This window comes from Talpa occidentalis, unplaced genomic scaffold (genome assembly GCF_014898055.3).
Source record: "Talpa occidentalis isolate TD23 unplaced genomic scaffold, MPIMG_talOcc4v2.1 talOcc4.6, whole genome shotgun sequence".
In the NCBI taxonomy this organism is placed as follows: domain Eukaryota; kingdom Metazoa; phylum Chordata; class Mammalia; order Eulipotyphla; family Talpidae; genus Talpa; species Talpa occidentalis.
The window spans coordinates 13,843,940-13,965,835 of record NW_023604972.1 but is presented as its reverse complement, the minus strand read 5'-3'; the positions used below and the strand labels follow the sequence as shown (position 1 = coordinate 13,965,835).

At 41.2% G+C, this 121,896-nt stretch overlaps 1 protein-coding gene across 4 annotated transcripts; it reads right to left on the bottom strand.

Moving 5' to 3' along the window:
• Nucleotides 1–11,026: 11,026 nt before the first annotated feature.
• RBPJ (recombination signal binding protein for immunoglobulin kappa J region) lies at nt 11,027–90,636 on the bottom strand. Of its 4 annotated transcripts, XM_037530452.2 has the most exons (12): nt 90,347–90,382; nt 59,219–59,401; nt 43,930–43,968; nt 33,391–33,486; nt 26,300–26,465; nt 21,916–22,090; nt 18,512–18,649; nt 18,246–18,358; nt 13,668–13,808; nt 12,155–12,310; nt 11,677–11,780; nt 11,027–11,526 (listed from the first exon to the last, which is right to left on the bottom strand). In XM_037530452.2, the coding sequence occupies exons 2-12, from the start codon at nt 59,233–59,235 to the stop codon at nt 11,211–11,213; spliced, it is 1,461 nt and encodes a 486-aa protein (XP_037386349.1). In that variant the 5' UTR covers nt 59,236–59,401; nt 90,347–90,382; the 3' UTR covers nt 11,027–11,210. The 4 variants fall into 4 exon arrangements, with proteins under 4 accessions (XP_037386349.1, XP_037386346.1, XP_037386347.1 ...); XM_037530449.1 differs by lacking the exons at nt 59,219–59,401; nt 90,347–90,382 and adding an exon at nt 90,570–90,636; XM_037530450.2 differs by lacking the exon at nt 59,219–59,401 and having other exon boundaries at nt 90,347–90,427.
• Nucleotides 90,637–121,896: the final 31,260 nt, after the last annotated feature.

Sequence of the window (121,896 nt, the reverse complement as noted above, 5' to 3'; positions counted from 1 at the left end):
GTGCTTGTATAAATAAATAAATAAGTCTTTAAAAAAAAAAAAAAAAACTAAAACACTTAAAAAAAAATGAGGGGAGGGGCCTCCCTGGTGGTGCAGGGGTCAAAGACAGCGCTATCAAGCTATCCCCAGCTACTGCAGCATAGTTTGACCCCAGGCCCGCCAGGGAGGTGGCCCACATGGCACAGCAGACCTCTCCTGCCTCGCCGGCTGCTCCCCTCAGCAGTGCATTTCAGTAGATCTGCCTGTCCTCCCCAATCTCTCTGGTGAATCCTCTCACCTCCTCCGCCTGCACCTCTGGCCTACACCCCAGTTCCTGTATGCATAAACAAATTTTTAAAAATGAGGGGCGGAATCAGCTATGTCAAGTATGTGAATAAAAAGGATGGGTCATGTTTCAAAGCAACATTATAATAAAACACTGCATCTAGCTAACAAATACGGGCTTGCAAATATTTTTCTTTTTTTAAGACAAAGTAGTTCACATGCGGTATTTCCACATTTGTCACAAAGACCAAGGAGATGAAACTACAGAAGCGAAGCTTCAGGTTCCGCTAGACTCTACCTATGGAGTCAAGTCTTTCTGCTTGTCTCTGATGAACCAAATTCCAGTAAAGGGCTCCCCAGCATTAGTCTTCACACGTACTCCGCCAGCGTTCAAATCACACGACAAAAAATTGTGAAGACCCTCATTCCAAAAACACTGTTTTTTGTTGAAATATTGTAAGGGCAGGACAGGACACAGGGCAGGTTTTCTGATCCCATGCAGACCGGGTGAAGGAGGAGTCAGAGTCCTCAGTGGTGTTGCAGGTTTTTATTGGGGTTCAGCGGGTACGTGGCAGGCAGGGGTGCTGGCAGGCTGGCAGGCCTCCCAGCCCCCAGCAAGTCTTCACTCTATCTGGGCTCTCTGGCGTTCGTTCTGCTGCTTCTCGGCTTCTCTTTCGGCTTCTGCTTCAGCTTCTACTGCTGCTGCTGCTGGCGTCCCCGTGATGCCGCCCTTAAAAGCCCAGTCTCAGCCCAGGTGAATCTCATCTACCTCTGCCCACACCCTACTCCAGGTGCCCGCCATCAGGCATGCATTCAGGACAAGGATCCATCATCTATCCTGATGGCGGGAGGGCAGAAAAGCCTGATATTTTCTTAACCCTACAAATATTTTCTGAGCAGGAGTGGGGTCTGTCCTGCTTGGTTTTTCTCTGCTCACCTCCCATCTACAATACCGTTCCCTAGAAGACCTGGGTGTTCCACTGAGTTCTAAAATCTCTGTGACAGGATGAAAACGCGGCCTTCCTACAGACAAGCGCTGGAAGTTTCTGTGCAGGGAAGCCCGGCCCACAGAGGGAAAAGGCTGGCTCTCCCAGCTGTGACAACTGTCTTTGCCTTTGCCACCTCATTAGTGCAGACACCACTCCAGGTTTTGCAATAATTTAGTCTCTGCATTTGCAGAATGACTCTCATGAAAAGGGACCCCAATTAAAATAACTTTTTCTCCCCAAACCAAAGATTTTTGTAACTCAGGAGTTACTCATTATTCCTTTAACTTTTGGGTGCAGCCACTTTGCCTTGGAACTGCAGGTTCTGGGGTCTGTGACGCACAGTTACATAACCTGAGGTGGCGCAGACACGAGGTAATGCAGGCCTCCGTGCCGTGCATTATTACAGGCGAACATTTCAATTTTCAGACATCATTAACCCTCTAATGAGAATCTGACTGGCCCATTTGTGACTTGGGAGGTAAGGTCGTCTCAAGGGTAAAGTGAAATTTTAACTGTGTGCTTAAAGAAAACTATTTCCAAAACCATTATTAGGGCGTTAATAGTGACTCGGAAAACAGTGGTGTTAGTCAAGAATAATCGCTTTTATGGGGTGAAGAGGCACTTTATTCTTTTCCTCAATCACTTCCATTTACTGCTTTAGTCCCTCCTTACTCAAGGTGAGTTCTTTAACCAGCAGCGACCAGGTCACCGGGAGCTTGTTGGAAATGTGAGGTCTCCACTGCATTTAACACCCTGCCCAGGGGATCCTATGATCCCGGCGCTCTATCCGGGCTGTCAGGGGCTGGGTCTGGAACTTCTCGTCCACTCAGATTCCTCCTGGGTGAGCTTGTCAGGCTCACAGCCTTGATCTCCGTCTACACGAGACCGATGCCCAAACCCGTCATTCTCTCCAGCACGGACTTGGCCCTGAGCGCCAGAGGAGGACGCCTAACAGCTCACCTGCCATCCTAACCCGAAGCCTAACAGGCATCTCAGAATCCACATTCCTAAACTCAGTCTCCTCCCCCACCTCCCCGACCAGCTCTTCTCTCCTATCCCCCACTGGTCTTCTCTCCTGGGTGATGGCGTCTTCATCCTCCTAGTTGCAAACCCCAGAAGGGGGACAGGTCACTCAGATCAAGCCAAGAGATGGCATTGAAACGCCACTGTCAGGGCTTCCTCAGACATGCGCTGGGGCACCAGGGTTCCCAGTTTTCACGCCTTCCCTCAGCCGTACTCTTCCATCTCTGCCCCCCACGGGCCTGGCTCTGGACGAAGGAGCGGCTCTCTGTCAGGTCCACAGACCCCAGGCACGTGCAGCCTCCGCAGCAGCACACTGAATCACAGTCTGCTTCCCGGTGGCTTTCCCGACCGGGACTCCTGTTCTCAACCTTCCGGGCCTCCAGCTCACGGCACCTCACCTGGCCGTGATGAGCCGTCACCCAGGGATCGCCTCCAGGCGGCTCCCACAGCTCCCCGGAGACAGCCAGGACAAGCACTGTCCCGGCCTGAGCCTCGCCATGTGTGCAGCGTCCCCTGCAGGGCGGGAGCCTTTGGGGAAGACCCAGGTTTTCCTTGAACACTGCAGACTGGGTGTCCCCGGGCCAAGGTCCTGCTCACCCACATCCCCTGACGGCCAACATCTCGGGGTACTAGGCAAGCGACATGTTCCGTTTCAGCCGTGACCGGGTGACTAGGCGCTGCCGTCTGTATCTTGGCCGGTCTTTCTCCTCCAGAAGGAAAGCTCGGGACAAGCAGGGTTTCATTGCGGTATTTGCGGCGCCGGGCTGCAGTGGAGCTCAACAGACAAGTTCAGCAAAGTTATTAATATCACACAGGGCGGAGGTCAGGAATCTTGCACTTACATAGGGAAAGTCCCTCCACAAGAATAAACGTAGGAGGCATGGAGAATTGTGCCCCACAACACGTGGTTGGCGACTGTACCCATCTGACCCGGGTACCTGTTATGTTTGTACAAAATCCTGTAGCAGCCGGTTGTGCGGTACCCACGGCTCCATGACACAGGCCTGCCCTTGACCATGGCGTCCAGTCCCAACGCCCTGCCTCCCACCGGTCCTCACATTCCTCTTCCGCCTGTGACACTCTGGACCTCCTCGCTCTTGGGGACACCGGTGAGGTGTCTCCTCTACGCTACCCCAGACGTCAGCGCTACCTCCAAGTCCTATCGCCCCCAGTGCAGTGCTCTTGGGTTTGGATCATTTGCTACTGAAAGCTGTGGCACCTTAAGACCCTTGCCTTGTTTTCTGAATGTCTCCAGGGGTAAAATTAAGATGATAATGAAACTTACCTGCTAGGACACCAGTTCCAAGTCACAGGAACCTGTTCAAGTGAAGGTAAAACTGAAGGAAATTGAGTTGTCTCTTCCCACCCCCCCCCAAGGGCAGGAATAGCGGATCTCAGAAAGGAACTGGGCTTGGGAGTGCTCCCACCTCCCTGTGGGTGTTGGCTTCATGCTCCCTGCCAACCAGTTCTCTTTGCCTCTCAGGTCACACGTCAAAACGAGCCCACCTGACCTCAAACTTGCTTCCCGCCCGACCCGCGGCAGAACCTGGCAGGAAGCCTGTCCAGCGGTTCTGCTGGGGGAGAGAGGAGCAGGGAAAGAGTTCCCGAGTGCCATCTATGGAAGGGGCATGTCTAGAGAAGGCTTGCCTGGGGGAGAAAGAGGAGGCTTAATAATGGGGCGGGTGACCTCATTATTTTGGCTTATAGGAATGTAATAAACAGTTCATATAAAGCTCTTAGCACAGCATCTCAATACATCACAGAATTGGTTCACAGCAGTCTAGAGCAGGGTCCTGGTGTTTCTCCCTGACTGGTTGTAAATCTGAGCCTCTCATTACACAAACTGAAGAGCCCACAGAGGCTCCATTTAACCGATCCTGCCCTAAATGTGGAGAGACAGGCAAGGGACTGAGGCGTGCAGGACCCATTTCTCTCATCTGCAAAACTGAATTTGGAGCGACTTTAAAAAGGGGCAAACTCAATCTTGCCCTCTGCCAAAGTCCATTTATCATCTTAGCCAGCTTTTTAAAAAGATTTATTTATGCAGACAAGAACCAGGGGGCAGGCCAGAGGCACGGGGGTGAGAAGATTCACCAGAGACAGAGAGGGGAGCAGAACAGGCAGATCTACTGAAATACACTGCTGAGGGGAGCAGCGGGCGAGACAGGAGAGGTCTGCTGTGCCATGTGGGTAGCTCCCTGGCCGGGGATTGAACTCGTGCCCAGTAGCTGCTGATAGCTTCATAGGTTGCATCTTAACTTACCCTTGCACCACCAGGGAGGCCCTCAGCCAGCCATTAAGAAACCCCAACCAGGTTTTTTTTTGGTTGTTGTTTTTAAGATTTATTTATTTATTTATACAAGCACTGGGTACAGTCAGAAGCGCGGGAGGGTGAGAGAATTCACCAGAGCCTGAGCGGGGAGCAGAGCAGGCAGAAGGACCGAAGTACACTGCTGAGGGGAGCAGCGGGCGGCAGGAGAGGTCTTAACATGCAAGAGACCCAAATACCATTTGCCACGTGGACAACCATTTTATCATTTAAACTGTAATCTAGGTTTTTAAGAAGAGCCGCGCCATGCAATCAATGATGCTCCATGCTCAATTTCATGTTAACCTTTAACTCCCAGTGTGACTCGACCTGGAGATGGGGCCTTTAGGAGGAAACTAAGGTTAAATGAGGTCGCATGGATGGAGGACTGGCTTTAAGTGTGCCATGGAGGCCATGTGGGCACACAGCGAGAAGGTGGCTGCCTGCCAGTAATTGTGCCTTCACCAGTGCCTGGCCAGGCTGACGCCCTCATCTCAGACTTCCAGCCTTCAGACCTGTGAGAAACCCTATGTCATTGTGCAAACTGACTACTCTGGAGCAATTTCTTAAGGTGGCCGAGCAGACTAAGATAAGCCTTAGTGGAAATTTTCAGGAAATAACCCACACCCTAACTGAGCTCAGAGCCCATGATGTCACTAGCCATTTAAAATTTCCCAGTAGTGTCTTCATTCTAATTTGTGGCGCTACCCAGAAATAACATGGCTGGAGAGTCACGCCTCCAAGCAAACAGCTGCCCGTCTCGTCATCCTTCAGCTGTTCTTCTCCCAATCATGCCATTTATAACTTGGGAATCCACCAGCTCACAACTTGTACCGCCACTGTCTAGGACAAGCCCCAAAAGGCAAATATTTTTTCCAAAAACCTTAAAATTTTGTCATCTGTCATGTTAAGAACTTAGTTGTGGGGGCCTCCCTGGTGGCACAAAGGGTTAAGTCTCAGCACTATGAAGCTATCTGCAGCCACTGCAGCATGAGTTCGATCCCCGGCTAGGGAGGTGACCCACATGGCACAGCAGACCTCTCCTGTCTCACCCACTGCTCCCCTCTGCAGTGTATTTCAGTCAGTCTGCCTGTTCTGTTCCCCACTCTCTCTGGTGAATCCTCTCGCCACCTCCTCCCCGTCACCCCGCACCTCTGGTCTAAACCCCAGCTCTTGTGTGCATAAATAATAAAATAACCTAGTTGTGAAGGGTTAAGGAGAAAACCAGTCACTGTGTTGTGTTCACAAAACCAAGTGAACAAAGACAGTCTTAGGAGGAGAAAGTTAGTTCTGAGATAAAAGAACAGCTGTCGCTGCTCCAGAGGTCACTGTGGGAATGACCTAGCACAGGCTACTCCTCTGTATGATGAGGCAGGTGTATCTGGAATAAGTTGGGATTTAAGTACCGACTCTATACTGTAGAAATGACCAAAGGAGTGAGGAGTAGCAGTAGATGAAAAGCAGGGACTAGAGTAATATGCTAAAAAGAACATGATACACGCCTAAACTTCATACTTACCTTCTAAAATTATTTTCACAGAACACCAACCACCTCATAGTGCCCCCTCCCCAAAGCAAAGCGTTCTGTATCTCCAAAAGAAATTTAGGACCTGCAAATGTTTCTTGGTGCTATTAAGAACTTCTCCCTTTCTAGAAACTAAGATGAGTCGATTTCTACCTGTGTGGGCATAACACTTTATCAAACACATAGGTGCCAGCCACGTCAATGACTTCATCCTTAACGTAAATCGCTGTGTGTGCAACTGTCGTTACATACGGGTCTTGATAGGCCCATGGCTTACAGTTCTAGGTCTTAGTCCTCAGTTTTAGGCTCTAACCTGTAAGTCAAGATGAATCACTGCATTTGTACTTCACATACATCTGCTCAATCTCTCCCCCTCACTGTTTTTCCAGCACAAACTTTCTGTAGGGTTTCTTTTTTAAGTAGCTTTCAGGGGCTACTTTTTTTTTTTTTTTAAAGGAAGGGTCTTCCCTCTGTGCTCACTCCTAATATTAAGAGTTGGAAACTAATGGAGCAGGCCCGCTGCATCTTTCTATCTGTCAACCATGTAGGGTGTGTTCAGTAACAAAAAATAATTTAATGGGATGAGACTGCTTACAAAGTGATTATGCACTATTTGCACCAAGGGTGGAAACTTACTATTTTATTACTCTAGTACAGATTCTAAATCTGCAACCAATATCCACCTCAGCCTTTAAAAGCCTCACAATTCAAATCCTATGGATTTTTTAAAAATAATCACTATTTTTAAAGTAAGGTACTTTGGGCCAACTCCTGCTAACTTATATTATTTCCTTTTGGGGAAGTCAGATAAGAAATGAACTTGCTGTGATTTTAAAAATATGTAACTTTCCATTTTTTACTGTTTCCATGTTAACCGAAGAATGTTCTCTCTCTGGTAAGGAGAGAACAGGAGCCTCCACTCAAAAAAACACACCATTATATGTTCCTTCACACACCAGGTCAAATGACAATCTTAGATTGGAGAAGCAAGCCCTTGCTGCACGCTACCTTGCAATTTTGTTGGATTAGCTTGAAATGCTGAATTGGGAAATACACACCTAGAGTGACAATGTCCATTTCCTCATTTCCACAAGGGGAAGAACTCTTTAAAGTATTACGCAGGTATAAAACTTCATTTTCATGTGATGCAGATAGCAAGGGAAGATTGTAAATACACAAACTGGGATATGGAATTTAATTTTATCTTTATGGAGTATTCTGAAATCAAAGACGGTAATACATGCATCAGCACATCCAACAGAAGACTTTTACAATGGTTTACATTTCCTTTTTATTTATTCCTTGAAACTGCCCATATTGCAGGTTTCTCATGAATGAAATATGGAACTGAGCAGATTCTTTTTTCTACAAAATTATGGTATAAACTTGCTCCATTTTCTATCTTATTGCTAATAAACCTTACAGGCGCACAGTTTGTAAAATAAACCCCTTAAGGACTGAATGCGTAAAGCATGCTGCAAGGTACAAGAAATAAGCTAAAAATGAGCATATAAACCTACATCTGGACCAACACAGTACTGAATGCTGGCAAACATTTATCACGACACAGGGAAAAATTAATAAAAGGAGATACAGTTCAGTCCTGAAAGGGTTAAACAGAAACCCTAATATATTATTGTCTCTAACCATCCACCCCACGTACAGTGCTTGAAAACAAAGTCAAAAGTCTGGCACAGAAAAATCACACACATTTGTTCAGTACTCATCAGAAACAGCTGCTTTTGAAATCAAAAGGAAGTAACAGGGTTAATAATTGATTAGCATTTTGTTTCAAAAAGGGACCCCCTTGTAGAATATCTGGTTAAACATGACTAGTTAGTTGTCAAAAACTGCATTTGGATTTTTTCTGAAAGGGCACAGATGGCACCAGTTTCACTAAAAAAACAAAAACAAAAAGCAAGCCCTAACCAGTTAGGACTGCGAGTTAAGTCTGTGCAGTCAGTGACCAAAATCTCACTAATGAATACAGATCTGAGGATGCCTTGAGTTGCCACAGTTTGAGAAAAAGTCAGCAGCAGGTTAAATATTATACTAGTGTTCAACTCTGAAATCATTCAAAACGAAAGGGCATTCTACGTGTAAAGTCTTGTTTGCCTTCCCAATCTATGCGATAAATTTAGTGGGCCTAATCAAAACATACTGGGTCACAGCGCAGCTCCTATGTGTACTTTTGGAATCTGCAGAGAATCGTGAGCGCACAGGAACACTTCTACAGCAGAACCTAGAATCAGCCCTCCAGGGTGCTGGACTTGAACTGAAGAGGGGCTGCTCTGGCGGGCAGAGAGCAGTATCTTGAGCAAAGCCACCGCTGGGGTAGGGGCTGTGTCCTGCCACTCCCGGAAGTTATACACTGAACATGATTCACAAATCCATGACAAAAGATTTTTCAAAGCAGCTGACGGAAGAACTACTGATAAACAATAAACTAGAGTAGACGAATCATTTCAGTCTTTAGTTTGTGGTGTTACTGACACAGAAATGGGGAGAATGCCTGGATATATACGTACATTCCTGGACTTGGGGGAAAAAAAGAAAAAGGCATACAGTCAAATATTTCAATTATCTTATTAAAAAAGAAGCAAAATAAGATATAAACAGTGAAAAAGCAAAAGTTCATTTTAATAAAGCCATAAGTTTAAACTATTTTGAGCTGCAAAGCTGGGTAAGTAAGGATAGATTTGTTCTTCAAAAGCATCTCCTCTGTTAAGGTTAATTTATAATTTTGTTACTGGGAAGTGGCGGAAACTTGTGGCCCATTACAAGTAGAGCAGCACTGAAAAAATTCCGCACTCTGAACAAAAAGCACTGTGTAAAGACTATTTCTGTGACTCAACAAAGAATAAATACTACTCAGAAGTGAGCAAGTTTGCAAGAAAAAGCAACAGTAAACAGTAAAAACAAAGAAAGATAAGGCCACAATGAGTTCTGCCCTTGATCACCAGAACAGGTTTAAAATGTGAGGCAGGATCAGCTCACAAGAGAAGCGAGTGACTGAGCCGATCTGAAGAGAAGGCTATGCATATAGTAGAGTGCAGCCTGTGAGTCATTAAGGAGGCTTGCAGTAAAGGAAAACCACAATAACTCTGATGAAACCACTAACCTGTTTTACATATGACTCCCCCTTGAAAACTGAGGAAAAAGTGATTTGTAGCTGTTAGGAATTGTATTTACAATAGTCTGAGCAAAAGAATGAGTGGTGATGGTGACGATGATGATGGCGGCAAAGCTGGGGGAGGGAGGTGGAAGCTACTGATACATAAAAGTTTACTCGTGGAAATTTCTTCACAACAGCCCGGGACACCGGAAAGACCACGCGCGGTGCGCCACACTGCACGGAGTTCCAGGTCTGCGTCCCTAAGGTACCGGTGGCTCCTGTGTCAACGGGGCAGTAAAAGCTTACCACAATCGAGAGGTAGTTTTACTCTAACAAGGACGATTGTATCACGGGACTATGTCTCACAACATCACACACGTGGTTCCCGAACTCCATGCAGCCCGTGCGATGGGTCTGCAGCAATTAATTTCTAAGAGACCGAACGAAGGCATCGCCGACGTGCCGGAATGGAAGCGGTGTGAGACTCTCGAGCTGGACCTGCAGGCCAACACACAGCCCTGAACGCAACCAAATCTGAACTGAATGGAAAAGGAACGTTTTCTGAGTAGGGGGCGTGTGCAGCGGCCAGTACCAGGGAAGAGAACACGGTGGGCGAGGAGGGGCGGGGGTGGAAAGGTGAGTTACTTTTGCATTTGTAGACTCTCACAACTCTCTGTTTCTAAAGTACTGTCTTCCAGCTATTTCAGTTGGTCACCTAATAGAAGCATCTTGTTTTAAGGTTACAATGATGTTTTGACCTACGCTACCATAAAAAAGGAATTAAAAACAAGCCTTTTGTCGAGATTTTCCTCATTATCGTGTAAGGGCACCATCTACCCACTGGTAGCAAATACTTCATGATTTTTTTCTGCTGTATGCCAACAAGGCAAAAATTACCCTGCTGAAGGAAATCACCAGAACATTCCACGTTCAAAATAAAATGTTTAACTTACACATAATACAAGTTATGTACAAGATTAAGAGAGACAACAGACTGAACAAATCCTGGAAGATGTTGACACACTTATGCAATGGGCAAGGGGAGGGGACACTTCAAATGTTCTGAGCCATTAACTCATTAATGACGAAAATGGCCACACTGAATTCCATGTCACTGTTAGAACCTCTTGGGTTATCACTATAAATACATTAAAAAAAAAAAAAGGAAAACATGGAAGTAACTAGCAACCTAGCAACAGTGTCTGAGGAGAGAGACTAGGTGAACATACATTGCATGTATTGCAGGCAAGGCAGAGGCATTTTTTTAAAGCTTTTGCACAGACTTCATATAATCTTTAAAAAAAAAATAGGCAGGCCTTTACAAGAGTTGACTTGCTGAAATCAAAACAATTTCGACTTGGGAAAAGTCATAAGACCTCAGCTTTAAAAAAAAAATAAAAAGAACAGTTCCAGCCTTAGACCACAAGAAAACCTGGAAGAGTGTGGTGATTAGGTGACACAAGCATGGTCAGGCTTTGGAACCTGAATGTACTGGAGCAAAAAAAGCTCCGGGGAAGGGGGCTGGGCGGGGAGAACCACCTATCTGGTAACAAAGGTGAATTATATGCGGTGATATAAAAAGGTATGGTGAACATGTACCTTTTACTAAAGCTTATACAAGTTCCTTGGTCCATAAAAACTAGGTTAGATTTGTATCTTCTAGTTTGATTACCTTTTATTCCAGCCACATCTCTATTTCTTGCCCATTTAAACAAAACCAAACAAAAACCAACAAACAAAATTAACAGCTGAAAATAACTGATTTCCAATGGTTTGTACATTTTGATGTTTTTTTTGTTGGCTTTACTGTGGCTTCTGCATTTCCAATCAGCACTTGCAGGTAACGGGGTTTTTGAGTAGTATCACTGGTATGAAAAGTTTTCCCAAGAAACCACAAAAGATTGTTCATTTTTCTCTCTTTCCTTTTTTTTTCTGCCACCCTTTTGCCGCACTCAAGTCAGTTAAGTCCTAGCAAAAGAACGGTAGTTAGGACACCACTGTTGCTGTGGATGATGTGACATTGGTTGAATTTGTGCTGACATTTGTGTAACTTCCCTCGCTGTTTGTGTTTGATTCGTTCGAGGGCACTTGGCTGGAGTTGGCTCGAAGGATTGCGCCCGCTGCACTGCAATGTGGCCGAGGCCCTGGTTCTGGTGTGTAGGTAAAGGTAAGGCTGGTGGAATAAATGATTCCATCGTTACGGACCAAAGTTACTGGAACTTGCACTGGCTGCCGGACCCATCTCCAACCTTCTCGGAATGCAGAAATGTCTGGGACCACACAGAGCATACTCTCGCCACATCTGAGGAGGAAACAGGTGTCACTTAAAATCAAGGCAAATTCTATAATGGAAACTGGGTGCTTAAATACATTACAATCAGTATCAGGCAAGAATCTCATATGCACAGGCCCAGCAAAACCTCTGGATGATGTAATGAGTTTTATCAAATACCTGTACATGGTTTCCGCTTCTACATCTCCAAACCATACTCGTAAATTCGGAGTGAAGTTCTGTCCTGTAAGTTCAAGCATTGCTACGTCCCCGCCGCCATTCAACTGCAATTCATAGAAATCGGAACAACTGTTGAGAAAACTTGTCATTTTTCATTCAAGTAAGCACAGATTAACTTCTCACTGGAGGATCATTTATAGAAAAAAATGGCAACTAAAATATTTCTTTTAAAGTGACATGATTACAGAGTGAGTTAAACGATCTCAAGATAACATTCAAGTTGATTTGAATTTAAAGTGTCTTGCATAATAGTATGATCCTGGGATTTCTATTTTTTAATAAGTGAATGTATAGCAAATCCCTAAATGCAAAGATTTGGAGAAAAAGAACACAACGACTGCGAAACAAAATCACACCAAGTGATAACTGAGAGCAGCTGCAAAGAGCTACAAGTCACCTGGCAGTTAAGTGGCCTCACCTGAAGACTCTCTACGACAGGCACAGGTGTGACTGGGGCGAGGACAGGGCCCATTCCCTCATAAAATGTATACTCTGCCTTATCCGTGCTGATGATTGTCCAGGAAGCTCCATCATTTATCATCTCTTTATTTGGTTCTTTTGGGCATGGAGTGGCCTGATGCAGAAAGAATTCTGAGTTTTACATATACTGTTGCACAAGACAAGCTTATCAAAGTAACACAGGCTGTAGCTAACATGGAGAAAATTTAGTCAACCATGGCACTTTGCCAATTCCTAAATACAGAATATTAATGTGGAAAGTTCACATAGGGTAGTTTTTTATTATAATACAAAATATTTCAGTGACTAAGTAATTAACACCACCTTGCAGAATAACCACTTAAGAGTACATCGGTAGCTGCCTAATTTCTTTAATAAAAGATCAGTGTGTTTGATTCAAGTAGCTGATTAAAATTCTTCAGGGTATCCTAAGAGGAGAGACTGGGAGCCCCTCACGCTTGGAGAAAAACTAGGAACTTACTGCACCTTCACAGGAGGGAACCAAGATGTGTCCTGGCAATCCTGTATGCCTACTTTAAAACACTAGACCAGGGCCTCCCCGGTGGCGCAGCAGTTGAGCACTGGGTTGCGAAGCTGCCCGCGACCTCTGCGGCGCCGGCTCGATCCCCGGCTGCTCCCCGGCCACCGGAGGAGGGTCCCACATGGCGCGCAGACCTCTCCTGCCGCCCGCTGCTCCCCTCAGCAGTGTACTTCGGTCCTTCTGCCTGCTCTGCTCCCCGCTCTGGCTCTGGTGAATTCTCTCACCCTCCCGCGCTTCTGACTGTACCCAGTGAATGTACAAAAAAAAAAAACCAAACAAATAAATAAAGCATGCCTCTATAAAAAAAAAAATAAAAAATAAAAAAATAAAACACTAGACCAGTCCACAGTGCTGGATGACCCAGAATAGCTGCATGTGGCTATTATCTCTGAAACAGGATGCTAATGTTTGCAAACAAGTTTCACAGGAAGGCCTAATTATCCTGTGAAATCATTTGCCCATGTCTAAAATGTCCTCAGGAAAGCCTTCTGAGTAAAAGTAGCTACACGTGAGCTTTTAATGCATACTGTCTTTACTGTCTTGGAAGGCTCCAACACAAATCTGATGAAAATTATGAACCAGCCCCCAAAATATACATGCATCCACACACAATATCTGCACCTAATTTCAAAGACCCTGGACATTCCAAAATTTGTTTCTAGATAATCTGAAGGGCTTTTTGTTCCTCAGAACTAGATGCTAGATTTTCTCAGAACATTCTGTAGTTTTGAGTTCCTTGCTGAGTTAGGAACTGTCATGTCTAAGGCTACTGGAGGGACGGATGCTTGGACTTGAGATAAATATGTGAACACAGTTTCGTGTTTTTGCCAATAATTAACTTTAAACAAAGGCTCAGGTTTCACTATGTTGTTAACATGAAAATTTTCCCATTTTGGATTTCAGCAATAACTTAAAAAAAAAAAAAACATACCTGAAACTGGATTATTCTTTCTTGAGAAAGGCACAAGTACATTCTTTCTGTATCCTTAAGGTAAAATGCACATTTATGGAGCTGTGACACAGGATCATCTGCATCCAGCAATGCAGTCTGCTTGTCGACCTTCCTAATTATCTTTATTTCAACAATTAAAAAAAAAAAAAAAAGGTCATCACATACGCAGTTTTCATTTTGTACGCTGTCAAGAATACACAAAATTTATGCTATACAGCACAGTTATTTGTCACATAGCCACAGCTACAAAAACATTTACAAACAATAAGGTTAGGGCAAAAAAATAAATGACAAGCATGTCAGTATGTGGAAACCATTACCTCCCATGAATGCCTAAACCACCAAGGCAGCAGGCCGTTGTGTTCTAGATCAGTGCTTGCCAAACTTTAATGTGCATGTAAGTCATTTGGGAATGTTTTCAAAGGTACAGGTTCCAAACGATTCAACAAATCTTGGTTGGGGCCTCATATTCTGCATTTCTAACAAATTCCCAGTGATGTTTATGCTGCTGGTATGCGAGCCATATTTTAAGTAGCAAGTTCAGGTGACGTTTCCCGTAATATACAGAATAACAAAAATTTCAATGTCAAAGGAAAAAGTCTCTCTAAAGGCTACTTGGGTGTGCTCACCAGTGCGGTCCATTAATCAGTACTTTCTATAATTATAATCCAAGTTTTCTACAACATCATATGGATATCTGAAAGATCATCCTATCAAATCTCAGAGGTCAGTTACCACATAGAAAGTAACTCCTAAATGTTTGGAGATGATGATGAAGATCATTCCTCACAGCCTATAAACACATCAAACTATTTTTCATGTAAGACTGAACGTAAATAAAACATTCCCTCGACTACACGTCACTGTCCCTCACTCTTACCACCCCATTTCTCTGCTCAACTTCATAGCAAAGTCCTTTTCTACAACCATCCAATCTCCTGCAATCTCTCTAGTCTTTTGTCTCCAAGTCTCCACCAGAGTTGCTCTTGCCAGAGACTTCCAGACACTTCTCTCTCTTTGTCTTATGAGATTTCTCAGAAGCAGCTGACACAGACCATTCTCCATTGGAGTTCACCTGCTGTAAGCTGGCCGTCAGAGTCCCAGGGTTGAGTGCTCAGACCACGTCTCTTCTCTCCGTACTCTATACTTTCTACCCTATGTCAAGATTGGCAACTCCCAAGTTTTTATCTCCAGCCCTGTCCTCTCTCCTTGTGTATTTAACTACTATCCGAAAGCTTCACTCAAGATGTGTTCTAGGGAGCCAAGTCTTAATCGTCAAAACCAAACTTTTTTGCTTCTTCCTAAATTTGATTCTCTCTCAACTCACAGCTAAATAATGGCATTACTGTTCAATCACAAATACTAGTTATCCTTGACCCCTTGCTTTCTCTCCTATCCAACCATCCAATCTGTCAACAAATTCTGTCAGGTCTGCTTTGAAATCGATTCTCCTCGCGTCACCTCCCCGCTACAAAAGCCCTGCCACCTGTCTCTGCCTCCATTGCTATATCCCTGTCCTCCCTGCTGTGAGAACACAGCAGCCTGGTTACCATTTGCCTTTAATGCGTGCGAATCACCCCCGGCCACCTGGTAAATACAGATAAACAGTCCTTGGCCAACCATGCAGCCTCCTCTTCTACCACTTGTTCCTCCTTGCTTCCCTCCGCTCCAGCTGCAGTGGCCTCCTCACCAGTCTGCACACGTTCCTGCCCTAGCTCTCCTTGCACTCATTCTGTCTGCTGCCCAAAGTGTGCCTCACCCAGTGTACCCTGACTCTGTCTGACCTGCTCCAATATTCCCACTTCAAAAAGACTTCCGTGACCCCACTAAGCCCTCCTACAATTCTCTGTCCTTTTATACTGTTTTATTTTTCTTCTTAACCATGACATTAACCTTTTAGTATATGTATTATATGGGCTTTTCTTTAGCTGACTTTTGTCTATCTCCCCATCAAAACATAAGGTCCATAAGGACAAAAGTTTACCAGCATCTAAACATGCCCAGTGCGAGGGAGGGTCAAGGCTATTTGCAGAACACACCTATGCACACAGGAAGGAAATACTTTCCTCGACAATGAGCATTCTTAGTAGTAACTATAATGTAGTGTGAGGATTAAAGGAACCAATACATGGGAAAGTGCTTAAAATAGACTATTAATATTATGCATTACTTCTGGCTTTTATTATAAGATTCACACCTCACATTCAAAGATCATTTTTCTTCAGTTCAGCCACAACTGAATATACATCCCAATCTTAAAGTTAACATTCTTCATAGTTACATATTTAGCTTTGAATTTATCAGCCAGCTTGTCATTCTATTTACATTTCCACTAAGTTTTCAGAGAGACAGTACACAGCAATTATAGCTTCTAAGATAGTCTGCCAAACTAATTAAACTCAAGCAAAATGTTTCAATTCTATACTAAAGTCTTAAAGCTGTATTTAAATTTTAACGAGGTTTGGATTTAAGGAAATAGCCAATTTTTTAATGATGTAAGTCTAAAGCTTCCTGTTTGTCTAGAACTTATTTATGCTTCTCAACCATGTAAGGATTAAGACTGTGGTACTATATTTCTCTGTCTGTAGTACTATTACTTGTATGCTGCTACTTCTTTGCTAGCTAGCAACAGTAAGCAGCATATAATGAAAACATAGCCACGTTTGGTTCATTTTCACTCCCCACAATGATTCTTTGGAAAGGAATAATGTTGAGTGACCAATCTCTTACCAGTACAGAAACCAAGATTTGCTTTGATCATTTCTAATTATTATGAAGAGTAGAGAAATCTGAGAAACCAGATGGTATGAACATTATTACTTAAGCTATATGAGTGGTAAACTCAATATTCATAAAATATCAGGGGTTACATCAACTGTCCATCACCCTTCTGTGATGGCTTCGTGGATTGTGGAGCCAGGTTTACTGTATTTCTGAGGTTAACTGGCAGTAGCCCTTGGACAAGAAACACTTCTTAATTCATATTTCTACCACTATATTGGGTAAATATCCAGCAAATGCTGGCTGAGTTTATGTCAGTGACTAGTTCATGTAACAGATCTTAGATGGCCCTAAATCTCTGAAGTCTCTGCAACCTTGAAGAGTGAGGTAAATGTCTAACTGAGGGTTATCACTAGTTAGCTAGATCTGTATAGATCTAGCTTTTGAGAGTACCCTAAATAGCAGTAGGTTTTCTCAGTAGGACATTTATCCAACTGAACCCAGTTCTTGGAGTGAAAGTATATTCTAAGCAAGGCTCCCCAATGTGGCTGATATTCTAAGAATCATCAAAATCAACTTTCAGATATTAAGGTAGGATTTTCCTTTTCAAAAGTACAAAAAAGCTCAGAAAGCCATCTATACAAGACCATGCCTTTGTGAAAAACTATACACGTAGATCATTTAAAAACTATAATTTTGAGGAAACTAATTTCTCAGTCATGGATCCTCTAGAAAGAGGCATTTATCACTACGTTAATGCTGGTACAGCAAATTTTTTAAGGCATCATCTAGATTGGTTTTTTTATTTGCAACGTTTTAATAATCAAAGACATATGTTAATAGTTTTGAATACTGAAAATATTCCATTAAAGATGCTTTGAAGCATAGCAGATTACTGGCACTTTACATGAAACTGTAAGAAGAAATGCAATTTTTAGACCCGAGACTTCTTCTAAGTACTGTGTGTCACATGTGGCTGATCAGAGACACACACATTGAGCTGTGCTTCTGCCCTAAGAGCAGGTGAGCATGATCCTGGGACAGAGGCGATAACCTGGTGAATGGAAAGAACTAGAGTACATGATGGGACTTCTGTGTTTTTCTGTCCGTTTTTTTTTTTTTACAGCCTTTGTTTCCTACTTTTACCCTTTTTATTTTAATTTGTCCCAATTTCAAGATTTTATGCATGAATGCTGCCACACTTCATATCTATTCAAGGGGAAATGGGAAATAAAATCACCTTGTATAACTATGACATGAATATGCAGGAGGGGTTATTAAAATCTTTTTGCTTTCATTTTGTTAAGAAAAGTTTTTATAGTTTCAGGAGCTTCCAAGTGAACAAAAAACTTCTCTCCCCAATTTTATTACATTTTTACTAAACCTGTCTTCTTATGGGAGAGTAAATTAATAAAAATTATGCTTCTGTTTTTAAAGAAATAACAATTGTGGTCCTTTTGAAAACTTGATCTTACATGAGGATGAAGGTTCCAACTAGCCCAACAAACAAGGAACACAGACAGGGCGCCTGCATGATTTAGTAAGAGAAATCGTGGGGTGACTTCACAGTGCCCTCTATTGAACATGTGTTGAACATACAACCAAAATTTATTAGAAATAATATAACCAGTCATTAAAAATGGATTCATAAAAACTGGCTAAATGCTTGAAGCCATTTTTTAAAATAAGATGTGGTATAAATGTCAATGATCAACAGGTTTTTCTTTTGAAATTAAAAAGAAGAGGCTAAGCTGTATTTTTACATTTAAATGTTTTGGTTTTTCGGTTTTCCTTATTTTTACTTCATATATGGCAAAAGCAAAAGTGGAGCCCTACCAATCTTGGGAGTGCCATGCCAGTAACTGAACACACAAGCTTGACGGTCTGTCCATAATGGATGTAGCCATCACGAACTGTGAATTCTTCTCCTTCTGATTCATCATCATCCACTGGAGTGGGGATAAAGAGAGAGCAAACAATTATCTTTCAGAATCCATTTAACCTGCTTAAGTGACAAAACTGAACATATCCCTATGTCTTATTATCAAAACAAATTGAACAATTTTACATTGAAAACATCAAGTGCACATTTCTATACTCACAGAGATGAATGTAAAATGCTCCCCACTGCTGAGAACTGGCATGGAAATTACCTCCTTCTACATGCAAGTATCTGGTACTGACTGTCTGGGATCGAAGTCGATTAAACAGAGCCACCTTTGTTCCTGAGGCAATGCATACTGCAAAGAAAAAGTAGCTAATGTTTATGTGATTTGGGGTGGGGGGACCAAAAAGGGCCGCTACCCGGCGAGTAATGCTTATTCTTTATAATAATTTAAGTAACAGATTCTGACAGCAAGTGCTTTAACCTTCAAAGAAAATACGGGTGATAGCCCTTTCCCCCAAAAGTCAAGGTAACGATATAACGTAAGCCAAACTAATCATTCTTAAATGAGAGCCGCACAATGTGTTAAATGCAGAACTGCTCGTCAAAAGGAATTTAAAATAATAAACATGCAACAGTAAGAAATTGATTAAGTAAATGATCATCTCATTCACCTATTTAAATATATCACATCTAAATGCACAGATAAGAAAATACCTTTCTGGAATATTACTGAACGGAAGAGGTAGGCTAGAAAACAATGTATGCTGTAGTTCCATTAGGTGTGTGTGCGTATGTGCACGTGGAGGGGTGGGGGGCGGTGTCCCACACACAATCTCTGGAATATTTTCATAGAAGTTTGGAAGGATATTTGCCAAAAGTTTAGGGCCACTGCCTCTGGAGACTGTGATTTTAGATTTCATTTTTTTTTTTAATACCTTAGAGTATAGCACTGCATGAAATTTCATGATAAAAACACACCATCTCTGTAATTAGGAAAATATTCTGATAGTGAAAGATGTTCTCTGCCATCAAGAAACTTATAATCAATAGAAACACAAAGTTGAAGAGGTTAAATAAAATCCTGTAATTTGGGTTGGACATAACCTAAATACATGGCATTCTATACCTTCTGAGGCAAGAATCCACCACTATCAAAGAGACCCTACCTTGTAGCAACAAAAAAGTAGCAAAGAACAACAAACTTAAACCTGATTAAAACTTCTAAAGTAACTACTGACAGATACTGTCTCCTTGACCATACTGTAGACAGGCTCCTCTGAGCTCTCTTTTTGACCAGGCCTCTTCTTTGGGCCCCAACACCAGCTTGCCTAGCCCACAAGAATCCTGCTCAGTCATCCTCCTACTCTTGACATCAAGTTCTTCCACCTTTTACATCTGATCACTTGCCTTTGGCAAGAATTCTGTTAAGCTAGCTAAGCAAGAACCTCCTTTGCCTTGATGGCTCCCCTAGTAATTTTCCATCCATTGACAACCCCCACCGCCCCCAACATACACACATTCTGCTCCTTGGTGATAAATCCCTGCTTGTCCTTGTATTCCAAATTGAGCTGGCTTCTTTACAGAAGTCTCTTTCCCCCTATTCAAGAGTGCTGAATAAAATCTGTCTTGACCACCATAAAGGTAGTGTCCAAAAGTTTCACTTTGACACTAATTTACAGAAAACATATTAAAACTACACCAAGGAAATGAAATAAACAAAATTCAGTATGTGAAAGTCTCTCATGCCCAAATGATTCAGCCTTTTTAATAACCTACAAGAAGAGAAAGAGAGAGGAAAATGGAGAAGGAAGGTCAATACAATATATATTGTAATACCTTGTAAACCTTATTTGAATTGTTGATTACAACCAAGAATATAAAAAAAAAATGACATTTTAGACAATTTTAAATTTGAATACTGATTACATTTACCCTGGCTTCCTCTGCCAGCTACACTGACCTCCAAACCACCATCAAATGAGAAGACTAAAAGAATTAGAAAAATCACTATTTTGTAGTCCTTCATGCAGTCACCATCAAAGGCTACTAAAACCGCTGGACTAAAGATTGCTGAGGAATGTGAAGATGATATAGCTTAATAACTTACAATAATCATCCTGATGTGACAAGATACTATTACATGACTTCTGAACCAATGGAAATGAACATACATTAGACCAGCTAATTATAAATGAAAGTCTTCAGGTCTAATCACTAGTGCATGGAAAATATGAGAAAACAGTAGAACATGAATCAACCAGATCTAAAATATGGAAACCACATGGGAAAAACAACACAGTCTCTTCAACCGAAGGGGGGAAAAAAAAAAAAAAGACATCAAAGAAAAACAGGCTGGTGGGAGAGAAAAGAATCTATTACAGATTGAGATGTGTGGACTTTGGACCCAGGTTTGAAGAGGCTTGTTTAAAAAAAAAAAAAAAACAACAAAAACAGAACGAAAGAGATTAATTTAGACGGCATGGCAAACTCACACGTGGACTAGCCACTGGTGGCAGTGAGGAGCTACAGTTCACTCTGCTGAGTTGGATGATGCTCAGAGAGAAGGCTGTTAAAAGAGCCACTAATTCAGAAATGGTTGAGAGGCTCTGCCATCTGGGATTTACATTAAAATGTTTTAGCATTTGGGCCTCCACGGTGGCGCAGCGGTTGAGCGCTGGGTTGCGAAGCTGCCCGCAGCCTCTGCAGCGCCGGTTCGATTCCCGGCTGCTCCCCGGCCACCAGAGGAGGGTCCCACATGGCGCGCAGACCTCTCCTGCCGCCCGCTGCTCCCCTCAGCAGTGTACTTCGGTCCTTCTGCCTGCTCTGCTCCCCGCTCTGGCCCTGGTGAATTCTCTCACCCTCCCGCGCTTCTGACTGTACCCAGTGCATGTATAAACAAAAAAAAAAACAAACGAACAAACAAATAAATAAATAAAACATGCCTCTATTTAAAAAAAAAAAAAAAAAATGTTTTAGCATTTGGAAGAGGAAGAGGTTTTGGTGGTGAAGGAGGTAAGAATTAGCAACACTCTTGAGGCAGGTGTCTAGTATCTTACACTACTTTCTTGTTGTTACATATATTTTCACAATTTAAAAAAGAAAAAGAAAAAAGAAAAAAAAAACAGTGCAGGGGTTAAAAAGTAAAACTCAGACAGCATTTATCTTTGGCAATCTATAAGTTTGCTGCTGAGACAGTGCTTTGTGCTACCACCACAATTTAAAATGTTGCGAAGGTTTTTGGAAACCTTTTGCTATAATAACAATTTGATGTAATAACAATTTTCTCAACATGCACTTGATAGTCTGGGTATATCAGTTCTTTGAAGAGGGGATGCTGTTACACATTTGGCATCACTGGCCCAAGACATCCAATGCTGACCTCACTACTCCCATTTTCCCAAATGCCTCTGGGCAACAGTAAGGAACTAACTCTGGCTGAGAACCACACCCTCAGATCTGGCACTGTGTATGTTGTATTAAGAAGAAAAGATAAGAAAGCAGCTTTAACACCTGAAAGTGACCCTTTCAGATAAGGTGAGGACCACAAAAATATTAGTCAAGACTTAACTGACTACCAAAAAGGAATTCCAAAAAATTCAAAAAGACAGGCCTACATACAGTCAGCATTTTTCAAGGACTGCTTCTTCTTGGAAGGTTTGGAGATGACTTTTATCCGCTTGCTGAGGAACACACCGATGTCATCACTGTTGCCGTAGAACATCTTGACAGACAGCATGAAGTGCTTTCTCTTGTCTGAATCAGATATGTACAACGTTTTGGCCGTGCAGTAATTCTGTGAAAGAAAAAGGAGAGTTCCAATAGCACCAAAACCTTGTTGCAATGCACTTAACAGCTCAGTACGGCAGCTGTTAGGTACACTGAAACAGCTGAAATACTCTAGGTTTTTAACCTTGAAAATCTCATGCTGTCAATTTTAATAGCAGACCAAAAATAACAAGTTTTTTTTTCATTTTGCAATCAGCAAAATTATATATAAAATTCAACTGAGTTTTTAGATTCAAAAGTGTGGTAACAGCTTAGAGAAGCTTTGTTCTAAAGAAATCAGATCATAAAAGTTAATAATAGTGATGAGAAAATAAAAACAGCAGAACTATGGATTCACTCTGCTCCTCAACCAAGAAGCTCTCAGACCCAGCACCCGAGAGCTGCTGTGTGGGAGCCACGGGTCCACCACACTTCAGAAAGCAACGGCAGTGAAGTCAAGCCTGAACTGCAGTTGTTTTACAACATAAGGCAAGCTCTAAGAAAATGGGTATCAGGGGCCTACCTGGTGGCGCAAGGGGTTAAGACGCAACCTGTGAAGTAATCCACAGTCACTACAGCATGAGTTCGATCCCTGGCCAGGCCAAGGAGCAAAGCACATGGCGCAGTAGACCTCTCCTGACTCGCCCACTGCTCCCCTCAGCAGTGTACTTCAGTCAATTTGCCTGTTCTGTTCCCTGCTCTGCCTCTGGTGAATCCTCTCAAGCCCCACATCTCTGGCCTATAACCCAGCTCTTGTATGCATAAATAAATAAATCTTTAAAAAAAAAAAAAAAAGAAAGAAAATGGATTGATTCAATATGCCAAAAATGGCATTCAGAGAACAAAAAAAAAAGTCACAAAAATGAAAGCAATTACATTATAATGGAAAAGTTTAAAAATGTTGAAATCACTTAATTTAAATGTTAACATCTTCTGATCTATAGCAGAAGATATAAAAGAGAAATAAAAAAAGAGCAGATAAGACTGAACCCTAAGATCTACAGACAAAGGACTCTAATTTGTTTGGAAAAAAGCAAACTTATATATCTCCTTGAAAAGAAGGAAGCACAGCTCTAATTAAACATGAATAGTTTGACTCTACAAATAATCATATCTGAGATGACTTTTTTTTTAAGATTTATTTATTTATTTGTTTGTTTGTTTGTTTGTTTGTTTGTTTATGCAAGCACTGGGTACAGTCAGAAGCATGGGAGGGCGAGAGAAATCACCAGAGCCAGAGCGGGGAGCAGAACAGGCAGAAACAGACGAAATATACTGCTAAGGGGAGCAGCGGGCGACAGGAGAGGTCTGTGCGCCATGTGGGACCCTCACCAGGTGGCCGGGAATCGAACCGGCGCTGCAGAGGCTGCGGGCAGCTTCACAGCCCAGCGCTCAATCGCTGCGCCACCAGGAGAGGCCCTCTGAGATGACTTTATTAGAACTATTAATTTTTTCTATAAGAGCAATGACCACAAACTATTAAATTCCATTAAGAAAAAAAAAAAAGGAAAAGTCACTGACTCATAAGAAGTATTCTGGCCTTAAGAAAATAAAGAAATTGGGCCTCCCTGGTCGTGCAAGGGGTTAAGCACCGCACTATGAAGCAATCCGTAGCCTCTGCAGCATGAGTTCGATCCCTGGCTGGCTAGGGAGAAACCCACATGGCGAAGCAGACCTCTCCTGTCTCCCCTGCTGCTCCCCTCAGCAGTGTATTTCAGTCCGTCCACCTATTCTGCTCCCTGCTTTGTCTCTGGTGAATCCTCTCCTCCCCACCCCCCACATCTCTGGCCTGTACCCCAGCTCTTGTATGCATAAATAAATCTTAAAGAAAAGAAAGAAAAGCATGTGCTAATCACATTAACAGGTTAATTAACAGAAAATAGCACAGATTAAATCTCTCTCCAAATTAACAAAAGTTTCAACTTGAAATCTCTGAAGATAGGATCTTCAGGCAATAAAAACATTTGCCCTGAAAAGAAAAAGAAACACCAGATATACTGCTGTAAAGATATACTATATAAAATTTCATTTGTAAAGCTGAAATTATAGGGGAAAAAACTCACTAGTAAGAGAGGTATAGGGGATGTAGTTTTTTAAAAAGAAGAAAAACACAAGTGTGCTAATTGGGGAAGTAATTAATGTGTTTGGCTTACCTAGCTCCAGCTATGTAAGATGTAAAATTGAGGAAATGAATATTTAACAAACGTACAACATTATTAAATGAAGTTTCACTCCAAATATTATCAACATACAAATGTCTTGACTATAAACTTAAAGGGATATATATATATATTTATACACACACAGTAACTTTATTATAATGAACATTTTAAATAAGTACAAATAACCAACAATGCAAAATAAATACCCCATCGTTCACAATAATGCCTAATTATACTCCTCAATAAACAGACTGTTGGAAGAAAACAATATTACATTAAATGAATGGACAGACAGACGCCAAGTTGTCTCTTTCCAAAGCTTAGCATCCCCCTGCTCAGGGACCCGCCCACACATTCCATATTCTTATTATACCTTCAAGCTCCAAGCACATGATTAGGTTGCTCTCTCCGGAAAGCTTTCTGATGACTCTCCACAAGTCTTATTTTACACAGACTTCTCTAATAGCCCCTTTCATGAAACTAAGTATTAACATATACTTTAAGCTATTAGATAGTGTAGTACCCTACTAGTAGGTATTTTAAATACTAGATGCTCAAACTCTTAGGTATTCTTTTCCTCTTCTTTGAATTTCTAGGATTTAGAAAAGGATATAATGATACAAAATGAAGGAAGATGTACCAAGCTGTAACGCTGGGAAAGGCAACTGGGAGTGCTGTTTGTTACTGCCTCCCTGAAATTGGTTCAAGCAAGAATGCTGTTCACTTTACACAGTTTTATTTATACATGTGTGTACATGTATGCGTGTGTGTGCGCAAACACATGTAGCTTGAATTCCTAGTTTCTCACTACCTGTCTAATCTATTAATCATTCAGAGTACCAAATGCCTAGATGCATGGCTTGGAGACATATAACTCTAAGACTTTCTATGTAACAGAAATACGGTAAGAGATGGCTGAGGCCTTTCAGATCAAACTACTGCGTAGTTATATTCTTTACTTTGGCTCTGGGGTCATAATTTAGAAATATATTTTTACAGCTCTATTTTCTTTTAAGATAAAACAACCTTTACTGTAGTAAGTTTATCCCAAACCTAATTTAAAATACATAGCTGACAAGTTATACTGATAAAAATTATAGACACAAATGAAATATATGCAAATTTGAATGAGGTTAAGATCCAGACTTCTTAGTAATCATTATCTATAAAATGACTAAAATTGAATTTGAGAGTAAAAATCCCCCCTATTTTACAGCCCTCAACATCACCTTCCAACCCCCATGTCTAGGGCCAACTACAACACAGCAAACACTAACATATACAACAAAGACTTACTGAATGGGGAAATAACATTCTATGCACAGTTTTTTAAAACATTCATGGTCATTGAGATCAGAACTAACCATTTGTCAGATTTTAGTGTCAAAGAAAAATAGTTAAATGCTAAATTACTGAAGAACTATTTTTGAATACCAAAGGTACAAATAGAAATGCCTGCTTTCCAAATTTACAAAATATAATTAGTAAAACGAATTCATAAATTTCACTCCCTCGCAAATTAATCAAACAAAATTCTTAAAAGTCTGAGTAAAGGTGACTCTGACTGGTCTTGTCTATATAGCACAGTTCTATAGTTCTGCTCTATATGGCAGCTAAATGAGACATTTATGACCTTTTTTAACTTAGGCAAAGGTATCCTGGAATTTATATAATCCACAATACTTCTAGTCTAAGACTAGGAGAGCAAAGTAAAACATGATCCAACACTGTGTTTTCACTGTTACTTAAATACCATGCCCCTGTCAGACAAATGAGCAAATGGCCTCCTAAATATATTATCAGCTTCCAATAGAAATGTGATTTATAGCTGCCAAAATTCCTAGCAGGCTGATGAAGCTTACTGTGTGCCACCTATATATGTCAACAGCTGGTGTTCCATGAATCAGACCACAGCTATTTTATAAGCTTATTTCTGGTTCTGATTTATATATTCAAGAAACTGCTACCAAGAGCTATAAAAGAAAAAATTGCCATCACAAAAGCCAATAAGCGACTGTAATCTGGGATTATGTGCCCTTCACAGGGAAGCAGTGCAGTCTTAATTTTTAATTTACCTTTCCTTCCAAGTTCAGCTGCTGCATTTCTTGGTCACTATTTCCTATTCCAATAAATGCACATGGTTGAGACTCTTGTTCAGAACAACCGTCACGTTCCATTTGTTCTTTTTTTTTCTTCCATCCACTGCCCATGAGATAGACACAAGGAGGAGGGCAAAAAAACCTGAAGCAATGGAGAAACCCCAAAACAATGCAATGAGATTTAAGAAAGCATTTCCTCTTCTTGAAGATATGAATAGAAAATTATATTTACCTGGACTAATAAATTAGCTTATTATGTTAAAATGAAACACTCTGTTGACGGCTTTTGTAACGCAAATAACAAAGCCCACAGTACAGAAATCAAGACTTTCTCAAAAATTATTTGTTTAGGTCAGGTTCATTTATACTGGAGTTATATTTTAAGAACTGGGAGCACTCTCTTTAAATTTTCATACAGTTAGAAATTCTAACCATTGGTGCTCAACAAATCCAGTGTATCCTAATACAAAACATTTACACACTGCTACAGAATCTACAATTACTGGTTCAGTCTTCTCAAAAGGATGTATTAATAACTGCTGTCTTTGATATTATACTTTATTTGATGATTAACCTGGAAAACAGAGCAATGGCCAAAGCAGAAACTTTCAAATTATTAATAAAACCATGTAGATTGAAGTAAAATGGATCGCTGGCTTGCTGTGTCTTATATATCTAAACCCCAAATGCCTGGTGTATGGGGATACCTAAAAGAATACACTGTATCCTTTCAACTCATAGACTGCCAACAGGTTTGTTTTGGTAGTTGCCAAAAACCCGCCCTCGTAAATTCTTCCCACCTAGAATGCTTCCCTATAATCTTCTCTTTAGCAATTAAAAAATATCTGTTTCAAAGTCTGGCTCAAGCCCTATATTTTACATAGTTCAGACCATCAATCCAGCCTTTACATAGGGTATAATTCACTTTTTCTCAATTATACATGCTGACTTATGCATGCTTTAAAATGTCTACACCACGTCTCAGGAAGGGGTCTGAAAACTGAAATACATAGTCAAACAGGCAAGTAAACTCACATAGCAGTCAGGCAAGCAATTAAAATGGGTGAACCAGAAGTACAATAAATAAGTAGGAATATTTTTCCATGGACTCTTTTTACTTGTAACACACAGCCCCACTCTTTGTATAGTTAAGGGTGTAGCAAAGTTTTTCTTACTACTCTTTATCCCACTCTATCAAAGCAAGAGTTTAAATGCAGGGCCAGCACCGGGGAGTGACACAACAGGCCACGGGCGTGGCATCGTGGGCGTGAACCCACTCACACCCTGAAAGGAGGGCAAGAGGGCCGAGCACTGACCACACCCTCTGAGGAGTCAACAGATGCCTGAAATCCAACTTTATGGCAAATTCCTAATTTTAAAATTTGGCGACTAATTTATATTTTTAATACTTCGTCGGCCAACAATACATAACTTTCTCAGAACGGGGATGTGAACATGTGCACACGCAGGCACTGCCGAGCTGAACCCGGCCTTCAGCTCCTCTTCCTACAGACACTGACTTCCTGTTTGCGCCCCCTCAGTGCCTACTACCATACTGACTGAACTGAATCAGTATATATAATGGTACCAATTTCTTGCTCAACTTTTAGTAAAAAGACTATTTAGAAGCAATTTAAATATAATCTACAAGTGGACTGGGTTTAATACTCATTAATTCACCCAATTATTTATTATATCCCTAGTCTTACCGGGTACTGGGAATATAGTAGTTTAAAAGAAGGATAAAATTTTCTGTCCTGGGAGAACTCACAGTCTAATAGGAGAGACAGAGAATCACAAACAATAAAGGGTAAAATAAAGCATATACTGCTAGCTGGCGTTAAGTACCATGGGAAAAAATACAGTAGGGAAGGGGCATTAAAATTTATCAATAGAAGACCCAGGTGGCCAGGAAAAGCTTTCTTAAGGAGACCTTCAGTCACAACCTAATGACATGGTTATTGGTGCTTGGAGCAAAGGGATTTCAACAGAGAAAAGCAAGTGCAAAGGGCCTAGAGTAGGAAGAACTATCAGGGCCAGTGGGAAAACAACAGACTGGAGTGAGTGGGACAATGAAGACAGAGAATAATAGCTGAAGCCAGAGGTCATGGGGAAAACAGAACCAGCTAGCCAAGCTGAGTGAGGAGGAAGCCTCTGGAGTCTTTCCAAACGTACCCAAACAGAAAAAAGTCAGAGAGGCTCTCATGCCTGTATACGCTCGCTGTGGCCACGGTCGTAGAGGTCATAGCTGAGGTGGTGGCTAAGCTCCAGGTCACTCCAAGTTTGGAGGGATGCCTAGATTAGCTGGGCTACTTCTCGAGTTGGCTCCGATCGAGTCTGCACCCAGGATCTTTCTGGCCTATAAACCTGGGAGCCACCCAATGCTTACCGTGGCACAGACTCAAAAGACGTTAGCTGGCACACTACGGGGAGGTTGAGATGGCATGATTTTGAAAACTCGTTTCCTAACTGTATTTTATTGAATACTGATATTAACACTCCTGAGTGAAACTCGAAAGACTGTGTTTCAGGATCGTATAGCTAACATAGTAGTCAAATCTCAACAAGTTATCATAAAAGGTACTTTTATTTCACATCTGAATAAAGAGGGCTATAAAAGACTAGGCAATGCTGGTTTTCTCAAGAATACTATGATAAAATAGAATGAAACTAATAGAGCATAAAATTAGACAGGTTGACAAGAAATTCTTAATCACTCAAAGCAATGACCAAGGTTCTATATTGAAAGTGCTTTCTAATCATGTAGTAAGTTTAAGAAAAAACTCTGTAGCTGCCTATGAGCTAGCCTTATTTTATATGAACTCTACCAATGATTCAAAAAGTTGTGATTCAAGAAAATAGCAAATCCAATATAATCTTACCATTAAGATATTTTTATAATGTGATGAAATCACATTTTAAACATCCCAATATTGCCACCAAAAGAGCTAATGAATAAAATTTTCATTTCCACAGGCTTCAGCAGTAATATGATATTCAAAAAGTATATATACAAAAAAAGGAAGAATATAGATAAAAGAAACAATGGCGGGGAGGGGATAGGAACAGAAGGCCACCTAATTAACAAAAGAAAAGTTTAAATGCACCATTATATGGTGTGTGAAATTGATGATGTTTTTGAATTTGGACAGTTGGTCGACATGCATCAAACACTCAATGAAAAGTCTGACCAACAAGTGCCAGCTTACAGAACTAACAGCTGCTGTAAAAGGATATCCTATGAAAAACAATGTGCTTTATTTCCTAACCTTTCTCAGCAGCTATGACAATGCTGTTTCTGCCACTTGGTGGCGATAAGCACACATATATGATTTTATCATTTCCTAGATCAAACAATTAGTCTTTATTTTCAGAGAATGATTCAACAACTTTTTCCTCAAATCTTGAGAGGTCTGGAAAACACCTTACAGATTTAAATAAGTCTTTTATTCAGCTAATACAGAAAATAAATTGTCAGACAAAAATCCAAACACCATTTACATATCTGACTGCTTTTTATAGAATCTCATTGCCCTTTGGTAATTATACAATTCAAAAGCAAAAAAATGGAAACTTTTTGCACACCACAGTCCCTCATTAGCACACACCCTCAGTATGACTTTAGAATCACAGTCTAAATGGCTCTACCTATCCTCTAGAGGTGCCACGCTCATCTTCGCTACCACCAAGCATCTCCCTTGAAGTGAAGCTGAAGAAATGTTAATGTCAAATGGCATTTTCATGCATTTAATGGAAATTCTCCTCTAGACAAAACTGTCTTTTTCAAAAAGTTTACTTTTCCATCAGGAAAGATCTTCTCTAATGAAAAAGTAAAACAACCTAACATAAATGGGGTATCAGATGTGCTGTGTGCTATGCAAATAAACATTCGTTATTAGGCACAAAAGTTAGTATCAAGAACAATTTGAAATTCTAGGGTAGAATTTCCTGACCAAATATTTCTCGCATCATTCACAGGAGTTATTTTATAAGCCAAGAGAACTGTGGTCATGTCCCCAGGTTACCTCATGCCTTAAAGTCTCAGCAGCTTTTCAGAAAGGACTGCATCTGGGTCAGCAAGAAAAGCAGACATTGCTCCACTGCTGTGTACCCCACCAGTGACTGAGGGACTAGAGTTCAAGGAAGAAGCCTTGTCGGCATCCACGGGGCTGGATGCTATCCCATACTACTTTTTAAAAAAGAGTAATTTTAAAAAGGTTTTCACCTTTGTAAAACGAATGCAGGTCTGTCTACTCTGGAAATTTTAATACAAGTTAAGTAAAAATACAAGAAAGTAGTTACTCTGGCCTCTTCATTTTTTTGGAGGATAAAGGCTTACATTCTTTAAGTTTCCTTTAAGGTTTTAGACTGGCCAGGCCATATACAAATAAGAAAGAATTTAAAATAAAGGCAACCACAATAAAAGATAATCCATTAAAGCACCTATTTTAACTTGATAATCCACTATTGCTTTGAACTCATTTACTTTTAACAGTGACTAACAAATAGAAACCTTATCTGCACAAAATTTTTTGCGTAGCTCTTTCTCTTCTATAATTGCCACCAGGTCTGTCATCCACCACAGTATTAAATGACATGTGACTTTTTAAACTTCCAGTTAAGATCCTTTTGCATAGGATCTGGTACCTATTAGGTCATCAGAAATAAAGAACAATTTAGTTAATGAATGAATCCAACTATACAAAAATGCATTTTCAAAGAGAGAGACACAGAGAGAGAGAGAAATGCAGTACTACCTGTCTATTCATATTTCCATTAGGTCCAGCTCAGTCTCACTCAGCTAATGGTAAAAGGGATAATAATCGTTGGCAGACTTAAAGCTTACAAAGCTGGTTTTCTTTACCTTTTCCATCCCAAGCCCTACTTGTAGATAACCATCACTTTGAACACAAAAAGGAAGGCTATAAAAATGAGGGTAATAGAAATTTGGAATTATATACCCAGGAGTACCAATCTTGGCTTCACTGATTCCTAACTAATGTGAAACTGGGCATAGTCAAAGTCTCTGGTCTCTAGTTTCCTCATTCAAAGAATGAAGATTATAATGTGCCTACTTTATAAAATTATTCTGAGGCATTTCCAGAACAATGTCTGACTCATGATTGGAGTTGAAGAAAGCAAAGCTGTTTCTTCTCAGCTTGCACTATGAAGCGCAAGGCTAGCCTGACTCCTCTCAATTAATCAGTGTTGACCTGTTCTGTTTTGTTTAGAAAACAGAACAGCCTAAGTAACATGTTCATTATTGGGAAAAAAGTACTGACTATCCAGTATCAGCTTCATAAAGAGTCACTACCTTGATTTTACTGCCATGTTAGACTGTGGCCACACTGGCTTCTAACCTCTTCCCATGTTTAACCCTAATCAAACTCGTGTTTCATTAGTAAAACAAAATCATCAGCTATTTAGCAAACTTGAATAACGATTCAAAAAAACAACACTTGGCAGCAGGAGCCCTAACATTGTTTTCACTTGTGCACCCTCTTAGAGGATAAGACTGTCAATTAAGTAGCTTCCTCTTCGTTTCAGTTCAAATTTTGAGGCCTTTAAAAAGAATGACTTAATTTCCTCATAATATGTACATTAATTCTACAGTAACATTTCCCTTCTCTTATGCATATGCTAAGACTTCCCTTTATCTCACATAGATTCTACTCATTCTATTGAGGGGAAGGATGTCCTGAACAACTCCTAATAGGTTTTATGGACCCCACTCCCACCCCCGACCAGAGAGATCCAAGTCACCAAGGACTGCACATTCCATAATGCCATCGTCACCAAAGGCAGGACTGCTGGGAACTAAGCCTGGAGGTAAGCAGCCAGGTTGGTATATAACCAGACGTGGGGTTGGGGGTGCTTGTTTCTTGCCAGCCTTTTTGTGCGTGCCTGCAGTTGAGTCTCATAATTATAAGTCCCTTTTAAGCGCACAAGTGAGGACCCACAGTTAGGCCAACCCGTTTCACTCTGGGGTTGCCCCGTAACAATTCCTTTCAACCCAATACCCACACCTGAGTTTTCATTCCTTATCCTATTTCATGTTGGTGCCTCCTTTAGTCAGTCCAAAAAAAATCTTCCCCAAGCCACCTCTGTCCATAAAAACTTAATAGAAAAATGTGAGACTTGAAAAACCATTAACAAGAAAAATCCAGAAACCAAGTAAAAAAACAAAGTCCACAACCATACACAAAAATTATGAAATTTAAAAAATACTGTGACAAGTATTAAACATAAAGGTCACTTAATGATGACTTCATCTTGGCTCATCTGAGGCACAGGTCCTCTCCATGGTACTCCCTCCATGTGTCTGAGAGGACCCCTACATGCACAAGTGAAGATACGGAGGGTTGAGACCTCTTTAAAATTACCCCAGTTCAACCTGGGCTTGTTTCTGTCTTTTCCTTGCTAAAATAGTATTTTTGGGGCGCCTCCCTGGTGGCTCAAGGGGTTAACACACAAACTATGAAGCTGTCCGTAGCCTCTGCAGCATGAGTTCGATCCCCAGCCAGCCAGGGAGCAACTTACACGGTGCAGCAGACCTCTCCTGACTCACCCGCTGCTCCCCTTAGCAGTGTGCTTCAGTAGCTCTGCCTGTTCTGTTCCCTGCTCTGTCTCTGGTGAATCTTTTAAACCACCCCACCCCCCTACCTCTGGCCTGCACCACAATTCTTGTATACATAAATAAATAAATCTTTTTAAAAAATAGTGTTTTGGAGGTTGCTACTGCCTATAAAATTGCCTATAAAATTTTCCACCCAAAGAAAAACTACTTTGCAAATGAACTAATATGTGACAGAAATACTTAGGGAACATCATGCAGTCCAAAAGAAAAATCACGAACTATTTTGTAAAATCGGGGGTTTAGTAAAATGATCTTTGCTGAATGTGCCACAATTCACTTTGTTTCTCCCCTTCAATAGACACAAACCACATATTTTTCATTCTGTACTTGCACATTATGTAGTAATGAAGCTATCCTCTTACTTATTAGATAGCATTTACAAATTCACGTAGCAGTTACCATTAACCATCCATCAGAAAAACAATCTTACCGTTTCTCATTTCCATATGACTTCTGTGCAACTTTTGCATGAAGAATAAGCACTGTTTGATCCCCTCGCTCTTTTAAATAATTTCGCATAGCTTCCCTAAAATAAAATGTAAATTACAGGGGTGAGATGTAGAATATTACTCGTGCACTGAAATGTGAAGAATACTTGTATTTCTTCAAGCAAGTAAATCTGACAACAAAAACAATACAGCAATACCCATGAACTGAATTACACAACGGAGTAATAACCACTGCTCATCTTCAATTCCATTCCTTAGAAGAAACTGTCCCTTTGCTTGGAATTTATGAGTAACTATTAAAAAACATTACAACTTTTAGAAAAACTACAATCACCATTATATTTATAATATGGCTTTAAAGTGTTTATAAAATTAATGACGTGCAATAGTTTTGCATTTAATAATGTACCACCAGCTCCTCTCCCCAGTGTTTTAAATTCACTACAGTCATGACTTATATTATGACATAGTCTTAAAATAACCCCAGATAAGGACTAAGAAAGGCTATCATTTATATTTATCTTGATGGTCATTACAAATGTACAGTAAAATTTGATAAAGAGAATTCAAATTAGTGAAAAACAACTGGAATGAATTTGGGGAAAAAATAACAATTTTAATTCTTCCATGTACAAATTACTCCAACTACCTATTTATTATGAAACTATTATTCAAAGAAGGTTCAATTTCTTAAAGATATTTATTGACATTTTGCTAAGTTATACCTTAAAGAATACAAAGTCTACACAGATGATACTCTGATAATTCTGAGTCAGCAGAATCCCAATTCTTGAGATGTTTTTAGTACAAAACTAAAGCAAAGGTACTTCAAAGACAATGATCAAGAAATACTTTTAATAAATTAAATGGTCTTTAAATTTACATTATAAGTAGTAGACAAATGTACAGGAGGGCAGTTACAATGTATGTCAGTAAATATGGGGAATTCCACAGAGCTGTAGTACTTAAAAACTAAATAGCCTGGGGCAAATCATTTAACCTTATCCAGCCTTGGTTTCTGTATCTGATAATAACAGAATATAATGCTGACCTGACACAGAGTGACTATAAGGACTAAATGAGATAATCTAGAGGTCAAGCTAGAGGATTCATGACTATTGACTAAAAACCTGTTATCTGCAAGGCAGGGCATTAAACTGGAGTCCATCCAATAGATTGAGTATATGTGCTGCCGAAGCGAGCACTCAATAGATTGAGGACTAATCCTTACCCGAGAAAGAGCTCAAAGTGCACTGGAAACCAGAGTTTGGAAAATGACACTTTAATGAAATATATGATTGAAATACAGGTATGAACAAAAGGCAGACAGACGGAATGTCTATATAAAGGATTACATGCTAGCAAAAAATTTCTTAGAAAAGCTAAATTCTGGAGGAAGAGGCGTAGACACAGTCAGTGGGAGAAGAGAACAAGGAATGCAGTCAGGAAAGGCAGGGTGCAGTGAGAGATTCAGGCTAAAGAGTCAGGCAGCCACGACAACAAAACAGCAGCAACTAATATTTCTGGATGACTGACTATGCGCCAGGTCCTGAACTAAGCACTTTAAATGAATTATTTCATTTAATCCGCATAATCCAAAAAGGTAAGTATTGTTAATACCATTTCGAATGTCTTGCTCAATGTCTTACAATTAATAAAATGGCAGTCAGGAATTGAAATAAATCCTCTAAGATTCTACAGTGAGTCACAGCAATGAATAAAGCTGACAAGTTGGGTAGAGTCAGATTTGAAAAATTTGTCAAATTCTTTAAAAAAAAAATCTGACATTTGTAAACTTAAATACTGATGATAAAGGTTTAAACTAACTCAAGTATTACCCTATGATAAATAATGAGAAAAGATGTAGCAGTAATAAAATTCTTAAGAGACCTAAAGAAAAACTAACAACATCAACAAAAAACACCCCACCATGATACGGAACTTGAGTTTTCTATATACAGAAAGGGCAGTGAGAGATCATGATGGTTTTTTTAAAGATACAATTAATTTTCCACTTTAGTTAATTCTACAGGTGGAACAAAAAAGGACTAGAAAAGAAGCAAGACAAATTCAAGAAAAGAGGCTGACACACTAAGAATGAAAGGTAATAGGAGACAGTAGGGGGAAGAGAGGAAAAGACTTAATACTTCAAAGATCTGCTGTGGGGAATAAATGGGTATATATGTAATATGTTCTGCTTGACAAATAACACTCTGAAGTGTCCTGAACCTCCAACCTGGAAGTACCTAAAGGCTGTTGGACGACCTCTGTAGTTCCAGAGAGGTGTCTGGGTTGTGAAAGTGGGAATTGCTGGTACGCCTTTGGCAAGTGAAGCTGTGGAAATAAGATCTCCCAGGAAGAAAACACAGTGACAGGAGTCAAGAAAATGTATATTAGAAAAGGAGAAGGGCTGGAAAGGGGTAGAATGGAGACTATTCTTAGGTGCTATGAAAGGAGTGACTGCAAAAGAGAGTAACAATGAAAGGTGACATGCTGCAGAGGCTAACAGATGCCAGCTAACAGCAGGTCTTAGAAACTTTTTGTAAAATGAGGTTGTCTAATGGGTAAGAAAATAACAGTGGATAGTAGAAAAACCCTCTAGGGAATGGCGAAAGCAACTAACTATGGGCAGGTAAAGATAAGTATCAAAGAACCACCAGCTAATGTTGGACTCCATGAATGACAAGGCAATTCCCACCAATACTCCATGGTGGAGTATAGCCAGCATATTCTCAAACCTGCTGTGTGCTGGACATTAAGTGCAGCCTAGAGAGGGTAACATTGACAAGATCTGAGGTGTTGTTTAGTCAGGTGACTGACCATAGAGTTCAGGGTTGACAAGAAAGCACAGAGAATTTAGAAGGCCAGTATCTTAACAAAACAGACACAGAAGTCATCCCTGATATTAAACATGAAAAGTTGCTATACACTTGAAAGAAAAAATTTAGGGTGTATCTGCCCACCCTAAATTCTGTTGCATTTATAGTCCCTATTATATCATTTGGCTTTACTTATTTGTCAGACTCCTTGTCAGTTTCTCTCATCTTCCCAAACATACTACAAAGTCTTTATGGGCAAGATCCTTATCTCATACTTCTATTCCTTTCGTTCACAGCAGGTAACAAACTGGGTATTGATGAATACCCAAGGCAACTGCAAACCCTTTCTACAAAAAGGTGAGTTATTGATCCTAATTATTAAAATAACTAAAATTAAACCACTATTGTTACTAGTGTTTTTAAGTACATTCTTTGTTAATTTCACTTAGTATAAATTATTTATTCTGAAAGAAAACCAATTATAAGTTATTTGCAGAGCACCATGGAGGAACATCTTTTGAAAAAGTCTGTTTACTCAAAACACAGAAGAGTTTAATCATTTAGAAAAGAACAAGATACATTTTTATTAGTAATTTTACCAATGCAAAATCATGGTAAATGCCATTCTAGCTTGGTATGCTTAAATTTTCTTTTTCTTTTTTCTTTTTTTTTAAAGATTTATTTATTTATGATTACAAGTACTGGGGTACAGGCCAGAGGTGTGAGGATTCACCAGAGACAGGCAGATAGACCGAAGTACACTGCTGAAGGGAGCAGCGGCGAGTCTGGAGAGGTCTGCAGTGCCATGTGGATTGCTCCCTGGCCGAGGAATGAACTCGTGCTGCAGAGGCTGCCGACAGCTTCACAGCGCTGCGTTCAACCCCTTGCGCCACCAGGGAGGTCCGGTATGCTTAAATTTTCTACCATTACCTTTGTGAATTTTGGGGCTGTTTTCCTTTAGAAATGTCAAGCTTTTTAAAAACTGCAAACAAAATGCACAAAAATAATGTCTGCTGCTAACGCCCACTCTTCCCCTTACTTTTTCACCGCCTCATACAACTCCATGACGTGGGCAGTGGGTAAGTGAGTTAGGCCAGATTAGTGTGTGCAAGGCAGAGGGCTGAGGTGTGCCTATAGGCAACTGAGTTGGGAGCTAACCACAGCCAGCCCCTCCTACTAGGAAAGCAGCCCTCAAGACAGGGGGTCCAGGCAGTCAATTGTCCTCACCAACATGCTTGGTCCTTGTACTTCTCAGGTTGGATTTTTATTACATCTAAAACTCAAATAATAAAGTTCCAACATGAACTTCTAGTAAAGAAACCTCTGTTGTTGTTGTTGTTGTATCAGGTATTTCAAAAGTCTCTCTCATGTTAAAACAAGATAGTGGTACCCTGTGATACCAAACATAAAGTAGCTCTTATTATTAGAAAAGGCCCAATATAGACATTAATCAGAACAAAGTCAACAATGAAAAATGGATGGTTCTCTTGTTAGAAAATGAAGGGATGAATCATCAATAGACATGTAAACAGCATCTTTAGCTATAATTTGGAGTGGACAGGGTAGTTTCCTTGTTTGTAAACAAGGAGAATTCATTTTTAAAGAGTTTTGCATTAGGAACTGGTAAAATAATTCTCAAAACTGCATGCTATGGATAGGAAAGGAGATTTTAAAAAATAGGGGCATATTCAAGGATAATGGAATTTCAAAGTTAATGCACAAATAGTTATAAAGTAAATATAGCCAATGTTCAAGTGGATAACAGATATGGAAGCAACTTCTTAACTATCATGTTGGATGTTAGGACTTACTCCGGGCAACCTCCAAAACAAGTCAAGAAAGAGCCTCAGAAACTGAGTTTTTCCACAAATGACTAGGGCAGTAATAGAGGTATGTTTAGGACAATGAGACCAGAGACATGTGGCAATGAAACCAACAAATAGGGCCTTAAAAACCAAAAGTAATTAATCCAAGCTATAAAGTTTTCAAATAGAGAAAACAATATATAATAGGTCCAACAATTACAGCAGCCTTAAAGAAATGAACCTATGAAGCAAATCCCTTGATCCTAAACTCAAGCACAAGCATGACGTAGGGGTGCCAGTCCAAGAGCTGTGGAGGGGAAGAAGGTCAAGACTACATGCCATCAAAGAGTCTTACCACACAAGAGACTTCAAGATTCCAGTTATAACCTTTTCATTATTGGTAACAGAGCAAAGTGACTTATGGCACAGGGTACTAAGTTCAAAGTCTATTTTTTGTAAACCACATATTATGGTACTGCGGAAGTTCTAATTTCAGAGCTCCAACCCATCTTGCATAAACAATGGGTGCATCAATGCTCTGTTCAGCATTCCTGGTGCCTAACTGCACTGCAACTAATACTGTCATTGATGATACCAGGCTCTAAATAACAAAATGAGAAGCCTCCACAATAAAAGAACAATTGTTTCTACACATTAGTATAAGGGCTGCTTATTCTGTTTGTTTTCTAAATCCACAGTGTTATATCTATGAGCCACATTAAAGAAACTATTTCAAGAGAGTGGGAAAGAATGCAACACTAAAAAAAGATAAAGGGAATCCACAGTAATGCTAAATAATACATAGTATTAACCATGTACTATTTAAGCACTACACTATGAAGCAATTCACAGCCTCTGCAGCACAAGTTCGATCCCCAGCTGGCCAGGGAGCAACCCACATGGTGCAGCAGACCTCTCCTGTCTAGCCCCCTGCTTCCCTCAGCAGTGTATTTTAGTCAGTCTGCTTGTTCTGTTCCCCACTCTGTCTCTGGTGAATCCTCTTACCCCCCGTATCTCTGGCCTGTACTCCAGCTCTTGTATGCATGAATAAATAAATCTTCAAAAAAAAAAAGAAAAAAAATGAGATTTTAAACTATTTTTACTCTTTCAAAGAAAACTGTAAGACATTGCCAAAAGAATTAGATGACAAGAGGAAATGAAAAGATATTACATGCTCATGGATTGGAAGAATTAACACTGTTTAAAATATTCATCTTATCCAAAGTCATGTGTATTCAATGCAATCCCAAACTTTCAATGGAATTCTTCAAAGAAATAGAGCAAACCACAAAACCACAAGAGTCCAAAAAGCCAAAGGAATTCTAACAAAAAAAGAAGAAGGTAATATGCCCCAGACTTCAAACTAAAACTTCAAACTAAACTAAAACATCAAAACAGTATGGTACTGGGCCTCCCCTGGCGATGCAGGCAGTTCAGCGCTGCGCTGTAAAGCAGTCCGCAGCCTCTGCAGAGCTGGTTTGATCCCGGCCGGCCGGCGAGAGTCCCACATGGCGTGGCAGACCTCTCCTGTCTCGCCTTCTGCTCCCCTCAGCAGTGTATTTCATCAGTCTGCCTGTTCTGTTCCCCGTCTGTGTCTGGTGAATCCTCTCACCCTCCCGCGCATCTGGCCTGTACCCCAGTTCTTGTATAAATAAATAAATCTTTTTTAAAAAAAAAAAAGTTAAAAAAAAAAAAAAAAACAGGATGGTACTGGGATAAAAATACACACACAGGTCAATGGCAGAAAACAGAACCGAGAGTAAACCCATACTTTATGGACAGTTAATCTATGACAAAGGAGCCAAGGCTATACTCTAGTAAAAGCAGAGTCTCTTCAACAAATGGTGCTGGAAAAATTGGGCAGTCCCATGCAGAAAAATGAAACTAGACCAATCTCTCACACCATACATAAAAATTATCTCAAAATGGAGTAAAGACTTGGAAATAAGACAAAAACCATAAAATGTATAAAAGGAAACATGGGCAAAACACTCTACAACACTGGCTTCAATAATGTCTTTGGAAACTCGACTCCAGCAGTAAGAAAAGCTAAAGCAAAAACAACTAAGTGGGACTACATCAAACTAAAAATCTTCTGTACAGTGGGAAAAAATCCATTAAAATAAAGAGACACCCTATTGAAGAGGAGAAAATACTTGCACATCATATATCCAACTAGGGACAAATCCTAGATCTACAACAAACTGACATATGCAACATAAAGGAAAAAGAGCAAAATATGGACAGAAGAGTTAGACCCTAATCAAAGAAGACATACAGAAAAAATACTATCACTTATCAAAGAAATGCAAATCAAAACCACAATAAGATACCACCAACTTACTCCTATGAGAATGACCCATGTCAAAAAATCAAAACAACAAATGCTGGTGAGGATGTGGAAGAAAAGAAACCATTGAGTGGGAATATAGACTGGTCCAGCCCCGATGGAAAACAGCATGGAGGTTCTTCAAAATATCAATTCCACTCCTAAGTATCCACTCAAAGAATGCAAAAACACTAATTTGAAGGGATATATGCACACTTATGTTCACTGCAGCACTATTCACAATAGCCAAGGTATGGAAACAACCTCAGGACAGATGAGTGGGCTAAGAAGATTTGGGCCTCCCTGGTGGTGCAGAGGTTGAGCACTGGGTTGCTAGGCTGCCCGCAGCCTCTGCAGCGCCGTTTTGATGCCTGGCCGCCGGGTAAGGGCCCACATGGCGCGCAGACCTCTCCTGCCGCCCGCTGCTCCCTCAGCAGTGCACTTCGTCGGTCTGCCTGTTCTGCTCTCCGCTCTGGCTCTGGTGAATTCTCTCACCCTCCCACGCTTCTGACTGTACCCCAGTGCTTGCATAAATAAATAAATAAATCTTTTTTAAAAATTAAAAAAAAAAAGATTTGGTGCATATATACAATGGAATACTAATCAGCCATAAATGAAGAGATGAACTCGTGCCATTTCAGCAATATGGATGGAACTTGATGGGATTTGCTAGGTGGAATAAGTCATTAGGAGAAAGACAAACACCAGATGACTTTACTCATATGTAGAACACAGAGAAACGAAGGAACTGACAAAACTAAACCAAACAAACCCTAAAAATATGAGTGTAGAACTGAAGCTATTTGAAGAGGAGAGTGGGTAGGGGTAAAGACAAAGCAGGAAGGGGTCCATGGCCTATGGTAACGGGTTATGGGTGCTTTGTGGTGGGTGTGGTGTGTGACATACATCTCAGAAGGTGTTCCTAAATCATATCTCCCCCTAAGTCTATTCCCCTAAATCATATACCATGTTGTAAACCAATGTTACCTCAATTTAAAAAAAAAAGAAATTGCATTAAAAACTGAATATTTTTGTTCAAATAAGACACCAAAATTTTCCAATAAGAAAAATTCTAAAATTTGCTATACTAGCAATAGGGAAAATGTCTTGGTTCAAATTTCGGTTTAAAATTAAATTTTTATCACAGAATGGCCAACTGTTTCACTAAATTTGATTTATTTTAAGCTTTAATAATAAAATAAAAACTTGTAAGTTTGCTCTCTTTAAGAGACTTAGAAATAAAGCTCACCTGAATTCCCCATTAAAAAGGCACTAATTTTGGGCCTCCCCAGTGGCGCAGTGGTTGAGCCCTGGGTTGCGAAGCTGCCTGCAGCCTCTGCAGCGCCGGTTCGATCCCCGGCTGCTCCCCGGCCGGGCTGCCTCCCCGGCCACCAGAGGAGGGTCCCACATGGCGCGCAGACCTCTCCTGCCGCCCACTGCTCCCCTCAGCAGTGTACTTCCACAGTCTGCCTGTTCTGCTGCCTGTTCTGGCTCTGGTGAATTCTCTCACCCTCCCGTGCTTCTGACTGTACCCAGTGCTTGTATAAATAAATAAATAAATGTTTTTTTTTTAAAAAAAAAAAAAAAGGCACTAATTTTTTTTTAGGGTTTTATAAAATATAAAAGCTGTAACTTTTTTATAGTTTTATTGAGATTTCATGAACACACATAACTGCACTGATTTTCATATGAACAATTTAGTAAGTTTTGGCATATCACCACAATAAAGACAGAGAGTCATCATTTCCAAGTCTCTGCTACCATTTTGCAATCCCTCCTCTTCCTCCTCCCCTTTTCTGGGAAACCATTGCTGTGCTGTCATTACAGATTAGTTTGCATGTTCTAGAGTGGAATCACATGGTATGTAGACATAAAGCACTCAATGTTTACTTCCTAAAAGCAAAGTTATTCTCTTATACAATCACAATGTAATTACCACTGATACAATACTAATATCTACAGATCCATAATGTCCTTTATCGGGCCGAGGGACGGGGACCATGACAACAGTACTGAGAAACTACTCCCTCACCAAATCAGGAGAGCCATCGGGCTTCCTAAATTAAACTGAACTGGAACAGCCATGCCCTTCATTTGCATATCATTTATGGCAGATTTGGGAATAGAAAGATAGAGTGAAGAAGTCACTATAGACTCAGCAGGCCCCCAAAAGCCTATCAAGGTTATTATCTGACCCTTTACTTATAATCTTAATTTAGGACACTTTAATTAAGGTAATGTCTGCCAGGTTTCTTCACTGTCATGTTACTATTTTTCACTTTATAATTAATATGGATTTTGTGAGATACACTTAGACTATATAACCATTGGGTTTTTCATCAGACTTCAATCCAAGAGTTTAAGCATCCACTGATTATTTTTGTTTGAAACAAGCACCATGGTAGTGGTTGCCAAACTGTGATTTCCTAGTTCCATTGTTCCCGCTGCATGTAATTAGTTAGGAGTCTTCTGTATGGAAAAGCCAGCTCCTCTCCTCTCCTCTATGAGTGTAGCTTCTACGTTGTCATTTTACTCCCTGAGTTTTCAGTCATAACTGTCAGTGGGAACCCCTTCAAAGTGGCTCTCTTTGTGTGTCCTTCTGGCACGTTTCATCATTCTTAAGAGTATAACAGCCTTTTATATAGTAATACTACGTGGAAATAACCCAAGTGATCATCAATGTTAATGCTACATAAAGATGAATGGGAAAACAAAGAAAAATTGAAGACATTAAAGTGAAAAGGAAGAAAACATACAGTTAAGTGGCATTAAATGGAATAAAACAATGGTGGAGTTGATGCCAGAGTTTGAAAAATAAAGACAGGCACATGTTTATATATGCATATAGTTTTCTTGAAAGATATTAAAATGCAGGGTTAGCATTAACAGTAATTGTAACTATGGGACTGGATGTCTTTATGTCACAATCACTATTAGAAATTTTCAAAATCATCAAGATTAATACATTTAAATTTAACATTTGCAATTAAAATGCATGCTGCAAAATTAATTTACATAATTCAAACATACTATAATATTTATAGTCTCATTAAGAATGGGTAAAATCTTAAGTGGAAACTAGACTTTCTGTGGTGATCATAACGTGGTATATACACAGATACCAAAGTATAATGTTGCACAGCTGAAACTTATTTTATAAACCATAGTTACTTCAACTAAAAACATTTTTAATGGGTTATATTTTGTAAATTTTTCTAAAAGCACATATTAAATAACTTTCAAGTCTCACCTGTAACCAACAAATTGAGATTGGTTAAATGCAACTAGATATAGGAAGCTATGTATATTATAGCCTTTATTATATTTATCATATAATGCTTGAAATTAATTCTTGAAATACTTTCATTTTCCCCCTTGAACTATAGCATCTCATCCTGCCTCCCCCTTTACTTAGGAGGTTAGGAGGCAGGATAGTGGAGAAGCGATGATGGGAATAAGCTCATGTTCTAGATAACCAGTATCTAAATAACTTCTTTTCAAAAGCATTTAATGACAGGACCAATGCTTTGATGAAATGTTTGTATGAGAGGCTAATACAATGCTTACCTAGTGAGTCGTTTAGGTGGAGGTCGCTCACCAAATTTTCTGGAAAAAAGAAAAAAGAACAAAAATTGAATAGGTTGTATGACACATTCCACGGAAGCTTTCTAGGTACCAAGATGTCTCCTTTATGACTTAATACTTCAACCCTATTGAATACCAGTCTTAGGGCATTGTTTGCATTGCCAGTCTAGCAGAAATCCAGAGCTTCCTACCTAAATGGTACTGAGATGCTCATATGTACTTCAATCCATTGTAATTTTCAAATAAGTAAAAAATCTGTATGCACATTACACATATTATACACTTCTTTTGCTCAGGAAGGAGGTGCAATATTGTTTTCTCCCACACCAGATTCATATTTTCTCCCACATCAGATACATATTTACCAATCTGTAAGGAAGTATGTGACCACAAACTGAAGAAAAACATGATAAAAGTGATCAAAACTTCACCAATCTTAAACAGCTTTTGCAGCTAATAGATACTTCACATGAGAACACCAAGTCAAAACTCCAAAAAGGAAGAAGAAAAGATTTTTTGAATAAAAATAATTTGGTAACTATACTGCTACAAAAGACAAAAAGCCTGATGTTATCCAGAATATTGTCTAGTAATATCAGAATGTTGAATTTAAAAACAGATTTTAAAAACAGCTTAAAAAGTTCAAGTCATGTGGGACCCTTTTCTGCGCTTGGGTTGTTAAACAAAATGTATGGTAATAACTCCTTAACTGCAGGGAATACATCCCATCACCCCAGTGGATGCCTAAAACTGCAAATAGTGCTGAGCATGATATATGCTGTTTTTTTCCTATAGAATAAGACCTAGTTTAATTTATAAATCAAGCACAGTAAGAGATTAACAACAATAAAAGAGAGCAAGTCTAACAATAAACTGTAATACTAGTTAAGTGAGAGTGGTCTCTCCCTCTCAAAATATCTTGTTGCTTGTAGTATTTTTAGACCATGGTTGACCTCGGGTAATTACTGAAACCACGGAAAGCAAAACCACAGTTTAGGAGGGGCTACTGTAATTTCCTCTGTTTTTCTGTATTACACAAATTTTCTGCTTAATCAGATATGATATTGAAATAAAAGGCATGAAACATTTATGTGGTATTTACAGGAAAGAAGTAAAAAAGAAAGCATAAACAACCCAAACTCATAATTAGACTAAACTTTACACCAAACCTGCAGCACCAGTAAATAAATCTTACATAGTTCAAAAATACTGGGATTTTTTTTAATTATAGTGTATAACAGTGAAATGAATCTGCACTTGATTGGAGAAATATTAGGAAACCTGATTCCTGCCCTAAAGATCCACACGTGGAACATTTATCAGCAGGAAGACACAAATTGGTGATAAACATTACTACTATATTCTGTAATAATATACAATATGAAAAGCAAAGCAAATGGTATTAGGAAGCTGTTTAGTCCCTTTCCACAAAAACATGCAAAAATCTCATTTGGAATAGCTATATATAACCTCCTGTGCTTGTCTCTAGATTCATTCATTCACCTAGTGGGAACCACGGATAGGTCCTTGGTATACCTATGTGAACAAGAGACATGAAACACAAATCCATGGCCCGCTGGAATTTAAATGCTATTAGGACAAATGGACAGTACCATGTTCAAAAATGTTCATGTACATCATCTATAAGAAGAAAGATCTTACAAATAACACAGATATTGTAGCTATTCAATACGCTTGAAGAGATTAATACTTGATCAACTGAAAAATATTTTCAGTGAATATGTAATTTGTTTTTTCTTTAGATGCTTATTCATTATCCATGAGTGGCAGGACAACTCTGAGCAAGACATTTCAGCCTTTGCTGTACTTCAATTTCTACTTTTGAACCTGCGCTTCCTTTAAGAAATACATTCAGGGCCTCCCCGGTGGCGCAGCGGTTGAGCGCTGGGTTGCGAAGATGCCCGCAGCCTCTGTGGCACCGGTTCGATCCCTGGCTGCTCCCCGCCCACCAGAGGAGGGTCCCGCATGGCGCGCAGACCTCTCCTGCCGCCCGCTGCTCCCCTCAGCAGTGTACTTCGGTCCTTCTGCCTGCTCTGCTCCCCGCTCTGGCTCTGGTGAATTCTCTCACCCTCCCGCACTTCTGACTATACCCAGTGCATGTATAAACCAACCAACCAACCAAATAAATAAATAAATAAAACATGCCTCTATAAAAAAAAAAAATACATTCAATAGCAATACTGTTCAAAACTTGGGTAGGTGTAACCAATGGTCCTTGACTACTGCAAGAAAGATAATTTAGGCAAGATATAATCTCCTGGACTATCACATTCATTAAAGCTGTTTTTGCTACAATCATATCGGGTAGGCTTCAAAGATACACACTTTGCTCCTGGTCCCATCAGGTGGAGAAATTTGCTCCACCTGGTCCTTTTTATTATGTATACTGGGCAGAACATCTGAAAAGCACTATTTTCTTCAGTTTTATTCTATCTTCTCCTTTAAACACAACAATGAATTTAACTTTAAAGCAGTCTGCCAACAGTTTGTATAAAGTAGCAGGAAGAATGAAAAGATATAAACGAGGGGTGACTGACCATCTTCAGCTATTCTTAGCATCTGGCTTCAGGCCTCTCCATTATTATAAAGGGTGCCTTTCCACATACCCACCCAGAGAGCAATCTACCCAAATGTCACAACTGAGTTGTAGGAACACTGGCATTCATTCCCACAGTTAATACTGAAAGGTATGTATCTTAACATCTATGGCTTCATCAAGACAGCAATCAGGGCCTCCCCTGGTGGCGCAGCGGTTAAGTGCTGGGCTGTGAAGCTGCCTGCAGCCTCTGCAGCGGCGGTTCAATCCCCAGCCACCAGCGAGTGTCCCACACAGTGTGACACACCTCTCCTGCCACGCCCACAGCTCCCCTCAGCAGTGTATTTCGTCACTCTGCCTGTTCTGTTCCCTGCTCTGGCTCTGGTGAATCCTCTCACCCTCCCGTGCTTCTGACTGTACTCAGTGCTTGTATAAATAAATAAATAAATCTTTAAAAAAAAAAAAAGAAGACGACGAAGAAGAAGACAGCAACCAGATGCTGGGCAAAGTACTCCAATTTCATGTGTCAAGAGAATGAATGGGACGCACTAACATCATCAAATGCCTCCTGTGATGATGCATTAAGAAGGTGGTATTACTGCCCCAAAATGCAGAACTTGAATCTAAACATAAGGAAACATAAACCTAAATTGAGGAACAGTCAACAAAAATACCTGAACTATACTTTCAAGTGCATCATGGTCATGAAAGACAAAAAACTCAAGAATTGGCTCAGATTTAAAAGAGACTAAAGATAAATAAATGCAACATATTGTCCAGAATTAACTTCTGCTGGATAGACATTATTTAGATAATTCACAAAATCTGAATAAAACCAACAGATTAAAGGCTAGGATTATATCAACTTTAATGTCCTGGTTTGGTAACTGTACAGTGATTATGTAAGAGAATGCCGTTATTTCTAGCAGCACTGTGGTTGTAGGGAGAAAAGGGCATAACGTCTGCTTCTTACAGTGAAACAGTTCATGGAAAGTGGGGTGTGTGTGTGTGTGTGTGTATCATACACAGAAATAAAGCAAATGTGGTAACATGTTAACATAAGGGATTAGGATGAATTTATTTGTAGTATTTTTGCAATTTTTCTGTAAATTGAATTATATCAGAATTTTAAACAAGGATGCACCAGAGAAGCACTCATCTTCAGGCCAAGTTGCTGATCTGACCCAACTTAGCACAGAACCCAGTCGTGACAAACTTAGCAATAAACAGTCATGGGAAGAGACACTTGGGAGACTGGCTGGCTTCCTAGCCCAGCTTTTATGTTCTTATGACAGCTATTTAAGAGTGACTTGCTGTCCTGTAGATTTAAAGTGTGATACCACATTGGTGTACAAGAGGAAAAACAGGAATCCTTGTATCCTGTTGGGGATGTGAATTTGTGCAATCTCTTTGGAAGACATTTTGGCAATGGCTATTCAAGATGTGCCTTTCTTTGAATTCCTAGTCATTTTCAATTCTGGAAAATTTTTAGGTAAACAATTTGTGACTCTGCTAAATATGCATATACACATATTCAATAGGTATTATTTGTATTTAAAAATTTTTAAACACATGTGTGCATGAAGAATGGATTGCTGGTTACACAGCACTTCCCAATCACATCTACATGTATATACAAAAGCTATCCAGTTAGTGGCATTATTTTTTTAAAGATTTATTTATTTATTTATTTTTTAAATTTAAATTTTATTTTTATATTCCCCAGACAATAACAACCCCCTTATTTTTACCCCAAGCCCTCCTTTCCCCTATTTATTTATTTATTTATTTAATGCAAGCACTGGGTACAGTCAAAAGCGCGGGAGGGTGAGAGAATTCACCAGAGCCAGAGCAGGGAGCAGAGCAGGCAGAAGAACCGAAGTACACTGCTGAGGGGAGCAGCGGGCGGCAGGAGAGGTCTGCGCGCCATGCGGGACCCTCCTCTGGTGGGCAGGGAGCAGCCGGGGATCGAACCAGTGCCACAGAGGCTGCGGGCATCTTCGCAACCCAGCGCTCAACCGCTGCGCCACCGGGAGGCCCAGTGGCATTAATTCTTAATAAGAGAATGTGGTCTGCATTTCTATTGCCTCCCCCAAGTGCATATATAAAACAACACACACATCTCACACACAATTATTAATAACTTTTTATACTTTGTCAGCAATAATCACCTCTAGTCAAGCAAAGGTCCCTAAAGAGGTGCCCAAGATAGGAATTTTTATGTCAGAATTGTAAAGCACACTAATTGAACATAAAACTTACTATGAACATGTACTTGGTTTGTTTCAGTGAGTGGGTCAACAAAAAAACTGAAAGGAAACCTTTCTTTCCTCTCCTAATATATCAGTCACTGGCTAAATTTTATAAGGGTAAAGTGTAATTTTTTTCTTTGATTACCAAAAATGAAAATGTTTCTAAAGCTATAAATATATTAAATTCAGAAAGTCTAAAGACACATGTTGTGGGAGCCATGCCTTGGTTGCTGCAACACAAACACATACACAGACCTGAGTGTGTGCCCACGTACCTATGTGCCTTAAATTTGACAATGACACCTACATCTTCCCTGACAAATAATTACTGTTGCATCTTCCCTGCAGAAGGAGTAGAGTCTAAGAGTCTCATGAGTTTGGTGTTTACACTATCAGTCATAATTTTGCAAAGTACTTTTATGGGTTGAAAAGGATCAAGAGTCTACAGTCATCTTCACTTTAACGGAAAAGGCTTAAATTCTTTTTTCCTGTTGGTAGCAGTAGATATAGCATCAGTCCATTCTCCAGCAAGTCTTGTCAGGCCTATTAATCAGTTAAATCTCTCATATACAGTTTGGTATTATTCTAAAGTATTTGGATTCAGCAGTGCATCTGCCTTTGATTTTCCTTTAAAACAGCACAGATTCAAACATTTATGGATATTGTTACCAAAATAAGGCCTAATGCATAAAAGAAAAGCTATGATTTGGGTTTCTAAGGCTTTACACTGTTTCAAAGAAGACTGTGGCTAAGGTAAAAAGAAAAAAGATGGCAGTCATCATTCAAATTGTGTCAAACAGGACATATCAGTAAATGGGAGAATATTAAATAAACAAAAATAGTGTGTTCAGAATGGGGAAGATTTAAAAACATTCTTTAAAACACCAATCAGTAAGGAAATGCCTTTTTGCTTGAGTGTTAATACCCAAAACAATACATTTCTTTGTTACTTTCTATTAATATATGTCATATTAAAATAGTCAAATCTACATTGGTGGTTAAGTCAAAAAACTATTCTGAAGAAGTGATCTCAACCACAATTCAAAGCTAAAGAATGGCTTTCAGCCAGAGTGTATATGAGCCATTAACCTGCCAGGCTGCCTTCACACTCAGTAAGCCCTGCATTCGTCTCTGCTCACTCATGCCTCTCAGGAAGCTGCTGGTTCTGAAAGGGAAACAACACAGGGTTGTCTTAGGTGGTACTACAGGCAGCCTAACACCTCAGCAACCACGTGAGGATCCCTTGCTCAGTCCACGTGAAGGAAAGGTTGTGTACTAAGAGTCACCATTAAGTAAATGAAAGTACAGATCACCAGGAACTTATGGTGGAGAAGCACCAGCACTGAGACAGCCATGAGAAAACAGAGCAAGGCCTCCAATAGATAGAGACTCTAGTAGGTGCAGACTTCACAGTTTGAGTTATGCATTTACTTTGGGGCCTCCCTGGTGGAGCAAGGGGTTAAGACGCAGCACTACAAAGCCATCGGCAGCCTCTGCAGCATGAGTTCGATCGCCAGCTAGCCAGGGAGGTGACCCACATGGCAAAGCAGACCTCTCCTATCTTGCCCTCTGCTCCCCTCAGCAGTGTATTTCAGTCAGTCTGCCTGTTCTGCTCCCCACTCTGTCTCTGGTGAATCCTCTTAACCCCACACCTATGGCCTATACCCCAGTTCTTGTATGAATAAATAAATAAATCTTTTAAAAAATGCATTTACTTTGCATTTTGCTGTGCTGTGAATTTAAATTACATAAACCGCAAAGCTGTTGTATTAGAGTTAGTTTACTAAAATGTCTAGACAACTGACCCACGTCAAATTTTCTAACCAGAAATTAGGATGGTTTTTTTTTAAAAGATGAGCTCCACTGTAGCGACTTAACTCAACATTCTTTCTCCAACCAGCATCTGCAAATGCAAGTTCCCTAAAGACAGGTGTGGTACTGCCATTAAGGACCTCTTCCCCTCGGGCCTCCCTGGTGGTGCAAGGGGTTAAGAGGCAACCTATGAAGTTATCCGCAACCGCTGCAGCACAAATTCGATCCCCGGGCAGGGAGCTACCCACATGGTGCAGCAGACCTCTCCTGACTCACCCGGTACTCCCCTCAGCAGTGTATTTCAGTTCAAGCTGCCTGTTCTGCTCCACACTCTGTCTCTGGTGAATCCTCTCACCCCCTACACCGCTGGCCTATACCCCAGTTCTTGTATGCATAAAAAAATAAATCTTCGAAAGAAAAAAAGGACCTCTTCTCCTCATTCTTGCCTTCCACCACAAACAATTCATTGACAAATGTCATCAATTGTATTTCCAAATTCTCTTCTGTATCTCCATTCTCTGATTCCATGAAATCAAGTGAAGCACTTATTACTATTTAGATCCATTGCTTCCTACATTGGTTAGATAGACAGTTAGACAGACAGGCAGACAGACAGAAAGAAAGAACAGAGAAGCAGATAGCAACAAACAGTACACATCTCTTTATATGTACTCTTCATTTAATTCTCAGTACCAGTCCTAAGAGGAAGGAATTATTTCAAACTTAGAAGGGAAAACTGAAGCTCAGAAACTCAGAAGGTAGGATAATCCCCTACTTTTGATAGCATATTGATTACACTGACTACACTAAGGTTGAGTGTAATCACATATAAATATTGAAGAAGTAATACTCTGGTTCTTCAATCTTCTGTGCTTTCCCAAAATATTCACCCTCCCCCACAATGCAATGAGAAATTAAAGGTCCACTTGTTTTTCCTGTTAAACTACCTATCATATGAAATTTTATTTCATGTTTCCAAAAAAAAAAAAAATGCACTTCCTAATCTAAAATTACTTCTCAGCAAACTTAAACTGTTGAATTCCAAGGATAAAATGCTATAACACAAGGCTAAATAAACCAGGGAAATCTGATTATGTTAACAGATCTAGGGATTAGTCAAATCCAGAGCCTTTATTTTTTAAAGAAAATTTATTTATGCACACAAGAGCTGGGGTACAGGCCAGAGGTGCAGGGGGTGAGAGGATTCACCAGAGACAGAGCAGGGAACAGAACAGGCAGATTGACTGAAATACACTGCTGAGAGGAGCAGCGGGCGAGACAGGAGAGGTCTGCTGTGCCATGTGAGCTGCTCCCTCGCCGGGGATCGAATTCATGCTGCAGTGGCTGTGGATAGCTTCAAAGTGCTGTGTCTTAACCTCTTGGGCCACCAGGGAGGCCCCAAATCCAGAGCCTTCAAAGAATTATAGCTAAGTATCCTGACAAGGAGAAAAAAAATGCCTGACCAGTTTTCATAATAAATTGAAGATATATAGTGGATATTTCAGATCATAACTTATATGCTAGGTAACATGTTTTTAAATAACAGAAGCATACATTAGAAAAATATGGCCAAAGCTAGACATTATTAACATTATATATTGTGATTTTTGTTCTCCATTATAGAAAAAAATGTATTTGACAGTTAAGATCAGTTTGTTCATGATCATTATTTAATTCAAATTGACCTCAAGTGCATATAATATTAAAACAAAATTTTCAAACATCAAATACAAGTCTATACATAATGTGCTCACTAAATGAATATACTAGGAAGTCGTCTATTAAAAGTAAAATGGTAACAACAAAAAAATATCAAAAATCATCCTCTTAAAATTGCAATATTAGATCAATTACTTTGAATTAAATAATGATCATGAACAAACTGATCTTAACAGTCAAATACATTCTTTTCTATAATGGAAAACAAAAATGATAAACAATGTTCCCCGAATGAACTGATGTTAATTTTACAGATTTTACAATGAGGCAAAGAAATTATTTTACCAAGTTCAAAAAGCTAAAATAAAGATGAAATTTTCACCTTAATGAAAGCATCTACCTTTCCATGCAAAGATAGTGTTATAGGTTCCCTGTTGTTACTTGCTTAATAGCAATGTTCGAGGAGGCCTGCTGACACTTCAACAAAGTGATAATCAGCATGTCTAACAGATTCCATGAGGACGTGACATCAAATCTAAATAGGGCTACAAACAATGCACAAAGAGCTCCGTAGAACTTCATATTCTTTCATATCATATTGCTGAGTTGGTAACTGATAGATGTGGGTGTCTAGCAATTTCACCCAGGCCATTTTTTATTGTAATAACAATAATCAAATGCTAATCAAGGACCTATTATGTAAGCCAATAATAAGGATGAGGCTAACAAATTAGCTGTCTGAGTTTTTTAAATCATAGCATTTCCTTGGTATGAAATTTAATACTGAAATGAAATCTTTAATTCTAAGTATGAATTTGGACCTTGGAATGACAATCAAAATTAAAGAGGAACCATCCCAATTGTTAGTTTTTTTCCTGATTTTCTATCAATGCCTTGGTCTGACTTTAGTACTCCCCAAGAGTTAATCTGACTGGTCAACAAAATTATTCCGAAAGAGCACTACTACTAATACTAGGTCAGCCCCCTTCACCTCTGGACAACCTGGAACTGCGGTCTATGCTATTTCCACAGCATCCTAAACTTCTCACTTGGTCTGCCAAGTTCTCAGGCTTGAAAGCACTGTTTACGTATCATCTAAATGAGAATAATTACAAGAAGTTCTCCTGTTTATTCAGGTTGCAAATGAAACTGCGTGGGGTTGTGGGTAAAGAGGAGTTAGGGTATGAAGAGGAGGAGAGAGAACCATGGTGTGTGAGAGAGCAGTTAAGATTGCTTGAGAAAGTGTCAGAGTCACCAAGTCAAGGGGAAAAGAGCAGTGGAGTATCTGGTGGCCATAAAAGGCGACCATCCACCTAGCAAACCAAATCTAGTCAATTCCAAACATGGAAATGTTTTAGTTTACAGAGTTTTTCTTCTGTGGGCTATGATCACAGGGTCATAACCATCCCCACCCCCCCTACAAATAATCTCTCACTTGGTTACTATTGTGATAAAACTCTGTTGAGTTACATAATTCCCCACTTTTGTTTGCCCAAAGTCCAGATCATTCTAACAACAGCAAAATGAAATGCACACCCAACTCTTTTCACAGTTATTCCAGAGATTCAGTTTCCACATCTGTAAAGTAGGAATGGCAACTCTAACAACCTGCTCTGGCACAGGGGCATTTTGTAAGTAAAACACTCATTAAATGTCAGCTCCTATGCACTCTTATTTTCTTGGCCTTTAGGCTTAAAAACCCCAACTCACTGAGGAGCTCAGTAGTAACAAATTGCAGAAACTAAGATCATTTCAAAAAACACTTACTTCCTTATACAGAATCTGGCCACTGTTTGTAAACTAAGAGGTTGGTAACTAAGAGAAGAGTGGCTCTGCTAAGGACAGATACAGGTCTTAAGAAACCAGTGTTATAAAAGTTCATTCTTTTGACAAATATTTAGTAAGTATCTGCTTGCACTAGCCAGTGCTGGGGCTGGGGATTTACCGGTCAACAAGACAGAATTTGTATTGGGGGGAGGGGTGGGGTGGGGTGGAGAAAAGGTTGGATAGCTTCTTTTGTCTAAAGTGAATGCTTCCAGGGAGTCTACCTGCTCCAAGTTACCCATTTTTTTTTTTTTTTTTGGTTTGGTTTGTTTTTGTTTTTCCTTTTTAAAGATTGACTGGACTGACTGTGTAGAAGAACTGGGGTGTTGGCCAGAGAAATGGCAGAGTGAGAGATACCCTGGGTGATTCACCAGAGACAGAGTGGAGAACAGAACAGGCAGACTGACTGAAATACACTGCTGAGGGGAACAGCAGGTGAGACAGGAGAAGCTGGCTACATCATGTGGATTAGCTCCCTAGCTGCGGATGAAACTCAGGCCACAATGGTGATAGTGCTGAGCAAGTCATTCATTTTAGATGTACATTTATGCCACCTGACTCTACCCCCTGTCCCTGCCGTGGGCTAGAATTTCTCACTCACAGGTTAGTTATTTCTACAATAAATGACTTTTAATAAAGCTACTTCAAGTGCATTTGATTAATCTAGCTGCTTAGCTGTACTACCAGCACTTCTACATTACACTTTAAATCACATGTCTTCTGCTGTGATAAAACACAAGCCACTCAAAGTAATGCTTTGAATTACTCTCTACTCTCTATCCCCACCAGCAGTTGTTCTTCAGGGTTCCTTACAACAAATAACTAGGGGGTGGGGGAAGAAAATATGTCCTTCCTGTCCACTATTTTCCAAAGTAGCACATTTTCAAAGATTGTATGTTGGTATAAGTTTTTGTTAAAGCAAGACCTGAAGACATGTGCAGGCCAACTAAAGCTGACATTTAATTTACAGTTAAAATTCTTCTCCAGCTAACAGAGCTCATTGATTCTGACAGTAAGTGCCTGCTACATCGCTGATAGTCTCTGTAATGTAAACCACTTCTCACTTAAGCAACACATTAGCATTTTGAAGAGAATACATGCACACTTCCCTGTTCATCAACACACTCTCTTCATAATTCCCCAACAGTACAACAGTACAAGATAAGCTGACTTCATTCCTTTTTCAAAAGGAGGAGAGCCCCTGATTTTCATGACAATTACTAACACAGCATACCCCACTTTTCAATTAGGTTCATACTGGAGATGGAGTTCCAAGTACTCTTTCAACAGACATCCCAGATCCCATAGACATGCAAAATAGTAATTTTTTGCCAAAGTAATGAAATCTAAATTAGCTTGACAGATGTGCCAGTGCTAACAATACTGCCATTTACTAAAAAGGTCTGTAAAACCTTATCCTCAGAATCTAAGACATCTTTTTAAAAGTCGCAAAGCAGCTAATCTTCATTCTTAGAGGATGATCTGACTTATTTTCAGTACTAGAACTATACTGCAATCATATTTAGTAATTGAACATGTTAACTTAGGATATACTTTCTTCTATATTGCACTAGATGCAGAGAAGGATGTCGCCTCTGGTCGTCGAATTCAGCTCAGAACCAACTAACCCAGAATGTAGTCATTCGGTTTCCTTCTAAACTACGCTTTAGGAGGGGGATAAATCTACCCAAGAAAAAGGTGACAAGTTGCTCTCATGCATGATAACCAAGGAAAAGGGGCACAGTTTTGAAGAAACAAACGCCACAGCGACGCCAGGAAACCCCGCACGCACAACAGGATGAGTGATTGGCGGCAGAAAGTGACGACAGTGGGAATAAGCACGACCAAAATAATGGCCAAGCGAGGCTGCTGATGGAGGGGGAAGAACTGCATGATTAGAGACAACAAGGTTGGGTGGGGTTGGGGAGACTTACAGGAACAAAGTGATAGGAAAAAGGAATTCAACTCTTCCCATTCTTCAGAGGTCCAGAGGCTCCTGTTCTCTGCCTCCCACACTAGCAATATATGTGCACACAAAGGAACACTACAAGGCATGCTGACCCACTGGTTGGGGAATTACTGTTACATCTTCTTTAATTTCAAAATTGTGTATCATGCCCAATTTAGAACATGGATGAAATGTGTTTGACTCAATTTCTAAGAACTGGCCGAGAAAGATGAATTGTGCTTATTATCTTTTGGCCTAATACTATGGCCAACATTTCTTCCATTTTTCAACTCCCAAGTGTAGAAAACTAAAGTAGAAATTCCATTGCTATGAAACAATTTACCAGAAATCTTCATTCTCTTACTGTTTTCTTGGGAGGAAAAAACTATATTTTAGACACAATCCTAAATCATACATATGTTGATACTGCCCTACTTTGAGCTTTATTTATTTTAAAATATTCACCAGAAACTGTGATCTTCAATAAATCTATAAAGCAAATATCTGCCATTATGTATACATGCTTGGTAGCCACAGGCTCTAATCCAAGAAAACTAAAAATTTCAATGCTATCAAAATCCTTATGAAACCAGAACCTCAAACATTTGACTATCTCAAATACTTAATTATATATATATGATTTATGCTTAATACAACAACCACTGAGACACACACACACACACACACACACACACACGGCCTCATAGCTAATTAATTGTTATTATCAATGACCACTGAGCTGATGATCCTGCTTCAGCTATTTGAATGCTTTTCTGACTGGGGGTCAGTTTGATGATAATGGTTTTTAAGAATGAGTTTCAATACAATCTGATCTTACAAGTTGATCATTACTAGAACATAGAGGTCTCTGCATCCACTACATATACATACACGTGAAACAAGTATATAAAACTATATAACGTAATCTATTCCTGACATTTCATATGCTGTTCTTTTTGGCTTCATCTAATTTGAGGAGGGGGAGGCAAGGATGGAGGACAGCCAATTCATTATTAACTTGACTACAGAATGGCTGCCACTGGCAGTTTGAAAACCACTGACCTATGAGTTGATAAACATCAAAATGAACAAGGAGCAGTGTATCACTCTACTTGATAAAACAGCCTTGGGTCAATGCCACTCAAAAGCCATGGCTATTATATTCTTTTCCAGTCCTTAGATTTCTCCAGTAATAACCTTCACTTCAAACAAAAGTATGTTGAAGGACCCCTGAAGATGAAATAGAGTATGATATACCATTAGAAGCCACAGACTAGAAACTATCCCAGGACTGCCTCTCAGGAGACAGAACAATATAAAACTATTATCACTTCTGAGGGTTATCTGTGGCTATGGGAAGCACATCCTTAGTAGAACTAAAATGATTCACTCAACCTACACATAAGTGTGTATACAGTTTATTTCAGCATTTAAAAAAAAATAAAGCATAAGTTTGAAAACAATTTCTTTTCTCCAATCACTGCACTGACAATTTATTTTCTACTTCTAATACATGTCATAAAACAAATCATAACCCGTCAAATCAACACCTTGAGCCAGTAATGAATGGGCTGAAGCTGCAATTACAAAAACACAACTTTAGAGGTCACACACACAAAATCAACCTAGTGGGATAAGAGGACCAGAGATAAATTACCACTCACTAATTGACCACCTTTTACTGATAAGAAAAAGCCCAAAGAATTGAAAACATCAAATATGACTGTTTATTTAATTCTAGGATATCATAGGAGAAAGTGTAAGACTCAGGGTAAGAAAAAAAATGTAGTAGCACCTACTATACTTGTGTTTTTGTATTTTTAACTTACACATACATGTATTTTTCCAGATCCTTCTTATAACCTATCAAGATAAGTGTTAGATCTAAAACAAAGGTTAGTGGCTCCAGAGTCTAACCTCTTAACCACTAAGCCATAACTCTTTCAAAGGGAACAGGGGTTCTCCACTCTGGCTGTGTATGAGAATCCCCTGTGGAATTAAAACAAAACAAAGAGATGCCAAAGTGCTATCCCAAAGAGAGATCTTTTTAAGTTGAAGTAGCAAATATTATAGGGAAATAAATTCTGTAAACAGCGTATTAAATACCACTTCCAACCCACTGTGTCAGAAAAGACCTTTATGGAGAGGAGAGACTATCGTGCTATTACATAAAATACCTGGTTAAACTGAATGACTGCCTTGGTTAACAGTGAGTCCATTTGAGCTTGGAACTTCCTAGGTCACTGTCATTACAGACTATAATTTAATATAAAGCACCTTTGTCCTAGGTTTTAATACCTCAATTCCATTAAGAATTTAACTGTTGACATATCAAAAGGATCTTAACATAAGGTAGACTGATAAAAAATTAGATTGCACCACTGTATTTCTATTAAGTGTTACCTATCGATTATTTAAACATATTTTCCTTATCTAAAAAAACATTAATAAACTCTGCATTCCCCCAGATTTGATTCACTTCCACCCCCTTAAGAAAACATTTAGTAGCAAGTAAAGAGTATAAAATTAAGTTTCCAAGATTTCAAATAATTGAGAAATGATTTTGACATCACTCAAATAAAATGTTATGATCATAAAAACCTTGAAGATTTTTGATGGTTAAGTGGGTAATTTGAAGCCTAGAATTACCACCACTAGCAACCACAAATAACAGTGGGACTACACACCACAAACACATGAAAGATTAACTGCATCCATGCCCTGGCAAAGAGACAACAGTCACACCATTAATAAAAGAACATTCATTCTCTCAGTAAAACTTCGTTATAAAAGACGAAAACAAGCACAAACTATATAAAGGGTCCAGGTAAGAATTACTGGTTCAAATACTCCTACTGAAGAATTTACCCAACTGTTTCCTTCAGACTACCATGAGATGACAGCACTGCAGAGAAACTAGTCTCAGAGGTAAGCCATAAAGATACTGACTCGTGAATAATCCCTAAAGTTTATGCCTCATTACTATTAGGATCTAGGTAAGTAACTACAGCAGTGTCTCTGTAACTGTACCACAAAAGGGGTGGGGGGGAGAGAATCACCCATCACGCTTGTAATTATTTTTTGACACAAAATACTACTGCCATCAATCCACAAGCACATCTGCGTTCTAAATATTAAAATATGCAATAGTTAAATGAAAAATCAAGCATTCATTCTACCTATGACTTCAAGGGTCACTGGGACATTTCTAAAGCATACCTTTTAATCCACGCCATGGTACTTCAAGAACATGTTAAGGTAAGTCACTGCTTGGAACACTTCGATGCACCTCAAAACACCTCAGCCAGTGTATCTGTATCATTCTCTTTTCCTTTTGAGATCATAATGGTCCCGAAGAACTATAACGCTTCCATCTGAATGATAGTCTCATAATTTCAATGACTTAAAAACAAAAACAAAAAATAAGGACTTAAGTGTCGGTATGTTAAGCCACTAGTGCACTGTATTAACTGCTACCATGACTAAGAAAAGCAAAGAAACTTGCTGCTGCTAAGTAACACTTGTCATTTTTAATGCGAATCCTCATGAATGAGAAGGACTGCAGGCTTAATGGTGTCAGCCCTTGTTTTACTGTGATGTGTCAAAACTCTATAAATAATCTCCCTACCCCAACTGATTCTCCAGATCTATTCTCAAGGATGAAAATAACCTAGGAGACAGATCTGAACACTTGGTAGGTGCCAGATCCACCTATTCACTAACTAGTCTAATTATGTGTTGAATGAGTGCTGGAAATCACCCACACACCTGTATAAGAGGGAGTTCAGTAACAGACACAACAGGGATTCCTTCAAACAATGCTTCCCCTGGCATCAACATTACCACAATCCAAAGTCGCAACCTGAAAAGGGCTCTAGCGGGCCTCCCCAGTGGCGCAGCGTTTGAGCGCTGGGTTGAGAAGCTGCCCGCAGCCTCTGCAGCGCCGGTTCGAACCCCGGCTGCTCCCCGGCCACCGGAGGAGGGTCCCACAGCCCGCTGCTCCCCTCAGCAGCGTACCTCGGTCCCTCTGCCTGCTCTGCTCCCCGCTCTGGCTCTGGTGAATTCTCTCACCCTCCCATGCTTCTCACTGTACTCAGTACTTGTATAAATAAAATAAATAAATCTTTAAAAAAAAGAAAAGAGCTCTAGCTTCTCAAGCCCCATCAATCAAAAGCCTACATAAAAATGAACAGATACATGGCCAACTCAAGTTTTACTGCAGCTCTGATTGCCTTGGCAGTCTGTCCCTTTCCTCCACACTCCACCCTACCTTTATTATATAAAAACATTTCATTCATTAAAATGACACAGTAAGAAGTCCATGTATCCTATTTTACATCTAAGGATTCACTCTACTTTTGTTTCCAGTTTGACACTCTATAGTTCAAAGAGGAAAACAGGATACTCTAGCTACACAAAAACTAGTGGATAAATTATCAATAACGCACATATACATGTATGTCATAAAGCAATTAAAATTACCTCAGGATGACTGACTGGGAAATTTTTAATTAAAGCAAGCCATAAAAAGGCTTCCAAGGAAACAAAGTGGGCAGAAGTTCTGTTCTATTCTGCAGAATAGCTGGTGTAAAGGTTAGTAAGACAAGGAAAGGAAGATGACAAAGTTTCCCAGCTAGGGGTCAAAAGTGTGTGCTAAGGAGAAAGTGAAACTCTTTCCTTTTAAAGGGCAGATTCAACTGATGAAAACCTTCAAGTTCAGTGTCAGAAAATTACCTGTTTCTGAGATTTGAATTTATTGCAGGTTGTTTGGGGTATGCAGATAACAAAATGTAGGTCACTTTTCAGAAAACTGATCATGATGGCAGAGTTAAGCAGTATGATGTTAATGAACAGAAACAAGGAGCCTGGCCCATTGTGATTTTTAAAAACGGATTATCTTACTATATTAGTACAGCCCCTGAACCTTCCCACCCCAGCTTTAAACCACTTAGTGGGTCTGGACATGCACACAACCTCCAGGAAGGACACCCATATCATTTCCTATAATCTGCAGCTCCAAATAAATGTAATCTATAGACCATCAGGTATGGCTCCTCCCTGAGTCATAAAATGTTAACCACTGGAAAATAAAGCCAGACACTGAAGAATAAGAGTTTAACTCTGAAGCACTTACTCATTATCTCATTTACTATGAAATTCCATTTCACAGAGGAGAAAAGAGTGTGGTCAAATGACTAAGCCAAGAAAACATACTGTAAAAGGTAGGACTTAAATCTAGATCTTCTAGCTGGAATTACTGCACTTTCTGTACTACAACATTGGAGGATATTGTAAGTATAGTACTATTGTATAATATCGTTGGTTCTAAGGTTAACCTTGTTGACAATCTGCCAAGTACCATGCTAAGCTCACCATGTTACTTTATTTCATCCTAAACTACCACTCATAAGAATGACTAGTTGCCTCCTTTTGTAAGTGAGACTCAGAGATTTAAGTAATTGGCTAATTCCATACGTCAGAGATGGAAAGTGGTGGGACAGATTATTTGTTCTCACATGTCCAAGTCTCAAATACACACTCATGTTGCTATGCCAGTCCACCCAGAAGAAATCAAGTGAGAAATCAAGTAAGTTTATTTTTCAACCTGGCTGATGTAACAATAATCTAATCTTACAAATGCTTCTTATTTAAAAACCCAATGTATACAGATTTTTAGCTATGGTTTAACAAGAGGCTATATACACATTTATTCAAGTCACTACAAAGAATCAGAATCATGTTTAATCACTCAAACCAGAAACTTCATTTGATCCCTATGAATGAATCTAGTTTTCATTGAGGCTATGCACTTGAATATCTTATAAAGTTGACTTGGAAATTGTAATTGAATCAATCTAAATTCTAGTTCACAGAGTATAAAGGGCATTTTCCTGAAGAGGGTACTTTGCCAAAATTTCCCAGCTTGGCCCTGTCCCATGAAATATTAACATTACCATTCTTAGCATCAATGGCAGAGAAACCATTTATCAGCTCAAAGACATGAGGCCATACAATCAGGTTATCAGTAAAGAAAGACAAAGCAAATGGGCAGCTCTCTGCAGTGCTTCAAAATATGATTACTGAAAAGAAATCCCCCAAGTTAAGGACAGAAGGCTCCTAAGTAACATCAGGATGAACAGAAACCATGCACTTACACTGCATTCCTAAACTACCTGGCGAAGTGGTCATGAGACCCACTAGGCCAATGCTGACTAAGAAGGTCTATGAATCAAAGAAACCATTTTAAAATTGCTGATAAGAAATCATGCAGAATTACTCTAGAAATTCTGCAGAACTACAAAACTGTTACAGTAAGAAACCTGTATGGTCATTTAAAAAATGTCTTCATCAATAATAGTATGACTCTTCCACAGAATTCATTTTATAAGCATTGACATACAAAATAGATTCTAATAGGTATGCCTATCAGAATTTCTGATGCCCAACTACTTACCTGTAAATTGCCATATCAATGTGCATTAATCACCGTGTCTTAGTGTCTACGAAACATTGCACTTCCTGTACGAGACAGAAATGCATGCCATGTCAGCTGTGATCACCTTCTTCACTGTGCTGCATCCAAGGGCAGTGGCTTTTGTGTTTCATCTTTGTAAATCATCCAACCACTGAAACCTGGAACACTCTGGGCACTAACTGACCTAAGTTTTAGTTATAGACTTCATTTTGGATACATGATTGACAGCTAAATATAGAAGGTTCATGAGGGAGGGGGTGTCTAATGTGCTCTAAAACACAGTATTAGCACACCAATATTTCTCAAGTGAATACAAGACAATATTTAGGTGTAGCTTACACAGGCTGCAATGACAATATCGAGGACAACAGATTTTACTTTGAAACTAGATAATTTAAATTAACATTGGGCATTTTTGACCACTGGGTTTTATTTTGTTTCTAACTACTGAATTTATAAGTTTATAAGATCAGCCATTACTGCTAAGGCATAAACTTCAGAAAAGTAATTAGAAACAGATGCCAATTACTTCAAATTTTTATGCGTTTATAAACAGCCTCACACAGTAACTAAAACAACATAAATTTCTTTCCAACAGGAGAATGCTTAAATTATGGCATATCCACACAATGGAATAAAAGTTAATAATACTGGGGGCCTCCCTGGTGGCGCAGGCAGCTGAGCACCGCACTGTGAAGCTGTCCAGAGCCTCTGCAGCGACGGTTCCATCTCTGCCGGCTGGCGAGGGTCCCACATGGCGGGGCAGACCTCTCTTGTCTCGCCCGTTGCGCCCCTCAGCAGTGTATTTTGTCAGTCTGCCTGTTCTGTTCCCCACTGTCTCTGGTGAATCCTCTCACCCTCCCGTGCATCTGACCTGTACCCGGTGCTTGTATAAAAATAAATAAATCCTTTTAAAAAAAGTTAATAATATTAACATTTATAACCTGGTAACATACTAATTATATATGTGGCTACTTCACTATATATCTAATGTTTTCCCAAATTACATGTCTGCATATGGAGTTACATATTTTAATAAAGACAGAAAGGTATAAATGTGTTTATAAATATAAATATATGAGTTTCATGACTTCAAGGACAATTTCAAATGTATCCTTGGCACATGTCACAGTGCCTTCACTCAGGTATTAGAGTGGGATAAATTTTGGTAGTTAGAAGAATGCGCTCTGGGTGTGAATTCCAAATCTACCACACACTGGCTGTGCAATGCTGGACAAGTTAAATCACTAGAAACTACCTAAGTTTCTTCTTTTAAAAAGTTGGGATTAAAATAACATTCATATAAACGAAGAAAAAAATGAGTTAGTACGTACATATAAATATTTAGAAGAGCTCTGGCATATAATGGTGACCCAGTGAATGAGAAGTGAAGGAGAAGCAGTGCGTTCTTAAATACCTAATAGATGGATTCTACTTTTAAAATACTAGAAAGGTTAGTCAGCATACAAATATTAAAACAGATTTTCAAATTCTGCTTACTGCAACCAAAAGTAGGGTACAGATGACAACCCAATGCAGGCAGATGCAATCTATTTGATTCGTCATGAGTATGTTTAAATGCCTCTCATAATCTACTAAATTAACTTCATGACAACTAGTGGGTCACCCTTTATATGATGAACCCTTATTTTGTCCTTCAACTTTTTTTTTAATCAAGGGCAAGTTGGACCCATTAAATCAGTGATCTAATGTCAGAAAATACTTCAAAAGTTTCTATTCTGTCAAATATTTTTGTATGATACTCTTCCAAATTCTACTCTTTACTTTTACAACCACTACAAATCTCAATGGAAAGCTTTGATGAGATAACTGAATGGTGCACAAGAAATGTGCCAGCTTTTAAAGTACCCCTAAGTACTTAGTCTTAAAAACACTAAGTTTCCTGGTATGTTTGTTTTGTTCTGCGACGAGGAGCACAATATTAAGAAGAGGTATGAAAGAAGACAGGTTGCAGTTTGGTTTAACTGCAACAACTGCATTCTCACATGATGGTTCCTGATCCAGCTGCTTCTGGGCTCCTCCCACCCATATAAATAACAATGTATGCTCAAGCTGCATTGGAACTTTGTACATTCCTTGGAACATACCATGGTGTTTCAGATCTGTGAACCTTTGAACATGAACCTTTCACACCCATGAAATGCAGGTGGAGTAAGTAAAATACAATACTCATACACTATTTAAAAGTACAATGTAAGACTAAAGGAGGAAAATAAAATGGGTGAGACTAGAGTGAAAAACAACTTTTGTTGTTTTAAGCCCCTGCAATGTATGATATACTACATGTTAAGGCAGTTGGTGCTTTTACATAAATTCTCACAAGCTTATTGTAAATAAGAAATTTTAAAGAAAAACAATGAATATTGAATTGATGAAGCAAAGTCTTTTAAATTAGATACAATAATTTAGGGGATACATTCCATAGACACTCGAACTTTAAACAAGTTTTGTCAACCAAGTAGTTGGAAACAAACCTCCTATATAATGACAGAATATTAACCATTGCTATTATCAAAAGAATGAAAATCACATATTCTAGGAACATCAACTCTAAACTTGTTTTGCAATGCTAGTAATTTTCAAAGAATCTTTCCTAGAAGCATGAACTATCTCATTCCATCTGGATAATAGAACAGTGATTCCTTTTTCAGTTAAACAGTGGGCAAAAGAAGCATCCAGCATGGACAGCTAAGAGGCGACTCAGGACCAATGGGAAACCAATAACTAAAGACAGTTGTTATTTAGCAATTCTCAAAGGTAGGTTATTCAGCTAATTTTACTTCTGAGGAACTCCCAACTGCAGAAGTTCTTTTCTGAAAATAATCCTAATTTTCCACAAAATTGATTTTATCAAAGTGCCTAATGTTGTTAATGTCGAGTGGCAAAAGCCAGGGTTCAACAGTGATACACCTTTGGTTTTCCCCAGAATAGTTATGGATAAGTTATGATTTAAACATAAATACAGGTGCATATACACACATATGTGCACGCACCTACCCTTTTTCAAGTGGATGAGTGTTAGCAAGCTGTTACCTGTCTGGGAAAACAACGTTACTAGGAAAGGTGAGAAAAGAGGGAGATGGAAGAACAGAGGTTCAAAAGTATTGAGTAAAAAGATTGTTAGGAGAGGAGAAGTAGTAATTAAGTCCAAAAACACTACTATACATTTATTCAAAACAAGCAAACCAACAGGATCTTCCTTCTTTTCTAAGATATGAGAGGAAACTAAGGAAGAAATGCTGAAGAGCCTAAATGAAATGTATACTCTTTACAGGTGTCATCTACATCTTGATAAAAACATTTATGAGTGTGGGCCTCCCCGGTGGCGCAGCGGTTGAGCGCTGGGTTGCGAAGCTGCGCGCGGCCTCTGCGGCGCCGGTTCGATCCCCGGCTGCTCCCCGGCCACCAGAGGAGGGTCCCACATGGCGCGCAGACCTCTCCTGCCGCCCGCTGCTCCCCTCAGCAGTGTACTTCGGTCCTTCTGCCTGCTCTGCTCCCCGCTCTGGCTCTGGTGAATTCTCTCGCCCTCCCGCGCTTCTGACTGTACCCAGTGCATGTATAAACAAAACAAACAAACAAACCAGCAAACAAATAAATAAAGCATGCCTCTATAAAAAAAAAAAAAAAAAACATTTATGAGTGAACTGAGTTTCTCTCTATATTGCTGTTCTCCTTCAACTCAGTTGCTTAAGGATTTTTGGTTTAAAATAAAATGCAGCACTGGTGACTTATACGGCTATGTGGTTGAGTGATAAACAGTGTGCTGAACATGGAGTCAAGAGCCACAGGTTAGAAAGTTACTGAATGTGCAACTTGCAACCTGTCACAGCTTCTCTCTCTAGCTCACACAAGCACAAAGCCTCAGGAACGCTGTTTAAATAATGCTCAAATGTGAACGCACCCAAGACGCTGCCTGTCAGAGGAGGCACAAACGTTTACTGACTTGTGAAGGCACAATGTGGTCATCATTTCTGCTAATACCGTAATTCTAAAATCAAAATAAATCATTTTCCCAGGAATGTTTTGATTTAATGTTCAAGAAATACTTATGCTTTAAATTTTAATTTCACACTTACATTTATTCCAATTATGTGGGTGATGATCCCATCTGTGGCTTTAACTCATGCCTCCAAGCATTCTTTCCTTTCACTTGACAAATTCATTAGTTTAACAAATATTTGAACATGTACAATGTGTCAGCCTTTTTGAAAGCAGAGGATAACTCAGTATACAAATCAGAACAAGATCCTTGGCAGAACAAAGCTTACAATATGATTACAATGTGAGGTGGTGGTAAATGCTTCAGAGAAAAACAGAAGGAAGGAAAGGACAGGGAAGACAGGGTATTTTAAATAGGCCCTCACTGAGGTGATATTTGAGCAAAGAAATCTAAAGGAGATTCCATGTGAAGGGAATAAGTGTCAGGTCCAAGAGCCCTCAAGCAGAGTGTTCCAGCAAGGAGACCAATGTGACTACAAGAAATCACAGGAGAGGGTATTAAGAGATGAGAGATGATGTGAGTTTGTTTGAGTACAGGTGGTTATAGATTTGGGGGTGTGCATGTTCTTGAAAACACCACAGATCAAGAAGGTCTTGAGCTTTTTACTCCAAATTCTGAGTCAAGGATACTAAGGATCTAAACTGAGGAAGATAAACACCTGGCTCTGCCAGCTGAGAGAAGAAAGACCTCGAGGCAGAGGGAAGATGCAGTAGAGAGCAGTCAGGTAGGAGGTTATTGTGACTATCTAGGTTAACAATGGCTGAGGCTTACAGCATGGGGGAATCACCGGGAAGTGTCACAGATGAAATTCTGTGTACATTTTAAAGAGAAAACTGGCAACATATGTTGGCATGGAATTCAAAGACAAAAGAAAAAGCAATGGTGGCTCCAAGGTTTCCAGTCTAAGCAACCCAAACAGTAATTATTTACAGACACGGAATAAGACTCTGAAGATCTGAGCAGGCTTTCAGGAGCTTCCTTGGATAACAAATTGGACATGCTCAGGTAGTCTAAAAGAGTTTATTAGTTTATTGAAACATACTGCAAAGGGTTGAGAGATATGACAAGTTCAAATTAGTCTATTTGGTTCTTGCATGTGTTGGAATTTTTTTCATTGCAGCGCTATTTAATGTAATGAAGCTATAGAAACAACCTAAGTGCCCAAGGACAGATAAGTGGATTAGGAAGATACCGTACATATATGTGTAATGGATTACTATGCAGCTATAAAAAAGGTACCTACCCTTCACTACGATGGATGATACTAGAGATAATGCTAAAGAAAATAAGCCAGAAGGTATTCCGATAATGACAACATTCAATCTTTCTCCATCTCATTCTAAGTTGCCACATCTTAAACTGCCTTTAACTCTGTACTACTGCTCAAATTTGATTCCTTCTTTTCATTTCTAATGTCATCACCTTCATCACAACATACTGTCATTCTAAAAGCCTCATAGTAAAATTTCTATCCTCAAAAACCTAGCTTTCACGGGCCTCCCCTGGTGGCGCAGTGGTTGAGCACTGGGTTGTGAGGCTGCCCGCAGCCTCTGCAGCGCCAGTTCGATCCCCGGCCACCAGCTAGGGTCCCACAAAAAAAAAAAAAAAAAACCAAAAAAAACCTAGCTTTCACATGATTATTAGTACTAGCTACTCTTGAAATAAAGTTCATACATAAAACCTTTCTAAAGGTTTTTTAAATTGTCTCATTGTCTATTCAAGTTTAAAGTTCTGGGCAACACATTAATAAACTACTTTGTTATCTGGTCTAACCTACTTGTTCTGGACTCTTCCTCCACAAGTCCCTCTTACTCTGTACACTCGAACAAGGTTCTTTACTCCACTTTCCCCACCATATTTACTAGGCTCTCCTGCATCTATGCCCATACTCATGCTTCTCTATCTGTGCAGAATCCCTTTATTTCAATTCTTATTTAAATTTATTCATCAGTTCTCATACACTGCTATATGTATGCTATAAGCATCTTTCCTACAAAAATACTCAAGCATATGTGGTACACAAGAGATATTTACTATAGCGCTATTCCTCAAAGAGAAAAATATCTACTTATCCACGAAATGGAAAATGGCTAAATGAATTCTGTTACAACTATATTGTGGATATGGAATATTATACAGAAATATTTAAAGAGAGAGATAAGTAATCCTAGATGTATGCTTAGGGAAGAACTAAATTATTAAATTTTAAAGTAAATATATTAATACACAAATATAATAATATGAGCCCATGTACCCAAAGAAGATCCAAATTATGCTGATGCACTTTTTTTTTTTTTTAAGGATTTATTTATTTATTTATTTATAGAAGCACTGGGTACAGTCAGAAGCGTGGGAGGGTGAGAGAATTCACCAGAGCCAGAGCAGGGAACAGAACAAGAAGACCCGACGAAATACACTGCTGAGGGGAGTAGCGGGCACGGCAGGAGAGGTCTGTCACGCCATGTGGGACCCTCGCTGCTGGCCGGGGATGGAACCGGCGCTGCAGAGGCTGCGGGCAGCTTCGCAGCCCAGCGCTCAAACGCTGGGCCACCAGGGGAGGCCCTGCTGATGCACTTTTATGTGTATTTAAATACAAGGAAAATGATCTGGAAAAATATATTTCAATTTTTTAAAAGCGGTTACTTCTGGGGAAGGGAGTGTAACTGGGGGCTTCTCAGTGATCATAATAATGATACAGAACTTATATCAATTGTGTAACATTTCAAAGGGATATGAATAGGCAGGGAGAGCGGATACAAACAGACAAGACATTCTCTCTAGCTGTTAATCCATTTGGTCTGATCTAGTTCCTACTCTAGCCAACAATCTACAACTGAACTGAAGCATAAGTGCATGCAGCCTATGCACTTGGTGTGGATTTCCCTTGGTCCAAGTTTCCTAAGGGAGCTGATGGCTGTCCGAAAGACACTCTGCTGAGCTGAAAAACCAACCACACTCTTAACTTGGCCACTATTCAGGCTAACCTTTCTACTTTGTTTTCTTCCATTCAAACGAATGTTTACAAACAGTAGGTACTCATGGGTTTTTTGTTCCCAAGAACCACATGCTACAAAATAGGGCAGAGGACAGAGTCAGCACCTAGGCATTCCTTAACAAATCTTCCTGCCTCCAGAGTTCCAGAACTCATCCTCCTCCAGCATAACTTAAAAGTTGGAAAATAGGAGCCTCCCCGGTGGCGCAGCAGGTTGAGCCCAGCGCTGTGAAGCTGTGCGCAGCCTCTGCAGTGCCAGTTCAATTCCTCGGCTGGCCAGGGAGATTCCCACATGGCAAGGCAGACCTCTCCTGACTGGCCCACTGCTCCCCTCAGCAGTGTACTTAGGTCCTTCTGCCTGTTCTGCTCCCTGCTCTGTCTCTGGTGAATTCTCTCACCCTCCCACGCGTCTGGCCTGTACCCAAGTGCTTGTATAAATAAATCAATCTTAAAAAAAAAAAAAAAAGTTGAAAAATAAGGAGAGGGACGGAGACATCCTTCATAAAGCCTTCACTGAAATCCCCAACCTGAATTAATCACTTCTCCTATTTCTGTACTTCTACTCTCCTTGTGAAATGTCTCTGTTGTAAGAGCCAGGAGCAGAGCTGGGTTCCTTATTGAGGCACGAACTACAAAGGACCAAACTGAACTTACCTTTAATAAACTCGAGGTGTTCAAAGCTCTCGTCTATGACAAAAGTTTTCAAAAAACACCTCCTAGTTTGTTTAAAATAGTTCAGTACATGAAACTAGATGGTTCACAGATGGGATATGATTAGCTTCAGAAAAAAAAAAAATGTACTCTGGCAATTTCAAATTCAATAAATGAAGGATAAATAAGTTTTAAGTGGAGTTCCAGTTCCACTTATTTGGTTAAATAAAGCTTTGAGTTGAAAGGAATATAAATCTCAAAAATCACTACATATCATAGGCAAAGGGTACTTAAAATACTGTTCATCTCTATTGTAACCCTAAGGTGGGAGGGAGTGTCCCATCTATATCACAGGGTCTAAATACAATTATAGCTTCAACATATTCTGATCGTTTGACCAGTTTCAAATCCTTAACAAAATAAAAATGGAAATAAAAATCTCATTTACCATACTCTGCATGTTTTCTTTGTGACCTACATTTGATGGTAAAAACAAAACCCACCTTCTCATATTTTATATTAAATAAAATTGATAAGGCTATAAAGATTATTGCAAAATGTTAATCATTCTGAAAATGGCCCTTGGTAATGGTATCTATTATGTCATGCTCTGAAGAATACTGAATGATAAATGGCAAGTGCAAGTAAGAGGTAACATAATTAACAAATTCTGTATGTCTGACACTATCCCATTTATTTACTATCAACTCTGAAGGTAGGTACAATGATTCCATTATGTAGATACAAAAACAAACACTTGGGCCTTCCTGGTGGTGCAGGGGTTTAAAGACAGCTATCAAGTTATCACCAGCCACTGCAACTCGAGTTCCATCCCCAGCCAGCCAGGGAGCTACCCACATGGCACAGCAGACTTCTCCTGTCTCGCCCATTGCGCCCCTCAGTGGTGTACTTCAGTCAATCTGCCTGTTCTGTTCCCCACTCTATCTCTGGTGAATCCTCTCACCCCCCACACCTCTGGCCTGTGCCCCAGCTCTTGTATGCATAAATAAATCTTTATTAAAAAAGATATAAAAAAGATTTTTATTTATGTATGTATGCAAGAACTGGGGAGTGGGCCAGAGATGTGAGGGGATGAGAGGATTCACCGGAGATAAGAGTGGGGAGCAGAATAGGTGGATCTGCTGAAATATACTTCTGAGGGGGGCAGCCGGCAAGTCAGGTGAGGTCTGCTGTGTCATGTGGGTCAGCTCCCTGCCAGGGGATTGAACTCATGCCCCACTGGCTGGCAACAGCTTGACAGTGCTGAGACTTTAACCCCTCCGCCATCAGGGAGGCCCAGCCTGACACTTAATCTGTCACGGTGCAAAACTCAAGTCATTCAAACAAATTATTCCTTTGCATACATCCTCATCTCCCAATCTCACACCCAAAGCTGTTTTCCCTATCAAATAATGATAACCCTGTAATTACCACTGTTCAAGCCAAAACCTGTCTTTACTTCACATTGAGGCACACTCATCTATTGTTGCTTCTTGCTGAAATGTTCTTCTCCCACATACTCAACTGCCTCAAATTTCTACCTTATCCTCAAGGTTCTGTGCTCAAATGCCACATCCCTATGAGATGTTCCAGAAGTGTTTTACCTGGCCGAACCTATTCTTACGCCCAACTTGTTTTTCCTCCTAAAACCCTTACCTCAATAAATATTTGCTATTTTTGACTTTGGTCTCTCTCTCTCTCTCTCTCAGTGAAATGTAACCACTATTCACTAGCAGGCAGGAGTGTGTGTGTGTTTGTGTGTGTGTGCTTTGTCCACTAGTATATCCTACTGCTGGACACAGGTGGAACTCAAACATCCCTGGCTATCTGTCTAGAGCCCAGACTATGGCAGATGACTCCCGTCTGAGGGAAGAGGAGGTGGTCTACAATGAAGGGCTGACAAAACGCTTTCTTTCTGACGCATTTGTTTCAACATACCTCTAAGTATCTAGTTGAATGACCTGAGCTCTCACAAAACAGGTGGTCTTAAGATGATTTCTGCAAAAGTTCTTGAATACTCACAATTCCAGCACACTAAGGAAACAGCAGAAGCATGCCTCCTCCTCCCAGGATACCCTCTTTACCAAGTAAAGAGTCATTAATCAGATATGGATATAACAAGACAGTTAATGAGACAAACAACCTAAGATAACTCTTAAATACAGATTTTACATCTACTATCAACAATAACCTCACCTTATGTATAAAGTCTCCCTGGAGTACTAGCAAATGACAGTGTAAAATGAACAAAATTAGTAAAGGACTTTAAAATGTAAGTGCCTAAAACACTCAATGCTACACATCTCTACAGGATGCAGGGTTGTTGTTGTTGTTGTTTTTTCTCTCTAACAAGTTTTAAAGTCATAATTTTCAGTTCCCAGTACTTTGGAAAGCTTCACTGAATTTAACTGTTTTTGGTAAGAAGTTTGCTTTTTGTGGTTGCTGATGAAACAGTGTTAAGAAGCCACATAGTCTGGGGAAAAACTTGTTCTGCTTGTCCTGGTAGAAGTGACTGAAGTAGGACTTGGGAAAGATTATGGACAGCAAATTACTGTATAAATGATGCACAGAAGACATTTGTTGAAGATCATCGTGGGTAAGGAGAACTAATATTACAAATAGTACATAATGTGAGAAATTAGCCATAAATTTAGCAGTTTCTACATTTTTTCTAAATGGCTCAGCTTAGTCTTTGCCTGCTTCTAATGAAATGGAAAATCTAAGAAGTTATCTACAAGAAAGCATTCTCAATTGCAAATTCAGTCCACAGTTAAATATTTATAAGCAATCTTAGGCATAAAGAATAGAGCACTGAAAGCACAAGATGGCGGAGTGAGGCGCGCGGGGCTGGGCCGGCCTCTGGGCAGTGGGCAAATAGGCCCCTGGACGGTTGGTTGCCTCTGTAGGTCTGAACAAGGGTGAATATTTTCCTTGAGTTTTAGGGGCTTTTATATTCATCTCAAAAAGAAAACAAAATTCTGAACTCAGGATTTGACAAAACCTGGATAGATTTTTTTTTTAAGAAAAGGTGCTCCTCGGGGCCTCCCTGGTGGCGCAGGGGGTTGGGACGCCACCTGTGAAGCTGTCCATTAGCCACTGAGGCACAAGTTTGATCCCCGGCCGGGGAGGTGACCCCACGTAGCGCAGCAGACCTCTCCTGTCTCCCTGCTGCTCCCCTCAGCAGTGTATTTCAGTCAGTCTGCCTGTTCTGTTCCCCACTCTGTCTCTGGTGAATCCTCTCAACCCCCACCTCTGGCCTACACCCAGTTCTTGTATGCATAAATAAATTTTTTTTTAAACTTAATTTACCTCACTTTTGTCATGGTACATATTTCAATGTGTATTAGTAAATTATTAATACATAATATACTGGGATACATGCTAACTATTTACTAGGGTGGGCGAGCAACCCAAAGCCTAGAGACTATGGCCGTATTACCAGGAACACCAACTGTTGCATATTCCACATAGCCTCAAAGAAAGACAAACTTTTCTGGCTTCACAGGAATTTAATAAATTCCACCTCTTTTATCATTAGAGAGACTAAGCAAAAAATACCAAAAAAAAATAAAATCATAAACATCCTCCCTCTAGGAAAAAAAATACTTTTTCCTCAATAAAATGAAATAATCCCCAGCAAAAGTATCCCCCACTCAGGCTTCCCATGAGGACATGAGATACCGCATACTGCCCAGAAAAGGTGTTCATGGGAGTTTCTATTGAGTGTCATCCCTTCCTCTCTTGATACAGTCCTTCCAATCAGCACGGAAACATGTCACCACTATGTGCTGATTCCTCTCCCCGAAGCAGACTACCTTCCCCAGGAAGGTCCTGCAGACCTCCAGTGTGTGGATGTCCTCAGATGTACCAGTTATGCTACTGTCTACACCTTCATCTGCTGCCAGGTGTGGTCCTGCAAAAGTATACCATGCTGGTGTGGTTAGGAAACCATCCAACATAAACACGGATCTCAGCAGGCCCCATCAGGGACCAGCACTTGGAAAGCCATCTGTCTGATGGAAATATTTCTACTTCTCTAGTGATTACAGCTATCAGTGACAACTGTGAAATCCCAAGAGAAGAAATTTTAACTGCCTCAAAACTTTAATTATTCATATAAACTGGCCAAGAAATTAAAGTTAAATGTTACACAAAGGGCTCTGTAACCCCTTAATATTTTTAGCTAATTATTCCATTGGTAATCTACATCTGCTCTGCTAAAATTTGGTTATGAATCAGAAGATACTCACTGGGAATGCTCTGATATCTAAAAGTGACTGTGGATAATAACTACAATTCACAAAAAAATTTATTTTTAGTGTGCATGAAATTCTCCTGAAAACATGTCCCACACAATAAAAGAACAGATGTTACTGTCAAAGTTTAAACTTGTGTAGCCACTAGGAAAAATGAGGCTAAATTTTAACTAAAAAAAAAAATAATAAATTTAACAGCACATTGATTCTGTACTTTCTTTAATATCATCAAAACGCCATAATTTATGCTCAGGGTGCATGTTAAATGCTGCCTCCGCGAGTAAAGTGACTATTGTGATGATTCAAATAAATAAATAAAGCAAGTCTTTCAAGATACAATGACCATAATCCCACACAGAGTGGTGGAATTTTTAGGTGTTTTTTGGCTCTTTCCTTCCTTCTTTCCTTCTTCCCTCCCTCCCTCCTTTCTTCTCTCTTCTCTCTCTCTCCCCTTCCTTTTTGTGATAAGGAATCCTCCTTTGTTCCAACTATGGCTACTACACACTCTTTTTTTCTTGAATAACATTTGCAAGAATTCTTTTAGCTTGAAAAGTTTATCATCTAGCTCTTTTCAGAAAATATCACAGATCCTTTATTTCCTGTAGCTCAGCTCCAGATGTGGTCTTTTAATATCTGAATAAAACTTATAATAACTTGTAATTGACTAACTGCTAAATAACATATTAAAACCATACTCTCCTGAAATAAGTGGGTATGTATATGCGTTATGCCCACAATGTAATGTATGAGACCATCACAGCAGATAGAAAACATCTCACTCCCAACAACCCAACATTAACAGCTTTGGGGAGCAGATGTAAAGCACCACCCACAAGTGCTATTATACAGACACAGGAATTGCCGAAGGCAAAGATATTTGATGACAGAAACCATATACATAAAGTATCTTAAAATGATAATTTACCTTAACATATCAACAAATCATCAAAACATTAGAGAATCATAAAAAGTCAAGCAGAATATTCCAAATTCCTTCAAAGTTTTAGAAAAGATCAGTGGCAGAAATGCCTGCCCCACATTTTACCAGAACAGAAACCCTCCCTTCGGTTTGTACTATCCTAATTCAGGTCCCTCAAAATGCATTCACCTGTAAGGATACACAAATAACAAACACAGATTTCACTGCAACAGCGGCTACCATTTGTGTAAGCTGCCTTTCACGGCCCCATAAAGGCTCGTCACTGAAGATGCTCATGAGTTTTTAAGCCACAGCCACCATCTGAGTTAGAAAAACAATATTTGACAGCAAAAACTTTAAGGTGACTTTACAGAACAGTTTTATGTAAAACAAAGGGACTCCAGAATAATGAAAGAATGTATCTAGAATGCAGAAAGCATGAGAATCTTGACTAATTTTTAATGGTAATACCTTTCACTTACAGGATGCAATCTTTTTCTAAGCTCTCCAACGCACGCAGTATGTCTAACCTAACGGCTGGAACAGACATCACTTGTGCTGAAACAAGTGAAACACAGATCATCACCAAATCTGTTTCATGACCTCTTTCCACAGCTTTCTTCCAAAATTATACACTAAAATAGAGACCAAAAACCCAGAGAAAACTTCTAAAAAATAAAACCTACTTTAAAAAATTGCACATAAAGCAATTCCCTCTTGCAACTTTACCCTCCTGTTCAGATGTATACTCTTCCTAGACTTATTAGAGAGGGAATCCTTCGCTAGGAGCACAGCCAATCATACGTTGATGGATGATTAAGCGTTACCCAGCCCCTGGGGAGGAGAACCCAGTAGTGTTATCACATATTAGATTACGTATCATTGAAGATGTTCATGACAATGGAATCAGAATCCAGACACCCGGGTCTGAATGCCACCTCTCCCACCAACTAGCAGGTGAACCTGGTTGTTTCTATAAAACAAAGAGACACTACTTTCCTCCGCAGACAATGGCAAGGGCTAAAAGCCACAGCAGACCCCAGGGCCATTAAACACCACATTCAAGAAACAGGTTATATTGTAAACACATTAGATGAAACTGTATTAATTGGGGGGAGGGCAACAAAACTTTGTAAGTATACAAAGGGTAGTAAAAACAGCATTTTAAGTGAGTGAACACAGGACAGAGCATTCAAGCAGTGATGTTGTTAGAACACTTCATTTGTTCAATTATTCAGCATATACCAGTTCAGTGCCAAACACTGTATTCTACTGGGGGAGAAAAAGATAAAAAGGAAGTAACACATATTGTTAGAAATTGATAAATGCATGTGAAAAATAAAACAGGGAAGGAGCATAGAATGTGGGATTAAAAAAAGGCAGGATGGGCCTCCCCGGTGGCGCAGCGATTGAGCGCTGGGTTCGATCCCCAGCTGCCAGCAAGGGTCCCACATGGCACGCAGACCTCTCCTGCCACCCGCTGCTCCCCTCAGCAGTGTACTTCGGTCTTTCTGCCTGCTCTGCTCTCCCCTCTGGCTCTGGTGAATTCTCTCACCCTCCCGCGCCTGACTGTATCCAGTGCTTGTATAAATAAATAAATAAATCTTGGGGGAAAAAAAAAAAAAGGGCAGGATGGTAAAATGAGAAAACACAAGAAAGGAGACCAAGAAAAAGGTGCCATTGGTACCCACTCAATCTGGACTCTGCCCTGCCCTCTCTTCACAGCCTCCAAGGCCACCAAGGCCACCTTCCCACAGCTGGTGGGGGCTTGGGGAGCAACAGGACATGAAGGAACTAGGAGGGGAAAAAGCTCGGTATAAAATGGGAGCAATGGCCAAACCAGATTGTCATCGCTTTTGAAGGCAAAAACCTCACCACAAAAACTGAGAGCACTCTGAAAACAAGTGTTCGTGTCATCTGGGAGAGAAGTTTGAAGAAACTATAGCTGATGGCCAAGGAACTCAGACTGCAGGCAGCTTTACAAATGACACACTGGTTCAAAAGGAGGAAGCTGATGGGAAGGAGGGCAAAACAGCAAGAAAACTGGGAGATGGGAAACTGGTGGTGGAATGGGTGTGAATAATCACACCTGTACTCAGGTCTTTGAAAAAGGAAAATAAACGTCCATTATTATTTTGGAGAGGAATTAGGCTGCTTAGCCGAACAAGTTCGGTTCAATGAGCAAATCTCCACACATGTGCAAATCCTCACACTGTTTCCCCCCCACACTACCTTATTCAATTATCTTTATCATAAATACTTTATATGTATGCAACTCTTTCAAAGTATTGGTTTCATTAAGCTTATCCCTTTGGTAAGTAAATGAAGTGCTTGTGCTATTAAAAAAAAAAAGGAAGGGGGACAGGAAGGGGAGCAGGCAGGCACCAGGGAAGTGGGGCGCTAACAGTATGGTATCCCCAAGGGCAAACAAGAAAATATTTGCATGAGAAGGGAATGACCCAAGATATCAAACACTACTGACCTAGTCAAGGAACAACTGATCCAGTTAAGTTAGAAGAAGTTTGCTGCAAAGAGGAAGAGAAATAAGGAACAAGAGGGGTGTGTGGAGTCCAGAGGAGAAATAACACCGCGCTTGTGCACTTGATCCTTGAACACAGGTTTGAACTGTGAAGGTCCACTTTACACATGGATTTTCTTGTAAATAAATTGCCTAAACTTACAATATTTATAAATACATTTCTAGCTTATTCTACTGTGACAATATGGCCTAACACATAAAATATGTGTTAACTGTTAATCACCAGCTTTTGGTCAACAGCAGGCTGTTAGTAAAGTTCTGGGCAGTCAAGTTATTAGCAGTCAGGGATTTCTGACTTCATGGTGCAGGGGGGATGCCCCCAGCTCCCAACACTGTTCAAAGGTCAAATGTATAGTCAAGAAAGCTACAGCAGACACACAGAAACTGAGGGAAAGGGAAGGCCAGCTGACTGGTTCAATGACTATACTAGAGTAGCTGAGACTATGGGACCTACTGCCCACGCAGGGGGCTGTCCTCAAAGAGGAGTTCTCAGCGGTGATCTGGAAACATCACGGGTGTGTGAATCACTGGGGCACGACTGAAACAGATTATAGGCTGCCACCTCCAGGGCTTCTGATACTGGAGGATATGGGACAGAAGGAAAGACTTTGCATTTCCACCAAGTTTCCACAATATCCAAGAGCTGCTGGTCCAAGGATCTCATCTTAAAAACCACAGCTCTACAGCAACAGAAGGGAAGATAGAAAAGCGTGAAAAATGCCATACACTTGATTGTACATTTGAAAAAACTGACGGTAAAGGCTACATCCCATAAGACACAGCAAAATAAAATCCTCCCCAAAGTGTTAAAGGGCTCAATCTAAAAAGGGAAGGTCCCATGTTCCCTGCCCCAAGGAAGGTGGAGCTGAGCGGGGAGGGGAAGCTGGAGAAGACTTGGAGGCGGCACATGGAGCCGAGACACGTGAAGACCCACTTGTTTCTTGGCTTTGGGCTTGCACCAGGGATTCGGGGGACATGAAGAGACGCACAGAGTCAAGACACAGAGACACTGGAGGAGAGGTGGGTGAGAGACCCGGTGGAGGCTGTCACTGGCAGCTGTTACCTTGACTTGTACTTTGATTTTGCTTCTTTCCTCTCAGAATTACCTGGGCCCTTCTGCCCTTTCCAGTAGTTCCCTCCCTACCAGAAGGTGCCTTGAACTTGGGGCAAGATTTTGGGCCTCCGTGGCCCTGCCAGGGCCCAACTCTGGCTGAGCAATTAACCACAAGGGGATGGTAACTGGGTGATTTGTTGGGAAACTATTATCCTTTCTTCTCTCCTCTTCTCACCATACACACTAATCCTATTAAAGTTCTTTCACACTAAAAGAATGCTTTGTCTTTATGTGGTGGGTGGCAGAACCCATTTAGAGCATGCAGGCTCGGGGTGGGGGGTCCTCCCTCCGGGTGCCCCTCAATCTGCTTGCTAACAGTAGGGGGAGAAAATAAAACCAAAGAAAAAACTACAAATTTGTCTGCATAAATCTTAAATGTCCATAAGACAAAAAAATTAAATGAAAAATGAAGAGAAAATACTTAATATAAATGGCCAATGAACTGATGGAAAAAAGTGACCCCACTTAAAAATACCCAGGTTTTAGATAGCTTTATACATGCTCAGATTGTAGGCATGTAAAAAACTGAAAGTTGGGGGCCTCCCTGGTGGCACATGGGGTTAAGACGCAACCTATAAAGCTCTCTGAAGCCTCTGCAGCACAAGTTCCATCCCTAGCTGGCCAGGGAGCAAGCCACAAGGCGCAGCAGACCTCTCCTGACTCACCTGCTGCTCCCCTCAGCAGTGCACTTCGGTCAATCTGCCTGTTCTGTTCCCCACTCTGTCTCTGGTGAATCCTCTCACCTCCCCTCACACACCTCTGGCCTGTACCCTAGCTCTTGCATGCATAAATAAAAATAAAATCTTTAAAAAATAAAAAACTCAAAGCTGGAAGCTACCGCAAAGCAGCCATCAATAATGAGAGGACACACCTAGGACTCCCCGAACTCCACAAGAAACACTGTTTCCACACAAGTTGAAAACAATGTTATGTAACTAGCAAGATCCAATCTAGGTAATGGGAGAACAGAAATTAAAAACAAGATTTCCTATGCTTGTAGGCACATTCTATAGAGGTGTGGCAGAAAGCCACCCAACTGAGAACAGAGCCATCCTTACTCTACACTTACTGCTTTGAGCTTTGGTTTTAAACAATCTATTACTTTTGGGGGAATAAAACATTTTTTTAAAAAGAAAAGCTTGAAGCATAAATATATAGTCTTTTAAAAAAAAGAAACTAAGTTTAAATAATGGACATGTGAAGCGTACATTATCACACTCACGTTGTCGTAGAAGGCCAAGATGAAGAAAGACTTATTTACCAAAATAAATGAAAAACTGCAGCCATCCATGTTTGCATCTTTAACATTACAGAAGTGAAGCTCTAACTCCCACTAACTCAGCACCAAGCATTTAATCTAATAATGACATTTAATATTGTAAGCTTTAAGTATATTACCAAATACTATCACTACTTTAGAAAGCTGAAAATGAATTAATCTCACTTACTGGACATTTAGATAAGCAGACAACAGATTCAACAGATTTAATGAATTCCACAGTCAAGAGTCATACTGTCTTGACATACACACTAGGAAAACCACTATATGAACATCATCAGGTTCATAAACCAGTCCACCTTTCAGTATAAAAATATTTCAAATGTGGCAACTTTCCTGACATTATAGTCTTGGATCTCCTTTTCTGTCCCTTCATTTCCCCCTTCAGAAGCTTTGGAAATAGCCAGCTGCATGTAGGACAGGTGGCAGAACTAAGAAGCTAGAGCGGCAAGAGGCAGAGGCTTGAGTGAGCCAGGGGAAATGGAAGCCAGCAGTCCTTAAGGAGAGAGCAGCTAAAGCAGACTGGGTGAGAAGGTGTGCAGGACTGTATTCTCAAAGAGGCTTCCTTGCTCAGTGAGGAATACAGAATAAAGAGCACACGCACCATCAAGAACAGGAAAACAGCAACAACAGAACAGCAGGCTCAGAGGTGGTAGAGTGCTGGCAGCAGCACTCTACCAACCTGCCTTGGGGCTAAGGGATTTGTAGTCTTGGTCTAAATCCATAGAAATGGGGGGAAGGGGGGAGTTGAAAAACAAAACAAAGTGCATGCAATAGTAAAAGGCAGCTGAGTAGTATAAATAGAAAAGAATAAAAAGATCAGCATAAATCTCCCTCGCAAAACTATAAACCGGGAACTAGTCCTCCCCAGCTCAGTCACTGAGTGTCTCAGTCATTAGCTAACAGTAAATCATTTATTCTGTCTATGCCTATGTTTAAATGAGGGGTTACTTTAGAACATATTAATAGCAAAGTCCTTTCTAGCTCTGAAGTTTCCTGAATTTAATGGAGTCAATAATCGACAACATTTGACACAGTCTAGAGTTATACTTTAAGGTATGTTATCCACAACAGGGAGAGTACAATATACCAGGATATAAATAAGAGAATACAGAATCAGTCTAGTACTCTGTTAGAGTCCACACTTCATCGTCTTTCATTAAATCCAGTAAGGAACAAATACCCACAGTCTCCTCCTTTAAATCTATCCACAGTGTTAATATACACACATACTCATGGCCTAAAATCTAAACACCAGGCATCACTTTAAATACCAGAGATACCACTTTAAATACCACTTTAAATGTACCAGAGATGGTACATTTCAGTGGTTAGTAAATTTTGCTGAGCCTCTCCTCGGTTTTTCCCACAGAACATATTCTAATATCATTACTATTTTTTTTTTCAAAACTGAGTTTCTTACTTGCTATGTTTCACACTGCAAATCAAAAAGTAGAGTCCAAAAATGCCAGAAATCTGAACATAAATTAAGGGGATCAGATTCTCAGAGAGTTCAACAGGAAAAACCAATCCAAGTCAAACGTCAGCCTTGTCACCTAGACTGCCACCTAGTGGCAAGTGTTATATATCATTTAATCCCTTCAAGTCATACTCACCTCGCAAGTGACATTTTAGCTGATACCACTCACTCTGATTTTCCCACCTCTTCGCCTATGTTTACTTCATCACCCATGGTTCAATCCTTCAGCTGCCCCCCCCACTTCCTTTCTACAATCTCCACCCCATCTAACCCTTTTATCCACTTTATCCTCTACTCCAGAAAGGGAAAGGAGGCTATTTGTTGAGTACTAACTATTCCCAGAACTGAGCTGGACACTTTATACCCTTTATCTCACTTAATCCTCACATTAATCCACGAAGTGATACATTCTCCCATTTGTTAGATAAGGGAAAGACTTACATTAAGTGACATGCTCATAATCACAGAGCTATAGAGACAGTGCAGATTCCAAAGATGCTTTGTCTTTCCTGTCTTTCTATTCCCAGGCCTACCACCAAGATCAGACCTTGATTACATTTCTTTTATGGCCCCCATCAATCCCAATCTATTTTATACATAATATATCCAGCTGCACATCTTCAAACATGTTCAGCTTCCCCCCTCACCCCGCACTGATAATCAAATCCTTAGTTTTAGCACAAGATTCTCCAAGGAGTCCCCCAACCCAACTACTTTTCCAGTTTTATTTCCTACCCTTCCCTATAAACTCATCTCTTCTATGAATTCTCCTCCAATTAGGAAATAATCATTGACATCTGTGTTTCCATCAACATTATACACCTGTTACAGCACAATCTTCTTTGTTAACTATCCTACACTTTCCCCTAATTCATGAGTATCAAAGACCTTTTTCAGTCATCTCTATAAGGCCAGTACACAGTAATATACTGTACCCCTTGAGAGCACAACAACTGTTTCTGTAACAAATATATCATAATTAAAGCAATTATAAAGGAGATCCATTAAAGGATGGTCTGGGACCTTCATATTTCTGTTGTCTCCAATTGGTGCATGGAACAGGAGCTTTGCATAGAATTATATAATTTTTACGTGAAAAATTTTCTCAATCCCAAACCAAAAGTTAAATTACTTGAAACAATATCCTGGAAACTATGGTGACAATAAAAAGTTTAGTGGTTGCCAGGAATTAGGGAGGAGGGCGGGATGCATAAGCAAGCAGTGCATAGAGGATTTTTGTCCAAACCCACAGGACATACAACATCCAGACTGAATTCTAATGTAAACTATGGGCTTGGGAAGATAACACTGTGTTAACATACATTCATCTATTACAGCAAATACATCACTGCTGGGAGATGTCATCCATGGAGGCTATGGGGGGGCGGGACAGAAGGGCAGAGAATATGGGGGAGTGGGAGCAGAGAACACAAGGGAAATCTGTACCTTCCACTCAATTTTGCTGTGAACCTAAAACTGTTCTAAAAAATAAAGTCTATTTTAAAAGCATGCTGACAAATAAAGGAAGACCTTAGTGAGTCTGCAGTTTCCCAAAAAGAAATATCTTCGTTCCAGTTATGCAAAACAGCCCAAGCCTAATATGTCCTACAACAAAATTATTTAAATTAATCAAATCTTATTAGTTCTATACTTTATTAGGCAAATAATACTGCAGTTTTATAACAAGTTAGCACAATACTAAAATTATAACAATGTTTCATGAAGTTATAAAATTCTTCCTGGTTATATAAACTTTCCATGAGAAACAATTTTATTCATTTATAATTCTATCATCTAATTAACAATAAAAAAATAGCTCCAAGGCCCAAGTTAAAACTATTGAAAAGCTGCGGGAGATTTAAAAAGGTCAACGTGATTTTTTAGTATATTCATCTCACAACCAACAGGTGCTGCACTTTCACTGCAAGGTTTTTGCAACTGAGGCTGCCTAACATGCAATGGATTCTATTTGTTTTGTAAGCTTAAAATAGTGTAAATATCCCCAAGGCTGCTATGAACATGCCCAATCTAACAGACAAGCTGTCACGTTTATCACTACATTGTTTCAAAACAACAAACTGATACAAATATTTGTAGAGATACATAATCACTACCACTTGAGCCAAGCCAGAGTGACTCCAATGCCTTTTTCCCAGAAGTTGTGTTCGGGCAAATATATAACCCTTTCACACCATTAGGTTATCATTTAATTCCCTGAAGCAAAAGTACAGCTAATGAGACATAAGCTACACTATGAGATAGTGCCAGGCCTAACGGGCATCCGGAACTGTGGGCAGGGTGTCTGAGAGATGGGAGCATTTCGGCATTCAGCATTTACTCAGCTGTTCAAGCAGAGAAAAGAGTAGCAAGAAATAGACCCCCAAAAGTTGGGGGTTACTCAATGATAACATCTGTGGTCTAGCAGTAATTTACCAAATATGTCTGCTCAAAATGCCAAGGCACATATTTCAAGGGCTGCGGTCCTCTGCACTAAATACACTGCTGCCTTCCTAAAACATGACCCACAAACCACAGGATGCAATAAAAAAAAGTCCATCTTGAACCATGCCTATGAAAGGCTACCAGGATAAACCAATTGTTATAATTAAAATATTTGTATAAATGCTTTACTATTTACAAATCACTTACACATGCCTTATTTGACTTTTATGACACCATGTATTTTATCTTATATGATAGTCACAATATGCCTGGCAGATAAATACAATAAAACCAATCATTCCCTATTTTATATTGGTAATATCTGAAACTTGGAAAAATTATTGTATGTAATTTGTCCACAAGATCTCAACCTCCCACATATCATTTGATTCTATGTGATGGATTCCCCCCAAAAAAGCAAACAACAGTATCCTAAGGTTTCGTGTATACCATTATGCAGCTAAGTACATAAAAATAAACCTAAAAAAAATGGAAGTTTTGTGAAATATTTCACAAACAAAATATGACACTTCACCTTTTCAGTTTTACACAAGTAAAGCATTTTATAATAATCCAAAAGAAACTTCTGCCTAAAAATCTTATTATAGGGCCTCTCTGGTGGCGCAAGGGGTTAAGTAGCAGCACTATGAAGCTATTGCAACCACTGCAGCACTAGTTCCATCCCACCCACACCCACACGGCACAGCAGACTTCTGTCTCACCCGCTGCTCCCCTCAGCAATGTGTTTCAGTCAATCTACCTATTCTGTTCCCCACTCTGCCTCTGGTAAATCCTCTCACCACCACCACCACCACCACCACCACCACCACCCCCCCCACTCCCAGCACCTCTGGCCTGGCCAGTTCTTGCATGCATAAATAAATAAATCTTTAAAAAAAAAAAAAAAAAAAAAAGGATCTTGGGCCTCCCTGGTGGTGCAAGGGGTTAAGTCGCAGCACTATGAAGGTATCTGCAGCCACTGAAGCATGAGTTTGATCCCTGGCCAGAGAGTTTGACCCACATGGCATAGCAGACCTCTCCAGTATTGCCCACTGCTCCCCTCAGCAGTGTATTTCAGTCAATCCGCCTGTTCTGCTCCCCACTCTGTCTCTGGTGAATCTTCTCACCCCCTGCAACCTCTGGTCTGTACCCCAGTTCTTGTATGCATAAATAAATAAATATTTTTAAAAATTAAAAATAAAAAAGATCTTATTATAATGTTGTCTAGGCTATCAGACAGCTATTCCTTGGGAATTTCAGCAATTAAATGACCTAAAGAAATCTCTAGGCCTCCCCGGTGGCGCAGCGGTTGAGCGCTGGGTTGCGAAGCTGCCCTCAGCCTCTGCAGCGCCAGTTCGATCCCCGGCTGGCTCCCCGGCCACCGGAGGAGGGTCCCACATGGCGCGCAGACCTCTCCTGCCGCCCACTGCTCCCCTCAGCAGTGTACTTCAGTCCTTCTGCCTGCTCTGCTCCCTGCTCTGGCTCTGGTGAATTCTCTCACCCTCCCGCGCTTCTGACTGTACCCAGTGCATGTGTAAACAGAACAAACAAACAAACAAACAAATAAATAAATAAACATGCCTCTATTAAAAAAAAAAAGAAATCTCTATATTATAAAATACTTAAATATGTGTAATCTATATTTAATACTATCTATATGAGCCTTGTTACATCAAGACTTCAAAGTACTGAGTCCTTTGTTTAAAAAACCTTTCTACTGATGCCCAAAGAAAAGCTTTTTCCCTTTGAAAGTGTAAAAATGATTAAGAAAATGGTATCTGCCACTAAGAGCCTTCAAGTGTGACAATTAAAATCCAGTATGATGCTTCCAAGAGAATTATACCCCGTCCTTTAAGAGCACACGGGAGAAGCACCAAACTCAGCCTGGTGGATCCTGTTGGAATACCCTCAGACCTAAATCTTGAATAATAACCCCTAACACTAGACTTTCCATGCACAGGGAGGCATTAAACCACTGGGCTGATGCAGGAAACTCCAAGTTCTTAAATATGGCTGCAGCATAAGGAAAGAGAGAAAGACGCACAGTTCAGCTGGAGAAAAGATAATTGAAATAGTAATGGAGGCCCCTACTTGCCATGCTAGCTAACATTTTTTGAGCACTTGCTATGTTCCAGGCATCCTACTACGTATTTTCTTGCTTTCCATCCTTATAACAACCCACTGAGTAATTATCATGCAATTGACAGAACAGGCAAGAAGAGGTTATATCATTTGTCAATACTGCCGAGGTTTCAAGCGGCAGAGGCAGAACTGGAACCCAGTTCAAATTAAATCCTAAATGTGAGTTCCCACTCTCCACTCTGCTGCCTGTCTTAATGAAGACTGCTAGGGGGAGCCATTGAAAGGTTTTTAAACTAAGGAGTGAAGCGATCAGATTTGCTCTTTTAAAAGACACTATAGAAGTTGGGGGGGGGGGAGCATTCCAGAAGCAAAAAGAAAGCTGCAAATGCTTTTAATCCAGGTGAGAAAAGATGAGCACTCGAACCTTGGCAGTGAGGATGAAGGAAACAGATTTTGCAGAAGGGAAAATGGGCAGTTCTAGTGATTAGATGAAAGGGGTTACTATGAGAGAGGAATCCAGAAATCTGTCCTGGGAACTAGCTGGGAAATGATATCATCAACCAGGAATAGAAAAGCAACAAGTTGTTTGTTCAATAAATAACTATTAGGGTGTCCCCCAAATGCAAGACTTTCCTAGGCCAAGGGTCAAGTCTGAATTATGGTCCAGGTTGCTAGAAAATATTCCAGACAGCAAATGACAAAGCATTAAAAAACATAGGGCAGATTTAAAATGAGTCATTACTATTAACACACTTGGCCTAAAGTCTAGAAAAAAACATTTTGTGCTACCATTTAAAAAAATATATTACTACATGCAGAAAACAAATCAATAGAGGGAAAGCATCCCATAAGTTTACAATGTTACTGTATTTTAGTTTGACAGATCTTCAATCATTTACACAACACAAACATACAGTTTCACTTACCCCTCTCTCTCTAAGCTTATATGGGAAAATATAGATCTATTTTATTATCCAAACAATAGTACGTATTTGAGGGTTTTTTGGTCCCACTACCACCACTGTGACTTGCCAAGAACGTAGTTCATAACCTCCTACTTGACTTCCTATAAAATATGACCTACTTCACATCAGCTTATTTCAGCAACAATTCCTAGACTTTAACCACACCTTTCATCCAAGGATGCTCATTGTAAATCCTAAGGTACAGCAATCCTGTGCAGATGTGGCAAGTTATTACAATTCCCATTTTACTACATAGTTAGGAAACTGACCCAAGGGAAGCAGAGTAACTTGGAAATAATCACAAATGCAGATGCCAAAAATAACAACTTTTAGTCAATCCATGAGAAAATACTGCCCCTAGATGCAATAACATGAAATTCAGCATTAGGAAGAAACAAAATGCAAAATAATACTTAAGGCCAAGTCTAAGGATTTTAGAATTCATTTTTTTAAATGACAGAATACTAGAATTAAGATTTGTAAGACCTTTCAAACACACCATTTTTTCCCTAATGTCTTATCCATCCAGAGTGCCAAAGATTCCCTAATGGATTACAGCTAGCAAGAGTAACTACCCCCAAGTCATTTACAGTCTCAGCCACTTAAAAAAATAGATAGTATATGACAACAGATAACTTTTTAAAGAACCAAACTACTTAAAAAGCTGGTACCTAAAAGCATATTGCAAAAGATCTGAAATACTGCAAATGAGCCTCTTTAATTTTCCCCTGAAAATAAACTCTTCGTAGCTTCATCTGCTACATGCATGTACAATAAATTTTTAAAGTTTTAATAGTCAATACTCAGAATGAAAGTTTCCCAACCACAACTCATTCCATGTGTTTCTAAATATGCTGCTGTTTGATATAAGTTAGTAAAGGCACCGTTTTAGTTGGTCATGAAATAAAGGTCTTACATGACTTAGGTGAAAAACAAATCAAATTGCATGAGCCTGCTTTTGTGTTTATGTGATCATCCTTCACAAGTCAGAGCAAAATACCTTGTTATTATACCATATTTATACTTTGCCTAGTCAAAACCGAGAGCCCACTCAAAATTTTACCTTCAAAAGAATGATTAGGCACCGAGAACAAGTAACAGGCTGGCGAAATGATTATTGGGTAAAATCTACTCAAATTTTCACCGAAACTCCATAAATCAATCTGGAAACATGATTTTCATTATTAAAATTCAAAGTACAAATTCTAAGCACAGTGCTCAAAAAAAAGTGTTTTCCAATGCACTAACATTCATCATGCTAGATCTTGTATATATCCTGTGTAAGTAGCACTTTCTGGGGAACTTTACAAGTGAAATTACACTTCAAATGATTTTATGGGCAAACATATCTTCCAAAAGTAGTGCTCAACTAGTAGGAGAGGAAAATACTTCCTAAGCAATTTCTTGGGTCTAACAAAAAACCTCTAGTGCTCAGTACCAGAATATTCAGGACTCTTAAATAAACCACGTCACCCACCTCCCCCAACCCCCAGCTCTTATATTACCATAACAATAAGAACTCTGAATAACTTAACTCTCCTTTAACATTAGAAGTGCCTTTACCTTACCTAAGATTATTACTTAAATGTCTTTTAATTGCATTTGATTCAATGACCCCACAAAAGATTCTAGAAGCAGGACTCAACTAGAAATCGCACTCTTCAGCTTTTTCCTCATTTCAATTCCGATGAGGCATAGGGGCTGTCACAATTTACACAGTAAACTATCTAGTGATTTCTTAAAAGTAGAACATTTATATCAAATTCCCAAGCAAGATGTGTAACTTTTTTCCTTCCAAAGGCGTTACTGATAAAATAACTGAATTGTACACCTAGAGGTTCAGAAAAACACTGGAATCCTCCACCCGAACATTCACAAATGTTTAACATCTAAATTCACTCAACCGCTAATCACACACCAAAGGAATAGCCAGTGCGGCTAATCTGAAACTATTCTCACATGTCAACAGAAAAAAAATAGCGTGCGTCTCCTGCAACCGTCCTAGAATACCCTCAGGTAACCCAGATGCGGAGCTGCGACAGCTGCCCTTGGCCTAGGCCGTCAAAACTCCACGGGGGGAGGGAGGATTTGCTAGAACCGAGAGACCAGATCTTTTTCCAGGGCTACTGTTTCCAAGCAAAACAACCACAGGCCCAAAGAGACGGCGAAGAAAACTGGAGACTCGTAATCCCGAGAGGAAAGAGGGGGGCGGGGGGTGGGGGGGGTGGAGACGTGCACGTAATCCCGAGAGAAAGGGGTGCCGAGAGGAGAGGCGCTGAAGAGCAAACTAAGTACCCCCATCTTTCGGACCCACAAAAACAATAACAAACCTTAAGAGTCTGTCTGCACGTAAAAGCACCAGATGGAGTCCCCGGGCTGAGACAGCGCAGCCAACACACTCCGTGGGTAGTGGATAAATCAAGCGATGGTAGGAGAAGGGGGTGCCGAGCAAACACGCTCAAGGATGGGGAAGACAAAGCCTCCGCGGGTGCCCGAGGACCCACCAGAAAGGTGAGAGGGAAACCCACAATGAAAACGCTGGGAAAATGCAAAGAGCCGCACAGAAATCTGGTGCCCGGACGGCGGCAGGTCACTGACCCCCCAAGTAGCAAGGGGCACAACAAAGGCGCACGGGAGGAAGGACAGCGCCGGGGAGAAGATGGAGAAGGGATGCGGGGAGCGCCGGGGCGGACAAAGCGCCCGGGGCGGGGAGACAAAGGGCGGGGGTTGAGTCGCGGGGGGCAGCGGGAGAGACAAAGCGCCCGAGCTGGGGGCACCGGCCCGGCGAGCGCGCGACGCCGGCCGGGAGGAACAAAGCTGCGGGGCGGGGAGGCAGGGCCCGCGGGCGCGGGGCGGGGGGCGCGCGGCGGGCACGGCGCCCGGGGCCCCGCGCGCCCGCCCGCACCCGCCGGCCTCGCCGCCGCCGCCCGCCCTCACGCGCCGGAGCCCGAGCCCCGGCGGCGCCGACCGGGCAGCCCCGGCCCGCGCCGCCCCCGCGCCCGGCGCGCGCGCCGCCGCCCCCGCGGCCCCCGCCCGCCGCGCGCGCCGCGGCCCCGCGCCCGCCGCCCGCCGCGGGCAGCGAGACGCCCGCAACTTTCCCGGCTCCCGGCGCTCCGGGTCCCCCAGACTTACCCTGTCACAACAGGCGCCATCTTCCACAAACTCTCGCCAAAACTCCAACCCTCGCGAGATCCCCGCCGCCGGCCCGGCCGCGCCCCCGCCCCTTCCCTCGCTCCTCGCGGCTCGCGGCCACCCAGCCCCGCGCGCCGTCGCCCCGCGCGGCCGCCGCCGGGAGCCGGACGCCTCGCGCCGCCCGCGGAGTCGGCCCCGGCGCGCCGCCGGCCTGGACACCTACCCGGGCGCGGGAGCATGCGCAGGCGGCCGCCCCGCGGGCGAGCCCTCCGCGCGGTCCATGGGGAGCGCTCCGGGATCCGGGTTTTGGGGCGCGCCCTGAGGGACGTGCGCGGAGAGGAGGAAAACCGGAGGGGACCGCGGCGGGGACGGGGAATGGAGGGGTCAGGGGGCGGGGCCGCGGGGGAGGGGTCCTGAGAAAATGCGCCGCGTCTCGCGGGCCCGAGGAAACGCCTCCTCCGCGGGGTGCTTTCCGCGCGGCTTCCCGCGCTCCCGGCCCCGTTCATTCACCCGCGCGCCCCGGGCCGCCCGCGGCAGGTGCCGCGGCCCCGGCGGGACCGGCGCTCGGGCGGGGCGCGGGGCGGGGGCTGCGGCCGGGCCGGGAGGGGGGGCCCGGGACCCCGGGGCGCTCGCACGGCCGCCCGCGCTCTGCACCCCGCGGGGAGGACCGAGGCGCGGCCCAGGCCCTTGGCGAGGACGCCTCCGCTGCCCAGCTCGCTGCACGCCCGGGCGCGCTCGGTGTCTGCAGCGGGGAGACCTGCCCTGCAGCCGGGGCGGCCCCCCCACCGCCCCCCGGGTGCAGGGCGCTGCCTGCTGCGCGAGCCTCCCCCGCGGCCCCTCGCAGCCCCAGCCGTGTGTGCGCACAGGTGTGAGGGGGAGCGGGCCGGCCAGGTCCTCCCGCGGCGCTGGAAGCGCTCGTGGCCGCGCCGAGGCCGGGCCGGGCCAGGCAGCCCCGAGCCAACTGGGCCCGTCTGGGCCCTTCATGGACAGGTGCAGGGCGCGCACCCTCCTCCCCTGCCCACCTGCAGCACCCCTGCCCCCACCCCCCGCCACCCCGCCCTCTCAATTCCTAGAGATTCCCAGATCCAGCACTGCCTCCTTCAGGGAACCCCAAAACCCGGAGAACTGGAATCCTCCGGCCGAAACCTGCGGCAGGCGCTGCAGGATTGGCGCCACCCGCGCGGGCGGCTCTGCGCATGCGCCCACTGCGGGCAGCCCAGTCTCACGCTACCCCGCCTGCCCCCGCCCGCCGCGGCTCCGCGCAGACACAACACGGGCCGTGGGAAATTTCCGAAGCCTCGCGAGAGCGCGCCCGCCGCTGCCTGGGCGTCCGCCCCAAATCTCGCGGAGCCCGGGCGGGACAGGTGTCCGTCCAGAGCGGCGCCCGGCGCTGTCCGTGCCGCGCGTGCCCGGGCGGCGGGAGCGGCTGGGGCGGAGGCGGGGCCGGGGGGCGCGGGGTGCGGGGCTGGGGGCCGCCCGGGGGAGGCCCGCGGCCTGGAAAGCGGGCGCGTCGAGCGACGTTTGGGGGACAGGAGTGGTGGGGGGACCCCCAAGGTGGAAGGGGAAGCCGGGAGATGAGCAGCCCCTCGGGGTGCCCATGGGCAGAGCTCACCCTCCTGAGGAGGAGCCCCGGGCCGGGCCCCCCGGGAGGTTTCCAGGCGCCCCGCGAGAGCCTGGTACTTTCCTGAAATGTGGGAGACGCCGCCCCCCGGCCTCCGGAGCTGACATCCCCGGGTCGGGTTTGAGTCAGGGGCATGAGTCACCTCGTTGGTCACCGCTTGACTTGCTGTGAAACGAGTTCGAATTCCTTTAACGCCTCTCTCCGAGCAGGGGTTGCTTGCTGTCCGCTGCCCCCGCTGGCCTCGAGAGTTGAGAAGGAAAAAACAGCGCTCTCCGGGCTCCCTTTGTTTGCTTGTGTGGATCCCAGCTCTCATTCAAGTGCATCATTTACAAAATTTCTTGCCCCTGATCTTTTCCTAGACCTTTGAAGTAACCCCTAATAGCAATTTCCATTCTTTCTTTTTCTGTTTCTTTCCTCCTGCTGATATGACTTAAAAGACTGGTTTTGCTTTCCCTCACCTTTCTATGTATTTGTTGAAATACTCATTCTGTTTAGGTATTGTTTCATCGGATACTTAGTGCCAACTCTTTTAAGCACATCCCATCTTTGGGGATGATTGATTGATTGATTGATCCAGTCAGTTCCTGCCTACAGTCTGCAATGAGGCACATTTCATGCTGCTCTCCTATGGTCTCTGCACCAACCTAGTCTGGTTTTGTGCAGGAACTGGTGTCTTGGGAACATCATAAGCCCTAAATGAAGAGTTAAATTGAATTTAGGCTTTTGGAAGACAGTGAGTCTTTTAATAGGGGATTAGGTTTTGCTGGTTATGTAGAGGGGCCCCTTATGTAGAGGGGCCCCCAGCCCCTCCACATAACCAGCAAATGATTAAGTCGTCGTCAAGGTTGTTAGTTTTACATGTGTGTGCACTTTTCTATTCCTTTGGTTACAGATTTTACACAGAAGATGTAAAACATACATTATGTCAGTGCCATTTTGATTTAGAACAGGCTGGCTCAGGACAATGCCCATGGGCACCCATTGCTTGGAGCCTGCATCCCAAGGAGGCATCTCAGTCATGACATAGTCCCTTATGCTAATTAGAACCATTGCCATCGGGCCTCCCCGGTGGCGCAGAGGTTGAGCGCTGGGCTGTGAAGCTGCCCGCAGCCTCTGCAGTGCCAGTTCAATTCCCGGCCGCCAGCGAGGGTCCCACATGGCGCAGCAGACCTCTCCTGCCATGCCTGCTGCTCCCCTCAGCAGTGTATTTCGTCAGTCTGCCTGTTCTGCTCCCCACTCTGGCTCTGGTGAATCCTCTCACCCTCCAGCACTTCTGACTGTACCCAGTGCTTGTATAAATAAATAAAGAAATCTTTAAAAAAAAAAAAAAAAAAAGAACCATTGCCATCAAGAAGCCCACTGCCCTTGGAAAGTCACAGTAACCACAAGTCAAATCACAACTCATCTTCACTTTAAAACATGCTCAGCCTGGAGTCTTTCTCCGTCTCAATAAGTGGCAACTCCATCCTTCCATTTATTTAAACCAAGAACCTTTTGCATCATTCTTTCTCCTTTTCCTCTCATATCTAGCACTTACCCTAGCAAATCATTCTGGCTCCACTTTCAAAATAGACACACAATCCAAAGACCTCCTTGGCTACAGGGCAGTCTTGACTAACCCATCTCATTTCTTGCCCGGCTTGTAGGAAGACCCTTCACTAGTTGTCCCTTCCATTCTTGCCTTCCCTTAGTCTGTTCTCAATAGAGTACAGAGTAACCTTCCAGCGCTCTGTAATGGTTTTCCCATTCCGTTATGAAAACCTGGGTAATCTGGCTTCCCTGGCCTCACCAGTTCCTCTTCTGCCCCTTGCTCACTGAGCTGTAACCAGTAGCCTTCCTTGCTGTTTCTTGGACACGCCAGACACACTCCAATCAGCCTTTGCTCTGTCAGCTGCCTGGCATTCTTTTCCCCTCAGACACCTGGTGTCTCCTTCTTTCACTGTTTTCAGGGTTTTGTTCTAATGTCACCTTCTCAGTGAGACCTCCCTTGACTATACTCTATAAAAGGGACCCCCTCATGGTTCCTATCCTGTCCTCCTCCTTAATTTTTCCCTTGACATTGATCATAAACTAACATATATTGTGTTTCCTATCTGCCTTCTCCCACTACAATGTAATCAATGCAGGTAAGGACTTTGTGCATTTTGTTTATTGTTCAAGTCTTGGCCATGAGAAAACAAAGCCTGGAGCAGGAGGGGCACTCAGTTGGTGTCTGGAGAATGAATGGGGGTGCCTTTAGAGCAGCTTTTTCTGCAAAAAAATTCTTATTCCTAGTTTAAACCAGTAGGTGTGCCTATACTTACTTAAAGGATTTCCTTTTTTTTTTTTTTTTTTTTAAGATTTATTTATTTATTTATTTATACAAGCACTGGGCACAGTCAGAAGCACAGGAGGGTGAGAGAATTCACCAGAGCCAGAGCGGGGAGCAGAGCAGGCAGAAGGACCGAAGTACACTGCTGAGGGGAGCAGTGGGCGGCAGGAGAGGTCTGCGTGCCATGTGGGACCCTCCCCCAGTGACCAGGGAGCAGCCGGGGATCCAACCGGCACTACAGAGGCTGAGGGCAGCTTCGCAACCCAGCACTCAACCGCTGAGCCACCGGGGAGGCCCGGATTTCCTTTACTTTTAACCATTTTAGAACCCTAAAGAAGAATACACTATTGGCAGGATATAAAACATGTATTCTCAAGGGTTGCTAGTGGGACTGAAAATGGGTGTAATCTTTATGAAAACCATTTTTGATAAAATATCACTACCTATTAACCATACAGTTCCATTTCTAGAAGTGTATCCTTACAAATATACTGACAGGTGTGAAACTCTATATTGTAGTGTCATTTATGGCAGATAATATGGGTAACAACCTAAATGTCAGTCAAGAGATGCCTTTTAAAAAACCCATGATAGATGGAGCTGGAAGGGATCATGCTCAGCGAAATAAGCCAGAAAGAAAAAGAAAAATACTGGATGGTCTCACTTATAACAGGAATCTAGAAAACCTAAATATGGACCAGGAAAAAGAATAACTATAAGAAAGAAAAAAATCAAAATCAACAAACAACTATGAACCAGAGACACTCTTTGTGGGGGGAGGGTTGGAAAGGAGGGATTGGGGTCAAAATCGGGGTTGCAATTGTATGGGGAATATAAAAATAAAAAAAAAATTAACAAATTTTTAAAAATTTAAAAAAATTTTAAAAGATTACGTTAAATATTAAGTGTGGGTTGAATAGTAAATACTAAAAATAAAAGTTATCCAAAAGTGAAAAAAAAAAAACCCATGATGTATTCATAGAATTAAATAGTATTCATCTATTAATAGAGTCCACTTTTTATGTACTTATGTGGAAGGATCACAAAGTTTTTTTAAAAGTACAAAGCAGTGAGAGATAAATATATACTTATTTGCCTACATGTGCCTTAAATGATTCTAGAAGGACACATTAGAAACTGTAACCTTGACATTTTCTCTGTAGGGGACTCACAGGTAGGAGGGTTGGGGGTCATAGGTGGGCAGGTGTCTCGTCTCATAGTCGGCTCTCTTAGATTCAGATTTTATTCCACATGCATGTATATTGCCTATTCAAAAGATAAAACCAAACCAGGGGGGCAAGAAAGAAATGTGGGAAGAGGAAAAAAAAAATTGTTCCTTTCTGTTATTTGCTAGATTGTTTTGTAATGGAAGTTATGTACATGATTCACCATCTCATTGCAATTAAGAAGTGCAGAACGTCTGTATTCCATTTGGTAACACTGAGCTCACAGCCCATTCAAAGAAGTTCAAAACCCCTACCACTCGTAGATGAAGTTGAACATCATCTGGGGTGGTTATAAAACAGATAATTGGAATACCCTGGGGACTTGCTGACTAACAGTACATATTCTGGAACAGAGGTGCGAGTTTAATGGCATTGGGGTACCATGAAAGAAACACTAAACACTTTCCTGATGGGCTGGGGACACCTTGTAGAGATGACTTTTGAACCGACTCTATGGAGTAGAGTTCAGAAAACAATAAGAGAAGGAGGAAGCATGAAAGCACAGGAAACTACATGCGAGGTGTGAAAGAGCATCTTGTATTTAGGGGAACTCCAGGTGGGGTTTTGGTGCTCGCAGAAGTGGGGTGGACATCCGAAACGGGGTCATAAGAAGGAATACAAGAGTGGTCTTCACAAGCGAGTGTGCATCAGAATCAACTGGGTCCCACACTCTGCGGCTCTAAATAAGCACATCTGGACCAAAGCCGCCCACCAACGATGTTTCTAGCATATCTAACATGCTGGGCAGGGATTCTATTGCAAATTGTGATACTTTGAGAATCTTTATTATAGGAGTTGAGTATGATCTCTTTGGGAATTTCACATTAAAGGGAGTAATGGCATATAGCTTCTTTTTAGGAAACTAATAAATGAAATACATTAATAATAAAAAAGATGTGCTTGTTTGGAGCTCCTGAGAGTACATGTCGTGGACAAGGGGAGCAGTCAGTGGCAGTAACAGCGCATTTGAGAGGAGTCACTCCATTTTGCTGTGGTGGTTTAAATACAGTGACACATTTCAACATTGCTTTTGTTCTAAGGTTATGTTATATTCTCATTAACGAACACTAAAACATTGAAATTTTGTTAGGCAGCCTCATGATGGAGCATATGGGCTCTCCCACCACATTGCATGGATTCTGGCTGAAACACCTTAGGCAAGTTACATAAATATCAGTTTCTCATTTTCCTCACCTGTAAAATGGAGCTAATAACACCTACTGCATAGGATAGTCATGAGGATTCAAAGTACATAGATGATATCTGTACCATAACCGCTACACTCTTATTTTTTGACTAATATTTTTATTTGATAAATCCCTAAGTTGCATTCATCTAATGAAAAGCCTTGGAAGATATGTGAAGATACCATTAACACTTCCAAAATAAATTTTAAAATGGCCAATACCCTGATGATTTTATCCAGACCGGTGTTAATCCATGTCTTTATCATATCCCACTCAAATGTGACAATATTGTTATTTCATTTCTAAAAAGGTTGCAAAACCTGCTGTAGATGAGAGCTTTTGAGGATGTTAAGCAGGGTTTGATGTGATCAAATGGTGAGGCGGTTGTGTGCATAGGAAAGCCTCACTGATAACTCACTTTAGAAACAAGCCATTTGCTGCACAAAAGTTTCTTGTGGTTTTCATTGGTCTCTATGCCTCCGTTTTTTTTTTTTTTTTTTTTTTTTTAGTAACAGTATCTCTATCATTTTCTACTACATATTAATCAAAGTTAATAAAATGTAACAGGAGGGCCTCCCCGGTGGCGCAGCGGTTGAGCGCTGGGTTGCGAAGCTGCCCGCGGCCTCTGCGGCGCCGGTTCGATCCCCGGCTGCTCCCCGGCCACCGGAGGAGGATCCCACATGGTGCGCAGACCTCTCCTGCCACCCGCTGCTCCCCTCAGCAGTGTACTTCAGCCCTTCTGCCTGCTCTGCTCCCCGCTCTGGCTCTGGTGAATTCTCTCACCCTCCCGCGCTTCTGACTGTACCCAGTGCATGTATAAACAAAACAAACAAATATAATAAATAAATAAATAAAAACATGCCTCTATAAAAAAAAAAATAAAATAAAATAAAATGTAACAGGAGATCGAAAAAGTGTCATGAAGGACTCCTTCAGTCTATGCAATTATATAAAGAAAACGTGCCCTAACTCTAGGATTAACACAAAGAGCACACTGAAATGAGCCATAGTATAGAACTTGAGAAACAAAATTAAATATTTATCCTTTTCTTTCCAATTATGTTTGATTTTCACAGTATTCTTTGGTCCTGGGAATTTGATTTTTCTTTTTGCAGGTCCAAGTTAAGCTTTGCTTAATTTGCTGACATGCGCAGCAGTTCAAGAAAGTGAAGCAGGCAAAGATGGGACCATTTACTCTAGTGAAGAGGAATAGAATGAAATCATATGCATATTTGGTGAGAAGAAAGTATATAAATTTAACAATTTGTCAGAACTTTTTCTAACTAATATCATTGGAAGAAAATGTTTCCATGTGTGATTGATATATTTGTTCTTTTTATCACATGAAAAAGATAAAGCCAGTTAATACTATGTACATAAGAAATGACAGCTTGTTAAAATTCTAGTTAGCAGTTTATAAAGCAATCTATTTAAATTTGATATCTTAAACTTTCCCCTTTGTCATGTCATGTAGCATATAGTACAATGATTTTGGTTCTTTGTTAAGTCAATGTTGAACACCCATAGTTAAAAAAATAATCAGGGTATGAAAGAAGGAACATTGGACTAGCTCCATCATTGCATTCCTACCTCTACCACTAACCACTGGGTACCTTTGAGCTAGAAAATTTTTTCTCACCTGCTTACAAGAAATGTAAAACCTATTGCATAGGTTTTGAGGTATCATTTGACATACACATATTTGATGAATGATTTACATATGACATGAATCACTGAGTACACATTAGGTGCTCAGTAAGTTATTTCACTAGGAAATTCTCCTGCCCATACCGATGTTGTTTTCTATGATATGTGTTAAAACTACCTGCCTTAGAGTTTTGTTGCGTGTATCGCATTAGACTGTTATGTAAATAATTAAATAATTTAAAGGCATTGCCTTTAAATAAATTCATTGTATTTATTTTTGGTTGACACACTTATTTGTAAAAATTTAAATGTGGTTATATAGCAAATCAAAAAGAATAACAAAAGATCCTGTGATCACTCTCTCTATTAACCTTAGGTACAGATGGCCTTTATCAGTTTTTCAAAGGAAACCTACCAGAAAGGTTTCACTCTTTGCATTTGTGTTATTTAGTGTCATAGATAGTGTAATGATAAGCATCAAGTTGTAGATATGACCTTTGTGGCTAGCACCCTTGTTCAAAATAGATAAAGGACTACAAGATCAACTTTGGAACCAGTTTGCTCAGTACTGACAGTTAGTGAGGGAAGATATCAATCAATTCCAATCTTGTAAAAATACCTAATTCTATCAAAAGCTGCTAAAGGACTCTCCCATTGAATGTCATTATCAAAATCTATATTGTCACTTTTAATAATTGAATTGTCAGTATGTCGATATTTTAATTAATGAATTAAAATTTTAAATTGTCATTATGACATCATGTGGGAATTATTTTTTTTTTAAGATTTTATTTATTTATACAAGCACTGGGGCACAGGCCAGAGGTAGAGGAGGGTGAGAGAATTCACCAGAGACAGAGAAGGGAGCAGAACAGGCAGAAGGACCGAAGTACACTACTGAGGGGAGCAGGGGACGAGGCAGGAGAAGTCTGCCCTGCCATATGGGAATCTCCCTGGCAGGCCTGGAATCGAACTGGCCCAGCAGAGGCTGCGGACAGCTTCCACACCACTGTGCTCAACCCGCTGCGCCACCGGGGAGGCCCATCATGTGGGAATTAATAAGAATCTTGAGAGAGTACTGCAGGAAAAATTAGTTAAGATCATATCTAATGAAGCTGTTAATAAATATTGAGTACAGATTTAGTTTTATATAACAAAAGTGGCTGAAGAGTTTCATCTCAGTTTCATAATGTTGTATTTAATTTGTGAAATGCATAGAAAAACTACTTAAGGGGATCTTTAAAGACTATTGGATGTTATAACCGGTATTGTCTTATATGTGGTTTTTGCTACTTCAATGGTTATTTAACTAAATTCTCTCAAGATTAGCATCCTGTACAAGGTAAGGTAAATTACATTAAAATGTTATGACTCTCCCACTAGTGGAAAAAAATGTCTCTCAAAATCTTAACTACAAATTGCCTCTCATCTAAGTAATTCGGAATGACTTGGAAATTTATGCATGCTTCTGTTTTTTTTTTCCTTCCAGCTTTCCAAACACTTGGCTTAAATTCTGCCCTCAGAATTACTTTTGACTTCACTGAAAGTTAGAAACTATAGTCTGGGAGAAGCATTTGGCTCATACTTTTCAAGTCTAAAGTTCTCCAGAAATATTCTTATGAAGTGCAAATCTGATTTTCATCAGAGTTTTACCTACCTAGCATCATATTTTCCTCCACCAGCAAATATTAAGTATTTTATTTTTAACTAGCACAACTATATCTTTATTTGCATGGTACTTTCCAAGTTTCCAAAATAGGCATCAAATCATAGAATCTAGGCAAAAACCAAAAAGGGACGTAAGAACTGAAAGATAACTTCTGAAGAACATTACACAGAAGTATTTAATTTTGTGCTATAGATGTTTTTCAAAAGGTGTATGCTAGGCCTTCCTAGTGGTGCAGGGGTTAAAGTTTCAGCACTCTCAAGCTATCACCAGGCACTGAGGCATGAGTTCCATCCCCATCCCCAGCCAAGGATGGTGACCCACATTGCACAGCTGGACCTCTCCTATCTTACCCGCTCCTTCCCCTCAGCAGTGTATTTCAGTAGATCCACCTGTTCTGCTCCCCACTCTGTCTTTGGTGAATCCTCTCAGTCCCCACACACATACCTCTGGCGTACACCTCAGTTCTTGTATTCATAAATAAATGAAAATAAATCTTTTTAAAATTAAAGAAGAAATCTTAAAAAAAAAGAAAATGTCCTAAAATTTATTGTGGTGAGGGTTGAGCAACTCTGTGAATATACAGAAAACTATTGGATATGCACTTAAAATGGGTGAGTTATATGGTATGTGAAGTGTATTCCAATAAAACTTAAGAAAATAGTAAAAACTAAAATTTTATTTTATTCAGTTTGATATTTTAAAAATTAATGTGCTCATAACCTTTATCTTAGTCATAGACTGAGACAATTGTAGACAAATAATAAACGCCAGAGAAAATTAGAGACTAGGCATCACTGTCAGTTGATTTACCTTCTAGATTCATAATAAGTTTGAGATTATATTTCTGATAAGGATAAAATTCCTTAACAATCCTAAGTATCTCAGAAGATAAAAATAATAACTGAAATTATTGAGTACCAAATTAATTCAAGGGACTTCATGCACAGACTCATTTGATCTTTCCACACCACTGAAGAACATTCCTCCTTCCTTTTTAATAGCAAGCAAAAATACATATGGCCTAGAGAAATTAAGTAATTTTCCTTCACAGTTATAAATATGTCTAGAATGTGAATGCTGTGGGCTCTTGAGACTTTTCTTACTAAACCTGCCTTAGGGAACACTTTGTTCTTCAGTACCTTTGGTGCATGAAGAATCCAAAGATTTGGATTCTTCTAGAGTAATTACATATTACTCTAATTACATACTCATACCTAATTACATATTAGGTATGCTAATGTTACCTTAAGGACCAAAAAATTGGGATATCACCTCTAGGCCAAGCCAGAAAGCTGATGATGGGGTAGGCATGGGGGATGAAATTGGCAATGAAACATTTATTTTCAAATGTGAAGGAAAAGATAGATATACTGAAAAGAAGCCCCAAAAGGTTTTCTTCCAATATAATGTTCAGTGAATTTAAGGTTCCACCTTAATGAAGCTGAAGGTGACCTGGAATTTGGATAACAACTTTTTCCCTCTAAACAGTCTTGTCCCAAGAGCCATGAGTGAGGTGTCTTCTGGGTTGTAATAGCTACAACTTCATCAAGAAGTGTGTTTTCTGACTTTTCCCCCCTGCCTTTGCTGTACTCTTCTAGCAAAATACAAACCATTGAAATCATCTTTGCAAATTTAGTCCCTTTATACTTATTTTTTTTAAGATTTACTTATTTATTTATGAATACAAGAGCTGGGGTACAGGCCAGAGATGCAGGGGGTAAGAGCATTCACCAGAGACAGAGTGGGGAACAGAACAGGCAGATTGACCTAAGTACACTGCTGAAGGGAGCAGTGTACAAGGCAAGAGAGGTCTGCTGGGCCATGTGTGTACCTCCATGGCCAAGTGGGGATCAAATTCATGCTGCAGAGGCTGCGGATTTCTTCATATTGCGGTGCTTAACCCCTTGCGCCACCAGGGAGGCCCCCTTTAAACTTACTTAGAAAGAGTATTCTTAGGCCATGTTATGTTGATGAGATGACTTTTGGGTAAAGGTTGGTTGCCTGTGGGATCAAACCAAGTGTTTAGAGGATTGGAGCTTTTTTTTTTTTTTTTTTTTTTTTTTTTTATAGAGGCATGTTTTATTTATTTATTTGTTTGTTTGTTTGTTTATACATGCACTGGGTACAGTCAGAAGCGCGGGAGGGTGAGAGAATTCACCAGAGCCAGAGCAGGGAGCAGAGCAGGCAGAAGGACCGAAGTACACTGCTGAGGGGAGCAGCGGGCGGCAGTAGAGGTCTGCTCGCCATGTGGGACCCTCCTCTGGTGGCCGGGGAGCAGCCGGGGATCGAACCGGCGCCGCAGAGGCCGCGGGCAGCTTCACAACCCAGCGCTCAACCGCTGCGCCACAGGGGAGGCCCAGGATTGGAGCTTTAAGCTTTACCCCCTGACTTCCAGGGAAGGGAGAGGGGCTGTAGGTTGAGTTCAAGCCACATTTGACAATGGCTTAATTAATCCTACCTATGCAATGAAGGAACCATAAAACCCCAAAAGGATATAATTTGGAGTTTCTAGGTTGGGCAACTAGAATGGTTCCACCATGCAGGAAACATGGTAGAATCTTAGGCAAGACAGAAGCTCCTTTGATCAAGACCTTGCCCCGTGTATCTCTTCGTCTCATTGTTGACTTATGTCCTTTAATATCCTTTTTGTAATAAATCAGTAATCTAGTAAGTGGGTTTTATAAGCCAAGTTGTGTCAGCTACTCTAGCAAATTAATGAAACAAAAGGAAGGGCTGCCCTATAACAACGGGAATCCCCAATCTGTACCAGCAGGTCAGCAGCACAGGTAACAGCCTGGAATTGTGATTGGCATTGGAAGCGGCTGCAGTCTGTGAGTCCTTAACCTGTGGGATCTGAACTATCTGCAGGAAGATAGTGATGTTGTTAGGGGGAAAGGATGTCCTGAGATAATCTCATACAGGCTTTGTGGACTCCACCCCCACTCCAGACTAAAGCCATCAGGACATTGGGAAAGACAAATCCCATCACCACCAAGGGGAGGGTGGCTGGGACCTGAGGGTGGAGTTGGGCAGCCAGGTTGGATATAAAAACCAAACACGTGGGCCTTGCTCTCTCTCTGGCTCGCGATCGCTCGCCTCCTGGCTTCACCGCTCCTGGCTGGCGGCCAGCTCTCAGAGCGCCATTTTGGGATTCCTGATCGGCGGATCGGGTAGGACTCATTTAAAACTTTGTCTCCCACTTTTCTCCCAGAGCTGTACATTTCCTCATTTCCCTTTCCCTTGTAAATAAACCTTTTATTAACCTTTCACGTGTGCCTGCAGTAGAGCATTGATAAGTCCTTTTAAGCGCGCGGGTGAGGACCCACAGTCAGGCACCCCGTTTTGTATCGGGGCTGCTCTACAACAGTTTGGCGCCCAGCGTGGTTTCCAAGTTACACCCGCGGTTGACCAGCCCAAAGTAACATTCCTTGCGTTGGTCACCATAAGCGCACTAGTTCTGCAGGACTAGCAGTATAATATTTGTCTCTAGTCCTGAAAAGTCTGTTTTTTTCCCTGTGCGTACAGCCCTTGTGGGTGTGTTTTGACTCAAATATGGCCTCAACCATGAGCCTATACAGTTTCATCCCTAGCCTGAGTTCTTTCAGTTTCCTTCCGGCCTTGAATTTGAGCAGCCTTCTTCCATTAAATATCACCACCAGTTTCATTAATATAAATAATTTGATGAAGCCTGGTGTATGGCATGTGATTTTACTATTGTATACATACATGGGTGGTTTACAAGCCATCCCTTTACAGACTGTGCTTCTGGGTGGTTTTTTGGTAATATGTGTAAGCGCAGTTTGCTACATTCTTGTTTCTGTGAGAGGTAGAAGTTCTACTTCACATACTGAGAATGTGCAACAACAAATTCAGGCTTTTAATGTAGCCATACAACAACTAAATCAGGTTTTTGATTTAACTATTAAGAGTATAAGGGATGAAAATCGTAACGTTTTTGAGTCAGCTTATCAAAGCATGCTGTATCAAGTGCAACAACAAAATCGGACTTTTGAGTCAGCTTTTAAAGGTATGCAGGACCAGATGCAGGCCGCCCTCCATAAATTAGATATGGCGGAGGCGAAGGCTAGGCTAATGGTGCAGAGAAAGGATAGACCTTCCCCTTTCCATGAGGACAGCCAGCGAGCAGAGTTAGAAGAGGAGGAGCATCATATTTTAAATACTTTAAATACACGAGGACAAAATCCTCTTCCACGTGACAAAGCCCCTCCCGTGCAGACCCCTGAGGCTGCACAGCCTCCACTGCCCTCTGGGGAGGACACTAAAATGGCGTCTCCTCCCCACACTAGACTCGGCACCCATTTTGGCAGGAAGGATCAACCTGAGGCAGGGCAGTTTCCCCTTCGCCAGATGCCAATGGGTGGCTTAAATGAACATGGGAGACCTGCTGGGTACTTTTGGTCGCACCATCCGTTCAGTACTGCGGACCTCCTAAATTGGAGGAGCTCTGTTCCCTCGTACCGGCAGGCTCCTCAGAGGATGGCGAACTTGTTTGCCTCTATCTTTGTCTCCCACCGCCCTAACTGGGCAGATATACAGTCCATGCTGCATACTTTATTAACGCTGGATGAGCAGAGGATGGTATTCAGGAAAGCCAGGGAGGAGGCTGACCGTCTCCACCAACAGGATAGGCAGTCCCCAGAGCCGGAGGTTGTTGTCCCAGAGAGAGATCCTGGATGGGACCCTAACAATGGAGGAACGGCGATGTTGGATCTCTATAAAAAATGCTTATTGGTAGGACTGAAGCAGGGGATCCCCAAACAAAAAAACTTTAACAAAATATTGGAACTCGAGCAAGGAGCTAATGAGGATCCGTCAGAGTTCCTTGAGAGGATTATTCAAACTTACACTAACCACACGGACATAAACCCAGATGCCCCAGAAAATGCTCGTCTGATCACTACGGCTTTCATTACCCACAGTGCCCCAGACATAAAGAAAAAGTTAGCTAAGGTGGACGGCGTCACTGAGATGAGTCCGTCCCAGGTAGTGGACCTGGCATTCAGGGTATAATAATAGAGAGGCCAGGAGACCGAAACCTGCGACTGTTTTTTTACAAAGAGAACACAGAACAGGGTTTCAGGGAAACAATAATGGACAGAGACGTGAACCCCTAGGAAGAAATCAGTGTGCTTTCTGTAGGGAAGAGGGACATTGGAAGTACAGTTGTCCCAGGTTACAGGGAAGCGGCAGACGCAATAATTATAGAAGGCAGGATAGAAGACAGAGAACCCCAAGACATGATGATTCACGTAGGGGTTACAGGAGGGAATATAGAAGGAGCACACAGAACCAGGAACCAAGGAGAGAGGAAAGAAGACAAATGTTAGCACAGAGTGGAGGCTCAGATGATGACAGGGAATACAGACAGAGAAGGAATCGAGAGCCCAGTACAGAGGACAGGAGACAAATGACAGCACAGGGTAGAGCCTCAGGTGAAGATAGGAGGGAATACAGACAGAGTAGAAGGAATCTAGAACCAAGTGCAGAGGAGAGGAGACAGATGATAGTTCATGGAGAAAGTTCAGATGCAGAATAGGGGTGCCCGGGGGCTCCACTAGATCTAGAGAAGCCCATTAGAATAACCCCCTCAGAGCCCCGGGTAACCCTCGCTGTGGGGGATCGTCTGATTGATTTCTTGGTGGACACTGGAGCAACATACTCAGTTTTGAATTCGAAATTAACTAAAATGAGCAAAAAGACTGCAGCAGTCATTGGGGTTACAGGGAAGTCACAACAGACACCCTTCCTGCAACCTTTGGAGTGCCGGCTAGGCACCACACAGCTCCAGCACAGCTTCCTATACATGGAAGAGTGTCCAATCCCTCTCCTTGGTCGTGACCTTTTAAGTAAGCTCAACGCACGAATTATATTCTCACCAAAACATCAGAGGCTTCACCTACAGGTGCCTCCAGAGCATGCTCTGCGGTTCCAGATGTTGCTTACTCAAGATGTTCCACCGAAAGGTGAAATTTTACCTCCAGAAATTGTTGAAAGAGTAAGTAAATGGGTATGGGCTGATGGAACCCCAGGACGTGCGAAAAATGCGGAGCCTGTAAAAATAGAAGTGATAGAGGGGAGCAGAACCCCGAGGAGGAAGCAATACCCCTTAAAAGAGGAGGCCTTGAGGGGAATTGAGCCAGTATTGAAAAGGTTCCTTCAATCTGGACTCATTCGGCCCTGTCGCTCACCGTATAACACTCCGATTCTGCCAGTGAAGAAACCCCATACAGGCGAGTACCGTTTTGTCCAAGATTTAAGGGCCATTAATGACATTGTTCGGGATTTACATCCCACTGTGCCTAATCCCTACACCTTATTAACTGCCATACCTGGTGACTTTGGGTGGTTTTCGGTATTAGACCTGAAGGATGCCTTTTTCTGTATCCCAATAGATGTCCAGGATCAACCGCTTTTTGCCTTCGAGTGGCAAGACCCTAAGTCCAAGAGCACTCTCCAGTATTGCTGGACTGTGCTTCCACAGGGGTTTAAGAACTCCCCAACTATTTTTGGGGAAATACTGGCCAGGGATCTCAGGAAGGTTCAATTAAACCAGGGCGTCTTGTTGCAATACGTAGATGATTTATTGATTGCAAGTCCAGACTACAAATCTTGTCTGGAAAATACCATAGTGGTACTGAACCACCTGGCAGAATGTGGCTATAAGGTGTCACCCCAAAAGGCACAGATCTGTAAACAAACGGTGACGTATTTGGGGTTTGAAATTAGGAAAGGCAGACGGAGCTTGATGACAGAAAGGAAACAAGTAATTTCAGCCCTTAAAGTCCCCAGCAACCGGCGACAGTTGCGTGGATTTTTGGGTATGGCTGGGTTTTGCAGGATTTGGATTCCTAACTTTGGATTAATAGCAAAACCCTTGTACGATGCTCTCAAAGGCCTGGACTCTGAACCTTTGTCTTGGACCTCAGAATGTCAAAAGGCCTTTGAAGAAATAAAAGTAAAGTTGATTTCAGCACCAGCATTAGGGCTTCCAGATCTTAGGAAGCCATTCAAACTTTATGTACATGAGAGACAGGGTGTTGGCCTTGGAGTACTAATCCAATTGTTGGGACCAGAAATGCAGCCCGTTGCATATCTGTCCAAACAATTGGACCACACCACAAGGGATGGCCTCCATGTTTGCGTGCTGTGGCTGCCACTTGTGACCTCCTACATGAGGCAGAAAAGTTTACATTGGGTCAGCCCATCACTGTGTGTGTGCCACATCAGGTCTTGACATTGCTGGAGCAGAAGGGTGGACTTTGGTTGACTGCCGGGCGAATGGGAAAATATCAAGCAGCTCTGTTAGACAATCCTCATGTGAAGCTGCAGGTTTCTAACTCCCTGAATCCCGCCACACTGCTTCCAAGCAATGCAGATGGACCTGAGGATGACACTTTAATCCACAATTGTTTAGAAACCATAGACACAGTGTATGCTAGCCGACCAGATCTAACTGACCAGCCTCTGCCAGACCCAGAGTGGGAGCTATTTACAGATGGCAGCAGCTTCATGGACCAAGGCCGTCGATGTGCTGGATATGCAGTGGTGACGCTCCAGAACACCGTGGAGGCCAAGGCTCTTCCGGCAGGTACATCAGCGCAAAAAGCTGAATTAATAGCCCTGACCCGTGCATTGGAACTCTCGAAAGGTAAAAGAGTCAATATATTTACCGACTCCAAGTACTCTTTTATGATTCTCCACATGCATGGGGCCATTTGGAAGGAGCGGGGACTTCTTACTGCCAGTAACAAGGACGTCAAACATCCATTAGAAATCCTGGCCCTGTTAAAGGCAGTAGCTTTACCATCAGCTGTTGCCGTGATGCATTGTCCTGGCCACCAAAAGGGTGGGTCTGACATGGCAAAGGGCAACAGGGCAGCCGATCGGGTGGCTAAGGCCGCTGCCCGTTCTGCCCATTCTGCCCTCCAGGGTGCACTCATCCCTCTTGTGGACCTGACTCAGTATGCTCCTGAATACACCGAGCGGGATGAGGAGAGAGCTCGTGCATGGGGATTTACTGAGTTTGATCCCAGCTCTACTTGGAGAGTAAACTCTCATGGGATGATACTCCTCCCGGAGGCCCTGGTATATCCGGTGCTAAAACATCTTCACGAGGGATCTCACTATGGGAGAGATGCCTTATTAGAAACAGTGCGCCCATATTTGAAGGGCCCGTATTTACACAAAATAGCACAACGGATCACCAGAGGTTGTGAATTATGTGCCAGGAATAACCCAAGACTGACTCCCACCCTAAAGCCATTGGGGTTCAATATCGGGGCAAGTGTCCTTTTGAGGACTGGCAGGTGGACTTCACACAAATGCCTAGAACAACAGGCAATTTCAAATATCTCTTGGTTTTTGTCGACACGTTCTCGGGATGGGTGGAAGCATTTCCCACAAAGACGGAAAAAGCTTCCGAGGTTGCCAAACAGCTACTGAAAGAGATAATCCCTCGCTTTGGGTTGCCGGACTCTATCCAGAGTGATAATGGGCCGGCATTTGTCTCTGACGTCACCCATGCAGTGAGCAGTGCGTTACAGATAAACTGGAAATTGCATGCTGCATGGAGACCGCAGTCTTCCGGGCAAACAGAAAAGATGAACCACACCTTGAAGAAAACCTTGGCAAAACTGTGCCAAGAAACACAACTTCGTTGGGACCAGGTACTATCCCTTGCCCTCCTCCGCATAAGAGTGGCACCTAGAAGTGGGCTACAATTAAGCCCCTTTGAGATTGTGTTTGGAAGACCTTTTCAGGCCTCAGTTCTGAAAGCCAGTCCGGAAACAGCTCAAGATTGCCGGATCACGCAATATGTGAAACACATCCAGGAGGTTCTGGCAGTGATTCATAACTTTGCAACCTCAAGGATCTCTATGCCTCCTGATCAACCATTGCATCCCTTCAAACCTGGAGATCAGGTCTTACTGAAGACTTGGCAGAGCGGGGATGCTCAAAACCAGCTGTCAGAAAAATGGACTGGTCCCTATGATGTCTTGTTGAGCACACATACTTCTCTGAAACTTGCAGGCATAAAACCCTGGGTACATCATTCCAGAGTTAAGAAAGCCCCAGGAGGAACTGACCCAGAGACGAAGTCCCATTGGTCTTGTGAACCCATTGAGGACTTGAGATATTTGTTTAAGAAACAGACAAAAACTTGAATGTTACTGACTTCTTTTCCAGTTATTGTTGCAGGATACCCAAGGACTCATTTTTTTTCCTGAAGAAACCCTGAGAAAACTAACATGCTCTAACCAATCTTCTTCTTTTCAAAGTTTAGGAGACGTGAAATAACATCTAGGATCATGCATGTGGTGCCACTATTTTTTTTTACACAGAAAGGTTTTCAATCTTGATTTTGATTTTGTTATTTTTTTTAACTTTCTGCTTTTTTTTTACCTTTGAGATTTTTTTCTCTGCTTTCTTTTTGTTACTTTGGCCAATGAGTGAAACTGCAGTTGCATGAGATATCCCACGCGTGATAAATGGTAACTAATGAGCTCTTTGTGTCTATATGTTGTATGTCTGTATGTCCTTTCCTTGTGTCCTTGTCTTGACCTCAAGTGATTGACAAATTGGTATACATGGTGCCCATAGACGTTGAAAAAAAAAAAAAAAAAAAAAAAAAGAGAGTCTCCAGTTATGAGAAAAACTAAAGGTTATGGTTTGATTGTCAACATTGTGCTACTGAACTAAGCCGGTGCCTTCATAGAGATTGAACATTGTTGTTTCTGTTATTTTTCTGATATTTATGGCAAAGCTTCCCAGAAATCTAAATTCAAGTACAAATTTGGTAGCCTGTCATTTGGCTGATGCAAGGAAATTTTGTGGAACCTCAGTAGAGCTCCTGAGACACTCCACAAAGTTTCTCCCTTTCCTCCTGGGAAAGGCATTAGATGAATTTGTTCTATTTGGATTTTACCTAATGAAGTAAAACTGGAAGGGAAGCATTGTCACTTGGGAAAATGGTAAAACTTTGGTATGTACAAAATGTTAACAGTAGTATCTGGTATGTATGTAAATTGTCAATGGTGATTGTCACCTTATAATATTATAATTCAATTGTTTCACATCTACAGAAATTGTTTCTGAAAATATAGGGAGAAAAGGTCTCAACAGATTCCTATTGATGGAACTGTTGAGAGTAAAACTTTTCTACTAAGGACTGAATAGACTTGGAAATACACCTCATATTTACTAAGTTTTCCTTGACATAATAATACTGATGATTTTTTTGCATTTTGCTCTAAATCCACAAAGTTTTCTTGTTTTGGTGACCAGGATCTGCAGCAAGGTTGTAATTTTTTTTTTCCAACAAAGCTAACTTGTGTTTGCATTTTCTCTCCCCTTGATACCAACACGGCATAAAAATAGTGGTAGTAATCTTTTACTACTTATCTCAGAGTCTGTTTTTGCATAACTTCCATAGGGATTTTGTTTAAACTGAAAAAAATTGGACATAAGTTTCATTGTGTGGCTTTGTGTGGAGCTCTTCCAGAAAGTTGAAACAGAGCTGAACCAAGAAGAGGAGAACCTGTATGCCTTGTTTGTAGGGTTCCAGAGACCTCCAAAGAAGGTGAGGAAGCTTGCCTCCATTGGCAGGACTGGACAACCCGGCCAACGAAAAGTCCCTGGTACCCTCGAGAAGAGGAAAGCCCAGGTGGAGTCTGATGAGACCAACTTCTTCCAGAAGCCTACACGGACCGGATGTCAACAGTTCGCTCTGAATCCTATATGGAGTATTCCAACGGAGCCAGCTAAAAATTGCTGCTTAGTTATTCTGCCCTGTGATTTTATGCAAAAATAGGCAATATGGTTTAAAAGTAGATTTGGTTTGCAAACTTTTGCTATGCTGTTTAAAAAATTTGGGATCAAGGTTGAGAGAATTTGTCTTTACATAAGTTGAACCATTTTAAGATTTTTTTTTCCTGTGATTTTTGACATATCTGCTGTCTTGTTCTGGCTAATGCCTCCAGATGTTTTCTTTTGGCTGGGACTGATGAACTGCTTTTCCAGGAATGGAGGACTTTTGCTTTCCACAATGGACACTACCTGGAGGGATTCGTTTTCTTTCAGACTGGAACCCTGGAAAATTTTCATCTGAGACTGTATCCCAGAATCCATATGTTTGATCTTCATCACCATGGAAATGGTGGCAAAAAGTGAAAGGGGGGAATTGTTAGGGGGAAAGGATGTCCTGAGATAATCTCATACAGGCTTTGTGGACTCCACCCCCACTCCAGACTAAAGCCATCAGGACATTGGGAAAGACAAATCCCATCACCACCAAGGGGAGGGTGGCTGGGACCTGAGGGTGGAGTTGGGCAGCCAGGTTGGATATAAAAACCAAACACGTGGGCCTTGCTCTCTCTCTGGCTCGCGATCGCTCGCCTCCTGGCTTCACCGCTCCTGGCTGGCGGCCAGCTCTCAGAGCGCCATTTTGGGATTCCTGATCGGCGGATCGGGTAGGACTCATTTAAAACTTTGTCTCCCACTTTTCTCCCAGAGCTGTACATTTCCTCATTTCCCTTTCCCTTGTAAATAAACCTTTTATTAACCTTTCACGTGTGCCTGCAGTAGAGCATTGATAAGTCCTTTTAAGCGCGCGGGTGAGGACCCACAGTCAGGCACCCCGTTTTGTATCGGGGCTGCTCTACAACAATGTCAGAATTAAGTAGAATTGTAGGATACTCAGTTCATATCAGGGAACTGCTTCATAATATAGGAAGCACTTCTCCATACACCCCCTCTGCACACACTTTTAGTATAAATTTGTCTCATTCCGTATTTGGGACCTAATTATTCGCAAAATTATTTATCTGAAATTCAAATTTCATTGAGCATCCTGTACTTTCAACTGGCAACACTAAATACAGAGAAAAGTCTTCCTCTGACTATGTGTTCCCAGAGATCCACTTACCCTCTAAAAAGAAAACCCTATTACCAGTTTCTTAAGTATCCATCCAGAGATAGTCCATAATCAATGTAATCCCATAAGTAATCATAATTATCAAGCCCCTGTACAAGAGGCAATCTAGAAAAAAAATCTAAAACGAATACAACAGTGTTTGTGTTTTTAATTCAGACTCATAATACTAAAAGAACCTAATGGGGGCCACAAGCTGCACAGAGGAGAGTTAGATATTAGTTGATACCAACTGGTGACTATTGGTCTGTTGCTTAACTTCTGACATTATTTTCAAAAGGAGCCTAATATTAAAGTACATTGGTATTGAATAATAAGTAACACATGTAACCTTGCAGGCAGAACACTTGGTACAAAGTAGCTATCAGTGGAGTCCCCTCCATGTTTGGGTGTTTTAGGGAGTTCATCAGTACTTTCGTTAAGTTCGTCATGAAGGTCCCCTGCTTGGAACCAAGGTCAGATAAACTGAGTGTCCTAATAATCTTATAAATACACCCTCTGGTAACTCAGTTGTCTTCTCAGTCGGTGTTCCACCAAATCCACACATCATTCAGGGGTCCAGTGGCTTCATTTAGCCTATCAGACTTGCACTTCATGGAATCTATTCCTGACTCATTAAGAAATCCTTACTGAATACCTACTATTGTAACAGGGTGGTCCCCAGGAAAAGGGGAGGTTCCAGGTCTGGGCTGCCCCTCTCCCTGCCCTGTAACACTATGAGCCAGATTCTTCTAGTACAAGGGGACAGGTTTGAACAAGAAAGACAAGATTATAGCCCTCAGGGGACTAGTGTCCCAGGTAGGAGATGCAGATAATAAAAAGGTAAACAAGTAGGATCAATTTAAATAATGATAAAAGCTATGGAAAAAAATAAACAGGAGAGAAAGAAAATGTGCTAGGTGGGGGAGGGAAGCGACTTTATTTGGATTAACTGCCCTCTTTTTTTTTTTTTTTTTTTTAAATTTTCTAGAGGCATGTCTTATTTATTTATTTATTTATTATTTGTTTGTTTGTTTGGTTTATACATGCACTGGGTACAGTCAGAAGCACGGGAGGGTGAGAGAATTCACCAGAGCCAGAGCGGGGAGCAGAGCAGGCAGAAGGACCAAAGTACACTGCTGAGGGGAGCAGCGGGCGGCAGGAGAGGTCTGCGCGCCATGTGGGACCCTCCTCCGGTGGCCGGGGAGCAGCCGGGGATCGAACTGGTGCTGCAGAGGCTGCGGGCAGCTTCGCAACCCAGCGCTCAACCGCTGGGGAGGCCCTTAACTGCCCTCTTAAGAGTAAATTCCTTTCATTGTTCTTAAGCTGCTCAAAGTACTTTAATTGTGAAACGCTTTCAAAAAAAGTTTTCAAACACAAGTAGAAAGAAACAACCTTTACAATATTCAGGCGATTCTTGAGAATCTAGTGCTACCTAGATACCAAAGCCTTTCAGCAGTATAGACTTGGATATTTTACTAGCATTTTTTTTGTGAAGTCCATATGGGGAAAGGAAAGTGAGGAGCATTCAGATCCTGAATACAATGGCTCATCCACCTTTTCACATTCATAATCTACCCCCCACCTCTCCCACCCCCCATGTACACTCACACACATCTAATTTTATGGGTGAAGGAAGTAAGGCTCCAGGAGTTTAAGTGATTTGCCCAAGGACACCCAGGTCAGAAGTGGTCAAACCAGGTCTGAAGTTCTCTTTCTGTCTCCAACTCAAGAGCCCTCTTACATATACCAGCTAACCTATAATTTGTACAATTCCTACTCCTCCAAAAATTTTGCTTCTTCATTAAGAGGCTTTCATTAAAAAAATATTGAGGAGGTTTGGTGTAAATATTTCAGAATTGTTTAAAAAATCAAAATAGACTAATCACTCACTTTATTTTGCCTGGTTGGTCACATATTTGCAGAACTAATATTCAGAGACAATGCTCTATTTGTAACGGTGATTATCAGATTATTTTTAAAAGCACCTTAGCTATCTTTTCTGAGAAGATGCTGGTTGTTTATCAGGATAATGCAATTCCTATAAGTGTATTATAAAATTAGTGCAGTTTATATGAAGTCTTTTTCCTTCATTCCTCCCAGTGAAATGATGCATTTTCATGATGATTAAAAGCAAAACAACCTAAAATGCTATATTCGCTCACAAAAATTTCTCAGAATGGTGTATTAAAACTGAAACTGAAACATTACGGAGGTGGTGAGAGCTACTCACATTCAATTATTTATGAGTAGAAAAATATTATATACCGAAGGTGTCTAGCAGATCTGTTCTATGTGTTAATAATTATATTAGAAATAAGCATGAAATTGAGGGTGATCCTTTAGATAAAGAAGTTCTTCTAAACGGGATTAGAAGAGTTGATGAATCAGTAGACTCTTAAAATGAATTGAGTTATAAAATGACAAATGCATAAGATAACATCATATTAAACTTTGCTAAGAAGAAAATCCTATTAAAATGTGCCTGGCTTCCTCTCCTATGTCTCTTTTGAGATATAAACCTTTTATTCATTGCTTCATTCCTTTTTTGGCATTCTTTCACCTTTTTTAAAAAAAGGATGTAAGATACATATTTGCATAGCTTGAGGTTCTAATCCTGCTTTTTCTGTCCTACCTTTTATCTTGGAAGCCTAGATTTTAAACGCCTTCAACATGATTATTCCTCATTTTGCTTAAATTCCATTTATAGATTCACTTCTAAAAGTACTCTTTTCCAAATATTCCTTGGTATTCCAATAACTCCACTGGTCCTCTTGCCTCTAACATTTGAATTTCCTGACTTGGTAACATAATTTTTGGTGTAGTCTCTGGTCATCCTCTCCAAAACCCCCTCCTACTGTGATTCAGACTCCACTGTTAATAATACCAAACTAATGTGTTAAAGAACAGGCTTGTCAAGTATATGGCTTTGAACTTGAATTTTATAGGAATTTACAAGCCAGAATGTTTCCTCAAATTGTGGCTACATTGAACAAATATTAGTTATTAAGAAAATCCTTTTAATTCCTCTTCTTCCTCTTCATTCTCTGCGCAGGGTTTGGTTTCTTTTGGAGGCATACAACTACTATGGAATTTAGCTTTGCCCATCTCGTGCAAATCCCCTGTAGAGTTTGTCAAACTGCAACCCATAATCCCCTCTTGAAAAAACACACTGATTATTTGTGCTTATGCTAGTTCCAAATATTACAATAGTTTCTGGATTTTTGCCACATTCCTCTCTAGATGGTCATTTGGGAGACTTTGTTTACAATGTGTGTTTTGAATGAAATTTAAAAATTCCAAGACCACAGGATGTAAGACTCAATTGTGGGTTAAACTTAATTTTGCTTTTTTTCAAAGAGGCCCCTACTTAGATTACAACAATAGCAAACATTGAATAGAAAATGAGAGGAGGTATGTTTTTTCCAAGGATTAGTGTTTGAAAGAATATGAGAGAAAGTATGCTATTTCTAAGGATTAGGGAATGTTTTCAAAATGGTCTATAGCAGTCTGTTGGTGTTTAGGTGAATTCAAATATTAAGCTGTTTTATGGATATCAGGAAAGACAATTTCTTTCTTTCTTTCTTTCTTTCTTTTTTTTTTTTTTTTTTTTGTGGAACCCTCGCTGGTGACCGGGGAACGAACCAGTGCTGCAGAAGCTGCGGGCAGCCTCGCAGCCCAGCGCTCAACCGCTGCGCCACCAGGGGAGGCCCATTGAAAGACAATTTCTTTAGTGATTGTACTAATTGTGATTTTTAAATCAGAAGCAAAACCCTGAATTTAAAATAATACCTTCCCCTCCAAAAATTGTTAAATTCATGGGGATAAACAGTAAAATAGCTTTAAAAAAAAGCAAATGTTAAAAATATAAAAGCTCCTGTGGGACTTTTTCTTTCTAATAAATTCTAGCCTGCCCCCAACCCACACAGACCCCCCAAGTACTCATTATTTCCGAAGCTCATGTTCATTAAAGAATCTTCAGTGATTTTAGAACAAAATAAATTGGTTTTTTTTAATGTAAATTAGGGTTTCTTGCATATGATTACAACTTCAGGCAGTTTTTTAACTTTACAAATGACAGAATTGAGAAACTCCTGTGTCTGACTTGAGCTGTTTTGTGCTCTGGCTCAGTTGTCTGGTGTCACTTGAATGTATTTCACCCTCCATGGCTTCTGAAGCAGAAAGGAGTCAACATCACAGGCAGCATTTGTAAGTAAGGGCCAACATCCTCCAGTGACGTTTTCAGTCACTATAAACCGATGGATTTCTCCTCAAGATGTTTCAGTTTACATTCTCTCTATAAATCACACACATACACGCGCACACACGCACATACACACACACACCCCAGTGATTTCTATGACATAACCTTTCTGGAATTCTATAAACACAGGATATGCAACATGGGTTAACCACTTGTCTAGGAAAGAAAATAAGCAGACAGTTGCCCACAGAACACATCTTACATTTGAGCTTCAATGTATGCCAAGAAAGTGATCCAAAAAACCAATCCTTTTAAGTCCCTCCCTGAATAATAATACTTGAAAGCACTATTGCTATTTTAAATGGATGTTGCTTGTTAGCAGAATGCAGAATGAATTATGGCCTCTGTATTAAGCTCTCTTATTGTTGACCTTGATCTTTAAAAGGGGGTGTGGTAGGTAGCCAACTACAAATATAAAGCTTGTGTTAGGTACAAAGGGGAATAGTCTACTCTGAGGAAAAAAAAAAGAGTATAGACATCAATGTCACTGGTTAAAATAAAACCATTGGTTATTTATCAAGATTAAGAGTAAGATAATAATAGTTCATAGGGAGCAGTTTCCTGAAAACTTTTTAAAATATTTTATTTATTTTTATACAAGAACTGGGGTATAGGTCAGAGGCACGGGAGGGTGAGAGGATTCATCAGAGACAAAGCAGGGAGTAGAACAGGCAGACGGATGGAAATACACTGCTGAGGGGAGCAGCAGGCGAGACAGGAGAGGTCTGCCATGCCATTTGGGTATCACCCTGGCCGGCCGGGAATTGAACCCACGCTGCAGAGGCTGTGGGAGGTGGGAGGGATATGACAATCTTTTGTCCTTGTAATCATAGTGGGAAATCACTGTGCTCAATATTAGCAACTTTTTATTCTACAGAAGCAATGACATCAGAAAGTTATTTTACTGCTGGTGATTATAGAAACTGCTATTCAAGGAATCAAATGAGTCCCTCTAAACTCCACTTTTGATAAATTTAAAGAAAGGATCTTTACTGGAGGTAGAGGGATTATCTTCTCTCCACTGTACCCCTGTGGACTCATTTATCAAGCGCTAGCACAGCTGATCTAAATGGGAAGAGTCTGTTTTCTCAATTACTGATATCAAATCAGCATTGCAGGAATGGAGTGATTTACTGTGGTTATCCAACTGTACAGTTCCTCTAATTTCACCCCTGCAGTAACCACAACATTACAGATTGAATATGCATCCAGCAGCGGGGCTCAGGTTGTGATGAGGAATCCCTAAGGAGGCTCCTCCTTTTCCTCAAACATCCTGAGCCATCTGACTATTAGATGAACAGGGATCAAGCTGTTGAAGATCCACAACCAGTGTCTCTCCTCCAAACTCCAAATCAGCCTTGTCATCGAGGCCCTGATACAGTATGGCCAACAGGGGTATGGAAGGGGCCCCTGGCAGACTTGCTTTTTTTACAGAATCAATTCTGAGAATAGGTAATAGGAAGGTAAAATGTGCCTTTTGGGATCCCTACACATTTTTTTTTAACCTCTTCTACTGCCATTAGTATTTTTCTTTCACATCCCTCCTGTTTTGTTCTGTTCCTGCACTCAATTGAATTAGTGCTCAACGCTGAGCACTAAAAAGTCGACAGGGCCTCCCTGGTGGTGCAAGGGGTTAAGACACAACCTATGAAGCTATCCAGAGCCACTGCAGCACCAGTTCGATCTCTGGCCAGGGACCTACCCACATGGAGCAGCAGACCTCTCCTGACTCACCCACTGCTCCCCTCAGCAGTGTATTTCAGTCAGTCTGCCTGTTCTGTTCCCCACTCTGTCTCTGGTGAAGTTTTTCACCCTCAACCCTCTGGTCTGTACCCCAAATCTTGTATGCATAAATAAATAAATCTTTAAAAAAAAAAAGTTCTCGGGCCTCCCCGGTGGCGCAGCGGTTGAGCACTGGGTTGCGATGCTGCCCGCGGCCTCTGCGGCGCCGGTTCGATCCCCGGCTGCTCCCCGGCCACAGGAGGAGGGTCCCACATGGCGCGCAGACCTCTCCTGCCGCCCGCTGCTCCCCTCAGCAGTGTACTTCGGTCCTTCTGCCTGCTCTGCTCCCCGCTCTGGCTCTGGTGAATTCTCTCACCCTCCCGCGCTTCTGACTATACCCAGTGCATGAATAAACAAAACAAACAAACAAACAAATAAATAAAACATGCCTCTATAAAAAAAAAAAAAAAAAAAAAAAGTTCTCATCACAAGAAAAGGACATCCCCAACCCCTTTTTTAGTATCTATAGGAGAGGATGAATTTTTATTTTCAGGGAAAAATTGAAATTAACTGACTTTTCTTAAGTTTATCTCAAGGATGGCAACAAAATCCAGTTGGTGAAGCCAAATGGTTTTACGTGATCAAACCATGTACAGCCTCTTATGTGAGCTGTTGCCTTCAAACATTCATCAAATAGGGCCTCCCCGGTGGCACAGCGGTTGTGCGCTGGGTTGCGAAGCTGCCTGCAGCCTCTGCAGCACCAGTTCGATCCCCGGCCACCAGGCGAGGGTCCCACATGGCGCGCAGACCTCTCCTGCTGCCCGCTGCTCCTCTCAGTAGTGTATTTGGTCAGTCTGCCTGTTCTGCTCTCCGCTCTGTCTCTGGTGAATTCTCTCACCCTCCCACACTTCTGACTGTACCCAGTGCTTGTATAAATAAATAAAGAAAAAAAAAAAACATTCACCAAATATATAACTCTCTCTTAGAACTGATGAATTTTAACTAACCTTACTGTGGTAATCACTTCACAGTATATATCGTCAACATAAAAATTCAGGAGGTAATTAGAAGGGCAAAACGCATTTATTTGGGGTTGAAGAATGTGAATTTGGGACAGACTGATTCATCTAGAGACCTAAAATGTGCCACAAGGAGGGTAAAAATCAGGGATTTATGGGAGGAAAAGAGGAAGATAAGTGGTTAAAGGAAAAAGGTTGATTAGTGTAAACAGGCTTAAAGGATTCCTGGCTATATGTAATCAGTCACTGATTCTGTAGGAAGGATGAAAGGGAATGGACTGATTCTGTCCTCCAGTTAAAAGGGCATATCATCAGTTCTCAAACAATTGTTTGCTTGACAGTTTCTTTAAACAATTGCCTTTGGTCCAGTCCAAAGATCATTGGCACAAGTCAAGGAGACACGTCAGGCCATTTCTCTATAATGGCTCCCTGATTCCATTTAAAATGGCTTCACAGGGCCTCCCTGGTGGTGTAGCAGTTGAGCGCTGGGCTGCAAAGCTGCCCGCAGCCTCTGCAGCACCAGTTCGATCCCCGGCCGCCGGCGAGGGTCCCACATGGCGCGACAGACCTTTCCTGCCTCCCGCTGCTCCCCTCAGCAGTGTATTTCTCGTCAGTCTGCCTGCTCTGCTTCCTGCTCTGGCTCTGGTGAATTCTCTCACCCTCCCGCGCTTCTGACTGTACCCAGTGCTTGTAAATAAAAATAAATAAATAAATAAATAAATAAATAAACAAACAAACAAACAAACAAATAAATAAATAAATCTTTAAAAAAATTAAAAAAAATAAAATGGCTTCACAGATGTCAACTTTTCACATCTAAGTCAAATCATTGTGTTTTACACCTTAAGCTTCTACTATGATATATGTTAATTATATCTCAGTAAATTTGGAGAAAAAGAAGAAAAAGCTGACTGGAAATAAGAAGCTGGGAACTGAGGGCACTACCTTCCGGCTGCAGGAGAGAGAGTTAACAGTGACAGCTGTCAAAAGGAAGGAAATCCCACAGGCCCTGGGGCCTGCCACCAAGGAAGGCAGAGAATGCCGAGAGCTGACTTGCTCCTGAGGTGGGTCCTCGGCTGAGCAATAGGACTTGTGAATGGGCCTCCCTGGTGGTGCAAGGGGTTAAGACACAGCACTATGAAGCAATCCACAGCCACTGCAGCATGAGTTCAATCCCTAGCCAAGGAGGTGACCCACATGGTGCAGCAGACCTCTCCTATCTTGCCCGCTGCTCCCTCAGCAGTGTATTTCAATCAATCTGCCTCTTCTGTTCCCCACTGTCTCTAGTGGAGCCTCTCAACCCCCACATCTCTGGCCTGTACCCCAGCTCTTGTATGCATAAATAAATAAATCTTCAAAAAAAAAAAAAAAGAAGAAAAGAAAAGAAAAACCTGTGAATGGCCTGTGTGGCCCAGCAGGATGTGGCTCCTACCTACCCTTTCAGCCTCTCAGACTCTCCACTCGCCTCCCTGGGTCCCAGGCTCCATTCAGATAGCTTTTGTTCCCAAGAGCAGGATGTCCTCTTTGCTCATTTTCTCTGCTTTTTTTTTTTCATCAACTTTTCTTCCAGGTAAATATTTACTTAGTTCATAGAATTCCCAAGAATAGATTGCTCCCACAACAATTTAAAATTTCTCCATCCTCCCTTGGCTTTGAAGTTTGTACACTTGTTAGTTCTGCTCTTTTATTCTATTTTTTTTTTTTTAGATTTATTTAATTATGCATACAAGAGCTGGTATACAGCCAGAGGTGTGGGGGGTGAGAGGATTCACCAGAGACAGAGTGGGGTACAGAACAGGCAGATTGACTGAAATATAATGCTGAGGGGCGCAGCCAGCAAGGCAAGAGAGGTCTGCTGCACCATATGTGTTGCTCTGTGGCCAGGCAGAGACTGCGGACAGCTTCGTAGTGTTGTGCTTAACCCCTTGCGCCACCAGGGAGGCCTTCTGCTCTTTTACTCTAAATGACAAATTTGTCTTAGTATCTTTCAGTAGTTATCCAACCTTTAGTTTTTTATAAGCCCCGAAAATGAATATATGTAACTCTGTTTGATATGGAAAAGGATTATACTAAACTTTGTCCTGTTGAATAAGAAAGGTAAATGAATCTAGCAAGTGGAGATGTTCACCACGGACCAGAAGGGAAGCCAAGTTTACTAGCTTCTGACAAGTAGCTTCTCTACCCTGCCTCCTTTTCTGGGTTCTGGATAATTACACAAAGAATCACAGTCATTTCTCTCTCCTCGTTTCATGCATGTTAATTTTGTCTCTCTGCAATACATCTCCACCAGGTATTATAGAAACAGAGATAACAAAGCAAAGACTTAGAAGTGAACATAAGCAGGGCCTCCCTGGTGGTGCAGGCAGTGGAGCGCCGCACTGTGAACCTGTCCACAGCCTCTGCAGCAAGGGTTAGATCCTGGCTGGCCAGGGAGCAACCCACATGGTGCAGCAGACCTCTCCTATCTCGCCCACTGCTCCCCTCAGCAGTGTATTTCTTCAGTCTGCCTGTTCTGTTCCCGGCTCTGTCTCTGGTGAATCCTCTCACCTATCTGGTTTGTACCCCAGTTCTTGTATAAAGTTTTTTTTAAAAAGAAGTGAACATGAGCAGTGTTCAAGAAGAATGAATTTTATTTTTTTTAAACAAAGGGTTATTTATTATCTGTGTGTTTCCTTGAAGGAAAACCAACTGGTTCAAAATAGAAATCAGAGCCATCCCTTTTCATGTATTTCATTTACATTTCTATTCTGGAAGGAGGATTCCCATTAACAAATAGAAACATTCTAAATACTGACGTATTAGATCAAGTGATCTACTTTTGTAGGGATATTTAGAGTATATTTTTCAGCTCACTGGAGAGACCCTGACAGAACTGGAATACTTGGAAGAAGGTACTTTGTTACTGGAGCTGAACTTGAGTTCTCTGTGGCAGGACCAGACAGCTGCTTGCACCTG

Excerpts from the sequence above, each read along its gene's own strand:
- RBPJ (XM_037530449.1), bottom strand. The coding sequence starts at position 90,628 with ATGGACCGCGCGGAGGGCTCGCCCGCGGGGCGGCCGCCTGCGCATGCT. Across the intron at positions 33,487-43,929 it reads CCACCTAAACGACTCACTAG|GGAAGCTATGCGAAATTATT; the intron begins GTAAGCATTGTA and ends ATTTTATTTTAG. Across the intron at positions 12,311-13,667 it reads AAAGAATAATCCAGTTTCAG|GCCACTCCATGCCCAAAAGA; the intron begins GTATGTTTTTTT and ends TTTCTGCATCAG.